Source organism: Prinia subflava, chromosome 16 (assembly GCF_021018805.1).
Source record: "Prinia subflava isolate CZ2003 ecotype Zambia chromosome 16, Cam_Psub_1.2, whole genome shotgun sequence".
NCBI lineage: Eukaryota > Metazoa > Chordata > Aves > Passeriformes > Cisticolidae > Prinia > Prinia subflava.
In genome coordinates, this window is record NC_086262.1 from 13,023,173 (window position 1) to 13,162,599 (window position 139,427).

The 139,427-nt window shown below is 47.2% G+C and overlaps 5 protein-coding genes across 10 annotated transcripts; 3 read left to right on the plus strand and 2 right to left on the minus strand.

Annotated features, from left to right (window-relative positions):
* The first annotated feature begins 4,352 nt into the window (after positions 1–4,352).
* On the plus strand, positions 4,353–49,199 carry LARP1 (La ribonucleoprotein 1, translational regulator). Of its 2 annotated transcripts, none has more exons than XM_063413692.1 (20): positions 4,353–4,810; positions 20,259–20,285; positions 32,862–32,923; positions 34,437–34,502; positions 35,220–35,391; positions 35,951–36,082; positions 36,254–36,397; positions 37,047–37,209; positions 37,451–37,595; positions 37,810–37,984; positions 38,352–38,521; positions 38,794–39,153; positions 40,284–40,407; positions 40,968–41,173; positions 41,266–41,372; positions 41,715–41,866; positions 42,112–42,256; positions 42,436–42,545; positions 43,010–43,137; positions 43,705–49,199. In XM_063413692.1, the coding sequence occupies exons 1-20, from the start codon at positions 4,468–4,470 to the stop codon at positions 43,924–43,926; spliced, it is 3,153 nt and encodes a 1,050-aa protein (XP_063269762.1). In that variant the 5' UTR covers positions 4,353–4,467; the 3' UTR covers positions 43,927–49,199. The 2 variants fall into 2 exon arrangements, with proteins under 2 accessions (XP_063269762.1, XP_063269763.1); XM_063413693.1 differs by having other exon boundaries at positions 35,223–35,391.
* Positions 49,097–65,220, minus strand: FAXDC2 (fatty acid hydroxylase domain containing 2). 4 transcript variants are annotated; one of them, XM_063413695.1, is made up of 11 exons: positions 65,035–65,220; positions 61,356–61,467; positions 58,714–58,778; positions 57,559–57,606; positions 55,092–55,183; positions 54,895–54,992; positions 54,065–54,186; positions 53,583–53,788; positions 52,592–52,697; positions 51,384–51,550; positions 49,097–50,483 (listed from the first exon to the last, which is right to left on the minus strand). In XM_063413695.1, the coding sequence occupies exons 4-11, from the start codon at positions 57,604–57,606 to the stop codon at positions 50,327–50,329; spliced, it is 996 nt and encodes a 331-aa protein (XP_063269765.1). In that variant the 5' UTR covers positions 58,714–58,778; positions 61,356–61,467; positions 65,035–65,220; the 3' UTR covers positions 49,097–50,326. The 4 variants fall into 4 exon arrangements, with proteins under 4 accessions (XP_063269765.1, XP_063269764.1, XP_063269767.1 ...); XM_063413694.1 differs by having other exon boundaries at positions 61,356–61,476; XM_063413697.1 differs by lacking the exon at positions 65,035–65,220 and adding an exon at positions 61,593–64,501.
* A 222-nt stretch (positions 65,221–65,442) lies between these two features.
* On the plus strand, positions 65,443–73,314 carry CNOT8 (CCR4-NOT transcription complex subunit 8). Its single transcript, XM_063413325.1, has 7 exons — positions 65,443–65,558; positions 66,801–67,000; positions 68,244–68,437; positions 69,855–70,016; positions 70,777–70,921; positions 71,567–71,677; positions 71,981–73,314. Exons 2-7 carry the CDS (start codon positions 66,884–66,886, stop codon positions 72,128–72,130), a joined length of 879 nt encoding a protein of 292 aa, XP_063269395.1. The 5' UTR covers positions 65,443–65,558; positions 66,801–66,883; the 3' UTR covers positions 72,131–73,314.
* A 921-nt stretch (positions 73,315–74,235) lies between these two features.
* Positions 74,236–91,669, minus strand: GEMIN5 (gem nuclear organelle associated protein 5). Of its 2 annotated transcripts, none has more exons than XM_063413324.1 (28): positions 91,485–91,669; positions 91,173–91,327; positions 90,516–90,697; positions 90,042–90,193; positions 89,699–89,827; positions 88,664–88,796; positions 88,031–88,190; positions 87,190–87,402; positions 86,426–86,511; positions 85,843–85,937; positions 85,137–85,273; positions 83,893–83,966; positions 83,374–83,555; positions 83,130–83,269; positions 82,546–82,717; positions 82,118–82,345; positions 81,508–81,621; positions 81,187–81,315; positions 80,787–80,882; positions 80,367–80,504; positions 79,873–80,020; positions 79,630–79,749; positions 78,519–78,729; positions 77,737–77,994; positions 76,945–77,107; positions 75,782–76,355; positions 75,372–75,468; positions 74,236–74,815 (listed from the first exon to the last, which is right to left on the minus strand). In XM_063413324.1, the coding sequence occupies exons 1-28, from the start codon at positions 91,651–91,653 to the stop codon at positions 74,660–74,662; spliced, it is 4,611 nt and encodes a 1,536-aa protein (XP_063269394.1). In that variant the 5' UTR covers positions 91,654–91,669; the 3' UTR covers positions 74,236–74,659. The 2 variants fall into 2 exon arrangements, with proteins under 2 accessions (XP_063269394.1, XP_063269393.1); XM_063413323.1 differs by having other exon boundaries at positions 89,699–89,830.
* Positions 91,670–91,723: 54 nt separating this feature from the next.
* On the plus strand, positions 91,724–97,696 carry MRPL22 (mitochondrial ribosomal protein L22). The gene is made up of 7 exons (XM_063413897.1): positions 91,724–91,817; positions 92,341–92,386; positions 93,666–93,807; positions 94,907–94,972; positions 95,287–95,364; positions 96,205–96,274; positions 97,403–97,696. The coding sequence occupies exons 1-7, from the start codon at positions 91,724–91,726 to the stop codon at positions 97,612–97,614; spliced, it is 708 nt and encodes a 235-aa protein (XP_063269967.1). The 3' UTR covers positions 97,615–97,696.
* The last annotated feature ends 41,731 nt before the right edge of the window (positions 97,697–139,427 follow it).

Sequence of the window (139,427 nt, forward strand, 5' to 3'; positions counted from 1 at the left end):
GCCCCAGCCCCTGGGCTGTGGAGTCCTGCTAAGTGAAAGCACTTTTTAATGGGGATGTAATGGAACTCGTTAGTGTCCGCTGTTTTATTGTGCAGGTTGAAAATTACTTATTGGTGGGAATGCGCTCACTCTTCACACTGATCCTTCATATGCTTTGCTGGAAGGGTCCAAGTGAATTCATCTCAGAGCCAGGGAGTGTCTTCCATCTCTCTGGACCACATGGCTGCAGATGGAAAAAGCCTAGGGACTGTTTGGGGGCACTCAGTGTGTTCCCCCCCCGTGCCCTGGCAGCACAAGGGGAGAAGCTGAGCTTGCTGCTCTGGCTGTGCATTGTGCTTTAGTGCATGGTTCCCCTCTCCAGAGCAGGGATGGGAGCTCTGGGGTTAAAAACATGGGGCAAGGAGAGGCTAAAATCTGAGTTAAACAAGGGGATGTTGGAGTTCTCTCTGGAAGAAACCTGCAGAAATAGGTACTTTCTTCTGGTTCTGAGCTAAAGCAGGTTGAAATGTGGGTATTTTGAGTAGTAGAATAAAAGGTTTAGGTGTTTTATTTTAGAAGTACTTGAGTCCTTTGTGATGGCCACTGTGTGCCACTAATAGGTGCCTGTTGGGGTTGGGAGGCATTTGCCATGGCAGGATCACAGGGATTTGCTGGCAGCCTGCCCTCAGCCCCACTCACCAGTGGCGCAGCAAATTGGGACTGGAATCTGGGCTTCCACTGTTTTGTGGGAAACAAACTCACCCAGACTGAAAAGATTGGGTCAGGAACCTATTCTGATGAGGAACTTTAAGGCAAGCTGAGTATTTTTCAATGGGAAACTTTCAGGTTTTCTGAAATTAAAAATTCCCATTTCAATCTCAGGGTTGTAACTGTTGGCCCAGAGTCCTGAAAATGGTTCTGCACCAGTGTACCACCCTCTTCTCAGAGCAAAGATCTTTCTCTTCCAGGAATGAGCTCTGGGTGTTCTTTGAAAAGCTTTTCCCTGTGGGCAATAGTTGGATGGTCAGGCTGCATTTTTAAGTTCATTGGGAGCAGGAATTTGACACCCCTTGGGGGCAGCTGGGTTTGCTGGAGGGCAACACTGCAGGGCTGCTGCAGGAAAGTCAGCCCAACCTTGTGTGCATTGTCCCTGACAATGTTTCTGCCTGGCAGGGTTCACAGAGCAATAACAACCACATAAATAAGTCAAAGCATATGACTCAGGATGGGAAGCTTGGACTTTCCTTGGAAAAATCCTCTTTCTCTTTTGCACAGTGTTAAAGATGCCTGAGCCTTAATATTCTGCCATCCACGTGTAAAGCTTGGGCATCTCACCAGGGAACAGCGTGACCAGCACTGGCAGCAAACAAACTGGTCTGGAGGTGCTGGGGAGAGAAAATTCCCTTGTGAAGCACATTTCAAATCTGAGCTGACTGCGAGGTCTGCACAGCCCCTGGATGCAGGGAGAGGAGGTGTGAGCAGGAGTGTGCTGCAGCTGCTGACCGGCATTCAGGACCAGAATAGAGCAAAGGTGAAACTGTAGGGAACACTTTAAACGGTGACCTCGTGGACACAGAGCTGGACCAAATTAGGCAAGTGGAACCTGAGAAAGGGGCTGAGCTACCAGCCAAACAGGATGGTGAAGTTAAGGAGCATATCAGTCACACTGGCTGCTTTGTGCTCCCCACCATGCACAGGCTTTGCTCCAGGCCACTGAACTAAAGCTGTTCCCAAAGTGAAGGCTGGGTCCCTAGGTGAGCTTGCCAGACCAGCAGAAATGAAGCTGGGGATATTCCAGCCAAGCAAGACCCAGAGATGCTCAGAGACATTAAAGCATCTTTAAACCTCCAGCCCAGCACCAAAGCAGCCGGCTGTCTGCAATAAATATGCAAGCCACGCTTCAGTCGGGGAGAAATAAATAAGCTGTTGTACACGGAGCAAGGGAGGTGGGGAGCTCCTGCCCAAATCACTGCTCAGCAGAGGAGTTTCCCTGGAGACTGCTTCCTTGGAGCCTGCGCAGGGCCAGCACAGGGCTGGGAGGCAGCACCCAGAACTGCTTGATGTGGTCTGGGCAGGCACAGGGACACATCTGGGGTGAAGGATGAGACAGGGAAGCAGGATTGGGAATGCCAGTCAGGTGCTTTTGTTGAATTTGGAGTAAGCAGAGATGGATTACTTCCAGTGAATTGTGCTGCAGAAACGTGGAGACTCCTTGGCTGCTTCTCAGCAAGCTCGTGGAGGGAGGAGCAGAATATCCAAGTGGTGTGGATGCTTGGGCACCGTGGGCACTTGGCGTGCTCTGTGGGCACACAGAGCTTGCTGGACATGGCCAGTGTGTTGACACCAGCTGCAGGTGGTGCACATCCAGCTTCCCTTCCATGAAGAATGGCAGTTTGAGAGGTGACCTGCCAAGGTCCCTAAGGCTGATGCAAGAAGCTTGCCCGGATACTTCCCTCTTTCCCCCCTGACTCGTGCATTTATTTTCTAATACTGAAAACCTGCTGGGGTTTGGCCTGGCTGGGCATCACATGAGGGTGAGACTCACCTCCTGCCTGGTAGCTCTGGAGCCAGTTTGGCTCAGGGACACCACGGGCTCGTTCCCACTCACGTGGCAGCAGAGCAGTGTCCCAAAGGGGCCGAGCTGGAACGCTGCACCCTGGCTGGGGGACAGCTGAGGGACACTGCCAGCCTGCAGGTGCCCTGGCTGCAGCTCCCCCAGCTGTGCTCCCCACGCAAGGACCTGCCCCTGGAGAGGTGTAGGTGGGAGGCTGTGCAGCTCCCAAGTCACTCTCAGGAGTGCAGGGATCCCCTGGCACACCAGGGACTGGGCACAGGGGCACAGGGTATGGCTTGGGTTACTGCAGCTTGGGTTACTCCAGCCAGGCAGCCAGGCCAGCAGACTGCTCCACTGGAGTTATATTTAAACCTCCTTTTGGAATTTTACTGGCCAAATTCTTGAATGATTTGGGATAACTGCTGGTGATCCCTGAGGCTGTGGCACAGGAGTGTACTGTCTGAGCCACGAGGTTGGGTACTAGGGCACACAGAGAGCTGAGATGGTCTCAGTGGGGCATCCCTGACAGCCTGGGACTCCCTCTATGGATCTGCTAGAGCCCTGATGCTGTTGCCCTTCCAAATGTTGTGCTGAGCTCATGTTTGTTTCTCACTTTCTTCTTTCCTTTCAACAGTGAAATCAGCTTTTCATCCTTCTCCACGCATCAGCAGCTGGCAGCTACATCTTCAGTGCCTTGTCATGCTGACGGGTCTCCTGCAGGGATTGCATAGATGTGTCCCTGGGGCTGCAGGACATGCTGGGACTCCAGATGAACCTTTCTGGGCAGAAGCAGTGGTGTGCTCGCTGTGATGAGGGAAGAGGCTGGGAGAGGCTCGCATTGAATAAAAAAGGCATCAGTAAGGGCTGCTGTGAATTAGGCAGGTTCTGCTAAATAGTATCAGCAATGCAAGTTGCCTTTTAAATGTGTATAATTCATGTGGATATACACACACAGTCTGCAGTCACTGTCTTGCTGGCTGTAAGAACTGAGGACAAATACCAGGAATATTAATGGTGGTGATGAGCAAGGGACATTCTATCAGCTAGAGATCAATTAAATATTTTAGCCTACTCAAACAAAGGTTTTGCTGGGCACAGGAGACGAGAGGTGGTCTCTCCCTCATCCATGCGTATAAATAATTAAAGGGGGGGAACCAAGAAGATGGAGCAGGGCTCTTCTCAGGGGTGTTGAGCAATAGGACACAGACAATGGCAAAAATTGATGCACAGGAAGTTCCATCTGAATATAAAGAAGAACTTCTTTACTGTGCAGTGACCCACACTGGAACAGAATAGAGAGGCTGCGGGGTGTCCCTCACTGAGATATTCAAGAACAGTCTGGATGCAATCCTGTGCCATGTGCTCTGGGACGTCCCTGTTTACACGGGAGGTGGGACCAGACTGCACAGCCCGGCCGTTTCTGTGATCCCGTGATTCCCCAGGACACGCACCGAGCCCCTTTCTGCACTTTCCAACCACGTTATCCCGTTATCCCCAGCCGTGGGTACCCGAGAACACCCCTATCCCTCGGTTCCCGGCTGATGCCGGCCGGGGAGACTCTGTCGAAGCCGGCTCGGGGACTACGGGGCTCCACCGATGCGTTCGTCCCGGAGTCCCCGCGCCGGCAGCGGCACCCCCGGCCCGAGCCGGGCCTCTCCCAGCCGTGCAGGGAGCCCGGCGTGTCGGGGAAGGGGCCGGAGCCCTTTAAACCCCCCCGGTCCGCGCCCCCCCCCAGCGCAGCCGGGCGTTGCATCAGGCCCGTGCGCGCCGCCGGCCGCCCCGCGGGGGCGCGCCCCGCGCCGCCCCTCCCCTCGCCGGCGGCGCGCACGGGCGGGCGGTGCGCGCCCCCGCGGCAGTCGCGTGGTCCCCGCGCGGCTCCATATTGCGGCGGCACCGGGGTCGGGGGGTTCCCGGCGGGGCTCGGGGGCGCGCAGATGGCGACGCAGGTGGAGGCGCTGCTGCCCGGCACGGCCCCGCTGCTGCCCGCCGAGGAGCGCGCCCTGGTGCTGAAGCCGCCGCAGGACGGCGGCCGGGAGAAGGGCGAGCCGCCCATGGGCCCCGACGGCGGGCCGGCGGCGCCGAGGCCGCCCAGCGCCAAGCAGCAGAAGGAGGAGAGCAACAACCAGGAGAAGGAGAGCCTGCTGAGAGCCGGCGGCGAGGCGGAGGACGGCGGCGAGGCGGGCGGCGCGGGGCGCCGGGAGTTCATCGAGGCCCCGCCGCCCAAGGTGAACCCCTGGACGAAGAACGCGCCGGCCGTGAACGGGCAGTCTCCTCCCGGTGGGTGCTCGGGGGGCGCCGGGAGCGGGGCGGGGGGGGCCGGGTGCGCCGCCGACCGCGCCCCGGGCGGCCGCGCCATGCGGCACACGCGGCGTGGGGCCGCGCCCGCGGCCTGCGGGGCCGCGGCGGGGCGGGGGGCGCGCCGGGAGCCGGGGGAGCGGCCGCGCCGGCCGCGGCCACGAGGCGGGGAGGGCAGCGCGGCCCGGCCATGCGGCGGCGAGCGGAGGGCGCCGGGGGCCCGGCGGCGGCGGGCGGGCCCGGCGGCGGACACGCGGCCCCCCCTCCCCTCCCGCTCCCGGCATTCCGCCGCAGCAGCGCCGGCAACGTGGTCGGTTCCCGGCGTGCGGCTCCCCCGGGAGCGCGGCCCCGCCGCCCCCGCGGGGGCCCTTCCCCGGGCCGCGGCCTGCGCTGCCCACGTGTGCGCGGCCGCGGCTCCCCCGCGCAGGCCGCGCCGCCTTTCTCTGCCGACTCATGGCGGCGGCGGGCCCGGCGCGGTCGCTGCCCGGGTCAGGGGCACGGCCCGGTACGGGGGTCCCCGGAAAGGGAAGCGGAGGGGCTGCGCTGTCCAAATCGCGCTTGTAACCCGCTGCTGGCGTCAGCAGAGGCTGAAACTGCAGAACACCCATTTCCTCGCCTGTCGGGATGGGTGTTGCGCTCCTCTCGTACCTGCTTCAAGTGAATCGGGAGTAGGAGAAAACAACAGAAGTTTTCGCCAAGCGTCTTGTTTGGGAGAGACTTAATCTTTTTCTACCTGTCTCTGTTAACTCTGAAATCACGCTGCCAGATGTGCCATCAGATTCCCAATTACCGTACGTGCCAGTGTTTTGTAAGAACTGTTTCTGCCTAGCATGATGATTCATCAGAGTTATTGATCTTTGGGAGATGGGCAGCTCTGCAATTTCCACCTAGAAAGCTGTCATCCTAATGAGAATTATAGAGGACAAGTTAATCGTGCCAGGTAGAAGTCCGTGTTTGGATTGTTTGGTGGTTTGTCATTGTAGTCATGGACATAAGCAAAGCCTAAGGAAATCCAGGACAGTGTCGCTGTCTGCATTTGCCTCGTGCGTTGTGACACAGAACTGGTCACATCGCTCCTTTGTGTGAAGGTTGCACTCTATTGTGATGCCTTCTGAGATAACGATCCCGAGAAATAAACCGAGAAATGCAAAACTGCAAGGTTGAATGTTCCCGTTTGAATCCCCTGTGTGAGAGGTGTCCAGATCCATTACCGGGCTCGTCAGTCGCAAAGGTGTGTGATTTGTCAGAGTCAGCAGCGACCAGGCAGCTGCCCAACACAAGCAGGGGGCCCTTGCAACTCCTGCCATGGTTTTTTGAGGGACAGAGTGAGAGTGTGTCATTAGCGTGTAAGGGAGTAATGCTGCAACACTCAGAATTGTCCTTGGGCCCAGCACAGTTGTCTCTGTATTCCCAAAGGTGTTCAGAAAATGGAATTTGTTAGTGGTGTGTTCTGGGACGCTTGGCAGCAGTGACTGGTTCCAGCAGTGCCCCCAGTGCTGCTGCCTGGCTCTCCTCATTGTTTCTTTTGCTGCCTGTTCATTAGCAGAAGAGAAAACGTGTAAAATAAACACGGCTGGTGAGCTCCCATGAGAGGCAGGCTGGCAGCTGACCTTGCCTGCCAGCCCTGCACCCAGGCACCTTCTTGTAGAGTTTGCAGGCTCATGTTGTATCTTAATTTCTTTGGGTGGAGGATTTGTTTTGGCAGACACTTGGCAAAAAAGATCTGGAGCGTGAATTTATGTGAGAGACTTGGCCGGTGAGGTGAATTGTCGTGTTGTAGTGACCTCCAGGAGGATCACCCAAGGAAAGGGACTCTTTTTCTTCACTTGCAGATTGAGAGCTTCTGAATTCTGGAAAGTCACTACTGGAAGTCTTTGGTTTCTCGGCAGAGCTTACAAAGCCTTTGCTCATAATCCAGCAGTGTTCCCAGTACAGTGCATGTGTGCTGGAGATACTAAATGTTCCCAGCCCTGATCTACCAGAGGTAGCAAGGAGACCAGAGAGCATGGTGAAGACAGCTCTGTAAAGATAAAGGGATCCCTCTGTGACTTGTTTTACAGGCTTTGAAAGCCCTAAATTTTTTATAATGATTATATTAATTATAGACCCGTAGAGCAGATTTAATGGACAAGACTTTCTCCTCATGTGTCCACGCATTCTGTAATGGCCTGCGTTGGAATTGGTGCTTAAAAAAGTAAAAGCATTGAGCTCAGGGAAAACAGCCACCTGCAAGATCTTGGTGAGTTTCTGCTGTCCGTGTTGGAATATGGAAAGGGAAGAGCTTAGCAACTCCACCTTCAGGTGGTCAAAACACCAGCTTGTTTTGTACTGTTTGACTCGCCACGGCTGGGCAAGTTGAGTGCCTTGAGGGACTGAAGAACGGGGTTTTTTCATGGATTAGAATTTACTTTTAGAAGCTTGTGTCTTGCCTACCTGCTGCAGGATTTTTATGCTTGAAGTTGGCAGTGAAGCCTGTAATATAATAGGATGTTCCAGCAAACACTTCTGCTCTTTCAGGAAGGAGAGCTCTTGAAGTGAAGCATCTCCTTGCTTCTTAACCTCCCAAAAGCACAACGGCTTGGCAGTAAGTGGGACAACCATTAGGTCGAGTTAGACAGCAGTGGTACTGCTGATGCTGAGAGTGGAGGCTGAGACTCATCTGGAGTGGCACACCAGAAAATTTTCACGATCTCTTGACAAGATGCACGTTTCCTTTCTATTCTTGTGTGTTTCTGTCAGGGTGCAAGGTGCAAAGAGGAGAGGGGGTCTCCTTTGAATCCTGAGATACACATGGTCCTGTCCTGTGTGACAAGACTTGTACTTGACACTGCTGACTGCTTGTGAGGGACGCTGCAGAGCTGTAATGATGCCTCGTTTTTACTCTCTAATGATCTAGTTGCAAGGTCTGTGTGACCATGCCCTCGTTATTACATGTTCTCTTCTTATCATGTAAATAAATGCAGCCAGCAGCCTGACTGACACATGATGGTAGTTTGTGTGTGTCTGCGGTAGTGAAGGAAACGTTTTCTGGCAAAACCAGCTTTGCATTACTGGCTATAAACCAAATTCAAAGTGTTCTCTCCAATTCTTCTCTAGATGGGAAGTATGGCTCTTGCAGTTGAGACAGCTTGACCTTCTGGAACATGTTGTACTCCTCCACTGTGCCCTGCACCAGGGCTGGTGCTGATGCAAGCGTTGGTGTGGACAGGTGTTAACAGCACCCCGTTTTGAAAACCTGCTGGATATATTTCAAGAAATGTTGCATCAAGGCACTTGGCACTTCTTTATTTTTAAAGTGATTTACATCTTGGAAGTAAGAACATGCAGGTTTTAATGACTGGCATTGCAACTGCTGAGCTTTGCCTGTGCTTTTAAATTCTCCCTACAAGTTTTTGTCCAGGGAAAGTGGTGTATTTCCTAGTGGAGGTGCAGAAGGTGCTTTGATTTTTTGAGCAGAGTTTCCTGCATGCTGTTTGGCAAATGTGCTGGGTGGATAAGCAGTACGTTCCAGAAGGCACACCTTAGTTACTAGCAGCAAGCACCAGGGGTGAGCTGACTATTGTTGAGAGTGTGTTGCTTTATGCTGCCTGAGCAGAGGCTGACTTGGCTACCAGTACTAAGGAGAAGGCAGGGGAAGATTCATTAGCATCTCACCCCTCGCTGACTAACTCCCCATAGGGCTTTCCTTGAAACCAGCCTCCAGTGCAGGAGATAAGATGGATGGGAAGCTTGCTTTACCATTGGCATTTCTTCGCATTCAGAGTAGGCACACACATCTGCTTGCTCAGGTAGTCGTGCACACACCTATTTCCAAAGTGTTGGGCAATTCTCACTCTGTCGTGGCATGTAATTGTGGAGCTCTTCTGGCTGTTGCAACAGAGCTGCTATCGCAGCAGCAGGCCTCCCCCCATCACCCCAGGTTTCCTCTCCAAACTACTGTTTTGTTCCAATCCCACAACTCACATTCAAGTAACTCTTCCCATCTTGTTGGGGAGGATGAGGGTAACAGGAACTTGTTGCTCCAAAAAAACGTGAGGTTTAGTGTTTTCCCTCCCCCGCATACCTTTGCCCTTCAGCTTTGTGCTGGACCTTTGCCCTGTTGTGCACTGTTTGTTTCGGGAAGAGAGGGCTCGGGAATGCGGCGCAGCTCCTGGGAGCTGACTCACTGGCCCTGGTTGCTGGGCTTCAGTGCCTGCTTCTGCTGCAACCTCCAGCTCCAGATTGCCAGGTCTGAGGCATTGCTGAAGGATTCTCTCCAACCATCTCCTTACCCTCACAACTCTTCTTTTAAACTGTGTATTGCTCATGGTGCCATGTAAGTTTCCAGTAGGGTTGCATGGGGGATCGCTGGACTGGGCAGCAGGAGGACTTCATTCAGATGTGAGGACAAATCGAGTCCAGAAAGCAGGACTGGGAATGCGGGCACTGGGGCTGCAATACTCTGCTCTCCCTTCCAAATTATGACACTGGATCTTTTTGCTGTGGTCAAACGGTGTGAAATTATCTTCAGGGCAAAGCCAGATGCAGACTTGGATAGAGTTAGGGTGCTCTTCACTTAAAACTATAATGAATTTCCAACACTATGTCTGTGGTGGGGCTTGTTTGGCAAAACAAGGATTGGGCATTTTAGTAGAAAGCTGTGCTTGCTGTTCAGACCAGGCTTAATGTTTTAACCCCTACAGTTATTACAGGTGCTCTTACTCTAGGTCCAGTTGGGTCTGGGGAGCTTTGTTCATTCCTAACCATGATACACATTTGCATTAGCGTCTTTAATATGTTACTTATCCTTTGGTCGCCTTGGCGCTGAAGCCTTTGCTGACTTCCTACCAAGGGCCTGAGTCTCCACACTGCTGGCTCTACCAAATCCCTGGCTTGCTGTTTACACGGGGAGCTTGGGGAAAGAGGTGATGCAACCTTCCCTGCTGAGCTCTTCCATGGTGATAGTGCTGTCTAGGTGGAGCTTTTTATGGCCAAGAGGTTGTCTCCTGTTGGCTAAAGCTCTGGGTGGATCTCTGGATCCACTCTGTAGTCTCTGGCATGGCCAGCTCTGCATTTGTTCCTTTTCCCTCTTGAAACTGGGCTTCTGCAGGTCCAGGTCCTTTTTAGTGAGGTTTGAATGGAGCTAGGAGACTTATCTCCTTGCGTTGAAAATTAGTGATTAATCTGAGTGTCTTGAATCAAATGATGCAACTGCATGGCTTGAGGTCAGAGGAGAGGGAAAAGAAGGGCTTCCAAAAAGTTAATGCAGTGTTGGGAGAACTTAGAGCTACTTGTATATTTAGGTAATGCTAATGGGTGGCAAACAAATGGAAACTGATTTGGCCTTGAATAAATCAATTACCAGACTACTTTGTGGGGAAAGTTTTGGGTCAGGGTCGATCTGGATTGCTTGGCAAACAGAGAAGTGGATGTGCACATAAATGTCCCACAGCTGTGGAGCAAAAACTGGCATGAGGCGTTTTGGTGGAAATAGGTTTGCTGATAGCAATTCTAATGCTGTGCAAGATAAACTTTTGTTTTTGGGAAAGGTTGTGGAAACTGTGGTCAAGTGTCAACATGTTTCTAAAGGGAGGCTCATCCTGTAATTGGAGTTTCCCAGAAGATCCTGTTAACTGAACTTTCCTCTATCAGAGCACGGGTTTGTGCTGCAGTTTGGGGGACTTCGTGGGTGGATTGCCTTTCCTGAGCAAACTGGTGTGTGATGTATTGTGGCTCTGCTGGTTTCAGTGTTGCACCAGGCTGATGGTCCTGGTTGAGCTTCTCGAGCCATCCTTAGCAAAGTCATCTGGCCCAACTTTGGTGTGACACTCGCTGTGGGTATTGCCAGGATCAAGAGCTCTTCCTGCAGCATTAAAGGTGCGTGTGCTGGGGGATGTTCTGCTGAGACATGCAAGGAGAGGCAGGGAGGGCTGGGAACTGGCTCATCTAATACCTGCTTTATCACTGAGTTACCTTCACTGTCCTTCTGGAGCAAAGCTGACTTAGGAGAAGAAGCTTCCCTTGACATTCCATGTGTTCCAGGGTTGTATGGGAACACACAGCAGGGTTCAGTGCTCTGCAGTGGTTGTGATTTTATTTTTATTTGGTGGGTTTGAGTCACCCAGTTCCTTTGTGTGGTGACAAACCTTAAGGTTTGGTGGAGTTCTCTGCTGCAGTCTGACGGTGTGTTGGAGGTGACCATGGTGGCCCTGGCTGGGTTGGGTGCTCTGTCACAACAGGCCAGGTGGAAACCTTAATTTGCTTTAGAAATGGTGAACAGGGGTGGTTGTTGGTGTGACTGAGGTCTTGATGCCACTCAGTCTCATTCTGGTGACACTCAGAGGTGACACAAATGTCCTTTGTTCTTTTGATCTAGAAAATGTTACTCTGGTTCCTCCAGAATGTGTGACACTTGCAGTGTGCTGGCGGGCACAGCCTGCCCTGACCTGTGCTCTTGGGGAAGCGCATTTGCTTCCTGCTGGACACCCCTTGAAGTGGCTGGGAACAGGTCTGCAACCTGCTGCTCCAGCAGGTGCTTCTCTCCCCTCCCAACTCGCTCCCCAAAGCAGCCCTGGCCGGTGGTGGGGCCCAGAAGAGACATCCCTGCCCCACGAGGAAGATGTTGGCGGGGAAGCATCTCTGGTGCTCCTCAGTGTCACTCGTTTCATCTCTGCCAGGCTCTGCAGAGATCCCTTGGTGATTGTGGCAGCTGAGAGACAACCAGGAGAAACGGGGGCTCGCTTGGGGCTTGTGAACCTGACGGGTCCTTGACACACGAGGCAGAGTTAAAGCACTCTGGAAAGCTGGACAGGGGCAGAAATGTGCCGTGTGTCCTTCCTGCTGGCCTGGAGGGACCGCGCGAGCCCGCGGTGGGGCTGGCGGGTGGGACACTGCTCCGCTCTCCCCGGCCCAGGTACAGGGCACAGCTCGGGGGCGGCAGGACGGGAGGCAGCGGAGCCTGTCCCGGTGCTGAGCACGTTTTTCCAGCTGAGCAGCGGCGTGTGCCGGGCTCCTGCAGAGTGACTCTGCAGTCTGCAGGGCACGGCTGCACCGGAGGGAGCCGCGGCCCGGCGCGGGGGGCTCTGGCGCTTCTCCTCTCCTGGGCGTCATTTTTGACTTCTTTGCCTCGCCTGCAGTGTGAGTGCACGGAGAGAACAGGAGGTTGGCAGGGCTGGATAAGGGGGCTTTTAAGGAGCCTGAAAAAAACTGAGAGAAGAGGTGAGTTTTCTCCTGGCTAAATATGGGAGGGGAAACAAGTATGAAATTGGAAAAGCCACAAAAATGAGGAAAGGGTAGAGTTTTGTAGGTGGGAAAGTAAGAGAAAAGTGTGTGGAGAGATTGGTGTTTTACCTGCCTGGTAACTCAGTGGATATGCTGCTAAATACTGAGCACTGTCTTTAAAGCAGATTATTTGTGATATATACTCAGCCTCCACACCAAATCACACAGCCTTTTTCATTTTGTTTTTCTTAAAGACTGTGCTTTTGGAAGCTTCTGGTCAGTGATGTAAATGAGTGATTATTTTACCAAGTCTTAGCTACCAAACTATCTGGTGTGCACATTTGCAGATGATGAAGCTAGTGACAGAATAAAATAGTGAGAACTCACAGTTAATAAGCAACACTCAAACGTTTGATAAGCCAGTGTTCACTTAAACGACAGGAAATTAATTTCTTCAGATTCTCCAAGGTCACATCTTCCTTTTTTTATTATTATATGTTGCAAAAGAAGCACTGAGTTTATTCCTGCAAGACCCTTAAGATTCTCTGCAATTTTTATGCCTTTGCTGTAACTGGAAAGGTTACTCTTCCAAGTAGTCAGAAAGTCTGTGTCAGCTCTCCTGACCTCACAGAGTGAGCCTACTGAAAATAAAGACAGCCACAATAACAAATGCTCTTGGCCTCATTCAGCACAAAAAGAGACACCTAAAGGAGTGACTGAAGCACTTTACCATAGCTGTGTTACTGCCAGGTGGACTCATGTTGGCAGGTCAGCTGCAAGGCTGTGCAAGGGGGAAAGTAGAGGGAAAAACAGAATAAAGAGTTAAGTGTAAGGAGTGACACCGGTGTGTGTGATGCTGAGAAATGATGTGTCTGTAGCAGCAGATACTGACATGTGGAGAAACACATCCTAAAAATGCGGTCGGGAGGTTTTTACTGTGACTGGAACAGAAGTGATGGGATATTTGTGTGCGAGGTTCCACCCAGCAAGACAGAAGAGCGAATCACGGAGGTGTCTCCACCATGTGCTCAGATGACAAAGCATGAGGCTCCACTGTCTGTAATCATATTGAATTTCACTTCCCAGCTCCCAGCTCAACCTTGGGAGCTCAGGGCAGTACTGACTATGATCTCGTACATCTGAGCATTCAGAAATCCTCTGCCAGTGCAGAGGGTCTTACACTGAGCTGAACAAAAAGGAGACTTTTCTTTTGGCTTTCCAATCTCAAGTGAGCTCTCCAAGCTCATTGTTGCTGGTTTTGGTGGGGGTTTTGTGTGTAGGGGGGGGTTATTTTTTTTTGTTTTGTTTTTTTAACTGTGGAATGGTGAGTGTGACATTTGCATCCTCTGCAGGGAGGAATTTGCTATAAATGAGCTGCAGTTTCAAAATTTAAAATTAAACCTGTAAAGACAGTTGTGATGATGATTTGGAGGAGACATGGCAGATTACAGTGAGATAACCCTCTTAGCTTCGATTGGAGGTGAAATCTGAGTTGATGTAATTGTCAGCAGAGAGTGGAACCAAGCAAGGATGGAGTTTGGAGGGTGATTGGAATGGCTGTGTTTGATTAAAACCAAGCAGATAGTCTGGGCCAGAGGGAGGGAACACCTCAGACTGTGAGTCTGATGATTTGTAATTCAGTTAAGAGATTTAATTATGTTGTCTCCGCTGTGCTGCCTTGTGTATCCTACAGCCCCCTGCTCGGCCCTCTGCCTGCAGCTCAGAGGTGGAGAGAGCCTTGCAATTTTCATTTTCTGGGGTTTTCATAGGGGTTTATGGCATCCTTGTCTGATGTTATGGGATTTTGCCATGATACTGGTGCATTTGAGGAGGTAGGATGAGATCCTCTTTCATGGAGACATTGCATTTCTGGTGCATTAATGGATTCTCCTTCTTAGGGAGATGGATCTGTCCTGCCTGCTGGTTGCTAAGCTGTCCTTGGGTGAGGCTTCTCTGGAGTTTGGGTCTGGCCTTGATGTGCAAGCAGAAATATGTGTTGCAGCTCTGAATTTGAAAAACACTGTCCTGTATCAGTTTCCACAGTGTGGGATCCAGCTGGCTTCCAGGCTGCACCAAAATGGCTCCTGTATTTCAACAAGAGTCTTTGAGATGTGTATTTTGCTTGATAGTGCCAGAAATGTTGGTGTCTGTTCAATATCCAGTGGCTTAAGGAGCAGTTTGGGGAGGATGGCTGTGATCATTTGGACCAGACTCACGTAGGGTTGTTGTGGAAGGCGTAAGGCCTCCAGTGGTATCACTCCAGGGTTATTGGTGATGAAAGGATGTGGGGCAGAGAGCTAGGTCACCAGCTCCTCCATGGCAAGAGTAACCAAGCACCTTTAAGTTGCCTTGGACTTTCTCTGAAGTCCCTTGTTGGGTTCATGATCAGGAATGTTGGGACTCATGCTCTGGAGCAGCAGCACTTCACTGCTTCTCCACTTTGGAGATGAGGGGAAGGGGTTAACGGGAGAGAACACCCAGTGTTTGTTCTCTCCAGTGCAAGCACTGATAAGTGGATGGGAGAAACAACAGCCTGTGACCTTCCAGTTATTCCTGGTGTGCCCATGCATTTGTGAGTGTTGGATCTGCAGGACTGTCTGTTTGGAGAGCTCTCATTCTTCTGGTCAGGTTCCCCAGAACCCCATTGGCATCTCTGGTGCTTGGAGGAGACCTGGATCCTGTTCCATGTGGATCTCTGAAAGGTGTTTTTGCTGGGCACCGTGCTGGTCCTGCTGGTGACTGTGTTCAGCTGGTGTCACAGCCCTGCTGGGTCTGCACTGCTCCCCTTTGGTCTGGAGGAGACTGAACATCAGCACCGAGGTACTCACTTAGTATGTGGTGTGGATTTAGGGGGTTATCTCAAATAACGCTCTGATTTTGGAATAGGGGATTTTTTTTCCAGGGTTGTTCCTCTTGAAGCTCTGTGATGCTGAAAGTCTTCATTACTTTTCAAGCACATGAAAATAGCAGGGGCAGCACAGCTGAACTTCACCAAACACACAGCTGTTTATACAATGAAAACCTATTTGAAGCATTTATTTCTGTGTGGTTTGTGGGAAATTGATATCAGAGCTCACACTGGCTGCAGCTCTTGAGCCAGTGTAGGTGATGGGGGTGTCTGAAAATGAACCTAACCTTTCTTCTTGACAGGGAACAGAAAACCCCTTAGCAGGTACTGGTGGTCTGGATATTCTTGCAGAAGAACTGATTTGGAATCAAATCTTCCATAGCTTTTTTTTTTTTCTCCTGCATAGGCCTTAGCTGTGTCTTGGGACCTAGCCAGCATCATGTTAGGATTGATCCATCTGTCTCATGCTTCAGCTTCTCTTTGAGGGGGTAAATATCCTATAGTAAGCTGAGAGGCATGGGAGGTGTTTGTGTGGACCTGGCAGCTGGAGAGGGCTGGGATGATGTGGGTGACTGAGAGCTGGACCCTCCCCAGTCCTGCTCAGCAGGTAACAAAGGAGGGGAACAGGAAGCAAACAAGATCTGGGGAGGGATATAATTGGCCATGCTAATCTTCAGGTTTAGGGTTTCTTGCTTTGCCACTTTTCCCTAGCAAACCTCAGCCCCCTCTTGGCTGAATATTACTTAGAAGAGGCCTGTAACTGTCTCAGGAACCTGTGCAGGCACTGCCTTGGCCTCCGAAGGGAAGCCAGGTGACAGAGATTTCAACTGAAATGGTTCGCAGGGCCAGAGAAGAGATTCAAGCAGCTCTGGTCTCTTTGCAGTACATGCTGGACTATGTAATTTGGACCTTTTCCCTGCCTGGATCGTCCCTACCGGGCAGCAGGTCAGGTTATGGGGAGAAATACCAATCGATGCTGCCGCCCCCCAGCACTTCCCTCCCCAGCCCCTCTCCTGGGCAGCCCCACAGCTCTCGAGCCCTTGTGATCGAGGCCTGCTCACGTCCCTGCTGCCGAGTCCCCATGTGACCTTGGAGAGGTCATTTTTTCGCTGACGTCCGAGTCTTTTGTCTGCAAAACGTGGAGGATGATTTGGTTACAACTTCACGGGTCAAAAGCCAGAACAAATCAGCTGGTGTCTTCCTGTGGCAGCGTGGATGAGCCCCGTGTCCCACTGGGAGCCACCGAGGAGCTGGCTGTGCTCGTACCTGTGCGTGCACAGCCCTCACCCAGCACACCGGTGTGCTGCCACCAGTCAGTGCATTTTGGTGACTGGCAGTGCCATAAAGCCCTCTGAGGTCCTTTTTCCCTGCTGGGAGAGCAGAGGGGTGATGGAGGTGGGGGCCAGCAGGGAGCTGGTTCCTGCTGGCACTGGGCCTGCGGCCGCGCGGCCCCTCGGCAGTTATGGCTGCAGGTTGCTGTAATAACGAGTCAGCGTTTCTCTTGCGTCAGGGATAATGAGCTGCTCTTCAACCGCGGGCCCTGCCATGAGGAAGCAGCATCTGTACTGGAAAAGGGGGTGCTGGAGGTCCCTTCCCAGCTGGAGCTCCTGAGCTGGGAGAAGAGAGGCTTCTTGTGTGGGTGTCTGGATTCAGTGCTGGGAGCGTGGTTGGTGTGTGTTTCCTCAGGGAGGGAGAGATGGGGGCTCATAAATGGGGTGACTTTTTTGGACCTGTCCCAGATACCTGAATAGCAGCAGTAGCCGGATAGCCCCTGGGGAGGAGAGTATGTGTGTGGATGCATCAGCTTTTCTCTTTATATGCCCCATTTTAGCATACGGTCTTCTCCTTTGTGTAAAAGTACCATCAGGCAAAAATTGAAATTGAGATCCACCCCCAGCACCACCTAAAATAAGGACAACTGCCCTCAATTTAGTTGTATCTCCTGGGCTTTGTGTGCAGCAGCTCTGGGTGTTTGTGCTCAGAGCAAGAACCCCTGTACCATCCCTCATGTGGTGGTCCTGAAAGGGATGCTGTGTGCCTGTCCCAGCATCCTGCCAGCTGCCATGCACACCTCTGACCTCCTCCTCCTCACTCCGTCCTCCACCTTGCTTTGCTAATAACAGGAAGATTCACAGAACATGTTTTTCTGTTGAGATGATGTAGGCTGTATGTATTCTGTACAGGGATGAGGAGAATGGTCAGGGTCTTGGGAAATACCTGGCTCTGCCGAGATTGATGCTGCGATGAAGATATCACTGGCTCCCGTGGTGACTACAGTCCCTTTGTTCAGACACCAGGTCTCTCTGATTTTGGGTGCATGCTGAGAAACAAAAGTGTCTACATGCAATAAGAAGAAGGAAGTGTGACACTGTAGGGTCCAAATTTCATGGGCCTGCTCATTTGCATTGTGATACTGTTGTCTCTTGCCCCTTCCCACTGTGCTGCTTGGGAGGCTGCTCTGTGGGCAGGGGCAGGACTGCCTGGGTCCCCTGTAGGAATTGCCTGCTGCTGAGCACATGGCTAAAGGGATGATGGAGAGCTGCTGTGATGCGTTGTCCTGCAGCATCTGGCCAGTGTTGGGATACCTGGCATTAGGGTGCCTTGGCAGGTAGCAGGTTTGGGAGGAATTGGTGGGGCTGGTTTGCTAGCTTCACCTTTCTGTGTTGGGACTTTGAGCAAAAAACCTGTCTCTGTGCCTCAGTCCTTTGTTGTTTGTTTGTTATTTGAGTTTTAGCCTTGGGAGAGCTTGGAAGGGAGCTGACCTGGACAGCAGCCTCAGTCCTGCAGTGTATGAGATGGGCTCCTTGGAGAGCAGCCCAGGGGTTTACCTGCTGACCACATATGTTCCTGACTGCTTCCCTACCACAGCTTTCTTGGGAAAGGAAAGCTCTGCCTGATTTAGACTTCTCTTGGGTACCTGAGGTGCTGCCCTTAATTGGCAGGCTAATTTTTAATTTAAGTCACTTGTGCTTGCAGGGGAAAAAGGTGTCCCAAAGGGTGGTTGTGCCTGCCAGTCCCTGACCAGCCTCAGATGTGTCCTCCCAGCAGCCCCGTTTTTCAAAGCAAGTCCTGCAAACTGATTGCTCTGTGCTTGTTCTCAGCTCTGGGGAAAGCTGCCTGCAAGCTCAGTGTTCTCAGTCTGCTCTGGAGAGCTTGGAGTCAAATCTGTGTAATAGTGGTGATGAGTTGGACAAGGTCAGCCTCTCCCAGACAGGTGGCTGAGCACTGGGTGCAAGTGTCTTTCCTTGACAGGAATTGCCCTGGCAAACCTCTTGAGGTGATTGTGAGCTGTATCTGCCCTTGGCAATCACGAGTGGTCCTTGCTTTCTACTGATCTCAGCCACTGAGTAGAGTCACTGCTTTTTGAGTAAATGTAGTGGCAAGGCTGCTCTAGAGTTGTGGCTGAGCTCGGGAGGAGCCAGGAGAGCCTTGCTGCACATCTGGAGCAGGACAGGGAATACAGCAGTGAGCTGAGAGGAGACCTTGAAGGAATGTGAGTTTGGAGTTGCAGTGGTGACGTATCTGATAGGTGTTGCTGAGGGGTCACCTGCAGCTACTGCCTGGTTTGGTGGCATTTGTGGTGTCTAGAGCCTGGACCTGTTGTGAATGCCTGGTTCTGCTGTGGTGTGTGTTTGATGAAGAGTTGATGGGATAGCCTAGCAGGAATGCAGAGTGGAGAGCTGCACCCCTCAGGGTACAGCAAGGGGAACATTTGCCAAAGCCTGGCTTTGCTAAATTCCTGGCTGGCACAAAGGAATTTATTTTATCAACCATTGTGGTGTTGTTATTTATTTTGGTTTTTGGTAACATCTGGTACAGCTGATCCAGACAGGTGGGATACCAATGTTACCACCTTGTTCCTTTGCAGAGAAGCCTAAGTGGGAAAAGAAATTATATCTTGTTTGAGATCTTAAGTGTGTTTCCAAACCTTAATAATTTTATGATTCTTTGGAGTACAGAGTATTTCTGCTTGCTGATGTAGAAGCCTTAACCCCTCAGTGACCATACAGAAATACAAGATGTTTAAATGCATTTGGGACATGGGCTGATAAAGGATTGCAGTAGAACATGCAGCTTGCAAAGGATCCAAACTGGTGCTTGGAGACTGTCCTGGATGTGCTGGGCTGTCCTTGATATCATGCCTTCAAATGGCCACAGACCATAACTGTGTAATAATAGAGAGTCTTGATTTAACTTCTGGGGTTTTTTGCTCCACTTGGTTCTTCCTATGTGGGATGAAAGCATCCCTGCCTCAGAATGCTTTGAACATAGTGCAAGTCAAAGGAAGATAAATAGAAGTTATTTTGGCAGAGGGGTGTTTTTGCATGAGTGGAGGCCAGAGAGCATTGCCCTGCCTGAGTGGTAGTCCTTGCTGCAACTCTTGTGACTTTCCAGCTGAATGTGTGTTTTGGGTAGCTGATAAGCAGGAGCCAGGGGCTTGCCCCTGTCCCAGGAGGACCTTGCCTTGCTGGCAGCCTTCCTTCCCCCTCCTCTTCCAGGATCCTTGAAGAAAACATAATGTATTGCTCTTTCATATCTTCTGGGGGAGCCTTTATCAACAGGGGCTTTCCACACACACTGTCCTGTGTGCTCCTTAAATGAAAAGTCTGGTCCTTCCAGCTACTGAAGTAAACATCTTCCCATACATCAGGCCCCCCAAGAGAAGGGCCTGTACCTCTAACTGGAAAGAGCCTGGGGGGCTGGGGAGGTTGAGTGATCTGTTTTGGGGTCTGAACCTCCCAGACTCTTTCCATCTGTCCTGTGCAGTGGCCTGTGCCTGCTGACAGAGACTCCTGAGCTGGAAGAGGGAAGGGGTTCTGGTGTGATGGGGGATATGCCAAAGCCCTGGGTGAACATTTGGTGATGGGTATGTGTGTGTCTGGTGTAGGTGCTGTGTTGGAGCCAGGCACAGCTGCTGATGTCCCTTGTGGCTGCAGAACCAAGGACAATCAGAAGAATGCTCACTTGGCTTTTGTCTTGGCTTCCACCTGTGCTCTGTTAGATGTTCTCTGTAGATTTCCATTGGATGTTGCTGCTCAGGAGGAGTGTGGGGTGCCACCAAGTAGCTCATTGTGTGGGTCTTTGTACATATCATCAACCTTTTTTATTGCACGCTTCTCTCTGTTAGAAGCCAATACAGAAGGTTATTTATGAGAGCAGTGCGTTCGGGTAAACACAGACACCTTCAGAATCTTTCTCAAAACAAGTGGTTGAATTGAGGTGGGTTCCAAGCTGGATTGATGTTTAACTTGAGATACTAAGAAAATACTTCCTCTGTTTAGCTAAAGCAAACAAATCAAGAGAGGAGACCTTTTAAATATGATTTGCACTCCAGCTGCAACCAATACTGACCTTTTTTTTTTTTTTTTTTTTCTTTTACAGATATATTTCCAACTGATGGCCAGTCTGGTATGTATTATATAAAAATGGAATTCTTCAAACCTCCTTCTCCCTTCCTTTTCCTTCTCTTCCTTCAGAGTCAGTGCTAACCAGACTTAGAAGACTGGTGCATGCAATATACAGTCTGGAATATACAATGAACATTAATGTAAAAAACCTAAAACCAAACCACAAACAAACCCCCCAAAAACCCCACCCAAAAACTGAAGGAAAAAAACTTCCTAAACAAACCTCTAATATATTGTCATTCCTGTATAGCAGTGACATCTTTTATGCTTTCATGTAGTGATGACTAAACAGCTGGAAGGTTCTTTCCTCCCATACATTGTAGCAGAGCAAATTTGGATGTCCGGAGTGGAAGAGTTTGGGAACTTGTAGGTCTTGGTCATCACACATAATTGAAAACACTGACATGTCAAGATGCAAATGTAACTCAGATTGTTGTTATGTTACTTGTATACAGATGGATTGTGGCTATGAACCTGAGGATATATATTTGAATTTGCAATAGTTTGGAAAGACACAGACCTCCCCTGTGGCTTGTAGTCTGTGTGTTGGTGTTGAGTATTGCTGTTAAGGACAACCAGGTGTGTGCAGCCTTGCTGGGAGAGGGAGGTTGCTCTGGAAGGAGGTTTCAAATCAGGAATGTAGTTTTCAAAAGCAGATATTGATGATTTCAATTCCTGCCTTTCCCGATTGCCAGAAGCTCTATCCAGGCTGATGTTATGGAAGTGCCAGGACTGAAGGAAAGGTTTGTGTTTTAACCAGTGATACAGAGATCAGGCAGTGAGAGCCTGTTGTTTCAGAGCTGTAGTGCCATGTGGGGATGTGCCTTAGCAAAGGCACTGGGAATGGAAATCAGTGCCTGACTTGTCCTTGTGTCACCCCAGGCATGTCCACCTCTGATGTCCATCTTTGGCTTTGCATGGGATCCCATTCCACCAGTTCGTGGATAGTGGGAGGCTAAATTGCTGTTGATGGAGGAGGCATTGGAAGTGTGGAATCAGCTCTGGTGTCTTAAAGCTGATTTCAGTAAAAATAACTCACTGGTTTAAAGGGGTGTGGTGGCACTGTAATTGAACTTGCTGAACTGAACAGAGGGATGGAAGTTGGGGATGTGTTTCCAGAGCTCTTGCCAGCTAACAGGGCCATGGTGTACAACTAGATGCACTGGATCAAGGCTTTGATTCCACATTTGTAAGTCCCTCATGATTTTCTTGCTTTCATAATGTGTAAGAGTGAAATATTAGGGCTTGGAAGAACAAAGATTTATTCCCATATGTTGAGTTTGTAGGAGGCTTTTCTCCACCTTGAAGATCTGTCTTCTTTGGGTATTGGGTTTTGTCTGCCTGTGCTGTGAACTCAGAGATGTCCTTTGCTTGGCACTACTCCATCCTCTGTTCTCCAGCTGGTTGGGGACCTTGCACAGCTGCCTCCAGGGTGGGGCATGAGTGTGTGTCTGCAGCAGATGATAGCGCTTCAGAAAGTGTTTGTTACATGTCAGCAGTGTTGCTGAAAACATTACCTATGGAGCTTGGGGCTTTCTTTACAATTCTGTGTATTTTTTAGGAGATAAAATGATAGCTGCACAGGACACTGTGCAGTCTTTCTTATACCTTTCTCCAGAAAAGCCTTCAAGCTGTTGCCATGCTTTTTCTTCCCATGCACTCAGCTTCTCTGGAAGCTGTGGTATCTCAAAACTCAGTGAGGTGTAAAGGCAGAGTGGCACTGCTGCCACCAGAGCTGTTGTGCACTCCTGAGGCTGTTTGGTTTGACTCCCTCACATCCTTTTCATTGCTGAGGTTATTGAATGAGTTAATTTACCCTGTTCACCAGAACTCCCATACATGTGTCAGGGTCTATTTTTTAAGCTTAGTCTTGTGCATTCAGGTGGGTCTGTATGGCTGGATCCCCTCTGGGTGGGAAGTCTGTTGGTTTTTTCCCAAGGAAATGGTTAGCAGAGCATTGGAAGATGCTTACTCGCAGTATCAGGGTTGGTAATTGCATAGGTGGGGTGCCTGAGCCAAAATTCAACCATTTTGTAGGCACGGTAGCTGTAGTGTGCTCCAGAGCATGTTCCTGCTTGTTAGCATACATATGCCAGCAGTGGCCTGCCCTCAGCCTGGCTCCTCAGCCTGGATCATCCCCGTGTCACGTGTGAGCGCTGTGGAGGTGGAAGCGCAGCACTGTTTGCGTCCCAGTTACCTAATAGTGTTTGCAAATAAAGCAGTTGTTGGAGAGAGGCCTCACTTTCCTTCTGTCCGGCACAGCAGTGCCTCAGTCCTCTCCTCTCCCACGTCCCACAGCCAGGGTTCAGCAGCTGTGGGGTGCTTTCCAGAAGGAGCCATTTCAAACCATGTGATCTGGAATTCAGACAGAAAGCTGAGAGACTTTAACACCCTTGAGAGATGCAGGTTTGGGCTTGGTGGACAGAGGGACACTCTCACTTCTGCTGAGGAGGACTGGGGGGGCACGTTTGCAGCTGGCTGTCTGTGGATGACTTCACTGTGAACACCAAACTCTTCTGCCAGGCAGCCAATGCTGTTCAGCTCCCAGGACATGCTCCTATGTGAAATTTGCTGCCTGCTCTGGAAGGGAATACTTTTACCACTTCAAGCAGATCTCCTGCTAGCTTAGTGTGCTGAGCCTGTGCCCTCCTGGCCTCCTACATGCTGCAGTTAGCCCTCCTCTTCTCCATGGTGGAGGATGCCAGCCTTTTTAGTCTCACCTCTCGAGGAGCTGCCTCTGGGTGGTTTAATTGCTTTTCTTTGAGCAGCTGTAACAGCCCTGTGCCCTTGTTGAATTCCAGAGACCAGAGCTGACTGCAGGGTGCAGTTGTGGATGTGCTGGTGTTCAACAGAGCAGCAAGTGATGCTGTGTCTTGGTTTCACCACTCCTGATGACTTTTTTTCATCTGCTGCACCCTGACCTGATCATTTTGTACAACTGTCAGCAGTGTCTGAGATATCTTTCTTGAGTTTATAAATGCCTCTTTGAATTAAATGCTGTGAAGTTTTCCATAAAGAGATGAGGGTGATACTACCACTACAAGGAAGTGGTTTTTAATCCTTTAGAAATAAAAGGAGGGGGAGATGGATCTTTAAATTAGGAAACTGCTATGTTGCACTCTCTTGTAATTGGGTATTCCTGACTCCTTTGGGAAGACTTAGTCTGATTAGGGTGATGTACTCCTTTATGCTCTGTATTGACATGGGAGGCAACCACCTGTAGCACTGGAATTGGCTTTATTAGAGAGATTGGTTTATGCAGCAGGGTTCATGGGATTGTGGACCCAGTAAGGAAGTTGCTATACCAGGGTTACTTAGAAAAACCTGGAGTGTCACTGCATCTCACTTAAGGTGGGGGGCATAAGTTGAGGATGGTGTATCTTCTGCTTGGAAAAGCTTGCCCTGAAATCAGCTCAGCTGAGGTGCAGTAATCCTGAAGTAGCACATAAAGAAGCCCTTCTGCTTGCTCTCAAAGATCACAGGGATATTTGAGTGCCTTGTCATGGTTTTAATGCTCTGGATTCAACAGCAGGAGGAAGCCCCCATACCTGTGCTCAGTTTAATCCAGGTGGTTATGAGACTATAAGACTTCTTCAGCACATTTATAGAGCCACCTTGCTTAGTGGGAAACTTAGGTATGACCTCCCTAAATTCCTGGGAAAGTTTGCTGCTCCTGCTCCTACCACCAAATCACTCTTCCCTTCCCTTGCACCAGGAGATGGAGCTGGATTTCTGCACGGTGCTGGATTTGTCTTCCTTGACCTCACAAGCTGAGCTGTTGCTCAGTCTCTTCTTGCTCTGTGCAGTCAGGGAGGCAGGTTTGCAGCTGTGCAGGCTGAGGGCAGGGTTAAGTGGTCACTTAGCAAGTGGCCACTGCTCAGGGGACACTGTGGCCCTGCAGGGATGCCTCTGCAAACATAGCCAGGAAGGTACAGGAATCACAGCGGGAGGAACTCGGAATGATGTTATTTGAATTATATCACAGTCCCCTTTCTGGAAACCCATTCTGTTCTTTGAGATGACAGGTTTTCCAGGGGCATATTTTGTGCAGAATTTGCACTTTTGCCTTGTACGACCCCTCTCCCCTGCACTGGCACAGTGGGAGCTGCCCAGTCTCCTCCTAGATAGTGCGAACGCTTGGAGCTGGAGGGTCTCTCTGCAGGCGCTTGGCTCTCGATGCCTGTCTCTTCGTTGTTAAATATTTACAGTGAGATGTACCAGATGCTTCCCAGGAAGGGTTTTGTCAGCTTCCAAGTCGCCAGATGCAGCTGCAGAAGAGGCTGACAGCCATTAAAGGGATCGTGTCAGCACGGCTCCGGCAGCGATGCAGTGACCTCCCCTCGCTCGTGCCGGGCCGCCGCCGGCTGCGCTGTCTCGTCGGCCGCAGCGGGATCTGGGCAGAGAGCACCCTTCTGCTGATGTCAAGAGATTGATCATGTCTGGTCCTCAGGCTTTTTGTTCTTCAGTTTTGTTGTTGCACCTTTTTCTAGGGCCGTCTCTCCACAGCAGTGGTGCCACCTTGGCTCCCACTCGGTTCTCAGCATGCTGGTGTCTGTCTTGGTCTCAGCTGCCCTGAGGAGAGAGGGGTGGCCTGATCCAGGGGGGCAAACTGCTGCCACCAGCTCTGGCATCGCCAGCCCTGGGCATGGAGAAGCCAACAGCTGGAGCATTGCTGCTGGGTCCATCTCCTGTGCTGGTCACACTGGTCAGGTTCCCAGTGTGCCTCCTGCTTTCAAGATAAGGTCCAGGACCTTGGGCTAGGCCCTGTTTGTTGCTCTTGGTGCTTATCAGCTTTTGCTGCTGACAAGGTGACCTGCTGCAGAGCACTGAGGATGGGGAGGGAGGGTCCCCCCAGCCCGGGCTGTGTGCTGGTCTGGCCCCTCCACCCGGGATAGCCTGGACGTGCACACAGGGCTTGCTCTGTGCCAGCTGTCCCTGTTTTAAATATTACAGCTCCTGCTGGATGAGGATCTTCCCGGGTGCCACGGAGGTGGGATCTTGGGAGGTGGCAGGTCTGCTCCTCCGAGGGGGGCAGGGAGGAGCAGGCTCGCTAGGTCATCGTTTTTCCAACTAAATATAGTTGCCCGTGCTTTCATAAGGTCGGGATTTTTGCATCACGTGATTGTCTTATCCCTCCCAGCCGGCAGTCAGTCAGAGTAGGGGATCGTGTGTCTGAATGGGTAATAATTAACTGTTAACTAGCTTTTCATTAGAGCCTGGCAGAACCGTGCAGCAGCAGAGGTAAACGGGAGCAGGGGAAACTGCTCCTGATCTCTCCTGGAGGGTGGACACCCCCTTTTAATTGGCAAATCAATTGTGCCCAAAGGTGAGTGGATTGGGTTGGTTTCTTTACTGTTTTATAGAGAGTTGTGAGTCTTGCCTGGTCTCTGCTCTTGCTGTCCTGTAGTTCCTGTTGATTTTAACCCTCCCTCTCCCCCACCACTGATTTTAGTTTTTAGGTCATGAACTATCAGCGAGTCTCTGATCTGGCTTGGAGGGGGTCTTACCCTCCGTCTCCTCCACGATTTGGCTCATTGCATCCCCTGGGCCCTTTCAGCCTTGCCTCGGGTGCCCTCGTGTCCCAGCTGAGGTGTCCTTGCTGTGCCTCGTGCCCCAGCAGCAGCTGGATCAGCTCGTGCCTTTTCTCAGGGTCCCAGACTGACGCGGCGTTTTCCCTGGAGTGTTTTCCCTGGAGCGCCGCCGGCTTTTCCAGCCCCTCTCCCTGAACCATTTAACCTGGAGAGTTCACAGGCGTCCTTGAAGGCTTTTCTGCCTTGCATGCCGGCAGAGGAATTGCTGGTGCCATGCCCTGCCAGCTGGAGATGTGTGCACCAGACACATTGGGTCAGGCACTGGTGTTGGAGTCGCCTCTCCTGCAGAGATGGTGGGAACCTTTTCCCTGCTCAGAGAGAACAGGGTGGCTCAGCAGCTGTGGGGGTCTGAGCCAGCCCAGCCTCCTCATTTTGACAGTTTCTCAAGTCTGGTCAGCTGGGTGACCTTGGCTGTGTCCCCTGTGTGATGCTTCTTGGTTTCTGGGAAACATTGGCTTCCCCTGGAGAGAATCCTTAGTTCATGATTCTTTTTTTTTTTTGGTAGAAAACTGGGTGGGAGGTGGTTCATGTGCCATCTCATTCGGTGTGTGCCTGGCATTTCAGGGATCGTGTGCAGGGCTGGGAGCGTGGATTGTGTGTCAGGAGTTTCCTAGAAATCCTCTTCAGGGAAGAGGTGTGCTTGAAAAGGCGGTAGAAAGATGTCACTCGCCCTTAAGAGGGAGTTCATTTGCTACCTTTAATAGTAGCTGTCTGTGCCAGGAACAATCCAGGGTGCCCTCACTGACACTGTTAATGTTAGAAATGCCTGTCGGCGTTTCCTAACGCGCTCCTCCTGGAGTGTAGCTTGGTCACAAGTTGAAGCGTTTCTGTCCTGGACTGAGAGGGTGCAGTGAAGATGTTCATGCATTTTTGGTAAACCCAGACCCTTCGTGCCCCTCATTTGCTCTGGAAATAAATGTCAGACCCTACAGATAATGCATGTGTGTAGAGCTTGTGGCAGCGTTGTGTGTTTACAGGAGCTGTTCCTCAGCTCCCTGAGGAAGGCTGTGGTCTGACTGAGCCCCTGCTCGCTGTGAGGAGCTGTGCTGTCAGCGGAGATGGGCTCTGCACATGTCTTGAGCTGCTCCTCCTGTTCCGGGGCTTTCAGGACTGTCATTAAGGGATGTGAGGGCTTGGAGAGCTGGGATTATAACTCGGATGCCCACACTTCCTGTCCTGCCTGTACCCCAGCCTCCCTCCCTGTACTTCTCAGGGCAAACTCCTGAGCTCCTGGAGCAGCCTAGGACACCCAGGTGGGAGTGTTCTCATGCTCTCTGTGGAGTTGTCAGATGCCCTTTTTGAAGTTATTTTTAGCGAGTGATCTTTGCAGCAGTTGCAGAGCTTACATTGCAGAGAGGTGTAGGCAGCTCCTTGCTTCCTTTGCTTTTACAGTGGGGCCTGTACGGTGGAGCTTCTGCTGAGGAGCTGTGGAAAATTGCTTGGAAGGCTTTGAGCCATGGTACTTGCAGCTTATCTCCTGCCCCAGCTGAGCAGGCTTCCCAGTGCTTTACCAGCCTGAATCCTGCTCAGCCATCCACCTTAAGGATCCAGGCTTCTGCTTGGTCCTGACCTTGGCCATTCTTCTGCAGTTTTTCTTGCATGTACAGGAAACTTCTGATATTGCTGAGGTGTTGCAGATATTCCCCTTACCTTTGTAAGCAAGGCCAAACGCTGCCTGTGGGGAACTGAGACCACGTGCTGCAAGCTGACTGTGGTTCTCTGCAGTCCCCAGGAGCAGGTAGGAGCCCCTGCTGTGGAGACACCAACCTGTGTGATAACATCTCATTTAAAGCTGTTGGAGAACTCCATCCAGTGCTCCCTCATTTCCCTCTCTGTGCTCTCGCATGCCTCGGGCTGCAACTGCGATTTGGTGGGAGGCAGAGCTGCAAAACATTGCAAACCTAGAGGAGGTGCAGTCTGTGGCCTGAGCCTGTCCTGAGCCTTTCTGGCTTTGTGTGCCTTATGATGCCTTCAGCAAGATGTGAGCATGCCAAGCAGTCAGTGCTATAAATCCCAGGCTTTTCCGCTCGTGTGTGGAGCTGCAGCCACAAGTGTTTCCCATTTTGGCTGAGGCTGTGCTGGGAGCTCCTGGGGAGGCCGGGCAGAGGTGGATCTGCTGATTGGTGTCTGGGTATCTGCACCTCTCTGCACACAGGGGTGCTACCAAATGGTTCCCTGGGGAGGCTGAGGTCCCCTCCCATCTGCTGGTGCTTCCCAGTCCCTTTACGGCAAGGGTGTGCTGCCCCCCATTGCAGCCTCTTGCTGATGCAGAAATGAGTGCAGCATCCACAAAAGGGGCATAAGGTATTTGCCAATGCCCCGAAGCTTCTCTGCCTATAACTTCAGGGATGGACTGAAGTTCATCCTCTTTGGGATGGACTGAAAAAGAAAAGAGCTTTGTCACTCTGCAAGAGGCAGGCTGTGGGTGGGGAGCGGGGACTGTTGGCTTGCAGGTCACATCTGATCTGCAGGGCTGGTCCTGTGAGTGTCTCTGTTGGTGAAGCTCACCAGCTGAGTGCTCTGATGGTTTGGGGAGGCTCAGACTCCAAGTCCTGCACTGAGTGCATGGACAGTGAGTATCCCGGGAGAGTCTCTGAATCCATGTCATGCCCCTGCTGCTGTGCAAATCAGGCCACCCTGGGAGAGACATTGCTTGAGGCCTGGACCAAGGACAGGGACAGGGTTGGTGCCCTGAGTTTCCCATGTTGGGAGGGTGGGGATGCACCTTTGGAGCTGTTCTCTGTTGGCTCCCTAGGTGTTTTTTTAGGCCAGGAAGAGGCCATAGTGGAGTCCTGGCTATGGCTGGTTGCCTGCTGGGTCTATCTTACGGGAATTTCTTTGTGGGTTGGTGCTGTTTCACCACATCTTTCCTGTGTGTCAGTACCCTTGGAGGGACTCTCCTGCCCTCAGGAAATTACTCTGAAGGAACTGTCTTATCTCCTGGGAAAATAGCTAATCTCACTCAGAAACATTTTTAAACATTTTTCTCAGCTCACCCTTGCCCAAGCTGTGCTTGCTCTTTCTCACTTAAAAGCCTCAATGCCAGAGCTGGTGTCCTGTTGTGTTGGTTATGACTTACAGGCTTCACACGTGCCAAGAGTGTTCTGTGGAGTGTGGGAAGGAGGGAGGATTGTTTGGAGACAGAAGAGTGAAGTGGATTCTGGTGGATCTCTGGGCACGTGGCTGTCTGTCCCACACAGCACCCTCGATCTCCTGCCAGGGCTCTGGGGAAACTGGGGTGACTGGTTTGGCTCTTGCAGCCCCATCAGGACCCACATCACAGAGCATGCGCCCCTGCCTCAGCCACTTCAGCACAAAGTCCGGGCTCTTGGCTCAGAACCACCTTGATCAGCAGTTTCTCGTAGGTGCCAGGCTGTGGAGCAGGGAGCAGGATGACTCCTTTCTGTCGACCTGGCTGCTGGGTAAGGAGAAGGGTGTTCTGTCAGGGACAGTGTGCCAGAGCTGAGGATTTTGCATTCTTCCTGAGAGCCTGGGCTGCCCTCTGAGGCTGTCCCAGCTGCTGCTGGGGTTCTGGGAGCCTTTGTCTGCATTGCACACGAGTGGTACACTTGGAGCAGGCATTACAGAATTCTTGCTGTAGGTACAGGTATTTCTCCAGTAATGCCTGGCCTCTGTCCAGCACTGCAGATTTATTCCCTCTCTTAGTTTACCTTCTCTAAAATTCTGTTATAACTTCCACTGGATGCAAGGAAAAGCAGAAAACCAGTTGCTGGGTGTTTCATTTTCTCAGATAAGGTAGTAGATAGGTCTCCTTGGCTGAGCTCAGTGGTCCTATGTCATATGTCCCTGTTGGGGTGGAGGGACATTTAGCTGTGAATCTGCTGTCGCTCTGACTGTCTGGTCCTTGTGCAAGGGCTCTTCTTCCAGATTTGAGGCCTTTGCTCACCTGGATGCCCCTGTGAGCCTTCCACCCTAGGGCTTTGTGCCCCAGCCAAGTGTGGGCTGCAGGAAAGCACCAGGTGTCTGCAGAGCCTTGCCCTTGGTGCTTGTCAGGTGCATTGGGGGGGTGAATGTCCAAAACCAGGGAGTGCTCTGGCTGTGGCACAGCCACGGGAAGGGTTTGGCTGTGCTTGGGGCTGCTGTGGCTGCTCCCACCTGTGCCCCATCCCCTTGGTTGCTAAGGAATAATCTCCTTGTGGCTGGGCAATCCCATGGCTGGGCAAATGATCAGGTTCTGGCTGCAGGCAGCAGATCAAAACTTGAGACCTGCTTTTCTGTTCTTGGCTGTGCCAGTGTCTGCTCTGTGGCCACAGGCAGAGCTGTGCTCCTTGCTTCCTGCCCACTGTCCCCGTGCCAGCCTCATGCCACTAAAGCCCTGGCTCCTGCTGCAGCTGTTTTGTCTGTCCCCTCACACAGAGAGGCCCTGTTTGCAGGAGGTGCTCAGGCACTGCTCGTGCAACTGAAGTTACTGTCTGCCACCAAACAGATGCAAAAGGAGGCTTGTGAGACGCCCGGAGGTCTGAGACATCTGTCAGCAGCTTTTAAAGGCTCGGCTGTGAACCAAGGCAGTATCCAGTGTCCCTGCTGCTTGTGCTGAGCTCGTGTGTGGGATGAGAGCACTCACTTGCTCTCCACTTCCCAGGCTGATGCAGTGAGCTTTTCCTGCAGGGGGTCTTTTCAGCTGAGGACCACAAGATGTGTTGCTGTGCCCTTGGTTGTGTTGCTGTGCGCTGGAGGGTGCCAGGCATGCATGGCTTCTGCTTGCCGTGGTCTTGGCTCAGCAGATGCTGTGTCTGGCCATGTGTCCCCCACACAGTCACACCCTCTTGGTCTCCTACTTTGGTCTCCACCATGAATTGCTGCATCTCGGCTCCATCCATGCTCCACATGCCTGCAGCCCCAGCCCGGAGCCACCTCCCTCCCTCCCTGCCGGGCTGCAGCCCTTTGCTTTGTGTTTTGTCTTGCGCAGTGCTCTGCAAATGCTAATTAGTCTTCTCAGCACCTCAGCGAGATAAGGGATCCCTGTTCATATCTTGCAGATAAGGAAAGCAGCAGAACTTGTTTCAAACAATCTCCTCCCTCCCCCGCAGAGATGATGGAGTCTGCGGCACCTGCCCCTGCAGCCTGTGCCCCTTCGTCCTCTTCCACTGCTGCTCGTGAGGCCCCTGTCTCTGACTGCTTCCCAAAAAAAAGCTCACCAGTATCTATGGCTTTGAGGGCTCCTGAGGTGAAGCAGCTGGGGGAAAAGGCTGGATTCCATTGCTGTGAGCACTGGGGCTGTGCTGCAGTGGGAGCAGGCGCCTGGGCAGGATCCTTGCAGAGAGAGAGGGAGCCCTGCTGTCCCCCAGAGCTCAGAGCCTGATCAGGCTGTGCCAGCCCTGTCAGTGCTGTTGGAGCAGACAGGGGTCCTCTGTGTCTGTGCAAAACCGGGCTGGCTGTGGGTTTGTGCTGTAGCTCCTGGTGCCTTTTGAAGCTATATTTAGTTGGTGACATCTGTGGGTGTTAAGTGGAGGATTTTGGGGGCTGTTTGGAAAGCGCTGGCTCTTCCTACACTATCTGGGAAGTTTAAAAGCCTTTTGGCAAGCTTTGTGCCATGGAGCCAAGATTCTCAATGAAGTGCACGTGGAATAAATGAGGGACACGTGGGACTGCTGCTGCTCATGAAGGGAGGCACTGCAGGTGGGTTGGGGAGGTTCTAGGGGAAAAGGGGAGGGTTCAGGGACCCAGCTGAGAGCTTGGATTCTTCTGGGGTTGAAATCCCAGTGCTGGAGCCATACAGAAAGGAATTTGGGAAGGGGAATGCACGTGGCTCTGTCCTGCCATGTCTGACTGCCTTATTGACACTTCAAAGCCTCCAGCTCTGAGCAAGGCCAGGATGAATCACTGGTTTCGATGCTCAGAAGGGACCGGTTTTGATCATCCAGGCAAAGTTGTCCAGCCTCTCGAAGGAGATCAAAGGCAGCTTTGAGCAGAGCTGAGTAGGCTACTCAGGGTGTTTCCCAGGGCATCCCCAGATAGCCTGTGCTGATCCTCCCACCCTCACCCTACCCCAGTCAGGGCTGCTTTTCTTCTAAACAAAGCCAGTGAGTCAGCAGAAATCCTCGCTGCAGGAGCCCGGCACCTGGCACGGGCAGGGCCCAGCAGGCTCTCCTCCCCCTGTGGAGCACCAGTGTCCTGGAGGAGACCTCATCCATGGTCCTTGTGGGGCTGCTTTGTGCTGGGCAGAGTTGTGCTGCTCTGTTGCTTGGACTCTGTGTGCCTTGTGTGAGCCTGGTCAGAGACCTTGCAGCCAGACCTGAGGGACAAAGCAAGTTGAATTCCTGTTTCTGTGTGTGAGCTGCAGCCAAGATGGGCCATGGTGAGGTTGACTTGACTTGCTGTGAGGTCTGTGATGGTGTGAACCCCAACAGTCTCACTCTGATGTGTTAAAACACCCCAGAGGTGCTTCAGTGCCTAAATACTTTCGGCTGTAGCAGGATTTAGGCACTTGGTGTATCTGGCTCATTCTCTGGGTACATTTCCTCTCTCGAGCTTGCTGTCCCTGCTGGGATGCCTGACTTCAAACCAGGATTCAGCAGCCACAGACTTTTGCATCCCTCTGTCAGAGCCCTGCTCTGCTCCCTGGGGATCACTGGCCTCATGGTGCTGTGATGGATCTTGGCTTCTCAAGGGTATATTTGTGGGTGCTTTACAGCATGAGCTGAGCTCCTTGCCTGCCCCCCTCCTTGTCTGGCAAGGGCGAGAGGGGAGGGCAGAGCTAAGGCAGGGAATGCCTTCCTGCAGCAGGATGGGGTTAAAAGTCCATCTCTGGGCCAACCTGGATTGGTCCGGAGTTTTCTGATCTTAAAGGGGCAGTTCTGAGACTCGAGTCAGGAGCTGGCTCTTTTTTCTGTTTACCTTTTCCTCTTAGCCCTCCTTTGCTGAAGGGGGAGCTGCTTTGCTTCCTACCCACTTCTCTCCAGAGCCAACACTCCCACCCACAGCCCTCAGCTGTGTTTTAACACTTCATTGTCCTTCTCTTGCAGAACTTACAACTCCAGCAAAAGTGGTGAGGGCTGCCAACCCAAGACAGAGGAAAGGAAGCAAGGTAAGGCTGTGCCTGCTCTCCTCTTGCTGGCCCCCAGTTTCTGGTGCAGTTGTTGGTGCTGCATGAGCCTCTCGAGGGTCTGGAGAGCAGAGTTCTCCCTTCACAGTCTTGGTTGTGGAGAGGCTGATGGGCTGGCCTTGTTCTCTATCTCCTCTTCAGCATTTTAGGGGTCTTGCATGCTGCTCTGACTGGTCCCAGCTAGGTCAGGGGAGACCTCACTTCTCACCTCCCCTGTAACAGGCAGGCACTTGGAGGAGTCCTGGCTGTGGAAAACCTCTCACCCCACTGCGAGGACACCCCAGATTCCTTGTGGGCTCAGCCCGTGCCCAGCTCTGCAGGCAGGGTGGTGACAGTGGTGTGCCTGCACCTCTGTCCTTCCCTGTGCAGTCTGTCCCTCCCTGGCACTCAGAGCCAGGGGAATTGATGTCAGACAAAGCAACTCCTCTGGAGGAACCAGGGCAATTTGTTCAGGGAATCAGTGGTGATGGAGGGACAGCTTCTTGTGGTGTTGGCTGCCAGCAGCCAGTGGAGATGTATCTGCAGCTTGATAGGACTTTCCTTCTCCATTCCATTTTGGAAAGAGGAAGGCCCTGGGGATGGAAGGTGCTCCTCTCTGTGAAACAGGCATGGCCCTGCTCTGGAATTGGTTTTCCTGGGAAACTTACCTCCTGGGCAAAGGAGCGTGGCACCTGCATGTAAAGATGTGATCTCCTGAGGGATAAAAAATTAATTTGACTCCAAATTAATTCAGAAATAACAATCCACAAGGGCAAGGAGGAGTTTCTGTGCCCAGATAAACTCAGTGCCCAGCCATGATTAATTTGGTACCTGGGCAGCTGTTTGGCTTCTTTCCTGTGTCCTGCAGGTTCTCTGAAACCTGAAAGAGATAAAAATTATTGTAGTAAGCAGGTCATTTATTCAGCAGAGAAGTAGTTGATGTTTTCACGTGTGGCCATGAGGTTACTGGAACGAGGGAGTTCCTTCACCTGCTTGAATTTTCTCACCCACTCTGAGACTCCTCCCTTGCTTTCCTGGCAGCATGTGGTGATTGTAATTGGGCACTTCACTGGGGCTGTGCCTGGCTGTGACTGCCACTAGGTGGAAGAGCTTCTTCAGTGGGATGTAGTTGCTCCAGGTATATTTAGAATCTTGTAAGCTGATTGCTTTCCCTGTCCGAGGGATGTTGTCTGTGATTGAGTGAAAAACCCTGGCCAGCTTATGCAAAATGCTGCTACTGGGGCAGAGTATTTGGTGAGAGGCTGGGAGCTTGCAGGAGTGGTGGAAGCCTGGTTATGAAGTCTGATGGAAATAAACTTGTCCGCAGATATTTGGAATTAGGTCAGGGTTCCTGCTTTGGTGGGGAGAGAGGCTGTGTATGTGCAGTGTGGGTTTCCTTCTCCAGCCTCCTGGGGACAGCTGCCTGTGGGACAGTGGTGGGTGGAAAGCATTCTTCCCTGCTGCAGGGAACACATGCAGCTTTGTGCACTAACAGCACCTTTCTCTTTGGTACAAGGTTGGTGACTTTGGTGATGCCACAAACTGGCCAACACCTGGAGAAATAGCCCACAAGAGCGTCCAGGTGAGAACACAGAACCATTGTGATGAGCAGGATAAGGCCCTTGCAGACCTCCCTATCCCTCTGGAAACACTGGCTGAGCCAGGCCATTTGGGGTGCTGAGTGTCAGTGTGGAGACAACCAGGAATAGTGTGCAGGGAATTTCCTTTTAGGGCTGCCCGTGTGGCAGACTCCCTCCCTAGTGCTATTCTGGGAACCTGGGGCCCAGTCTAAACCCTGGGCTGGCTGCAGCAGGTAGGCCAGCTCCCAGACCTGCTCTCCTCAGGGCTGCTCAGTGTGGGAAGGGACTGGGCCAAAGTCAGGAGTCCCACAGGAGGAACTGAAAACGCACGAGAAAGGTTTGATGTGCTGAAGGGGCTCGGCCCTTCCTCCCTGCTGAGGACGTGGGTGTCACTGAAACCTTTCTATTTTTGGATGCTGCTCTGTTAGCTCCTGGCTATCTGTCAGGGCAAGGTGGTCACTCACTCTTCTGCCACTGGGGCAGTCTGGTCCCTCACAGGACAGACCTGCCCATGAGCACGAGGTCTCCCTGTCCACCCATCTTGGTGTCTCAATGAGCCTTTCCCTAGCAGCAGGGCAGTTCTGGGAGGTACAGAGCAGGGATGACCCAGCCTAGGGCAAAGTCTGCCTGTTCCTGCTCCTGCTGGGACAGCTGGGGTCTGCCTCCAGCTCCTCACTCCTCTCCCATTTCACATCTTTCCTGCACTGGTGTCTCCCCAGCAGCCCCACAAAGCACCCTCCCTTCGGAAGCTGCCTGTCAAGAAAGACATGAAAGAGCAGGAAAAGGGGGATGGGAGTGATGGCAAAGAGAGCCTGAAAACCAAATCAGATGAGTCTGGGGAGGAGAAGAATGGTGATGATGACAACCAGAAGTCAGCCCAGAAGAAGAAAGGTAAGGCAGGAGCTGGTGGGGACAGTCCCACAGGCTCAGCTTTTCTCCCACTTCCCAACCCACAGGCGGGTGGAAGCATCCTCTGCCTTCCCTGGGGGCCTTGCTGCAGGACATGATCCCAGGGCAGGGACAGCTGTGGCAAAAGGTGTTTGCAGGCTTCAGGTGTCATTTTGGAGGGAGCAGGGCAGGAGCCTGCCTTCCCATGTGCTCCATGGTGGCACAGAACCACCCCTCACTGTGGGTTGTGTCAGCTGTGGTTGACACACGGGCTCAGTCTGGCCTGAGCCTGGGCAGGCAGAAACGGGCAGGCGAGGGATAAGTGCTGTGACAGTTGCCACAGGCAAGTTCTGACTCATGTCCCTCCATGGCTCAGAGTCCTGGTCAGAGCTTTTCTCCTTTCAGTGAGGCCTGGAGGGATGACAGAGGACAGGGTCTGTCCAAAAGGCCTTCCTGCTTTCTGTCCTCCATGTGTGGGAGCTTCATGGCAAGAGAGGACCGTGGGGGGTGGAAGCAGATACACTCTGAACCTGTGTCACAGCCAAACCCTGTCCTTTTGCAGGCAACAAACACAAGTGGGTCCCTCTGCAGATAGACATGAAGTCAGAGGTGCCTAGGGACAAAACGGCCTCTCGGAACAACCGGCAGAACGAGCAGCACAGGCACCCCTCCAACAACCGCAGCGAGCTCAAAGGTGGGGGCTGCGCTGGGGACGTGCTCCTGGCCTGGCCACGGGGCAGAGCAGGCCCTGGAGCTCAGGGGACAACCTCCTGCATTCACAGGGCTCTGGGTGCAGCGGGCTCGCTGCAGGGAGGTGCTGTCATGCCCTAACACCCTCCTGCCTGTCCTTCCCCCTGTGCTGCAGGCTGGCACCCCGACAACAAGCACGAGCGCAGCTGGCAGGACCACGATGAGACCTCCAGCGTGAAGAGCGAGGGAGGCGCCGTGCGAGGAACCTTCCGGGGCCGAGGCCGCGGCCGGGGCAGGGGCCGTGGCCGTGGCAGAGGAGGTGATCATGTGTGTGTGCTCCTGTGGTGACTGCAGGGAGAGTGACACAGCCTGCAGAGCTCCGTGTCTGTGTGCCTGAGAGACCTGGGGCTCTGAAGTGGGCTGGGGAGGGCAGCGCGTTCCAGGGATACAGGGAGATATTATGGCAGGTCATTCCAGCCAGTAAGTTGAGCTGCTGTTAACAAAGAAACAGTTCTTACTAGTATTTTTCTGAAAGCATATTTCTTCTTGCTACTTAGGGCCAGGCTCTTTTTCATGTTTTCTACTGCTTGCAATACCACTGTGAGCAGGAGTTGAACCATGTTGATAGTCTGTGAAGACTTTATGCCATTTGAGAGCCAAGCAGGAATTATGGCTTGGGTGAGGAAGAGCATCTGCCCTGACATTTGACTGGGCAGTGTCTGTGCTAACACTGATGCAGCTTCAGTGTAGGGCCTTTGTGTGTCAGCTGGGCTGCCCAGTTGCCCCTGGGTAAGAAGGTTCCTGGCCTCCTGTGTGGCAGAGGGCTGGAGGATGAGGGATGTGGGTGCTCCACTGCAGGCGTCCAGAGGAAGAGGGAGGTGTTTGTGCAGGAGTTCAGCCCTATCTGGCAGTGCAGCCTGTTTGGCAGATCCCAGAGGCTCTGTGCTGACCATTCTGGTGTCCCCCAGGGCACTTTGACTACCAGTACGGCTACCGGAAATTCGAGGGCTCGGACGGCTCCCGCACCCAGAAGTACGCCAGCAACATCACCTACTACTTCGACAACATCAGCAGTGCTGAGCTCTACAGCGTGGACCAGGAGCTGCTCAAGGACTACATCAAGAGGCAGATGTGAGCACCACCTCCTGTGCTTGTTGGGTGGTGGGGACTGTGCAGCCAACCCTATGGGAAGGGTCTAACCTAAAAAGGTCTCTGTCCTAAAAAGCCGAGGTGACTGCGCTTTGCTTCCAGCACCAGCCACATCTGGGCTCCCCAGGCTTGCTCCTCTCACTGTGTGGGGGGTGTATTTCCCTGGGGGTGCCCAGAGGATGGTGGTTTGGGGCTTGCTCTCACAGACACGTTGTCCATGCAGAGAATATTACTTCAGCGTGGACAATCTGGAGCGAGACTTCTTCCTGCGCCGCAAGATGGACTCGGAGGGCTTCCTGCCCATCACACTCATCGCCAGCTTCCACCGCGTGCAGGCGCTGACCACCGACATCAGCCTCATCATCAAGGTGAGGGCAAGGAAAGGTGGCCTTTCCTCTTGTTCTGCTTCTCACCACCCCTGTGTAATGCCTGCTCACTGTGGATGAGGTGCAGGTGGAGCCTTCTCTTGTCCTTGACTTGTTCCTGCCTACTCTTAGTCGCCCCAGGGAGGAATGGCTTGGGCTGACGCCCTCAGTATGCCAAAGCAAGGCCCTGAGTTAACCAAGTACTGCTTGGTTCTAGGCTCTGAAGGACAGCAAGGTGGTGGAAATCGTGGATGAGAAGATCAGGAGAAAAGAGCAGCCAGAAAAATGGGCTCTGCCTGGCCCTCCTATGGCAGACTACACACAGACAGACTTCTCACAGTTCATCAATTGCCCTGAGTTTGTGCCCCGGCAGAGCTTCCAGAAAGAGACTGGTGAGCACTGGCAGAATGTGGAGGGAGGTGTGGGATGCAGTGCTGGGACTGCAGCATGACTGAGACCCTGAGATCAGGAGTGTTCCCAGGGCAGGGCTCTGCCATTGGCTTTGTGCTTGGTGGTGGGAGCTGGTGTGGGCTCTGTCTGTGGACCCCCAGAATGCTGCTGCCTCCAGACATGGGGTAATGTGAGAGACTGAGTGTGGCTTGTCCTCTGTTAGGGCTGAAGGGATTCAGTCAGTCCTGCTGAAAGTCTGTTAGTCCTGCAGGCTGTGTCATGCTGCCAGAATGGTTGGATAATTTGTAACTACATCCGCTGGGTTCCCTCCCTCCCTCTAAAGCAGTTTGTGGCTCTTGTTGGCTCCAGAGTCCGCTCCAGGCTCCCCACGTCCTGCCAGCCCAGTCCCCACCAAAACCGAGGAGGTCAGTAACCTGAAGACAATGCCCAAGGGCCTGTCCACAAGTCTGCCAGACCTGGATTCAGAGACATGGATTGAAGTGAAGAAGAGACCCCGACCTTCCCCAGCCAGGCCCAAGGTAAGTGATGGAGGAGCTGTTGGACTGGGAGTCTCCCAGTAATTGGGGTGACTTGGATCATACATGGGCAGGCTTCAATCAAGTGAGGTTTGTTGGGAGTGATGTCCCAGTCTCCTGTTTCCATCCAAGCCCCTTTGGAGCTGCTCCTCAGTGGTGTGAATGCAGTGTTCTCCTCAGACAGGCTGGGGTTTAGAAGAAACAAGGGGCAAGAGCTGGGTCTTGTGTCCCTGTGTGCTCTTTGCCCCGTGTCACCCTTACCCCTCTACCTGCAGAAACCAGAGGAGTCAAAGACACCGCAGCAGCAGAAGCAAAAGGACCAAGATGAACCTGAGGAGCTCGACTTCCTCTTTGACGAGGAGATGGAGCAGATGGACGGCCGCAAGAACACCTTCACCGACTGGTCGGACGAGGACTCGGATTACGAGATCGACGACCGCGACGTGAACAAGATCCTCATCGTGACACAGACCCCGCCGTACCTGCGCCGGCACCCCGGCGGAGACCGCACCGGCAACCACACCTCCAGGGCCAAAATGAGCTCCGAGCTGGCCAAGGTGATCAACGACGGCCTCTACTACTACGAGCAGGACCTGTGGACAGAGCAGTTTGAGCCAGAGTATTCACAGATCAAGGTGAGAGATCCCATCCTGATCGGAGGATGGGAGGGATCCCTGCGGGCTGTGGGGAGCCTCGTGGGCAGCAGTGGCTGAAAAGGGCAGTGCAGCGGGTTAGCGCCTGCTCGTGGGGTAGAGCTAAGCTGGGATTAGTCCTCTCACAGTGTTTGGGATTCTTGGCTGCCAGCATCATGTTTGGCCATAGCAGGGATAAACACAGCGCTGTAGCCAGGAGTGAGGCTACAGCCAGGTAAACAAAGTGCCAGTAGTGAGGTGACCTGGAACGTGGAGCCCATTGTTCTGCTGTCTGCCAGGATCTCGGCTGGCAGTGCCAGATCTGTGAGGGGAACTGGGCATCTCTGCACTGCCCTTAGTGCCCTGTGCTTTGTGGCACAGTCTGTTGGTGACTGCATGTGTTGGGGATGGATTCATTGGTGGCTGGGCTGCACTTGGCCTGTGCTCTTCTCGTTTTGGTGTCAGTTTGCACAGACGTGGGCTTTTTATAGAAAGCCCATCTGCTGTTTTGAAACATTTGGGTCCCAACTTGGTGACTCTGACTTCTGGGGATTTGCCTAGACTCATTCAGTGACAGAAATTATGGCTTTGAGGTGGGATGACTTATTCGAGCTCCCAGCTGGGCTCAGTGTTTCCAAGTTTGATACCTGGCCCATTGCTGAACCAGTGCTGCTCTCTGGGTGACAGGGACAGTGTGTGTTGGGGTGTGGGTCCTTCAGGCCCATGTGAGCATTGTGCCCTGCTGCCAGCATGGCTGTGAGGATGTGGGGAGGGGGGCTCTAGGGACACAAGAGGGGTCCTGGCCAAGAATGGGTCACTGAGCTCATCTTGAGCTTTACTGCACTAGCTCTGACCTGGCTCGTAAAAGCCTGAAAGCAGCAGGTGCTGGTTAGTGAAGCTGCCATGTGGGATGCCTGAAAAATTGGCAGCATCAGTGGCTCAGACATGGCCTGTGTAGTGCCCAGTGTTCTTTCTGCTGCATCTCCCCTTCCTGCCTCTGTGCAGCAGGTGCCCTCTGGGCACCCAGGCCCTGCAACTGCCCTCGGGGCCCAGTGTTTTGTGGCTGTTGCTCAGGCAGAGCTGTGATTATGCTGGGTGAGTGGTTTCTTCACCATCTTCTTCCTCCAATGCAGCAAGAGGTGGAGAACTTCAAGAAAGTGAATATGATCAGCAGGGAGCAGTTTGACACCCTGACCCCAGAGCCCCCCGTGGATCCAAACCAGGAAGTCCCTCCTGGTCCCCCCAGATTCCAGCAAGGTAAGAGATGGGGCATGAATGGATGGGACCAAATTTGTCCAGGCTCCTCATGCTGAGAGGTTTTTGGAGGCTAGAGTCACGGGGATGGTGGATTATCTAGTTCACAGAATATTCTGAGTTGCGTCTTTCCCAGATTAATAATGCTCTCCTGGCTGAATGCTGTGGGGCTCTAGAAGAGGAGTCCAAAACCAGGAGTGTCCCAGTGGAGTGGGGAAACCGTGGCAGACTCAGATGTAGTTCCTGGGATTTGTCTTTCCTCTTGGACTCTATCTGAGTACTTGGAAGGCAGCTGCCTGCTGGACCTTGTTTGCCCGTGTGACACCAGGGCTGTGTCCTTGGGGACAGGGATTTGTTGCTGCTGTTAGCCACTAGGAAGCAGAAACCTTGTGGGGAGCTCTTTGTATCTGCTGCTAGCATTTGGGCTTTCTGGCCAAACTGGATTTCAGGCTGCTTGTGTGGGAGAGCTGGGATGTGTCCCTGTCCCTGCTGCTTCCCATCTGCCGGGTGGCAGTGACACTCCAGAGCCCAGGCTGACCCAGGGCGGGGGTTTCTCCCTGCAGTACCCACAGACGCTTTGGCCAACAAGCTCTTTGGAGTCCCTGAGCCTTCCACCATCGCCCGCTCTCTGCCCACGACTGTCCCGGAATCACCCAACTACCGCAACGCCAGGACCCCCCGCACCCCGCGCACGCCGCAGCTCAAGGACCCCACGCAGACGCCCCGCTTCTACCCCGTGGTGAAAGAGGGCAGGACGATAGATGCCAAGGTGGGACAGGCTGGGCTGGGGGACAGGAGCTGGGGCTCCCAGCTGGGGCCTGAGGAGGAGGGGACACATCCGTGATGCACCGTGTCTTGCAGACTCCACGGAAGAGGAAGACGAGGCACAGTTCGAACCCTCCGATGGAGTGCCACGTGGGCTGGGTGATGGACTCCAGGGAGCACAGGCCCCGGACTGCCTCCATCAGGTACCAGAGACAGGCGTGGAGACAGGCACAGGTGGGAAGGGGAGGGAGTGCGGGAAGGAAGGGGAAAGGCAGCCTCAGGTCTTGTCGGGGAGTTCTGTTAAGGTGACTGCAGGGAAGGACAGGGATCAAACCTGCCCTTCCTGGAAAGGCTTGGGGAAAATCTGTAGCCTTGGAGAGTAGCAAGACTTGAATAGAAACATTGGTTCCCTTCCTAGTACACTGCTCCATGGCTCATGTCCCAAACCCAGGATAGCGACAGGGTGTGGGTGGGACAGACAGACAGGTGGGGTGTCGTGTCACCCCCTCCCGTGGGTGGTGCTGACAGGAGTCTCTCATGCTCAGCTCCAGCCCCTCGGAGGGGACCCCGGCCGTCGGGAGCTACGGCTGCACCCCGCAGTCCCTGCCCAAGTTCCAGCATCCCTCGCACGAGCTGCTCAAGGAGAACGGCTTCACACAACACGTCTACCACAAGTACCGGCGGCGCTGCCTTAACGGTACGGACCCTGCACAGAGAGGGTGTCTGTGCTCTGCGTGCTGGGGACAGGAAATGTGGCAGGGAAGGACACAGGCAGAGTCCTACAGGACAGCCCTGCTTGTCCCCACGGTTTGTGGGGAGCATGGGCTGTGCTCACAGTGTCCAGTGCTGGGGCTGGGTGTCATCACAGGGCCCTCCTGCACATGAGCCCCTGGCTCCCTGGGAGAGGATTGGCTCTGTAATCATCCCCTCTTCCCCAAACAGAGCGAAAACGACTGGGCATTGGTCAGTCCCAGGAGATGAACACGCTTTTCCGGTTCTGGTCCTTCTTCCTCCGAGATCACTTCAACAAGAAAATGTATGAGGAGTTCAAGCAACTGGCTGTGGAGGATGGGAAGGAGGGGTACAGGTAAGAGAGGAGTGACAGAGTGGCCTTTTCTAAGGGTTTGGCCTTTTACAGGGCTCACAGCAAATTAAGCAGTGCCTCTGCCTTGCTTGAGGGTGGGTCTGGGGTTATTCTCAGTCTCCTGCTGCTGCCCTGTGTTGTGTGCACCAGTGTCTGAGCTGCACGTGCTGCTCCCTCCCCAGGTACGGTCTGGAGTGCCTTTTCAGATACTACAGCTACGGGCTGGAGAAGAAATTCCGGCCAGACATATTTAAGGACTTCCAAGAAGAGACCATCAAGGATTATGAAGCTGGTAGGTGCCTCCTTTGGCCTCCCTGGGATTGGCAGTGATGTAGCTCAGATGCATGGTGCTCCTAAGGCTCTTCTCATCATGCTGGGGAAGCCATGTAGTGCTGTAGGTTGAGCACTGGGATGTCGTGTTGCTCATCTCATTTCACAGGAGAGGGTTGAGTGTCACCATCCTGAAGATTGCTGGGGGTTGCAGGAGGGCAGTGGGAGGCTGCAGCTCTCCCAAAGCATTTCCTGTGGGATTTCTCAAGGCACAGTGGCTGAACCTTGTCACCACCAAGTCAGCTAAGCCTGGGGGATATCCCAAGTCAAGGACTGATGTAGGCTGCTTCCCCTCCAGGTTTTCCATCTTGCCTAGGCTCTGCCCACCAGCACGACAGTAGAGTTTGTAGGGAAGTCTGGAGGAAAGGTGTCTCGTTTGGTTTTTGTCCCGATAACATCTGGATTGTTTGGGGTTTTTTCTTCCAGGGCAGCTCTATGGGCTGGAAAAATTCTGGGCCTTCTTAAAATATTCCAAAGCCAAAAATCTGGACATTAACAGCAAACTGCAAGAATACCTCAGCAAGTTCAAGCGCCTCGAGGACTTCCGAGTAGATGTGAGTAGACACAATTCCTGCACCACCCTGATGCAAACAGCCCTCAGAGGATGGAGGGTTTGGGGGGGTCCCCGGGTGGTGGCAGGAGGGGGGCAGTGACACCTACTGTCACTTCCAGTCATTGCAGCCAGGCCAGGAACAAACTGCAGGATTGGAATATGGCAAAGCCACTCAGTGTGGGATAAGGGAGCTGGGTGAGCCTGTCCTCCCCAGTGGGGAAGGGGAGCATTGATGGTTTGAATGGAGCCAGTATTGCTTTGGCTCCTAAACTTCTAGACTGTTCCTCTGTGGGGGAAGCAGATGACTGTGAGCAAGTTGTCACCATTGTGGTCAGTTTGGAAGTCAGTCAGTTTTTCAAACTGACAGAAATTTGACAGTTTATCAAATCTGGCAGCAGGAAATTTGGACAGGGAAGCTGAGTGCTTGGGGTTGAATGTGTGTGTTCCTTGTGGGCCAGGGAGAGAAGTTACAATTGGAGGCTTGCAGGAGGGCTGTTTCCTGTTTACTCAGGGGAGGGCAACTACATTTGGAGGAGGCTGTGCTCATACTGGTGTGCTTCTCTTCCAGCCACCCATGGGGGAGGAAGGTGGACACAAGAGATACCCCACGACATCAGGGGGAGACGGCAGGAAGCGCTACCCATCCCAGTCTTCCAGCAAAACGGTCAGCCAGTGCCCACCCAGCCAAGCCCACGCCTCACCCAGCCAGCCTGCACAAGAGGATGCCAAAAACCTGAGCCAGCAATCCCCTGCCCCATCAGCTGCAGAGTCGCAGACAGTGGGGAAGTAGAGAGGCTGCAGCGTCCGCTTCCTGCCGGGGTTGGGGTGGGTGGTGGGGAATGGCTGGAGAAGGGCAGACGTGAGGGGGTGGGACAGGAAGGGAGCTGGAAGGTGGGTTCCCAGGAATAGGCTGCTTGGGAGAAACTTCAACGCACATGATTTTCTTCTCTTGTGGCTGGAAAGCAAAGACGATCTGCATCCAAAACACCATTTTGCTATTACTACCCTGACCAGAGCCAGACCCGCTCCCAACAGACCCACCTTTTCCCTTCCCTATCCTCCTGTGCACACACTCATGTCTTAGTGTCTCTTCCGAAAAATGTGTTCTGGCTGGGTTGGAAAGGGGAGATTTTTTTATTATTATATATATATATCAAGTTTTAAATTATTGTTAGAAGTTCGTCTGGATTTGCCAAAACAAGTCTGCTCTGTGTGGCCCCAACGAGTCCCCTGTGTGTCCCTCCCCTCGGCCGGCGAGGCAGCCGCTCAGGAAGCTCGGAGGAGCGAGGTTCCCCGGTGGGGACCGAAGCCACAGCGTGTGCCGATGCTGCGGAGCCTCTGATCTCCATGACCTGGCTGGCATCTCCCATTCCAGGGGCGCCAACACCGCCCTGCGCCGCGGCAGCGCCGCCCTCTTCGTTCCCCTGCTCCCTTCTCCCCGACGTCTTCGCCTTCCCGAGGGTCTGGCTCTCCCTCTGCCCACCTCTCCCTTCCGTCACGGACAATTTGGAAGTCAACCAAAGGACCTTTTGCCAAGGATAGGCTTGTTGTGACTCCTTCCTGCGAGGACGGCTGCTTGGGAGGCTGGCAGGCACCCGGACTCCAGCCTGCGTGGATGGTGCACCCGCTGCCCCAGGAATGCCCATCACTTGCAAAGACAAGACTTTGCTGAAGGAGCTTTTCTCTTCCTTTTCCCTCAGAAAAACAGACACAACGGAAAATGCCCCACAAACCCCTCTAAAACAACAGAAAAACTCTTTAAAAAAAAAAAAAAAAGACACATCTCCCTTTGCTTTCTTCCTTGGAAATATTGAAGAAAAAAAGAAAAAAAAACCAACAAAAAAACCCCAAAAACACATGAAAAAAAAAAGTTGCCTTATGGTGGAGCTGGACCGGGGAGGCTTGTTGGCTTCCTGCACCCTGGGGTGCACTGGGCTCTTGGCTGCCCCCAGGCCCAGAGACTCCTCACGGCATTGCTGCCGAGCTGATCTTCCCTGCGGCCTTTCCTCCAACCCCGCAGCTCGCTCGGATGCCTCCCCCATCCCGGAGCCTCCCTGCCAGGCCTCAGTCTCCTGGGAAGGTGCCGAGGGCAGGCACGTCCCACACCTGTGCTCACGCAGCAGTCGCAGCCTGCGTTGGTACCGTGGCAGCCTTGTCCCCACCACTGCGCCTGTTCCTGTCATGGCCTTGCTCAAACCCCCGGCCCACCCTGGCAGGAGGTGGCTCTGCTCCTGTCTGTGCTTCCAGCGTGGCTGGGGAGTGAGCAGGGACATGGTCACAGCAGCTGGGGGGACTGGGCCTGCCTGTGAGCAAGGGCTGCTTCTGCTGTAGCCTGGCAGGCAGCGAGGCAGCCCTGGGAAAGCTGTCCCACAGCAGGCACTGGCTCGGGGCTGCTGGTGGGATTTGTGCCTGGCACAGGAGAGCTATCGCCTGGGTTTCCTTGTTAGTTGTGTTGTGGCAGGCAGCTGCATGGAGTCTCCCACTCAGGGCACAGTCCCTGTGCATTTCCAAGGGCTGAGATGACACCGTGAGCTCCTTATTTGGCTGAGGCAGGGGCTGACTGCAGAGCTACCATGGCATTTACTTGACTGATGCTGACACCCAGCACTAGGTGGACTTTGGCAGGCAAACCCTCCCCAGGCTGTGAGCTGGATCCTTTGTGAGGGGTGTGTGTCAGGTGTGAGATCTCTGAGATGTCCAGTGCTACCTCTGGAGCATCTCCAGAGGTAGCACTGGCAAGCTGTGTTCCTTTCCATCCAGACCTGCTTGCCTTGCTGCCACTGTGCTCCTTCTGCTGGGTCCCTGGGATCCCAGGCTTGGCTGTGGCTCTGGGGCTTCATCCCTGTGAGCTCCAGAGCTGTGCTCCTGTGTGCAGTGTGGAGTGGGCACATGATGCACCACTCCAAAGGTGCAGCTCGTTGTGTTGCCCTCTCTGCAAAGTCACAAGCTGGTACTGAGCAGTGTTTTCCCAAGGGATCCAGTTGATCCAGAGCTGTGTCTCATAGCTGGGAGGAGTCATCATCTCTCCAGGGCTGTCCATGTGTGGCTGCAGGGTGGGTGAGTGAGAGCAGCCAGGAGCTGAGAGCAGGAGCAAGAGGGAAAGCATGGCCAGGCTGTCCATCAGCAGTGGCTGTGGGTGCCTGTGGGGCCCTGGCTGAGGCCATCGCTCCCCACACTGGCACAGCCTCAGGATGCTGCCTTGGTGGGGGCAGGTGGGCTGCTCCAAGTGCAGTGGCTTCATGAACTGCTGCTAGAATGAAAAGCACAGCTGGGTTTGAGAGGCTGGGGAGCTGCTGCTTGGCAGTTTCCTGGTGCTGTGATCCTGCCCTGGTTTGTCCACCCCTGCCATGTCACCCTGCAGCTGGCACCGCTCACAGGCCCGATTGCAGGAGGAGAGCCCATCCAAGGCTGTGGATCTCCGTTCTGGCAGCAGTGCTCTGGGGTTGTGGGGTGGGAACTGGGCAAGATGGGCAAAAGTAACACTTGTACAGTGCTGTGGCCGTGACTGTTATCTCTGGATTTCCCCTCTAGCGAGCTGGAGTCAGATCTCTGAGGTTTCATATATAGGTGGGTTTGTCCCTGATTTGGGAAGGAGGAGGCTGGAGAGCCGATCAAGGTCATTGTAGATGTGTTGCTGGTTGTTGGCAAGTGGAGGCAGGTCTGGATGTGCCACAGGTGATCCCTGCTGTTGTGTCTGTGCTTTTGTTGCCGTGTGTCCTCTCTTGAAGCCAATTGTCTGCGTTTCAGCAACAAATTAATAGGAAATGGGGAGGGATGAGCTGCTGCTACGGATTTGTTGCTTGTAGAGCAGACTGTGGAATTGCTTGGGTTGTAGAAGAGGTAGGACATTTCCCAGAGAATTTCCCAAAGTACTGATTTTAAATGATTTTTAATTTCTGATCATGAGGCTGTAGTCTTGGCGTGGACGTGTTTTCCCCATCTGCCAGGTCAGTGGTCTGTCCCATTAGTGTGTGCACCCAGGGGAAGGTGGGTCACAAGAGCAATCCCAGCGGTCCCAGTGCCCTCCAGGTGTGTGCCTTGTTTTGCTGTCCGTGGGATGGCAGTGGGCAGGACAGAGCAGAGATGGACGTGACAGCCTGAGGCAGCTGCTGCTCGCTCACACCTTCTCCAGGGAAGGGAACACAGAACTGTTCCCTCCTGCTGCGGGTGCTGGCAGAGGGCAGGGAGCTCCCCGGGTGTGGTCACAAGTGGCCACAGCAAGGCTCATGTCCCCACTGGATAAAGGGACAGCTGTCCAGGGAGGGTTTGGATTTGAGGAAGCTCTTCTCCTTCTGCAGAGGAGGGAGTTAGATCTTGCTTTTAGTTTGGGTGCTGCACCTCTAGCACGTGTTGTGCTTTTTATGGATTTTAGAGGTCTGAGTGGTTGCACACTGCTCCTGTGAGCGCTGATGGTCCCACAGCCTGTGAGGGCTGTGTGGTGCTGGTGTCCAGCCTCTGGCAGAGCCTGGGGGGAGCCCCAGTTGGAAAGGCTGAGGGAGGCTGAGTCAGGGGAACATTCCTCATCCAGCCCCTCTTCTCAGGAGGTCCCCCAGGCTGCTGGAGCTTAGGGCTCCTTGCTGAGGTTAACTTGGCTTTAGAATGCAGGTGGCTCAACAGGTACAGAGCTGTGGTGTGGGGTCAAGAGTGGAGGTGGAAGATGTTTTTGAGGAGGCTTTGTTGCTTTGCCATGCTCATTTGGAAAAAAACCCTAAAAAAGTAACGATGCTGCTGCTCTGATTTTGCCTGTCCATCTCTTCTGCTGCCCTGATGGCACCTTCTCACTGTAGCCCTTGGGTCCCTCGAGTTTCGGCACCTGGTCCTTGTACTGTAACAAACTGATGTGTGTAACCTCAGTGTCCTGCCATGCTCCACATGGCAGTGCAGAGGGGGCCTTCTAGCTGTTAATGCCTTTCCAGTTACTTTATCAAAAGGAAAAAAAAAAAAAGGAAACTGTAAATGTAGCAAGCTGTGTTTGCAATGCTTATTGTCTCCTGTCTCCTCTGAGGCTGGTTTTGTCACTTGTCACTGTTTGAAATGGATGCTGGGCTCTTCTTCAGAGGGTTGCTACACTTGATGTTAAATGCCTCACTGACTTTTTTTAAAGTTTCCAATACAGGTAACGGATAAAATAATTTCTTTCATTTTTTTGTTCTAAGCAAATGTTCATCTCGGTGGTGTGAGTGGGTAGCTGGAGGGCAGCATTTCCAGGAGTAGTTTACAGTTTCACTTTCTGCAGACACTTGAACATAGGACCGATGTATCTGTGACAAGCACATCCCCTTGGTGGGAAGCTCTAGAGGAGCAGGGAGTGCCCTGGGTGCCAGCTGGCCCCTGTGGAACGTGCTGGGGTCCCTCCAGCTCCCCACACTGTCCTGCTCTCTCCCCAGACGTCAGCCCTGCACCGGGGTGGCTTCTGCCAGTGGTGCCCCTCGTGGGAGGGAGTGCTTGGCACCACTTGGTCCCTCAAGCCTCCCTGGTGCAGCCCTGCTCCCCATCTTCCCCCCCAGCCTGTCGTGGTCCCACTGGGGTTGGAAACCTTTGGATCTGTGGCTCAGAGACACCCACTGAGCTGCATCCCAGCGAGTGAAGCCTTCTGCTTGCTCGCCTGGAGCTAAAGGGGTGATGGTTCGATGTGCTGGCCCTTCTCAAACCCTGTATGTCCAACCTCAGCCTTCTGTTTCCCAAAACTAGAGAGTGTGTGCAACCTTCTTCAGCTGCATTTATAGTAGAGACAAACTTAAAATGACTCATCACAGACCATCTATCACTTGGGAGGAAAATCTTGTTAATACGGCCCGCTGTACATGATCCATCTCTGTCGATAGTACATAATCTTTGACCCATGTGCTAGGATCATCATCACGTATAAAAGGAAAAGAGAAAAATGTAAAATACTTGAATGAGAGCTTGTATTATAACATTAATATTATTCAGAGTATCTGCTTTCTAGGCTGATGTGATTCATTATTCTAGTAATGCTTTAGTCCTTTGTAATTTGTGGTAATTATGCTTTTTCCTTTTTAATACAAAAAAAATGTATAAAAATAAAAAGTTCAAAAGACAGTGGTGCCTGGGTTTTCTGTTCTGCTGACTTGTCCTCCCCAGGGAGCTGCAGGTGGGTGACTGGGCTGGGTTCATCCTGCTGCAGTTGTGGGGACTGGAGAGCAGCAGGGGAAGTGGTCAGTGCAGCACAGCTCAGCCCTGTGCACCTGCTCCTCAAGGGGCTGCTCTAGCACTGGGGAGGAATGAGATGTTTTTGTTCCAGGCTCCCAGGCAGGATTGAGACTTAGGAAGATCCTTGAGAGAATTCACAGTATGTCTTGGATGGTCTGTGGGTTTTTGGGAATGTGCATATTGTTCTGGGGGCTGCTTGTTTGGGTCCTTTCTTAGAGGGGTTCCTTAATCTCCACGCAGCTCAGGACAGCAGGGACTCTGCTTTCCTTGGAAAATCTGTAATTTTATCAGAATTTTGGTTGTGTCTCTGAGCGAGGGGAGGCTCAGCAGGAGGAGGTGATGCCATGAAGCACATCAGCTCCCAGCTCTGCTGCCATGTCCCACGAGGGGAAAGTCCCTTTGCAGCTGTGTGAGGAGCAGTGATGAGGCTGTGGCAGCCCCAGTTCAGCCCTGTACTCACCTCCCATGTGTAACAACCGCTCACAGGAAGTCAGGCCCTGGTTGCATGTGCAGGGGAGTGTTTCTAAAGCTGGGGCCCCAGTGATTTTCCAAGGGGTTGCATCCTGTGTCCCAGGTGCTCTGAGTCACAAAAACTGGTTTTAATTGTATCACACGTAGCTGGAGTGACTTTGATGTTAATAGAGTGCCGACAAGAGAGGCCAAGTCATCACCTGTGGAGTCTGGTGCTAAAACCTTAATAATGAGAACCCTGAGCCCCTGGCCCAGAACACACCTGGCTCATACACAGGCAGCTGGAACCAAGGGACAGTAGAAGCAGCAGAGAAACAAACCATTAAATTTTAAAAATGGATTTCAAGAGCAGGTTTTTTTCTGAGTGTCTTAGATAGAAAACAATGGCATCAAAAGTGCAGTCGTTTCAAGCAGCATATTTAAGTTCAGCTTCACGTTTTGTTATGTGTGGACAAGAACTTGTTTCCTGATTAAAATACTATTTGGCATAAATCACTGTCTCTCACTCTGCTCATCACCAGGCTGGGCAAGAGCTGCTGGGTGCTTCACTCTTCTTTCTTGGGTGGCTCAGGAATGCTTTCAGAGAGCGGCGTGAGGCTGAGCAGGACCTTGTGTCTCTCAAAGGCTTTGGTCTGTCTGAACATTCTGTCCGTGCCATGCAGGTAATCCAGCACTCCCAGCACTCCATAGCACTGGTTGAACCTGAGAACCAGAGATAAACATCACTGGAAGTTAGTGAGGTTACTGTGCCCTTCCTCCTTCCATTCTTTCTGAGCCCTGATAGTCTGTCCATGGGATTTCTGCCCCTGCACCAGTCTCCCTGGTGCTCTGTCCAAGCCTGGGGGAACCTTGTGCAGCTTTTCTGGCACTATCACTGCCCAGAAACGGTGGCACTGAGCAGCAGCTGTCTCTCCTGGGCAGCTCAGAGCCGTGGAGCATTGGACACCCATGTTACCATGCCCTGTGTGCTCTCAAGACCTGGCTGTCCTGGAGCAGATGTGCTTCCAGCTGTTCCACTCAGAGTGTGGTGGCTCTGCAGTGTGCCCTGGCATGTGGTGACTGAACTGTCCCCTGGGCTGGTTCTGCAGCTGGGGCAGACATTTCTGGGGAGTATGTCTGAGTGTAGTGCCCATTGGGAGATGGCAATGTTTCTCCACTGCTCGGGTATGTATCCTTGAATAGTCTGCTGCAACTGCTCTCTCTCCAGCACGGGAGGCTGTGAATCTCTGTCAGGAAGGGTTAATGGTGATTGTCTGGGTAAAGTGTAATCTGATCAGAGTCACTAATCCCAGTGTATGGGAGAGGGACAGACAGGCAGGCTGTTTGTTTCACCTGTGTGACTTGTCCTTGCTCTGTCTTTAGGTCACAAGAAGTGTATTCTGAACTGTCCTTAACTGGGCTGGAATCCTTTGAAATCCCTGTTTAACTGCTCTAAGAACTGGCAGCACTCAGCCTGCTCTCAGGTGAACTGGAGAGTGCTCTGCTGGTGCAGGAGTGAGGCAAACCCACTGGACCCTCAGAAAGGAGCTTTTCCTGGCAGTGGTGCCAGGGCACAGGCAGGAGAGGCAGGAGAATGGGAAGCTGAGCAGTGCCCACACTTACTTGAGGTGGTGGAAGTCGTGGAACTCTGGAGATGGCAGGAGGGGCAGGTGGTAGCCACAGTGAGAAATGCTTGTTGTTACAAGAGCAATGGAGAACCATGCTGAGATTGAAACAATATGAGAGCCCAAGATCATCGGGCCAGTCATGACAGGCAGAGTGTTGGAGACCTGGAAATGAGAAGAAACTGCCTCATTAATGGGTCCACAACCAGCAGACTCTCCTCTAGGAGGTGAATTGTCACCTGGTGCTCCATCACACTGGTTTGTTTTGTCCAAACAGGGTAAAGGTAAGAGCCCTCTGCAAACATCTTGCTGAAGTTACATAATCATCCAAAAAGTAATAATAGAGATAAGAGAGTTCTACTACTGCAAACCACTGTGATAGCCCAAGCTCCCTCAGCCTGCAGTTGGACATGACACCAAACCCTGGGTGAGGACAGAATGATTCCAGTAAATCACCCTGGAGTCCGACGTGAATTTCAGCTGCACCTTGGAATAATGCTGAAGCTGCTCTTGGGAAACCTCACTGTGAAAGGGCACGGCCTGCTGACACACACAGCAATGTGACAAACCCTGCATCACTTCTCTGTGTCCTGCCCATGGCACAAATGGCTCTGGGTGCCCAGACCCAGCTGTGTGCACCAGCACAGCTCTGCTGGGCTCCTCAATCATTGTGCTGTGCAAAGACTCAGCTGGGGAGACCCTCAGAGCTGGTGCTGCAGCCCAGGACTATTGGTAACAGCAGATAGAATTTTTAAGTGGAATCTGTTGAAGGTGGGATGTGTTTTCTTGAGAAGTCTCAGCTGGAGGAGTGTTGGAATACACTCCTTGCAAACACTGATCCCAGCAACCACCACAAAAATCCTGACAGATTTCCAAGTCCACACAATCATTCAGGCTGTGTCCTATCTCTTGCTGAAAGCACTGTCTGTGCTCCCAGTCCTCTTGGGGCTCATGGGGCGCCCTGTCCAGTCAGTTCCTTATCTATTGGAGGCCCTTGGAGCTGTTCTCTGAAAGCTGCTGGAGTCCAGTATAAACAATTTTTGCAATCCTCCTAGAGCCAAGCTTCTTGGCACTGCAGCTCAGCTTCCCCTTGCTAAGGAAGAAGCCTCCAAGGGCATATTTGCTTGTGTTAACCATTCCACCTCATCCCATGGAAATCACACTCCACACAGCAACTGGAGGCTGACCAGGGGAAAATCCACTTACTATGTGCTCTATTGGGTGAGCATAAATGGAGACCACACCGATGGGGGCTGTCCACTCGTGGTGCTTCTTGTGAATGTGCTTATACAGCACTGGGTGGTGACCAAGCCTAGGCAAACAGAGAAAAACAGGTTTTGAGCTCTGCAAAAAAGGAGGAACACAACATAGAATTTCTACAGGGGACTTGCTTGTGTCTCCTCTAACATAAAGGTTTCAGAGCTGCTGGCAATAAGAGTGTAGGACTCCTTGCTTCCTTTGCTTTGTATTGAGCCTTTATTCAATTAATGTGTCTGCTGGCTGATGTTAAAATCAGTCCAGATAAATCCCATAAATCAAAGTCCCTGAATTGCTTATTTACTCAAATCTGGGAGTACTACTTAGGGGAAGACTCACTTTATGTTTTCACTGTTTTGACTTTTTCTAGTGGCAACTGTCAAAGAATCAGAATTTTCAGTTCTATGGATCCTTCATAAAAAATGGCATTACAATTTTGGGGTGCATTTGTCCTAAAGGGAAACCTACAGATTTCTGAGAGTACTGTGCTTGCTTCTGCTTCTTTTGTCTTCCTTGCTTTAGTTCTCTCTTCTAATGTTGGTGTCAGTGCTTGGAAACTCTGCAGTGTTGGGAGTCAGGCCCTGATTTGTAGGTGCTGTACAAGGGAACAGAGATCAGCTGCTGACCCCTGAGATTTTTGCCTTTCAGGATACTCAGTCTTGTTCTTTTCAAAGAATGCTGCGTTACAGCTTCTGTGCAAAATGGCCTATTTTGTCTTCCTTGGCTTTTAAGCTGTTCCACCTTTAAAATTCTATCCATTTTTTATTACTACAGTTACTGGCAGTGCCGAGGCCTCATGTTGTGAGAGTGGATTTCAGGACCTGTAAGATTTCCCATATAAACACAAGACTGGTGGAACAGAGGGATGAGGATTATTGCTGATGTAGAATATAAGCTTAAAGGAGGAAAATCAAGACTCCTGTTCCTGCGCTCAGCTCACCTGTGTGTATAATAGAAGAGAATTTCCTCTATCACAGTAAAAATGCTTAGCTCCACAAGGAACCACTGGAAGGTTGGTAATTCCTTGCTGAAGGTGTTGTCCCACCATTGCATGATGTAGAACATGGTCACAAGCATGGGAAAGGAGACAAAGAACTGATTACCCAGCACTGTGTAGATGGCTTTCCACAGTTTCTTTTTGTCCACCTGCAAAAGAGAAGTCAGGACTTGAGGCTAAGAAAGAAACAATGCAGTTTTAAGATTTGTGGGCAGTTAGTTTTGGGGTAAGTCAATGCAGATCTGATCAGTATGTAACAGGATCTGCCTTCCTCCCTACAGTGGGTATACAAGACTTGGTTTGATCCTCCTGGAATCCTACCTGGTTGCAAAAGAAAAGCATAACAGGTTCTTCTCCCCGTTCCTGGCCTAAGAGACTGCAGGAAGTGTTTAGCCAGCAGGAAAGGCAGAGTGAGAAGTACTTACAGGATCATTCTTGCCCAGCTGAATGCGATAGCGAGTAATGAAAGTTGGCTTTCCTGTTATATCAGCCACCAGAAGGATTCCATTGAAGCCCCAGAAAGCAAGTGCAGGCACCAATGCAGCCCCTGTGGCATGAGGAAAGGGCAGAGATGTGTGAATGAATTGGGAACTATGGCTAAATCAGAAACAAAATACACTGGCAGAGTATACAAGGCCAGAGGACTTGCTGGGACCCAGATGTGCCAAGTGTCTGTCCCTGCCCCAAGATGCTTTAAAATGGAAAATGGGTAAGTTCTGACATCCAGGTAAGATTAAAGAATGGGAAGGAGGTTAGAGCAGAAAAATGCCTCAGAGGTTGAAACTTGACATAACTGAAGCTAAGAAAAGGCTTTTCTAGGTGGCTGGGAGGTCTCTGTTGCTTTTAAATCCAAGTAGGATAAGGTTGAGTTATGTCTAGAACCTTGCAAGGTCCCTTCCAGTTCTGTTCACCAGCTGCTAATCACAGAAAAGAGTTTTGTAAGTACTACAGAAAGAGTAGAATTCACTAGTTTTACTTACATTTTTAGTAAATAGTTCTACTCAGTCATTCAGTTCTCACAGGAGCAAAGTGCCTCCACAGGGAAGCCACTTCAGTAGCAGCTAAAAGATCAGATTTTTGATCTGCACAGGGTTCTGATGGTGACCCCATCCAAAAGCAGAACAGCTGCACCACATCAGCTCCCAAGCCAGTGCTTCTCAGTGGGAGGATTAGTGAGTTTGGGAAACTTGTCCATGTCTCCCTTTTATATGTAATACACAGATGGTTTCTCCTGAGAAGCATTGTTAAAACTCACCAATGAGGAAGATTGTCCACTCATCTCCCTCCATATAGTCGTAGAACTCCAACCATGCTGTTTGCCAGAAATTGCCTAAAGTTATGTTCTGCATAAACCTGTGGAAATAACAGTGCTTGGTTGCCCATCCATTCATCCACTTTTCCCCCTTTCCACGAAAAGTTTCTCCTCAAGCTGCTTTGTTTGAACATTCTTACCAAGAAGCAGAGTTCACTAAGGCAGTGAACATGAGCAGGCCTGTGCTGAAGACGTAGGCACTGATCCTCAAGGCATCCGAGAGCTTCTTCCCCTGCAAGAAGCAACAAGAGTAAGCACGTGCTGCTGTGTCCTGCCCTGGCATTTTTGGTATTTGAAATGATGAAGGCAGTCCTGTGATGGCCTGTTTTGCTTCACACATACTCTGAAGAACACAATAACAAAGCTGTTCCTGGGATATTGTGTGTAATCACCCATCTGTCATGCTTACAGAGACCTGGTGCATGACTGATGTGGAATTTCTCTGGAATAACCAAAGCGAGAGAAAAGGCCACTGATTTTTTCCCTCTTTGTTTTTATTTGGCATGCTGCTCAGTACCTGGAGGACTGTAACTCCAGGGGCTTCTGGATAACTCAGAGCAGTGGGAAAGGAACACTGAGCAATAAGGAATGGTGCTCCATCTCAGCACCTTTCTCCCTCCCTCAGTATTTTCTCCCTCCCTCAGTATTTTCTCCCTCCCTCAGTATTTTCTCTCTCCCTCAGTATTTTCTCCCTCCCTCAGTATTTTCTCCCTCCCAGGATGCAGTGTTTTCTCCCCACAGCAGTCAAGAGCTGCTGTGCTCAGATGACCTGGTTAACAGGAAAAAGTATATTCAAAAAGCAGTATTCAATATATTTGAATATTTAAATATTCAAAACAAAGTTGTTTAACAAATATACAACAAAGTTATAATTAGTGATCTTTTAGAGTAGTCCCAAGTTGGAATTGGTTCTGGAGTACAATTAATTTGGTTTTCGTGAATGAATATGAATTATATCTATCTGCAGTGTAAATGTTTTTTAAAAAATCAATCCAATAGTATAATAACCAGCTATTGTCTTCTTCATTCCTCTGTCCTTCCTGTTTTTTAACCATGGTGTTGTGCTGTACAAACAGACTGGAGTGAAAACAGTGTGATTCATAGCTGCTGTCCTGCTCACCTCCTGTCAGAGAGGACAAACAAGAGAGGCAGCTCTGAGAAATGCCAAATGCAAGAGGTTTAGGGTAATGCAATATAAAGGAATCCTCTTTACATGGCTTTTAGATTCTGTAACAGTTACAGAACATTAAATGTGGCCCAGGACTTACAAAAAATATTTATTTGTCCCAGGACAGAACTTTGCTCATTAGCACTGAAACATTCACTATTAAAACAAACAACCATTTCCTCCTATCACCTCCTTATTTTTTTTTTTAATCCAAAAAGCACATAAGGAGAGAAAAACTGGCAGGACTCTTGCCCTGCAGTTTGATATTTGTGAACTCTGTGGGTTTATATGAGAGCAGTGCAATCAGCTGCCACTGTTATCACTGGGGGTACTGAAGTGCAAATGCCAGGCTGGCAAAAGCCTCTCCTCCAGCATCAGAGAGTGCCTGCTGGATCCTGGAGCACAGATCTGCTCTCTTAGCAGTTTCTTACTTCCAGCTGCATCCATGTTATGCCCCATGCATGCTGATGTAAGACTTTCTTAATCTTTAGACCCTGGACTATCATTTACATATTCTTTAGGAAAAAAAAGTTACAAAAGTTATAGAAAGCTTTGAGCTTTTTAACACTTGTATCCTATAAATCCTTTTTCTCCTGGGATGAAGAGCATACCAAACACAAATTCTGTCTTACAAGTGTCAGAATTTCCAGGTAGTCCAAATAAGGTTTCAGTTGCTTTAACATCCTCCAGCTCAAGAGTTTCAAGCCTTAGTAACTCCTAATAGTCACAGACACTGCATGTCCTGCTTTGAGGCAGGACAGAGAGGAGCTGAAGTTCAGCACTTCAGCTATTTTAACAGCCCTTTGGCTAGAAACTGTCTTGTTTTGAGGCTGTGTTTTTATTGCATGTGATGAAATGATTACATGAATTCCACACAATATAATTACATGAGATGTAGAAGTAGAGAAGTTTACATAGAAGAAAAAAAACTTGTTCATCAAGTCCAAGCGCTTAATACCCTGTTTCTCCTCATGCCAACAGCTACAGCACAGTAGTTTCCAAACTAATTCATGGATTGCTTGAATTCTTGCTCTTAAAGTGCTTGTAGAAGTTGGCAAATTCCTTAAGTGCAGAACAGGGTTGCTGCTGGCAAGGTAAAGAGACTGGGGCACATCAGCTGGCAATAAGAGTTTAGCAGGACCACTCTGAGGAGCAGGCCCAGTGAGGTGGTTCTGGTTCTGATTCTGGGGGACTGTGGTGGGTTCTTGCCACGAAAGCAAAGATAACAGGTCCTCCCCTAGTTGCTGTTGCAGCTGCAGTCCACTGGAAGGGAAAATGCTGGGGAAGTGTTGCTTTACTGATAAGAGATGAGCTCCTAATTATGCTAAAATGTTCGGAATGAGGATGTGTCTGTCACTTCTCTTAGAAGGTGATTCAACACATTCAGCTTCCAAAGCACCTGCATGAGCTTCCTTTAAACGATGACCTTGAGCCTTTACCTGCTCCTGCAGCTCAGCAGTGGAGGGAGATCCAGAGTCTGTTTCCATCTGAAATAAAAGGTGATCTAAGTAAGTGAACCTTGTCCAGCTAGAGAGTGGCAGAATATGATGCTGACAACTGCAAATCCCCTCCACTTGCAGTTCAGTGATGGAAGTGTAAAATATTTACACTCTGTGCTGTCCTGTCCTGCTCCATCCTTCATGTGTTAGCCATCGAGGAAAGCTGAGTTCTTGAGAAGAGAAATGCCCTTATTTCCTGAGGAGTTATAGTGTCCCAGAAGATTAACAGGGATGCAAGGATAACAAGGAAATATGGGAAAAGAGCCAAAACCAAAGCTTTTGATTGTGTCACTGGTGTGTTGAGGTAAGACTTCCTCCCTTGATCTGGCCCAGGAATACACTGCAGCACCCAGTAGCTACTCCAGCCCTTCCCAGGCTGTAAGTAAATGATAATGTGGGACATTATGTTCTTCCATAATGACAACATGCAATTAAACAGACATGAAAACAAAGTGAATTTGTGCCACAGAGAATTAGCACAATAGAGCCCCACAGCCTTCACTCAAACTCTGACAGCTTAAGAACACAGTAAGTAAGAAAATCATCTTTGCTTCAAATCCTGCTATGGTCATTAGAGAGTTAAAGTCCTAAATAGGCACGTGGCCATCTCAATAAATCTCCCTATGTTTAGCTCTGGCTTGACCATTTATTGATAGTTTTGTTAAAATAAATTAAAAAATAAATCAAACCCAAGGTCTGAGTAGCTGCTGGGGCTTCACTGCTGGCCATGGCTATGAAGGGTTCTGTATTTCAGGCCACATTCTGGCTGTCCTGGGATTGCTGCATAGCTGTTTTTATATTTCTGCAGTCTTATGATCAAATATAATTAGCAAAAGTTAACAAAACATTCCTTAATATCTTCTTGGTTTCACATGGTCCTTAAGAACAAACACACAACTTCTAATAATATGACATACAGAGATTACTGAGGATTGCAGAATTTAATCCATTTTGCCTTTCCTACTCAGCAGAATATTCAAGCACAGGCAAACTGTTATCTAAAGTACAAAGGCAAGCACAGAGAAGGTTCAAAGGTCCCTGTCTAGGGTACAAACAGTTGGAAAATTACTCATTAGGAAGATGATATTCTATTACCTTGATGATAGAGGGAAGCCTCTTGGGAGTACTGTTCTGGCAGCGTTTCAAAAAGGAGGAATAAACTGTCAAAAAGAAATCCTGTATTAGTCAGGAGGTTTAGATTTGAAATTATAGCCTTCTGGGTATGTTCTTACAAATACAACTCTGTTTATTTACAGGTGTTCCCAGCTGTGTTACATTACATATTAGTATGCAGGGCAAAGGGCATGAGCCAGAAAAATTAGACACCACCTTCCTGCTTACTCACAGACACAAAAGAGCAAGGCCAGCCCACCACACCACACATTTCAGTGGAAGAAACTGATGTCAGACACTTCTGAGAAGGAAAGAAGAAAAATAGGGCAAAGAGGGATTTGAAACTTGAAACCCTGAGGCCAACACCCAACTCTGCATTTCAACACTAAGGTTGGATGCACTCCTATGGGAAATGCTAAGTTTTGGTAGCAGTCTTATAAAAGAAACCAAATCCAAGCTCATTTTGTCTTCCTTGGCCAAAAAAGGTAACGGTGAGTGGTGCCCTAAGGTACTGTTGCTTAAAATGAGAATGTGTTGGGGAACCTCCAGTGTCCCAGGGCTTCCTGTCCTTCCCCAGACTCAGAGCTCCTCACTCCTGCACTTTGTGAGCTACCACAGCCAGTCTGTGGGATTTCCTTTTCCTCTCATATATTGTTTGCCAGCCACATCTTTACTGATAAAATACAGTTGAACTCTAATATATCTGATGAAGAATGCCCATAAGAAACAACCAAAAATAACCTGCTAGCCTGAAGAGAACAGCATAAATAACATGCCACAGGCCAAATTTAAATGGATCTTATCTTAATTTTTAAAAGACCTTTTAATTATGTCTGTTATGTAACATCCACTACGTGCCCATCTTGTCACACAGGTCCTCTCAGGGCAGGTGTGCCCACTGCCCCCAAGAAAACACTACTAAAGCTTGAAATATGTCAGGCTTGAATAATCCATTCCTTTGAGGCTTTGCTCCATTCCAGCTTTCTTAACAGGTTGTTCAGAGCCTTGAACAGTTGAGTGTCTGCACAGAGGGAGATTTCACAGCTTCTCTGGGAAATCAGTCCACTACTTGACAACCTTCACTGTAATTTTTTTGCCATTTGGGATTTTTTTTTGTTATAACTCCTATTATGTGTTCTTAGGCTGTGCACATCCCTGTCATTACAACCACCCAGTAGGGAGCTGAAAAGAGCAATATCCAATTATTCTGCTGGGACGGTAAATAGTGCTGGCCATAGTTTTCTATGGTTGAGGAGATTATTCTGCTCTGATGACTTTGCAGCAGACAACATTAGATTAGGAGAGGCAGATGTGAAAGGGGAACCTCACTGAGTTGGAAAGCTGATGCTCCAGAGGTTCCTCCATCCAGCAGTGCTGACTCAAACCTGCTGAACCTTGGCATGTGAAGAGCTCCAGAGCAGAGCACCATAGAAAATGTGACTCTGCTTTGAGTTTTTAGAAGCAGAAGGAGCTATTACTTGATTGAGTTACATATTCTGTGCAATAAGGAAAGACTTAAAATTACAATCACATTTCTAGTACTCTTTTAAAATAATCAATTTATGACAGAAGGCTGGCTTGGGCAAAGATTTCCAGTTCAAAGCAGAGCTGCCACGTCTGCTCACCCTCTGTTTCAGAACACTGCCTTCATTATGCCACTTTTCAGGATAAAATTTTATATTATTTACATTAAACACAGAAAAATTTGGATAGAGTAGGTTTTCCCCAACATCTCATTACCTACTCTTTTTTTTCTTGTGTAATGTCTCTCCTGATTCAGAATACACCAAATACATTAAAAAACCATTCATGTAACCATGGCTGTTTCAGCAAACAAAAAAGCCATTCAGCTGCTTGGCACTGCTCTCATGTTGGCTTATTTTACAGCCCCAAATCAACCACTGAAGCTCTCAGCTGTCTGCAGCTATTTCCAAATATCAGCTCGAACTAGTACTGCTTTAAAAAAAAAGTTCCTTTCCAGTTATTTCAAATTAGTTAACACAAAATTTGATCCAAAGCAAATTCTCAGCCCTAGAGTAATTGTTTTTCCAATCAGTCTCTTGACATTAAAGGGGAAACATACACTCATCAAACAATAATTCTAATGCATTTTTTGTAGTATTATTTCCATGTATAACTTCATTTGCCCAACAATTGTTCATTAAATCACACATCTTGTTTTCACTGAATTTTCCACTTCTGGTACCAAAAAAAGCTAGTTTGTCTAAGTCATGTTTTAAAATGCTCAACATAATCTGAGTATAATCTGAAAAAACCCCTGCTGTATTTTTTACATTTTTTTTAACATGTGAATTATTATTTAAGCCCTATGCCTGCTGTTCTTTTATATTTCTGGTGCCCTGACAGCTCCAAGCTGAGGCAGCACAGGTGCCCTTTCCTTTCCTGTACTGCAGCACAGAAGAAGGCAGAAGTATGCACTGCATCCTTCATCTGCTGTGATGGACTGGCTGCCCACCCCAGCTCCCTGGGACTCCTCTGCAGCTTCTGGCGTGGATCTTCACTGAAATCAACCTTTACACAGCACAGACAGTGGAAAATCGCTCCTGGGAGAACAAAGGCTGAAAATACAGAACATACAGAATAAAAAACACAGGACCACTTACCTGGTCACCTGAACAGTTGCATATCAGCCACTCTGTGAGGACAGACACAGGAGCAGACGTGGTGTTTGATGTCCTACCAAGCACTGCACGGTTTTAGGGGAAAGCCCAGTTCCTAGAAAAGCTGACAATGGACTTCACACAGACTCGACATTGCCTTTTAATGACTTCCTCAAAGTCTCTATCATATCTTTTCAAGCTACTACACCCTTGAACTCTGGCTGCCCGTTCTTTGCTCACCTCCTGCTGATGGTAGCCTAGAAGAGGTCCTTTGTGCCTATTCAGAGCCCAGAGTTCAACTCCTCACTTTTCACTACTGCTGCTGAAACTTTATGAGGGTTTAGGCAAGGGCAACGGGGGGGTGTTTCCAAGCAGGAGCTGCCTGTCCCCTCCCAGACAAGTCATGTGAAGCCAGTGCCATGTCACTGTTAGTGCTGGCAGTGTTCCCCGTGTGTATGTGCATGCTGTTACTCAGTTAACCACGTGGAATACATCTCTGCAGGTGAGTTTTTCATCGTTGTACCTGAGAATAAAAAAGCCACCAACGCCCTAAAGGTAAGTAGTTTTTATAATTCACTACCTCATGGTTGGAGCTACTACTCCAACTAGTTGGAGTACTACAGAGTAGCTATTGCCAGTGCAACTGAATGGATCAAAGGTGTATTTGTTAAAAGCAATAAGGGTTACTGTGGAATATGGCAAAAAACCAGCAGTCCCGTTTTCATGCTGTTTTACTAAGTCTAAAAATTACTCCAACTCTGTTGCCTCACAGTGCCCTCAACCAGTTAAAGGCTTTCCTTCCAAAGGTAAGGTGAAGATACACAAAGGTTAGCATGTGCTTGGGCTCAGCTTTAAATATGTTTACAGACCATAAAGTGTATAATTATGGTATTGCAGAGAGTAAGATGCAATTTACAGCAGCATTGATCTTTCTTATGCAAATGTGGCCCCAATCTGTTACTTAGCCAATAAATAGTGCCCTATTACAAACTAAGCTCTGAGAACTGAGGGTGTTACTATCATAACTTTCCAGATTTATTTTTCCACAGGAGGAGAAACAGGGAATATCACCTCTGCCTCACAATTAGCCTTGTTTGCCCTTCACAGGTGAAGCAACACATGCTCTTTTTCAGAAACACCTCATGCCAGCAGAGCTGAACTGCAGAGAGCTCTGCACGAGTGAACAGCATTTAACACTCTGTTATTGTTTCCATAGTCACTTTCTCTTGCCTAATTCCAACTATTCCCTGGTAGGGACAGAAGTCGTAATTCTTAGCTGTTGCTACTAATTAGTATTTATCACAGAGAGTAGACTCAACAGAGAGGAATGTGATTCCTTCAAACTATTTACTCACGTGCAGAGGAGGAAGGGGAAATGAGCATCTCAAGAGAGAGGTGCCATAAGGATAATGTCCTCAGCTGATCTTTGGATTTGAGCTTGCAAGGGGAGGGCTGTTCATCCAACAGCCAATTGCAGGTGATAAGAGTGAATTTCAGACCTCAGTGTTCCTTTTGAACCACTGCTCAATTCCAACATGGTCATCTCTGAAATATTCATACCCATAGGGACAGCTCAGCATATTAGTCATAGGGCTGTAAATGCCATTTACATTCTGCTGCAATTTTGTGTCTAGCACAGGTTGTCACTAATCAAGCACGGCTGCTTCTGCCTGCTGGCTGCCCTGTGCCCTGTGCTGATGTCTCCACCAATGCTGCTGCAATCTTTGCTGAGCCATACAAGAAATCTCATTTCTTCTCAGCAAAAAAGCTTTTTGATCAGACACTTCATAAAACAACTTTGTTCACTCCCCCAGTTTTTGTAATAGTCACTGGTTAGTTCACTGTTTGAAAGGAACATGAGGGGAAAATCTATGAAGAACCTTTAAGGGGACTGTACAAGCTCATTCTGATAGTTCCTCTAAGGCTGAGGAGGAATCTGGACTTGGCACACATCACCCTGCCTCATTCCCTGCATTCTGAATCAGATTTCTCACCCTCTGCCAGGGCACGTGTGCCACCACCCAGCACTGCAGTGGCTGCTTTGGGAGCACTTGTGGAACAACAGATGGGTGACGAAAACATAAATTCACCTTTCAGGATTCCCACAAGTAAGTTTTCTTGGGGTGCTGTGACTAAGCTCTAAAGAAAAGGCACAACAGAACATGCAGCTCAAGCTGCCCAGGGTGAAAATGTTGAGCTGAAGACCTTTATTCCACCTTATAATGCAGCTCTACATTCATGTGTTGATGTGAGGACTCTTCAAGACCTGCTCTGGAGTGCTGGAGCTGGAGGCAACCTTGGTAATCTCCAAATACAGAAATGATGGGACTTTTTAAAGAGCAGGGTGTCTTTTCTAGCTATTCTGAATCTTTATTAACCATGCCACGTTTGAAAAAAATTCTGATCTCAGCAAGCAAAACGTGTCTCCAGCTCTTCTCACCAGTGCTTGCAAACATCCTTGAACAGCTTTTTTTTTTACACATAAATTTTTACACACTACAAATGTAATTTATCACAGGTGATTATTGCCTGCAACACATTTTTATTACAGTACCAAGGCACAGATATTTACAGTGGCCTGAGGAGATGCATCCTCCCTTTTCCTCTGGATTCAACATCCCTTCAAGCGCTGGGTTTATGACCAAGAAAAATTGCTTTGAACTCTTCTGGGAAATAAAAATTTAACCTTATATTTACAGTGTGCTGTAATCCAGCCTGCTGAATTTACCTGCCAACAACAGAGATTTCCTCGTACAAAACCCCAGACTCAATTGACTGCAGGAAGAAGGGTGATTACTTTCTGGCAGTGTAGCATATTGTATGTTGCATAAATTACACAATGGCAGAGACTGCAGAGCTAAGGTAAAACAGTAACTCTCTATCACCCCTGAAGATAAACTCTGAATCAAAATAACGCTCAATAAAGGGAATGTAATAAGATGCTGACAGCAGCAAGTCACTCGACACAGCAGCACCTGAAAAACCCTCTTCTTTTCTAAAGGTAACGTTTCTGCTGAGGCATGAACATTAAACCTGAGACACTGAATGCTGTCTGACATGTGAAGGATACCAATATCTGCTTTTCCAGATACTTTGATCAAAATGCTGGGCAAGTAGCTGAGATTCAGAGAGACTCCCATATGGTGGGCAGATAATCCAGCACCAGAACATATATATATGTATAAAAGCACATATGTACTTTACAACAGATGCAACCCTGTCCAGAAGCAAGGCAGTCTAAAAGAAAGGAAATACTATCTAAGCTTAATTAGTGGACGAGCTGCCAAATGAACTGCCTATGCGCCATCAGCATCAGCCAGCAAAGCAAGTGCTGGCAGCCGTGTTACACAAGCAGTAGCTGCTTTACCAGCTACAACCTTCTGTTGCTAACGTAATTTAAATTCCATTCCTGGAACAGAAGCCAGACTAAAAGTCTGCAGGTGTAGTAGGAACTTAAATGACTTCCTAAGCCCCTGCAGGAAGAAGCAGAGCTTGCTCAATTAAGGAGCTTGATACGCACTACACCGTAGGAGCAACGCGTGGCAGGACAGCAGTGGTTTGCTCTCTGGGCCTTAGGAAATCTCCCTTGGAAAACAAACCCTCATCCCACTCCCACCCTGCGCGCCCGTGGCCTGGGAGCCCGGGGGGCTCGGGCCTAACCCCGACCCGGGGACCCCCTCACCTCCCCTTGGTGAGGGAGGGGCGGCCGCTGCTTCTTTCGGGGACGCTCAGCCAGGGCCCGGCGCAGCCCGTGTCCCAAGGGATCGGGGTGCTGGGGGCTCCCCATGCTGGGAGCTCACCCCAGCCCCGGTGGGCGTTATGACGCCTCTTCCCTCAAGCAGCGGAGGCACGCAACTCCCTCATCCCTCTCCCCTCCCCGCGGAGTTTGGACTCGCCCGCGGGTTGCAGCGCGGGGGAGCCCGGGCGAGCCCATCAGCTGCACTGCGGGGGGGAAGGAGGAGGAGAAACGCGAGCCGGCCAGGGCTGCGCGCATGCGCACTGCGGGCACAGCGGCCGCGCGCAGGAACGTACCCGCCCCCTCTCCCTCCCCGTCGCGCGCGCCGCCGGCTCCGCCGTCTCTCTGTCTCTCGCGAGAGCCAAAGCGGCGCGAGAGCCGGAAGCGCCGCCCCTCGCGGCGGGGGGGACTCGGAGCCATCGCGGTTGCGCGGGGCGAGAGCGGCGCGTCCCGGCTGCGGCTGCCGGGAGGTACCGGGGAGCGGGACGGGCGGGCAGGCAGCGGGACACGCACCGGGACACGCACTGGGGCCGGAGGCCGGGGCTGGGGTTGAAGGGGCGGTGGCGCGGACGGCGGCCCTCCTGCTTCCTGGGCGCGATGAGCCGCGTCCGGCCGCCCCCAGGCTGTGAGGGGGGCCCTGAGGTGACCCCGGGCCCGGCCGGGCTGTGGCGGTGCGCTCGGTCCCTCCGGGAACCGTGGGCTGAGCCGGAGCCCCCTTGCAGACGCCTGGGGGCGGTTCGCCGGTGTTGTTGTGGGAAAGGGACACCAGCCGGTGGCTCACGCCAGCTGACACTGGCGGTGGTTCCAGCTGAAACACCTCGCTGCAGTGTGCCCCGAGTTACCTCAGAGAAGGACAGAATGGGTCAGGTTAGAAGGAACCACAGTGCGTCACCTGGTCCAACCTGCCTGTTCAAGCAGGGTCATCCCAGAGCATATGGCACAGGATTGTGTCCAGACAGTTCTGGATATCTCAATTGAGGCAGACTCCAAAACCTCTCAGGGAAACCCGTTCCCGGTCCCTGCAGAGTTTTTGCTCAAGTTCTTCGTCATATTCAGGGGAAACTTCTGTGCATCACTTTCTGCCCATTGTCTCTTGTCCTCGCTTGGCATCACCAAGATGAGCCTGGCTCCATCTTCTTGGCACCCCCTTTAGATATTAATGCCCATTGAAAGCCATACCAGTGAGTGTTCTCTCTGATGCATTCTCTCATTGCATTTAAACAATTGTCTTCATCATAGAATCACAGAGGGGTTTGGATTGGAAAGGACCTTCAAGATCATCTCATTCCACCCCTCTGCTGTGGGCAGGGACACCTTCCACTAGAGAGGCTGCTCAGAGCTCCATCCAACCTGGCCCTGAACCCTTCCAGGGATGGGGAAACAGCCGAGGATTACAGATGAGGATTCATTGCCTGTGCATCTTTTGCCCAAAGTGTCAAAACTTTTGCCAGGAAAAGGAAGATGGGGATAATGATTCTTTATGTAAATAACTGGACTGTTGATTGTGCATCTGCTCTTATATTGTGAACAGATGCTCTAGGTTTCAGTCAGCATGGTTACAGAAAGTAATAAAGCAAGAAAGAACTTGGTGTAAAGTCTAAATGGGTTATTTTTTAGGTGAAAATAGAAGTGAGACTGAGTCCTACAGAGCATTTATTCACATGTCACTCTTCCTTCACTTAAAGCATTATTTATTTATCTCTCTAATGCAGCACACTGATACGATTGCACAGCTTGTGACCCTACACTGTCATTGGAGTTCAGCATCAGCTGCGTTTTTTCTGGCCCCTGCAAGATGCCAGCAGCCCTTGCAGAGAACAGCCAGGTTATCTGTGAAGTATGGGCCAACAACCTGGAGGAAGAGATGAGGAAAATTCGGGAGATTGTTCTGAGTTACAGCTACATTGCCATGGTAAATGTTTTATACTTGACCTAATTTCTGTAGTCAAAGGATTTTTTTGGGTTGTGGACTAAATTGATTCTTGAGTGAGAAATGATTTCTTCCTACCCCCAGTCAAATTAAACTAGAAGAGGTGAAAAAATAAAAAGCTGTTCCAGAATTTAATACAAGGAATGCTGAGTATGGTTTGATTGAAAGAAGGGGAAGAGGGAGACCAACTTAAAAACATGAATTTATTTAATACTTAGGTAGTAATAGTGTATTCGTTTCTGCAACAGGAAGATGAAACAAGTCACAGTTATTTTTCCACCAGTGTTTTTGTCCTTTGAATTGTTTTTCTCCATTTGATTATAGAAGGTGCCATAGGACTGGAGGTCAAAAGGCCTGCAAGTGACTGCTAGCCAGCTGGGCTGCCTCCTTTCTAATGAGGGCAGATGTTGATTCTTAGGGAAGGAAAATATTCTGGCTGTAGATAAGACAATATGTTCAGGAAGCTTTGTTTGAGAAGAGCCAGGTGGGAGGATTCCTCCCAGGTGGGAGGAATTTCCTCCTGCTCTTACAAGTCTGTATCTACTTGGCAGCACCCCAGTGTTAGATCAAGAACTGGTTTTAGCTTTGATGCTCTGAGTTCTGCCAGCTCTGCTTGGGAGCACTGAACCTCAGGATATGAAAGGTCCTCATTAAAAGTGTGGCTAAAGACAGGTGTCTCTGCAGAGTCTGTGGGATTTCAGTGTCAAATTCAGCTGTGGAAGTGATGTGATTTTTTTGTTAACATTTTTCTGTGGGAAATAAACTTTTTGCTTCATTTTAGTCTCACTGAGTGATTTCTTAGGGTCTGTTTTAGTGACTGTGCTGTATGAGCAGACAGATAAACCTCTTGGGCAAGGGAGAGATTGTGTCAGGTGCTCAGCACTGGGTTTGTTGTGAAAGATTTTGTGTATGGTCAGGAGAAGCTCAGTGACCCAACCTGAGGGTAACAGCAGTGGCAGTTTGGTGTTCAGCAAAGACAGCACACAGTCACTGGCAAAGTGAGAGGCTTTTCATCTAATAGATGCTTTTTCATCTAACAGAGGGCTGCTGTGGTTGAGGTGTGTCTTGAGTGACAGTAATTTTTGTTAATGTAGGTATTGACTGTTCCTCAGAAGCAGTGGGGGTTTTCACTGTCTGGACTGTCCTTTTAACAGTAATAAGTAGAATAATAACAGAGTAATAAGTAGTAGGATCCGTGGTGAAGCTCAGTTTCCCTTCTCTCCAGGACACGGAGTTCCCCGGCGTCGTTGTCCGGCCGATCGGTGAATTCCGCAGCTCCATAGATTACCAGTACCAGCTCCTTCGCTGTAACGTCGACCTGCTCAAAATCATCCAGCTGGGCCTGACTTTCACAAATGAGAAGGGGGAATATCCTTCTGGCATCAACACCTGGCAGTTCAACTTCAAATTCAACCTTACGTGAGTCCTTGGGCTTGGCAGTAATTTCCTGTTCCCTCCTGCTGGAGTGATGCTTTCCTTTGGCAAGCATCGGTGTCCACGTGTTCATCATTGCTGGCTGGTTCTGAGCAACAAGGATTCAGATTCTAGTACAGACTGGGGGAACCTATTTTGGAGTGCCAGGAGTTAGCAGTGTGTCTAGAAGTCAAGGCCATGCTAAAATTCTATCCTTATTACCCTTTCTCTTGATAAATTTGTGTGCCTTTTTTAAATGGAACAGCGTTTGAAACTTCATATATATACATATATATATATATGTAAAACTCCATCTCTTCCTGCTAAAAATAAATGGATGTGCTAGTCTCATCAAAAAGAAAAAGACCTCTTTACAGATCCATGCTTAAGTGTGAGCTGGGATCTAAAAACATGTTGGTGTAATCACCACATCTGTTCAGGAGAATGAATCTTGTTAAATGGAGTGTGGCAGTTTTTGTCTCCTCCATACTGTAATATCCTGGGCTGCAGCTGAAACAAGTTTCATTATCTCTTCCCCTGTAATTATAAAGATAAACTCAGCATAATTACCACCACTAGAGCTGTCTGGAAATAAAGAAAGGGTTTATCTGGCAAAACCACATATGTAGAGAAAATCAGTCTATTTTTATGAAACTGTCATTGGAAAGCATTACAAAAATTTGTAGCCTACTGTGTGCAGATCATCGAGTTCCTGACACCAAAGTTGCACTATTTACTCCACAATTTTTCAGCCTCTTGCAAGTATTGAAATCAGAGTGAAGTGCTTTTTGCTGTGTGATCATTTAAATGAGTTATCATATTGTAGAATTTGTTTCTATGTGTTTCTTCCCTCTCAAAAGACACAAACCAGTAAAGAAGTCAGGCTCCTGCTCAGCTCTCCACCAAGCACATCATTCTTTTCCTCCTTTCTGAGTTAAGGATGATGCAATTCTGTTAACTCCCAGAGATGGAAGTGGAGGTGCTGATAAGGTGGTACATGCCTTGGAGTGAAAAGGAAAAATGTAGACAGGAATGATGGTCAGTGCTTTAGAGTTGCACATCCTCCTGTTTGGGAGAACTCCCCTTTCCTCTGGGCCCTCATCCTTGGTGCTTCCCTTCACCTTGTGCAAGGGACACTGTTCAAAACTGTCAGCTTCAGTCCCATGGAGGTGGAGTCTTTGCAATTTGCACTAGCAATGGAAGTGTTAACTAGTTATGATCACAGAACAGCTTGTGACAGATGTAGGAGGCTGCAGTAGTTATACTGAAACTAAGTCAATTTGAATTTTCTAGAGAAACAAATTGGAACCCAGAAGTATCCTACTGGTTAGTCCAGTTCTTGACATAGTGTGGGGAGAATTTTTCTAAAATGAGCTTGTCTTGGCAGCACCCTGAGTGCAAACCTGCTTTTTTTTTCCTTCAGGGAAGACATGTACTCTCAGGATTCCATAGACCTCCTTGCCAGCTCTGGGCTGCAGTTCCAGAAGCATGAAGAAGAAGGGATCGATACTCTGCATTTTGCAGAGTTGCTGATGACATCTGGGGTCGTCCTCAGTGACAGTGTGAAGTGGCTGTCCTTCCACAGGTGGGTCCAGGGTGCTCACTGACCCTGTTAAATCTCTTCTTAGTTCTCTGCATTTTCGATGGAGATTGACAGATTTTAAAGAGGAAAATTAGCAGTCTTGCAGTTCTTTAAATAAGCTTCAAGATACGAAGGCCAAATTTAAGAAGTAAGGCCACTTCATGGTGTGACTTTCTGACTGCTTGTGAATCCTTTTGCTGTTATAGTCTCCTTCTCTTGAAGAAGCTACTAACAAGTTGAAATGTGATTTCTACACTTAGTAAATGCATTTTAAAGTAAGGATTTTGTTTCTTCTTCCTGACAATGTTGGTGGTGCTCTGAACTTCCACCTGTGTGGTTAAGACATCTTTCATGTAGCATTTCAACCAACTTGATTAGGGTGCCTTTGGTCCAACATGGTATCACAAATAAAAGGACTTGCCACCACTTCCTTCTCCCTCAACAAATACTTGCAGGGTTTCTTGCTTTTCTGCATTGCCCTTAGCTACAGAAACAGAATTGTACAGAGTTGGGAAGGAATGTATATTCTTCCCAATGGCTTAGGTGTTCCACAAAAGGCCAGTGAAGGCACTTGGGGAGCATCCCAAAGCCCTGCATTGACACAGAAAATCAGGATGAGTTCTGGCTGTGATCTAGAGTTTTATGAATGTCAGAAAATGTTAAGGCTTGAAAGGCACAGCAAGTAAAATTCTGTTGGAAAAGGAGGTACCTTAGGTTATAGGTACTGCCTGCTTACCTGGTTTCTCTGTGGTTTTGTTTTCAGTGGGTATGACTTTGGCTACATGGTGAAGTTGTTGACGGATTCCAGGTTACCAGAAGAGGAACATGAATTCTTCCATATCTTAAACCTTTTCTTCCCATCTATCTATGATGTGAAGTACTTAATGAAGAGCTGCAAAAACCTCAAGGTACTTTTATCTCCCAGCAAGCAGTGATGGGCATCAACACTGTAGTTGTAGAGGAATACAAGTGGCAGAACTGCTGCATTTGTTGTCTTAAAAGGGGAATGTGTATGAAAGTCAGCAGTGACACAGAAGCACCTGAGACACAGTTTGTGTCTAATGGATACTGCCCTCCCCAGTTTCAGACTTAGCAATGTGTTTATTATGAAGGGGACATTGCCACAGCCTTCTGGTTTGTTTCAGAGGCTAATTATAATTCAGCATATTTATGTTTCCAATGCAAGGGTATTTCTTTTACATGAAATACTCCATGACTTGATTAACTGGTAAGAGGCTTGAAAGTAATTTATCTGCTGAATCACAGCCTTGAGTAAAGGGAGGGAAAGGCCCAGCATGTGTAACCTATGAATGTACCCACAGTTATCTCAAGTATCTGCAACAGGAAAAGAAGGCACCTAAAATTGAGACGAGATATTTATGCACTCTTCAATACCATTTCCAACTGTGTTTCACTCACAGCTGGTGTGTGTGTACTGCTGGGATCTGCACTGGTTCATCACACCCTGTTTGCCCTCATGTTTTGGAGAAATGTGGCAATTTTGGCAAGAGATGGATCTTCCAAAAATAAAATCTCTTCTGTTCTCTTTGCAGGGTGGCCTTCAGGAAGTGGCAGATCAGCTGGATTTGCAGCGAATTGGACGACAACACCAGGCAGGATCAGACTCTCTTCTCACAGGAATGGCATTTTTCAGAATGAAAGAGGTACTGCAGTGTTCTTCCTTCTCCACTTCCTCTCCATCAGTGTCAACATGTACAACGTGTTGATTGTCTTTGTTTGGGATTATTGAGCCTTGTGGCCATTACACTTGAAACTGTCAGGAGTAGGAATTGCTGATATTGGCACAGACTCGTTCTATTTACTTGCCTTTCATGTGCTTATTTTAATTTGTACACTCCATCTTGGAGGTGGCTGATTTCAAATGAGCTGTTAATTAACATAGGATGTTTTCTGATTTAGGGGCACAATTAAACAGTATCTGTTTCTCTTTTTTTTTTTATCTGCAGTTATTTTTTGAGGATACAATTGATGATGCAAAGTATTGCGGACGACTGTATGGCCTTGGCACAGGAGTGGCTCAGAAACAGAATGAAGATGTGGACTCAGCCCAAGAGAAAATGAGCATTTTGGCCATTATCAACAACATGCAGCCGTGATGAGCGGCGCCCCTCAGCAGAACATGTTTACCATATTGGCAGCTGCTGTCCTCAACCATTTTCCCTAAACATTGTCTCAGACAAAAAGCATCTCCAGTACACAGGCTGCACTAAGCCTTGCAGTTTTGCTGAAGAGCTGCATTTTCCTTTGAAACCCAGAAGAGTTGACTGAATTCCTAATGCCAGCATTTGTGGTTTGCCATATTTTTAATACCAAGGGCAAAGGACAGAATCTACTGTGTATACCTCTGTTTTTTTCCTCTTTATACTGTACAGAATCTGCAAGGAAGATTTACCAGTAGAATATTGGGTAGAGCTAAGGGTTGGGAAATGCAGTGAAAACGGATGCAGACACGCACGCAAATTTGCAATTTGTGTTTTATAAAGCTTATTTTAAAACTTCTGCCTGTTGTGAGGGTGACAGCTTCACCTCATGTGTGTTGCTTATTTTATCTCTGGCTGTGGAAATTGCTCCCTTTGATCACTGCAGAGGTGTGGGAATGGATGACATTAAAAATGATCCTTGCAGCTAAAAATACTCAGTTGCTTTAACAACAGAGGGAACGGAGATTAATGGAGCTGATTTGATCAGCACTCCTTAGTTTCTAATTCTCTTTGTTACTGCTCTGACCTATACTGAGTCTCAGCTTTGTTCTTACGGGTATTAAGGAACTGTTCTGGAAATTCAGAGGCCCAAAAGTTCACCTTTGACAGGGGATTGGACCAATACTCTTGACTTCAGTTTTCATCTTAAACCTACAATTTTTATTCTTCGCCTGCAACACAACTAGGTCAGCATGAACAAAGATGTGTTCCTCTTCTCCCCCCTGCTTCTCCAGCCCCTTATTTTACAATATGCTTAAGAGGGAAAACAGTTTCTGATTTTTTTCCTGAGCTTCTGGCTTTTTTCATTTTAAACACCTGAGAAGTAGTTAAGAGGATGAAGAACTTGGGATTCTGACTTTGAAACATTCTATAGTATTTTTTTTCAACAGCTCTGTAATGACATTTCTTAAAAAAACAAACCCTTTTGGACATGTCAAACTTAAAAATTTTTAAGACTTGGTCTGACATTTTGAACAAGCTTAATCCAATATTAAAGAGTTGAGGTTTAGATCTGATATTTGAAATGTTTGTAAAGACTAGTTTTTATTTTTTGTAAAATAAAATTTTTTTAAACCAGGTTTTGTTTTGGATTTTCCATCAAGCACCAGAATTTTCACAGGTGAGGCTTTGGAATCTGAATTTGAGAGATACATGCCTGAAGATCCTCAAGTTTGTTTCCTTTACCATTTATGATGTGCTCCTGGGGTAGCTCTTAGTAAATGTCTTTTGAGCTTATTGCACAGTAGCTGAGGAAAGCTGAGCTGTAGAGCTCTGGCACAGTTGGTTTCTCTCCCTGCTGCTCTCTCAGCACAGCTCAGTCTGGTGCAGCATTCCTGCACTGCACAGTGGCCACTTAACAGGACAGTCTTGCCTATGAAGTTTTCTGCTCCAGCTAAACTCCAGTGGTTGCAGTTCTAAGTGCAGGGAGGCAGTTTGGTTAAGCACTGGCTCCCCCACCTGGTTTTTGGGCGCTTTGTACAGAATTTAGCAAATTCAAACTGCTGGCAGCACTTCACTGATTAAATGCATCTCCAGCAGGATCTTGTTCCAGTCTAACCCCTGGCTTTCACCTGCTGCTCTTGAAGTTGTTCTGAGGCTTTACTCAGCTTCAAGCAGGAAATCTGTCAGGATAAGTTTGCATTTTTCCTGGAAGGATCTGGAACAGTTTTTGATCTAAAAAACTCATTACTCCTCTTCTTAATTCTTAAACAATCATCTTTGCTGTACTTCAGACTTTCTAAATTCATGATGCACATTTTCCCCATCAACTCTTTATGCTGCATTTAAAACCTTGCTTCTGAAAATGACTAAGACAGATGCTGTGTTCTCTAAGGCTTTGGCACCCTTGTGCTTTTCAGAGAAGTTACTTTTTCTAACAAAACAGACAAAGCCTTTAAGCTGTAAGACTGGTCAAAATGCTGCATGTTCAACACTGCAAAATCCAGGACTGGTTTTGGCACTTTCTACAGAACTTACTTCTACATCAAATTAAATACCAATTCATGGTGGTAGAAGACTTTATTTAAAGGAGAGAAAATAAAATTCACAATGCTTGTAAGAACAATACTGGCCTAAAGGGTCAGTTTGCTTACAGAAACCATTGATTTTCTGAGGGCAGCTGCTCTTCCTCCTCTGCTGAAAGACTACACAGCTGCTCAAAACTTTCTCTTGCATGTAAACAGCAAGAGCTTTCATTAGCATAGTGTCCAACAAATAAAAAACTATACAAAAATCCATCATAACAGTTCAAGCCCACACTCTACTGCTTTTCAGTTTTCTAACAGTCTCCTTAAATAATCAGTGGATGAGCACAAGTGGATGTGTACGAACCTGACATTCTGTATCAGCAACAGCCACAGCCATGGAAAGCCTTCACTTGAAGAAAGAGCAGCCTTAGTGTAAAGCAGCTGGAGGCAGCTCCTGTCATGTCAAGAAGCTCCTGGCAGCCCTTTTGTAAACAGCAGCACTGCCGTGTTTGCTCAGGAGAGCCAGAGCCCCTTCCTGCAGCTCAGGAGGACACTGGGGTCCAAGGTGAAGGAGCACGAGGCAGCACTCCAGCACGTCAGGGAATGGGAAGACCTGCAAAAAAAGGAACACGAGGTGATGTCCACAGTTTATGTTACAGTTATTCAACAGAATCAGGCAGCTCTCTAAAGACACTGCTTTGTAGCATTCTCAGAGGAGTCAGATGCATTTTCTTTTCACATTTATCCAGGTTTGCCCCCTCTTGCCCAATCACCATGGTTACATGTTTTCAAATGTGTGATTTGTACTTTCTACAGTTCCTAAACTATAAAGGCCATTTTATAGCTTAAATTTTTGATTTTATGGTTTATAATTTTTTTTCATACATAAGTAGCAAGGGATTACTCTTAAACTGCATGGGATGATCCATACAGAATACCTCTTTGAGTTCTCCCCCACAGGAGCTTTAGCTATGCTTTCCAACTGCACGGGGAAAATTATACTTGAAAGAAAAATGCCACCCTGAAGCCACGTGTCACTGCTCTCTCAAAACTGCCACAGGATCACAGGGAACATCACTGCTCCTTTCTGTAGGAAAGGGATTCTGTGATGAGGCTGCCCTTACAGAATGACTTTTTTCAGAACCGCAATGGCTCTTCTGGAAACTTACCTTCAAATTGTCTGGGAATTCAGCTAATTTCTGCTTTGCTTTCAGAAGCTGCTTTGTGAGCTCAGGGAGTGTAACTGGTTGCTTTGCTTCATCTTTGCTGTCAAGAGAAGAGCAGGTGTCATGAGTAACTCCTAGATCACGCTTAGCCTTTTCATTATCCTCTCTTTTTCAAGCTGCCCTGTTTATTCACTGTAACAACACCTCATGCATCACAAAACTATTCAGCTGCACTGAGTTTATGCACGTGGTGGTTCAGCCCAGGGGAAATGGAAGATTTCTGAGCTGTATATTCAAGTGTTTCTGGGTGATGAGCTGGAGATTAGAGGCAGTCTAGGCAAAACAAGAAATTTACTGCACAAACACACAAAATAGCAACACTTCAACCTCCTCATTCCTGTGCTGAGTCTTACCAATTCATCTGGTTGCTGTCCAAGTATGGTTTGTCTGATTCAGTCTCTGAATTCTGTTCCAGGTTGCTTCCCTGGGTGTTCCCATTTGTGTTTTCCTGGAGATTGTTCCTCTGCTGCTGATGCTGGCGGATCATTTCTGCTAAAGTCTCCTGGACCTCAGCTATGTCTCTCTGGGTGTTCTGCAAGGCAGCCATCTCTTCTGAAAGGAGCACTTGGCAACCCTTCAGTTTTGACTGTCTGTCATCCAAATCAACTGAATCAGTTCTGGAGTCATTCTGTGTCTCACACTGAGGAACTTCAGTTGTACTGCAGAGGCTTTCACCCATCCCAGCTGCAGTTTGAACTGTTTCCTCAGGGGATAGGTCACCTGAAATACAGCTCTTCTCAGGAGCTGCCTGCTCACTGGGACACGGCACAGGACCCGACACAGCCTCCTGCAGGCCAAGGGAGTCTTTGGGGGGGTTCCACCACAGGTCATAGAGCAGCCTGTAAGCCACAAAGCCCTCCAGACTCCTGCAGGCATCCATGCTCTCAGAGTTTGTGCTGTCCAGTTTGTCCCTCAGGTCATCACAGCCTAATAATGAGAAAAGGATTACAAATAGTTCATACAACTTTCCAAAGACAATGAGCAGATCTGGTACATGAGCCAGGAAATCCTGGAAACCCAAATCAGGGATTTACTCAGATGCTGGCAGAGCAGTACACAAACTATGAAAGCAAAAACATCTTCTAGCTAAAATGTCCTCATCAGCTACAGAGAATTTCTTTGGTCCCAAGCTTCAAAACACAAGAGTCACGTAATCAAGAGCCACAAACTAAATGCACTGCATACTCTTAAAGAGAATGGAGGCCAAGTTGGAGTATGTGTTGCTATGAAATGAACACAGCATTCTAATGTCCCCCCTCTCCCTCACAGAAGAGAATTCACTCAGTTTCCTGAGGACACTCAGTTTCACACCAGGTGACACAGCAGAGCTTCTTCCAGAGTCAGGAATTTTCACTGTCCAGTGGCCTTTGCACTAGCCAAATTCCACGAGTTTCCACAGATATGGCCATGTCTTGCTGTTTCCAAACATTATTTAGCCTAGGAACATTGATGGACACAGCTGTTCTGGCAGGAAAGAGCCCTGTCAGGGTCAGAATAGACCAAAGGAGAGACTTACCCTCAGGAAGGATGATACTGCAGATCCCCTGCATCAGAGTGAAATTCCCAGCATCAAAACTGCGGGTCACAGCCCCAAGAATACTTTTCACTGCCTCATCCCACACACCCAAGTGACAGCTCAGGGCTGCAAGGGCCAGGTCATGGGAGATATGGAAAAGCACCTACAGGAAGCACCAGAGAGCACAGTTAATAGTTTTATTGCAAAGCATGAGCTTATGACAACTGTGGAAGAGCCCAGAAGCACGTGACTTGACCAAAAGCAGTTTTAGTGACAATGCAATTTACACAGCCTCCTTCATGCAGGAGACAGAGCATTTCTACATCACTGGTAGCTGTTAAATCAGCCACTGTGCTTGCCTGTGTCTTACTAAACAGAGGAGAAGGGGCAGCAGTGACTGACTGTGGTCACAGAGAAGAGCTGCAGGAGCACCAGTGCATGGACAGACCTTGCAAACTGTTTTGACAACAAGCAGCTCTGCCTCCCCTAACAGTCCAATACAAACCCTTGAATCACTGCTGAGACCACTCAGCTCTGTCAATCACTCCCAGCCAGGGACCTCAGTGCTGACCCCCAACACCCTGTGTCAGTTCTTACCGTGCACAGAAACAAACTGGTGGCTACACAAAGCTGTCCCAGCTGCTGATCCTCTCCCCCAGACTAAAACCCCATCCTGCAGCAGGGTGCAGACATCAGTTCCCTGGGAATGGCTGCTGAACACCTCAGACTGGCTGCGTTCACTGCCTATAGCCAAGTAAGGATTTGTGCCTGCACAGACCAAAATCCACTCACCTGCTTTGGGGGTGTGTTGCTGGTTGAAGGAGGATGCTCAATCCTGCGAAGCTGCTCCTGTGCACACGTGGCCTGTTCAGTGGTGTCCATGCCCAGCACATTCTGCCACACTTCTGTCACCATGCCAAAAAAGGAGGCCTCTCTGTTCAGCTCCCAGCTGTGGTAACAGGGGGGCACGGGGCTCTTTCGCTCACAGGGGTTCCTTTCACTGAGGCACCTGCAGAGCACTTCATTCAGGCAGAAAACAAGTCTCTGTCCCTATAACAAGGAGGGAAAAATAAAAAGCACTGAGCTGTTGCAACAAGAAAAACAATCCCTTGTTGACCACAGCAGTAGAGTGATTTAAGAACATCATGCCTGGTAGCAGCTTCTTGGTGACAGAGCCTAGGAGAATTCAAAAGGAAACCTCTGAGTGAGGCAAGGTAGCCATGTGATTCTCAGTTCACAAAAAGCCATTTCAAATTTAATCCTCCAGTTGGCTCATTTGTTCCTTAAATGTAATCAGAAAATACTTCTTTCTTCTCATGATCAGACTTACACACTTAAAAGAAGAATCCCACTTTTCTCTACAACCTCTCATATAATAAGCACAGAGTCTACATTCCTCCCCACCATGACCATTCCATAGGGACATCCCAAAATACTCCTAGAAAAATATTTTGAGGCCAAACCAGCCCAAAGGACTACTTGTGGACTATTAACATATGGCAAGTGGTGCCAAGTTATGTCAACCTGGAGAGGCACAACACTGAAGAAGGTGCAAAGGAAAGGACCAGACTCACAAATAAGGTTTTATGCTGCTGAAGGACTTCCTGAGCTCCCACCCAGTTCCTGGACAGCAGCAGGTCTTGGGCACATCTCAAAGACAAAGTTGCTGACAACTCCTCCTCCCCAGATATCAGAGCAAGCTCAGCAGCAGTTTTAAGAGATGTCACATCCCCCTTTTTTGACAACACTTTAACTGCATCATAGGGAGAGGAAGCTCCCAAATAACTGAAAAAGATAAAAGCAACACAAGTTGATTGGTACTCAAAGAGTTTTTAAATTGTATTGCAACACAGTAGTACAAATACACAAATGAAGATGACCCTGGATTTTCCACAGGTTCTCAGAGCTCTCCTAATTTTTTCTTATCTCAGTTTACTACAGACATATGGTGGACAATCTGATGCAAAGCCACAAAGGGAAAGTTACACAGCCTTAAAGTCAGCACTGAAATCTCTGGTGGTCTGCATACCACACATGGCTTGCATGAGCAATAAAACTAAACAGATTCAGGAGACAAAGGTTATCTGCAGCTGTTTGTCCCTACTGCATTTCTCTGGGTTTCCTGCCTTTCACAAGTGTGATACCCACAAAAACCCCAGAACTGAAATCAGCATCAAGCACAGGACACTACTCCAGGCAAAATATTTCAAGGGGTATTAGTAATTTTGGTAGTGACACAGTTAAAACACTCCAGTTGGAGCAGGATAACCCAATGACCACGGTATTAGCTAAAGGCTTCAAGAAACTCAAGATGAACTGCTGCACTGCATGTTTCCAGGGGAAAGGTTGGAAATCTCACATAGTTTTTTTGGACACAACCTAATCTGAGTAATCCCTTGCTAGGCTAGTTTTCAGAAACTTCCAGTAATGAAAGTTACTACTGACTAGTATTCAGAAACTTTCCATCTCTGTGGAAAGAGATGGCTCTACTGCAATATGGCATTTGGGCTTTCTGCTCTCTGGAGCTTCTCACCTACCTTAGGGGAAATTTAGTGAGATCAGGCTCAGAAAGCAGCTTAGAAAACCGATGACCAGACCAGTTAACAGATTGCAACTGACACCAAACCAAGAACCTTCTTTGTTTTAGGCATGGAACCAATTCTGTCTTCTCCCAGTAACACTCACCATTTGGCAGCCATGGAATAATGACCATCCTTCTCTAGCAGAGCTGCCCAGCTGGTGTAGAGGTCCTTCAGAATTGGATCTTCTGGACGCAGCCTGGCCTTGGCCATTACAATTGCTTCCCTAATGCACATAAAGGAAACCAGAGAGAAAAATTAATCTGTGTGCAAAGAATGAACCAAAATGTTCAATCTACCCCACAAAAAACAACCCAAGATGAAGTGCTAAACATAAATATACAGCAACCTGTAAAAATTGTTCACTTTCAAGAGGTCGATAGCCTCATAGACTTTATGGATGGACAGGAGATGGGAGGCAGCCTTCACGTATTGCTCCTGAAAACACAGCTGCTTGGCAAAGGCTTCCACTGTCCAAACCCAGGCCTGGTATCCAACTGCAAAAGAGAAGGCAATACCATTGGAAGCAGTTTTATAACTGAAAGAATTCCTGTGCCATACTAGCACTGGTTTCCTCAATATGTACCTCTTCTCTGCCCCAGGTTCATTTCTATTTCTTAACCATTCTAACACAAGTCAATGAAGCAGGGCAAAACTAGGACTTGAACATGACTGCAGGACTTCACTGCCAGTAAAATAACTTCAAAGCATATTTAAAGCAGCAGCAAGCTGTAAGGACTGCTAATATCACAAAGAACTAATCCCTGAGTTTCTATCCAGTGCCACCAGAACGAGGGGACCCAGCCAATTCCAGCAGTTTCTGTGGTGCTAGAGCAAACATACCCATGGGTGACATGGCCACGAGCTGGTCTGTCAGCTCTCCCCTCTCTGCAGCTGCCTGCAGGACACCCTTCATGTCTCCTTTCCACAGCATGAGCTGCTGGAAGAGCTCTGCGTGCCCGTTCTCCAAGTGGTGCTTTCCTGTTGGAAGCAAACACACTTCCATCAGCACGAGTGCAACAGCAGCATTTGTCACAGAAAATAGCTTGGCAAAAGGGAAATCATTCAAGCTTAAGATAAGGCAGGTTTGCATCTGAAAGATGTAAAAACTATGTGGGAAAAAAGTTGTATATTCTTCTCACACAGAGCTGCATTCTTAATCCTAGACTGAAATCCACAGTAAAGAAAAGTCAAGCACTTTTCCTGATTTGTTTTCTACTTGAATATAACAGTTACAGAGGACATATTCTTTATGCCACTTACCTTCCATATCAATCATCTTGTGCAGAGAATCCCTGTCTGTGAACAGCCCCAAGTGGATGCAATCCTTGAGGTCAGGGGACACATCTTCATTATTATCTAAACCAGATAAGAGGAATGAATATTTAGGATTTAACCCAAAACTGGGAACTAGAATGTGCCAAGTCACTGTACCACTGAAATGTTGGCAAATACTTGTCTTTTACTTTCTTTCCTGTACAGTAGATTTAATAATTTGCTCCTCAACACTCAGATCTAAGTTTGTTACCACACCAAGTAGCAGCCTATAACGGTGAGGATTTAAAAAAATAATGTCCTGTTGCTGAAGTCAAGTCTCTGAACACTTGATTTTGAGTATTTGAGAGCACCTACCCTCTAAGTATTTTAAATTTTATACTGATACCTTTATTTTTCAGACATGCAGCCAGCCTCAAGCAGTCCTGATGCAATTCTTCTTTTGATCTGTGATCCATTATTGTGCTGAAGGGCAGAATAGAACGAGGCTTCCTCTTCTTCAGAGAGGCATCAGGAGCTGAAAAATCAGACACATTTTAGTCATTGCTGCTGCAGTTACAGCAGAACTCCTCAATTTATTTCAAAAGCACTCTTTTCTTTCTCTGGCACTTATTTGGTGTTAGGAAGGGAATCTGTAGCCAAACAGATTCCTAGTATGAGGAACTCTGCCTTGATACAAGACTGTGACAAATCCTTGAAAAATACTAACTTGGTTTCTCTTTAGGTGGATCCTTTTTCACAGGAGCAGCTTTCTGGGTCACAAAAGGCTTTGGCAAGCTGAATGAAGAATAATCACATGCAGATGAAGATGTATCCCTGGACACTGTGGAGTCAAGTGATTTAAAAAAAAGGAAAAGCAGTGAATGGAAATGCACAAAGAATAATTCACATATTCACATTCCTTTACATTAATTTTAAAATAGACAGAAACTAAGCTTTGCTTTGCCATAGAACCTCACAGCTTTTAGGGAAAGGAAATATCAAGAAAACAGAGAACTGTCAGAAGGCTAAATGAGATGTCAAGAGACACAAATGAAGATCCACCAGTATTATGAGACTCATCAATGCTGATCAAAAAGGACATTGTTTCATGCCAAACACAGTAACTCAGCTCATGAGGCCAGAATCTTGTTATATAAAGACAACTAGTCCCAAACTAGTTTAAAAAATTATAAAAGACATTCCAGAGTCTTTTTCCTTCAAGTGGACAATTTCAATAAAACCATACAATGAGAAAATCTGCATGAAAATTATACTTGGTGATGCTCTGAGGGCTGAACAGTCTGGGAAACATTGAACTAAGATGATTTGATGATTACCAGTCACAGAGACTTTATCAGCCAGCTCTGCCTCTTGAGCTTCTTTTTCTCCTTCATGGTCTGACACTCCATTTTCCTCCAGCAGCATTTCCTTCATGCTGTCATCTCCATTCATGGCATCACTTGCATCCTGCTTGCCTGGACTCTTGCCTACAGGCTTTTTCTTCTTCTTGGCTTTGACTTTTGGCTGTATACTTCTTTTCTTCTCTAATTCTATACTCTTTTTGCCTGTAAAAGGTGCAAATTTTAGTGTATTAACTGCCCATGTCTCAGGACCAACATTCAGTTTCCAAATAAGGACACTCAATTTAAACCTAGACACAGTTTATTCCTCAAGAGGAAGAGACAGATTTGGAATTCAGCATGGCAACTCTCCATTTCTCAGCTCCAACATCACCTTCAGGAAAGATCTGTTTGAGAACACTCACCCTGAGGAGGCCGTGTGTGTTCCTGCTTGGAGATGTGCCATTTGTGAACAGAAAAATCATCTGCTCCTGTATAAACACAATCTGAATCCACTGGTGACCACTGCACACTCAGCAGGCGGCCCTGGTGCCCTCGGTAGTTGCAGAGTGGCTCTTCCTTCATCACATCCCACACCTTGGCAACAAGAAAGAAATCCAGTTACTCATTTCTTCACTTAATACTCTGCATTTTCTCATGATTTGCACAGGTAGGAACTTCTCTTTTGGCATTTTGCAGGGGTATTTCTAACACCAAATGAGAATGGAGAAAATGCAGGGCTTCCTTTGTTTGCACTGATACAGCTGCACAACATCTTTCTTTGCTAAGGATCCAAAAATGCTAATATGAAAACCTTAATGACTGGACTCACAAATCAATTCACAAATCACAACATAAGCTGCATATAAGGTATCCAGAACCAGCAGATGGTTACCAAAGGTAAACTTGCAGTACTTCAACAGTTTATCTCACAAAAACAAGATTTGCTCTTTGATCAGGTGTGCAATGGATGATTTGAAATACAATTCTGAGGTGCTTTGGACAATACCTGTGCAGTGCCATCATAGCAAGCAGACACCAATCTGCCCTCGTGGTGAGGGCTCCAGGAAAGACTTGTGATTTTAGCTGTGTGCCCAGCCAGAGTTCGAAAAGGCTCTGTTATAGTCAAAGGATTTTCTGAAGAGTTCTCTGACAGAAAAAAGAAAAATTATTAAGTATGGCCAGAAAGACAAAACAGAAATAAGCCAAAAAAAAAGATGCCAAGATTTGGAATATAATCTGCAAACTGTTACCTACAACGCTCTTCAGATTATGCACATAAATGGTGGCATTGATGGAGCCTGAAGCTATCAGGTAACTCAGCTCTGGCTGGGTGCCGTGCTCGTGGTGCCAGCGAATGGCATTGATCAGTTTGTGATGCTGCTGGATAGTGCAGAGCAGCTTCAAGTTTGGTGCCTGAAATATTTCAATGGAGCTGAAATGGAAGAACAACAGTGTAAGAATTTCAGTAGTTGGTGGAAATGGGAATTTTTCTGTTAATCTTGCAGGAGCAGAATTGGAGCAGCTGAGTTTGTGCTTTCTGGATTCAACTCGAGCCCTGGTTTCACTGATCAGCAAAAGTGCATTTCAACCATGAGTGGATCCTTGAAATAGAATTGAATGCTATAAATGAGGATCCTCCATGCCAAGAGCAGCTACAACAAGTAACAGCAGGGAATGTTGTATTATCATGATTAAAATACATCAGGAGACAAACCAGGGCTACAAAATGTACTTTTGCTTCAGCACCTTAACCCACAAGTGGGACATACCCATCCTCATTGCCAAGAGCCAGGAGTTTGCCATCTGGTTTCCAGCTGATCTCTGTACGTGCAGGCAGCTTGTGCTGCAAAAGAAGACACAATTATTGCCAAAAACTCTTCAATCTCTCTCACATGCATTCAGCAGAGCAAGGCTGCCAACTGGACAGAGCTGCAATTAGTCTGCAAAATGAGAAGTCATGGAAGTGCCCATTGCTTTTGTAGTAGTGACATAAACCTGAGCAATTAAGAATGAAATAACTGATGCAAGAACCAATGATTTTTATTGTTGTTTAGTTCTGAGAAATAATCTGAAGTTTTGTCAGGATTCCAGCAGGACCATGATATTTCATAACCTTACACTACTTGGAAAGCACCAGACATTGCAACCAAATCTCTTCACACTTCAAGAGAAACCAAAGTTTACTTATAATTAGCCCTATTCACTTGAATTCAGACAAAAGCTATTTACAATTTACAACTTAGATGCCTAAATATGATCATTTCAATGCCTCTGACATTAGTCTCTTAACCCCCCTGAGAATCTTAACTCGAGGAAGAAGCCAAAACCCAGCTGATACAAATCAATACCCTTGGACTGATTCCAGCTGATTTAAAAGAACTGCAGACCCAACACACTTCACTTATTTTATAATTTTAACTAAGAAATGACTGATGACACTTGAGAAGATACTCAAGTGATCATCAACCACTCTACACTGGCTGCAGCATAAATGGAAACAGCCTCCTGCAAAATCATGATTGTTTTTAATAAAAAATTTGTTTTAAAAAGTTCACGGTTGAAGCAAGGGAACGAAAGGAATTGAGGGAAATAACCCATGCATGCCATCATGTGGTCTAAGCCAGGATATGATTTAGGATATCACTCCAAGTGCTTTGAAACTGGAAATCTCCTATTATTTTAAACAGCCACACACACTTTAAACCCAAACTCTATCCCCCATTTACCTTTCCCAAGTAAATCATAGTGTAGAAAATTAAGCAACTGATGCCAGAAAAACATGTGCCATATTGACACCAGGAGAAAAAAATACCAACCACCCTCTTCAGACACAAATATATAAACTCTTTAAATAGTTTGAGTCCATTAGTGTCACTCAAGTTCATCTGTGGAGCCTCAAGTTTTTTGTTACAGATACATCAAAAAGGCAAAATCAGAAACTTACAACTAAAGGCCATGGAAACTCTGGTGTGGTTACAATGAATCCATAAAACCCCCTCAAATTCATACTCACTTTGATTGAATTGGTGTCTCTGATGACTTTGTTGATGTCATTTGCTTCTCCATTAAGCTTCCGGGGATTGTGTTGAAAAACAATTCCTTCTCCAGCACAACTATATAAAGTTACAGAGGGCTGTTCACTTTCTTCTCCTATCCAACAGAGAAAAAGGAGCTAATTACATTCTGCTCTTCAGTTTTCACAGAACTAATCTCTCCCACTATAAATCAAAGCATTATTTCAAAAAGCAATATACATCCTTCAATGCCTGTGGTCCAGCAGCAGGAAATTCTCACAGTACAACCCCCCAAAGAGAGCTCTCATTTCTACAACAGATCCCTCATAGCACAACCACTGCAAACAGTAAAATCCCATTTAAATTTTGGTCCTTAAGAGAAAAATATCAAAGTTGTGTAAGAAGGGCTGAAGTTCAAATGGCAAAACTCTGGAACCTGTATTTGATTTGATGCCTTTGCTGCAGGAAGCCTGTGAAGTTCCTGGTCTGTAACACCCTGAAGCAAGCCCAGAGGTACCAGAAGCGTTTGTACCCTTGCAAATTTGTTAACAGTTCCTCAAGCAGAACACATTCCCAGCTGCTCCAAAGGATTGTCACCAAGCAAATGGGGCTCCTTCTCCCAAGAAGGGAGGGAGGAGCAGCTTCATGGCATCTGTGTGCTCTGCATGGACATTCTACTTTGTCACAAAGTGTTGGAAGACTCACCAGAAATGAGAGGAGGAGTTGGAGGACCCCAGGCTAAGGTGTACACTGTCTTCTTGTGGTAAGTGCTGGAGATCTGAGGTGGCTTATTCTTAGCACTGGGCAGGAAGATAAGGGGCAGCCAGATTTCAGCAAATGGAAATTAAAAGGAGATAAAATCAAAGCAATATACTTAAGACATCAGCTGCTCTAACATTCTAAAGCCATGGTTCAATCAAGCTTTCTTTAACATCTGCTGTAAGACATTACTAAAATTGTGACATAACTGTCCTGGTGACCTTCCTCTCCTTCCCTGAAAATGTCTTTGTGGGTAAAGTTTCCCTGAACTGATGTCCTCCCACAGGTGATCTCTGGTCATTCACATTCTCTGGTCAATTCTAAGTTTACCTTAAAGCAAGTTCACCTTAGAAGCTCATAGACATAATGCAAATGAAAACATGCCCTGAAAATCCAACTGTTTGACTAATTTTAACTTAATCTCACTCATCTAACAGCAGAAGTATCCCTAAGGAAAGACCACACGACCCCTGAGTGGTAACACACCAGCAGGATCTGGCACTAAGGAATTTAAAAGCCACATTTTTACCTGCTGGACAAGGTGTCAAATATGCCAACTTTTCCATCATCTGTTCCAAAAGCCAAGGAGCCTTCCTTAGTTGGATGCCATGATAACTGCAAGAAAAATATAAAGAGACACAAAACGACCTAAGTTACAAATACTTTATTGCTAAATAATAAACAAAAGGAAAATGCTGAAACTGATGAGCAAGGACCCTTCCAACCACAACCACTTGATTCCATCACTCTGCTCTGAGTATCAAAGGCTTTCCCCCCTTTCAGATATGATGGGATAAGATGCAAGGGACTAAAATCATTAAAATGCTTTGGTAGCTACATTACAAAACAGAAATAGCTGCCAACTATTTTACTAGGCAGTAGCTTCTGACCAACCTGTGTTTAAACACCAGCTGAAGAGACCTGTGCTGGTTGTATTGTGGTTTTGTCTCTGTCAAACCTCCTAGCAGAGCAAGGGAAACCATGGATGAAGCAAGAATCAGAGAAGATAAAAGTGAAAAAGTAACGTAACAGCCAGCTGGACTTCAGCTTATTTCCACTAGGTGTAAATGCAACCTTCTAGGATTGTAAATGGGTCTAAAAACTTGTTGCTAGATTCTAAAATGTATTGTATACAGAAAGAATCGAGTAAAAAATGAACAACTTGGCTTTATCTCATTTCAGTTGGGACAAACCTTCAGAGTGCAAGAAAAACATACCTGAAAAAAAAATGGAGTGAAAAGAAGAGATAAAGGGGGGGGAGGGAGGGAAAAAAGGAATCCAAAGCACACTTACTGCTGTAACCTTGGACTTGATGCTTTGCCAGAAGGTTTTAACATCATAATTGTTGTTCATGGACAGAGTATTCCACACTCGGATCATGCTGTCCCCAACCCCGATGGCGAGGCAGCCTGTGTCCACGGGGGAGAAGGCAAGGCTGTAGACAAACCCTCCCAGGGAGGGCATGGTCCAGCTGCACTCCAGAGTTGACAGATCCCAGCATTTCACCTGAAGAATATTTCAGGAACAAGGAATGGTTAAATACAGAGTGACTGACAGGACAAGGAAAAAAACAAAGCAGAAGTGAAATAAAGAATCAAAGGGTCAAATTCAGGGCTTGACAGGATGTGATGTGCACCCAGAGGATTCCACGTCACAGACAGGGCTGAAGTAGCTGCAAGACTGGAATGGACATAATGAATATATTTCAGTAAGTTTCTCTTCCAATTTCCAAACGGGAAACACTCTGCTGCCTGTAAAAGGCCAAGGATTGAAAAGAAAACCTGGTTAAAAAATAGAAGCATTAGTTTGTAGAATTAAATGATTTTAAGAAGGAAAACCAGGCCTCTTAGAAGTGAAACAGAGAGGAAAAGAAGTGGAAAACACGTTTCATTAAATGCTTACTATTCAAGCTTGGAATGTTATAAGCATTCCCTCCACCATGGTAAGAGGTTGAGCTTATAAATTAGCAGAAACATACTCAACCTGTACTCAGAACAAATGTTAGGAAGTGATGTTTTAACATGCTAAAATAAACCCACTTCAAGAGAAAAACCATGGCCCTAAAAGAGTTAGTCTCACTCACTCAAACTGCACCGTAGAGACATTCCTATGGTAATTTTTAAATGGTTCTTACATCTCTGTCCATTGAAATGGAAAAGAGGAGCTCTCTGTCTTGGTGCTTCACAGAGCTGAGATTGAACACAATTCGGGAGTGGTTTTGTCCTTCTGAAGATCCCAGAAGAGTCCACTTGCGTTTGCCAGGCTGGGACAAATTCCAAAGGAGCAGCTCTCCTCTGCAAAATTGAAATTTATTTAAATTTCTCACTTCTGTGAGAACAGAGGTTCGATACAGACTGCATCACAAATATTCTGCAAGTCAGGAGTAACAGAGTTCTGCAGACATCCAATGCCTGTACAAAGCTACACACACAAACACCACCTGGAAAGTGACTTTTTTTCCCAGTAGATGGGCAAAACTACAGTTAGTGCTATTAGCAGTCAACACCCAGTTAGATCATGGGGCAAATTATGGGACAAATAGTAATTTTCTCAATGCCTGAACTCAGTGATGGGACAAACAATTTTCTCAATGCCTGAACTCAATGATGGGGCAAATAATAATTCTCTCAATGCCTGAACTCTACCTCTTGGCCTGTTTTTCTCCTGTTACACTGGAGAGGAAGGAAGAAGGGGGTGTCTTTTCTACTCAGCACCCCCTTCAGGAGGGACAAATGAGTCTGCAGCTGCTGCTGAGTGTCCCACTCACCCAAAGCCACTGGACAGCAGCTCTGTGGGCCGGCCAGCAGGCCAGTGCACCGTGAGCCACAGGCGCTCCTTCACCGCCGGGTCCACGGCTCCTCCTCTCCTTTTGGTGGGGGGCACCTTCAGAGTCATCACACCTGCATGTGAAATATAAAGTTGTGTTTGGTGTCAGGGGAATAAAAAGAATCTGTGTAATTGTAATTGTAGAACACGGCTGTGGGACAGTTATAAAGATGAGTTATAATAAACAACCAAGGAAAGCATGGAAGAAGGTTTTTGAACAAACTTTGCTTGTAATTACCTATTACAAATCTCAAGCTATCCTGTAATAAGTGTCTTTGAATTATAACTTTAGAAGCTTGTTTTGTATTAGTTTTACAATGTAAAAAGGCTTTCTCACAGACTGGTAAAAAACCATCCTGGATACAGGAGAAATATTTCAGCTCACTGATTTATGGTTCCTGAAAAAGGGAAACTGAACATCTCTATCAAAGACTGACAGACCTGGAAAATAGAAGCTGGACCCCCCCACCTGGGATACATATCCTGGATGTACATCCTGGAATATTGAAATTTAGAACAGACCACAATAGAATACAGAAACTAAATAGGAACCAAACACCACCGTCATAGATTTACTATTGTTAGGTATTGAATAATGACGTTAAATAATGAAATAGAAACTGCTGAGAAAAGCTTATGAATATGTATGAATATAGCCAATAAAATACCAGCAAGTCCAGCAATCGGGGTGCAGTCGGAAGGGAAAATCTTTCCACTGTACCCAGCACTGCCTTTGCTCACACTTTACCATGCTAATTAATCAATTATTAAATTGAATTGCTGCTTGATATATTGGCCATGTCAAGCATCTCATTTCTAACATGCAGAACCAGGAGGACGTCACACAGGGAAATTCTCAACCAGGCAGAGGAGCCCTGTGAATCTGCAGCTTTAACTACATTCCCCATGCTTTCAGCACTCAAAGGCTGCAGTTCAAGAGCTTTCCACAGCTTGTTCCTCTTTATCTCTTACTTACTCCTGCCTCTGGTACAGCTCCATATCCGCAGGGTTTGATCCTTGCTTCCAGAGGCCAGGTAACAACCTTTCTTCGTGGCCGTGTCCTGTGTCAGCTCCCCATTTGGAACCTTGCCTTCCTCTGAAGGAGCTGCTGAATACCATTGAAGTCACGTTATTATGCTTTAAAATACCAAAGCTTCAATAAAAATGAGCTGAAAATTACATTGATTTGTATCAGAACGTATTTTATTGAGCTTATCAGTTGCTTAGCCAGTTACGAACCTGTAAAAAATTCAGTCCCCTAGAAGGACATTTACATGAGCTAAAAATGACTCCACAAATTGTTAATCATGTCTACTTACCCTGGAGCTCATCCTGCCAAGCAGGTAACCTTTCTTCCCCAGGCACGGGGCACCAGGCCAGACAATGGATTTCATCCTCATGGCCTCTCAGCCTGTGCACAACTTCCCTCTTCCTGCTGATATCAATTATCACCACCATGCCATCCTTGTAGCTGAAAGCAGAGATTTAAATTAATGAGGAGATTCTTGGATGCTTGTGGAATAATATCCGAGGTGATTTACAGGCTCTTTCCAGGGTCACTATCACCCTGTTACAGAGGTGATAGTGACAATTACACGGACCATTTCACTTCTACAGACTTCTTTGCCTTTGCAGCTTTACCAATTATTTCTAATTTGTTTTACTCCAAAACTAAAAGAACCACGATCTCTTAAAATTTAACTTTCAACCATGTAGCAAAACCTCACATTTAAATTCTTACAGGAGAAGAGCAGAAAACAAAAGATAAGGAATATTAACTAATGAGCAGTTACCCAATGGCCACCAGGTTTTCATGATGAGGAGAACAGGTGAGGCAGAAAACTGTCCGGGGCTCTGGGAAGAACTGCTGGCTGTCACTCCTGTTGTGCCAGTAGCAGACAATGACACCTTTCTCATCACCAGACACAATCAGATCTTTCACAAGGGGTGACCAGTGCAGCGCTGAGATGGGGTTCTGAAGAGAGAGAAAGCGTTCTGAAGAGAGAGAAACGCTTAAAGCTCTTTTACTGCCATCTAACCCAGAAAAACAGGCGGGGAATCATCTGTGAGCACTGCCCAGCATCAGTTTGGCTTGCCCTTGTGTGTGTCAGTGCTTTCAGGCTTTAGAGAACAGATGTAGTTGCTGATGGGGACTCTTAACCCGCAGTAACTCTCAAATACACATTTAGTCCGTCCTGTGGGCCAGAGCGACTCGCTGGGATCATTTTAGGCGAGTTGGGCTGAGCGGCAGTGAGCCCAAACCACGGGCAACCAGCTGATGGCAACCAGCGCCCAATGCCAGCGCTGCAGGCTATGAACAAAGAGCCGGCCGGGAGCGCCCAGCGGGCTCATTCCAGCAGGTTTAATTTAAGGGTTTCCCATTCCCTTTGGGGCACGGCAGCCCTGCCGTGCTCTGTGTGCCAGCCCCGCAGCCATGCCGGGGTCCTCACCTGGTGCACGCTGTACTCCAGCAGCGCCGACAGCGAGCCGCTGTCCCACACCCTGACGCTGCCGTCGTCCGAGCTGCTGGCGCAGAGCCCGCCCTGCCCGGGGCAGTGGCAGAAGGCGAACGCGGAGATCCTGTCCGAGTGCCCGATGAGCTCCCCTGCGGGACAGCGGGAAACCATCGCCCACGGGCCTCCCCACAGCCCCGCATCCCCACACCCCCGCCTCCCGCCAGCCCTCCCTGCGCTCCCGGCGGCGGGCAGGCCCCGCAGCCGCCCCCGCACAGCGCGGGGCACCGGGGAAGGTTGTGACGGTACCGTAAAAGGCGGGCGCGGCGCCGGCGACATCCAGCAGGCAGATGCGGTGCCTCGCCGCGAAGCCGAAGAGGCGGCCGTCGCTGCTGGCGTCGCTGCAGCGGCTGCTGTACCAGTTGGGGGAGGCGGGCAGCGCCCGCACCCCCAGCCCCGGCCCCGGCCCCGCCGCCATCGCTTGCTCCCCCCGAACCGCCCCACGTGCCCCGGGCGCTGCCGCCCAGCGCCGCGCACGCCGCCGCAAAATGTCGCAAACCGCGTCCGCGCCCGTGCGCCCGCCCCGGGCGCTGCCGCAAAGCGGGGCTGGGAAGATGGCGGCGCGCTGGGCGCTGGGCGCGGGTGAGGCTGAGGGGACGCGGCGCTGGTTTGGGAGGGTCGGCTTGGGAGGAGGCCCGCGGGTTGAGCGGAGGGGTGGAGCAGCTCTCCTATGAGGACAGGCCGGGAGAATTGGGATTGTTCAGCCTGGAGAAGAGAGGATTCGAGGTGACCAAGTTGCAGCCTTCCAGTGTCTGAAGGGAGCGCCCAGGAGTGATGGAGTGAGAACATTTACAAGCGCCTGGAGCGACAGGATAAGGGGGATGGCTTCAAACTGGCAGCGAGTAGGTTCAGATTAGATATTATCAAAAAATCCTTCCCTGTCAGGGTGTTGAGGCCCTGGCACAGGGTGCCCAGAGCAGCTGTGGCTGCCCCGTCCCTGGCAGCGTTCAGTGCCAGGCTGGATGCGGCTCCGAGCAGCCTGGGATAGTGAAAGGTGTCCCGGCCTGTGGCGAGGGGTGGGACTGGACGGGCTTCAAGGTCCCTTCCAACCATTCTGTGATTTTGTGGCTCTGTTCAGGCCTCGCTCACTTTCCCTTCCCCTCAGGTGCTGCCTGTGCGCGGGGTCTCCTCAGCTGGGCACGGCCAGAGAGGTGAGTGTGGCTCTGTCACCCGTGCCCTGCCGCCCTGGGCCGTGGGCAGGCATTGCCCTGCTTGGGTCCCTGGGGCTGGGGTGGCCTGGCTGGGCCATCTCACCCAGCCCTGGAGCTGTGGGGAACACAGCTCTGTGCTCAGAGCTGAGACACAGACACGGCTCCGTGCTCAGAGCTGAGACACAGACACAGCTCTGTGTCACTCTCTGCCCCTGTGATGTCTCTCTGTGCATTCAGAGCTTGTGCCATGATGGAGGTGTCTCCTCCTCACTTCTCTCTGTTGGACACCCATATTTTCTCTCCTTTGTAGTTCAGGTCACAGTAATGGGGTGTCTGTGCTGTCTCTGCTTTCCTTGGTGCTGAAGTTTCCCCTCATGCTGGGGGAATCCCGTAGTTGTGCTGCAGGAGCACTGCTACTGCCACCTGCATCCCTGCAAATACCTGAAGAAATATTCCATGGCATGGGAATCCCTGTATTATGCTGATCTCTGCTTGCAGGATGTGAGCAGAGGTGTCCACTGCCCTTTTGAAGCTGAGCACCATTCTCTGTTTGCCTGGCCTTTTTAAGGGGCTTTGCACGGGTTGGCCACACACACAAACACCTTCAAGGCTCAGTAAAACTCACAGTATTTGGTCTTGGACTCATCTGTTTCTTGTAGTCAACGAGTGGCTCCCACTGCTGCTTTATCCAGGCAGCAGGGGGCAAAATGGAGCTGGGTTTTTCAGAATCTGAGGCGAGCAAACTGCCTGGAAACTAATTTTATTGCTTCAGCTGTCTGGGTTTTGTGTTGACTGGATTGTGTCTTGAATGTAGTTTAAAACACTTCTCTTTTCAAATTTCACAATGTTTATAAAGCTCTGATGCTCTGAGATACCCAGTCCCTTGATAAAACAGAAATTTTCACTGCTAAATATGTTGGTAAAAGATAATTAAGTATGGAAAGTACCTTGGGAAAGGTGCAAATGGTTTGTGTGAGTCCTGAACCCCACGAGAGCATCAGGACAGAGGTGACTATGACTTTGTGTGACAATCTGAGGACAATTAATGTGAAATCTCATTCCAATATTCATGGTTTGCTTTAAGATGCTTGAGTCTTCTTGCTGAATTAAAAAGCCCTTTCAGCATAAACTGTGAAGGACTTTAAAAGTTTGGAGGTTTGAGTACACAAATGTGCTTGTTCTCATTTTCAAGCCAGCAAGTTCACAATTTTCCAGATAAACTGGGCAGGGAGACAGAACTCTTGTGTTCAGCAGCTGAGGCTGTGGTCTTGTCTTGCAGGTGGCTGGCATCTGGAAGCCTTTTTTCTCTGTCATGCATCCACACAAGCACAAGCACGTGTCTGCAGAAAATTGGGAAGTGGGAGAAGAAAAACAGGATTGTTTACCCTCCCCAGCTGCCTGGAGAGCCCCGCAGACCAGCTGTAAGGATGCACCTGAGAATGTTTAGGAAATTCTGAACAGATTGTCACTGTCTGCACAAGGCACTAGTCTGAAAGGCTATTCACTCATTATTTAGGATTTTATTCAGTTTGGCTGTACTGTAGAAGTTAATATCACTTGGAATTCTTTTCATCTCTAAATTATATTTGAGTTACTTGGAGCTGATCACATACTCAGTGTGTGGTTCCAGCTGTAAGGGGCCCAGCCTCTGTTTGTAGAAGTTTCTGAGCTACAAGGTGGTAGAAATTGTACTGCCCAAAACTGATATTCTGGAATTCCACTGTTACCACATTTCCTCATTAGGAATTGGTGTGTTGTGGCTTCTGTTAGACACACTGCTCAGCAAAGTAAAAGTATTTCCATCTCAAAAGAAATGGGTTTTTTAGGTGTGTACTGTGTGGGCCATGAGCATTTATTGATTGCTCCTGTGAACACTGAGGCCTAGGACACAGAAATCCCTGCTGTGGACTGTGCTGACTGATGCAGTGTGTGTGAAAATGCAGCTGTTGTCAGCCTCATTTATTAAATCAGTGTTTTACCTGTTTATCAAGAGTGCCATCTCTTTCAAATTCCTGTTGGTGTTAGATTCTACCAGCTGTGCTGGTCCCTGTTAGTAATAATGTTAAATGGGTCTGTGGAGCAGCTCTTTGTGCCAATCAAACTTGAAACCTTCTTCATTTCTGAAGGGCTAATTAAGTTAATTCTGGTAATATTGTGTACTTGCTCTCCCAGTAAGTTAATTTGTCAGCAGGATAATATTTTTAAGGCTGAATGAGTGTGTCAATCTTTGCTTCTCAAGTGAGGAGAAAGAAAGAAAGGAAAAGAGGTGATAAACCTTCTGATTATCATTTTCAGGGACTTCTGCTTATAAACTGTCATAAACTTTTCTATGTGCCAGCAACTTTTTCTGGTGCTTTCAGTTTCAAATATCAAAGCTATGCCTGATGTGCTGTTCTCACAGTAGGCAGAGCCATTCTTATTTTATTCCTAGTAAGAACATGGATTGTGGAGCAGACATAGATGCTCTATTCCTGTTTTCACAGCAAAATTACTCATCCTTTAACTTTCTTTTACCCCTAGGAAATATATCACTGTCGGAGGGAAATTAAATACAGCAAAGATAAGATGTGGTATCTGGCAAAATTGGTAAGCAAAGAGTATTTTGTACTGTGCCTGAGAGAATGCAAAATTTAATTGCTGTTTTTGTCTTAACAGCCTCGTTTAATCACAGTTTAATCAGCATTTTTATAGCAGAGTTCTGGGGATGAGCATGGATCTGGCCAGGGAATGGCTGTTTGTAGTTTGGCCTAGCTGTAAGGTATTACACTGAAGAAATGGTAATTAAGGAAGCAACAGTATTTTTATTTTTATATTAGCAGTATAATTTAAGTAATGTCTTCTGAATAAGAGAAAGGAAATACTAGTAAATGCAGAAGTTAATTTTAACACTTTGATTGCAGATAAAAGGAATGTCCATTGATCAGGCTCTCGCTCAGTTGGAATTCAGTGACAAAAAGGGAGCAAAGGTGATCAAAGAGGTAAATAGCAGTATTCTTTAACACTCCTGGTTTCCAGAAAACTGTAAAATCAATACCTGTCACCAGAAGTTTGGAGGTGTTCCTACTTCTGTGGGGTTTTGTGTTTCAAGTAGGCCTGTTGGGAGCACATTCTAACAACTTATTTTTGTTGCTGTCATATAATGTTGTGATTAATGAATATGGTGGGGCACTTGTGCTGGCTGTTGTGATTTGTCATGGTGATAAATTCCATGTGGGTGTCCTCTCTAGCAGTGCTTGGTGGTCAGTTCATGGTAAAAGGTGCAGATCCTGGTCACTGATGGCTGCCACATCTGTGTGCTTTGGTTCTTAACTGTGAGAGATGAGGGATATTATTAAGGAGAGGACTGAGGTCTGTGAAGGCACAAAAGCTTTGAATACATTGTAGTAGTTTGGATTCTCAAATGACTCATTGTTTTGGCTGAGTGTTGGTTTCTGGTATGATTATGGAAATAATGTCCTGTATTAGCTGAAAATATTGAATGGATCAAGTTCATTTTGCCCACCTTGGAATTTATTTCTAGTCAGATGTTTAATTATACAAAGGTCCGTGGATGGGAGGCTGACAAATGCTGATGGAAACTATCTTTTCCACTCCCTTTCCTCCCCAAAAATGTAATAAAAGGATCCTGAGGCTTTTTCATTCTATGCAAGGAACATCCTTATGTAAAAGATGCTTGTCTTTTAACAGTTTTTATCTCTATAAAATTTTTTTTCTATAACTGACTTAAACTTGCAATTTCTTTCATGTTATCTAGAGATAAGAAATAGCATTGCTTAAATTCCTCCTCAATATTTCCATTTCTTTTCCTTTTGTTACAGGTTCTGTTGGAAGCACAGGAAATGGCTGTAAGAAATCACAATGTGGAATTCAAATCAAATTTACACATAGGTACATTTTTTTAAATTTAGTGCATTAGAAAAATGTCATCCTACTCTATCCTAGCCTATGAAAATGCATTATATTTAATGAGATTTTGATGTTTGAAATCACCAGAAGTGAATAGAGGAGAGTTTCTGCTAAACTTAACTTCACCAAAACATGAAAGGCACATGTTTGCAGCATTTTTAAGATGGATATATCAACCTGAGAGTGGAATTTCTCCTCCCTATTGAACAGGAGGTCCTGAAAAGGAAGGTGCTTGACACAAATATGAAAGATTGGACAACAAGAAGCAAATGGTATCTAGTTTTTAATGTTGCCAGTCAGAGATGCTGGAAGTTTTGTCTGTGACTGGTACAACTTGATTTGCAGGATCAAAGTTAAACTTCCATCAGACACAGTATAAAAGTAAATGGGTAATGACAGTAAACTTCTTAATAAAAGGACTTATCTGTGGAAGATTTGCAGGATAGGCTTGTAATAACTGAAGTGCTTTTTAACCTAGAAAAATGTTAAATGTTTACTCTTAGGTGTTTTGAGGCCCAAAGAAAAAAAATCCCATTTTGTCTAATAGTGGATAAATTTTACTAAACTGACCTCATAAGCTTAAAGTCACCTGGACTGTAGAGAGATTTGATTAGAATTCTTTGGAGCCTTCCAGGCCTCTGCCACAAGAAGGCTCAGCTGTAGTGCAGGACTGGATGTGCAGATAATGAAAATTCCTGTGATGAATGCAATAGAGGGAGAAAGGAGGGAAAATGAAGTCTGTGAGACTTCACAGGAATTCATGAGACAAACTACTGAAAGGCAGCGAAACGAATACCCCCTTCAGAAGAGCTGTATAATCTAGTAAGTGCTCAGGGTGATTTGTCCTTCACCACATATTTATCTTGGTGTGCCTGCTTTCTAAATTCACCTTTTTGGTGCTCCTGAAGGGCGTTAATGCAGCTCACGGGCTCCTCCGTGGCAGTGATCTGCTAAATGTAACAGAAGAAAGATGGAGGGGAGAACCCCGAGTAGAATTAACTTTCCAGAAACAGCCATGAAAAACACCCTGGCAGTACAGGTGTTTTATTGCAGCTGCAGCAGTTTGTTCTTGACTGAATAATCCTCTCTCCCCTCTCCTCTTTCCTTCAGCCGAGTCGCAGACGGGCAGGGGCCGCTACGTGAAGCGCATGCGGTACCACGGCAAGGGTATGTTTGGCATGATGAAAATCAGCAGGTGCCACTACTTTGTGAAGCTGGTGGAAGGTCCTCCTCCTCCTCCAGAGCCCCCAAGGACTGGCTTTGACCAAGCAAAGGAGTACGTGCAGCAGCTGAGGAACAGAACCCTTGTTCACACACTGTGACACGCTTTGGTGGCTGTACGGACATCTCGTGCTGGGCAATGTAATTATATAAAGGAATCATTAAAGTCGTGGTTTAGTTTTATCTTTGGTGCTGCTGGAGCTGGATGATGTGGGAAAAATCATGGGGTTTTTTCTTATTTGTCAAGTGACAGGTGTGGAAAAATCTTGGAGCTGCAGATGTTACTTTTTCTGAGTTACTTGGAGCACAGCATTCAAGCTCATCCCTGGACTGTCAAACCTAAAACATATGATGCTGTTATAAAGCTTGGTGTCTGTTATGTACAGTGGGCCTTTTATTGTAAAACTGTGCTTGACAGTTATGTTGCAAGATCAAACCTCAAATTAAAATTTCACATTTTAAAGTAGTTACAACACTGGGAAAAAAACACAAGTAACAGCGGACAAAACCAAGTAACAACAATATTTCAGAATATCAGACATCAATTTTTGGTTTATCTGGGCTGTAACAGCCTTCATTGTGTGTCTTGGGCATTGTGTCTGGAAGTGGGAAATAAAAAAAATCCTTGTAAGTTCAGGCTTTGGCGGTCAGTAGGTGGCAATATTTAGTTTGTCAGAGAGGAAGTGCCAGTGAAAACTTCCAGAGTGGTCAAACTGTTTTGGATTTTGCCCATGGCATTAATAATCTGATACAGGCATGGAGTTCAGGCTGTTCTCTCTGGAAATTCATTGTGGGTAACAGGCAAAATATGGAGGAAAGCTCTTTTTTTGGTGAAGACTGAACTAATTCTGCATTGTCTGGAAACAAATTGCTTTTTTAACATTGAGGAAAGTGAAACACTCCATGGATTTAATATGGAGTGGCTTGTTGCACGTACAAATCAGGCTTTCAGTTCTCTGAAAACAATCCCATTTTTATCATTACTTCCTTGAAGAGAAAAAGACTGAGATTGATCTGGGGAATCTCATTTCACTCAGTCAGATTTTCAAATCAAGATGGCCAGAGCTGATGAACATCAGCATAAAAACAGAATGAGCAGCTGCTTGTACATGCAAATGTCTGATATTTGGACCTTTCTTTTCCATTCTGGGAACATTAGAGTGGGAGATAAATTGCTTACCTCATTTGGGTCTTTTTACTCATGGTAGCTTTTCTTACATCTGTTTGCTTTGATCAGTACTTGGATGATGGCAAAGGGACAATTCCTGTAAGGAAACTAATTATTGTCTTAACAAAGGGTGGTACAGAGTGATTTTTTTGGCTGCCAAAGAAAGGGTCCCATGATGTTAAAGAGTATTAGGGGATGGTGAAGTTACACAGGAGGCACACAGAGATCAGTACCATTAATGGGGCCTTATTTGCAGTCTGGTTTTCTGCAGTGCACTTTCAAACACGTTTCTTGCTGTAAAGCCACGATTTAGTAACTTGCCTGAAAGGTGTGTTCTGATAAAACTCTCTATCTCTGCAGTCCCTGATGTGTGTTTGAAGAACTGTTCCTGTTGTACTGTGATAAACAGCTGTGCTGGGCTCTGCCAGCTGCCCTTAAACTCCTCTGTCAGAGTGAATCTCTTACAAGTTGTAGCAAACTTGAATTGTTTATCATCTTTTCAGGGATCACTGCTCTGGAAGAAGACTAAAGAATTGCAAAATAATCCCAAGTTTAATAAGCACTCACATGTATTACGCTTAGACACATCTAAATATCTAAAACCTTGCTTCTAGGAATTTTATTCCAGTGCCTGTTTCTCCTGCATGCTGTAGATTTTGCTTCAGATCCTTTCTGGGCCTCCAGAGAAGGCTGTATCCTTAGAGATATCATTACTCTGGTTATGAATCCACAGACAGAGGGAGAATATATCTGATGTGTTTTCCAGCTTCTTTATGATTTTCAGGTGGCCCTGACAGTCCTTTAAACGAACAGACCTGGACTTTAAAATTTTTTTCAGTTAAAAAGCAAGGTTGTTGCTTGTTCTCGTTTTCTTCCTCAAGACAGTAAGTGGAAAAACTAATTTTTGGCATGTTTTTAGTATTCTTCTATTCCTTGGTAGCATTTTCTGCTCTCTTAAATGCACAACCCAGAGCTGATCTTTGTGGTGCTGGCTAAGGAAGCTCCACAGGAGTCTGTGACAGGAGTGATGGGAGATGGAGTGAGGTGAGGAACTGGCTTGGTCCTGCCTTTCCCTGATAGGAAAAGTGAAATTTCCAATTCAGTAAGATCTAGTGACACAGTTTTATACTGGCAAGTTCTATATGTAATTGTATATTTATAAATTTTAGGGGTTTGATTCTACTGTGCTTTCATGGTAAGTAGCACATCTAAACCTCAGTTAGGTGTTTGCTACAGACACAAAATTCCGTGTTAACTGCAATGAGCCTTTAGCAGATCATTTATTATAAAAGAATGTTTTAAAAGGAAGTGTCACCAGAAGTGAGGCCTTTATTTGGTGCTGATTTCATGAGTAACATCTGGGGGCACTGTAAACTCACCACTGGTCTGTGTTTGTGCTGGTGGCACAGAAACAGGAGAAGGAGCAAGTGCATGTGAAAGTGTAGTGAGGCTTCAGGGATATCTGAAGAGACAGAACTGTGAGCTCTGCTCAGCAATGTGAGATTTAACTGAGGAGAAACTTGTAAACTTGCTGTTGGGCTTTTTCATAAACATTTTGAAGTATCCAGTGAGAAAGCAGAAGCACTTTACTCAGACAGCCTGATCTCTTTATGGATGAGTGTGGTTGGTTGTTTGTTTCCTTTTTAAGACTTCTGGGCAGTTATTAATGAGGTGGTTCATCAAAGGTAGAGTAAGAATGGCTCATGATTGTAGTTATATAATGATGATCATCCTTTTTTAAACGTGGGGGATAAATGAGAATGTGGGAGTCGGTGACTGCACAGTTGGGTCCCGCTCCTCTGGCCGGGTCTGTACTGGGGGCTGCTTGGTGAGGTGGGTTGCATTAGGGCTCAGCTGTACCTGGGCACTGACAGGTGTGTTCTGCCCAGTGCTTCAGCTCTGGTGCTGTACCTGGTGTGAGCTTGGCTCGACCAAGGCCGTGCAGTGCAGATCCTGTGATTCCCTGTTAGCCCAAACGGGAGCTGTGTGACAGCCCTGTCTCCTCTGCACTGCACTCTCACTTGGGAAATCCTTCAGTCCCTGGAGTGAAGGAGCAATAAGAATCACTGCTTTCTGCCAGTCCCTGTGAAAATCCACTGCTGGCATGCTGGAAAGTAATTTGCAAACACAATTCTGCTTTGAATAGAAATAAGGTTACTCCTAATGTCCTCAGTGAACCACAGAAAACAGAGTGTGACATTCCCCAGCATATGAGCTCCAGCCCTGCTGAAAATGCCCCTAGTTCAGGCTCTTCAAAGAACAAGCCTTTGTTGCTGAAGGACATCTATCCAGCAGCACTTCAGCCATGTAATTTAAAATAATTAAAAGCTGAACAGAGTAAGAGACTGTAATGGCAGAAATAATCACACGAGTTGCTGTTTGCTGGAGCCTTACATGGCGAAAATAACTTGAGGAGAAAGTTTCAGGGACTGACTTTTAAGTACTTAGACTGAGGTAAGGAGCAAGATATCTCCTGGGAGCAGTGAATGCAGAGCTCATTTTGTATTTACTCTGTAACATCAACACACTCTGCTTGTTCCAAGGAAGTTGTACATTAGTACGGAGGGCAGGGAACGAGCCAAGGAGAGCCTAACTCCACCTTGGGCAAATTAGACATTCACCTCAAGAGTATTGGCTGAGCAAATTAATCTAAAAGTCTGTGTAATACACTTGAAAATAATGACAAAATGTGGGGCAGGGCATCTGAATAACTGCTGCATCTGTGGCTGGTGCTTGTGTGTATCGCACAGCAGTGCAGACATCAAGCTTTGGGTGGTAAAGGACCTGTGGCACCCATGTTCCAGATCTCAGTGCTTTTCTGTTTACACTTTTGAGGACTCCTTTACTGCTAGGAATTTATCTGCTATGTGGGTGACGATTTTCTGTCCTAATACAGAAGTTGCAAACCAGTTTTCTGTCTTCTGTTATTAATCAAACTCTGATGCTGGCTAAGAGTGAAGTAAAGGCATTTGTACATGTTGTTGTGGGAAGCTCCATCCATGTGTGCAGCTAATAAGGTGGGAAATGTGTCTACAACTCTCCTATTGATTATCACCTTCAGAGCAAGACAAACATGGGTCCTTACTGTATGCTGCCTGTGTAAATTAGAACTTTATTTAAATGAAAGCAGAGTGAGATGCACCGCACTGGGCCAGTACAGGATTGCTGTTCAAAACCAGCTCCTCTAGATGCCCCATTCCTTACCTTCCTTTTTCCCCACTTAAGATTCCCAACAGAGCATTAAGATGAACTCAGTAGTAAGTAAATTTTCCCCTGTGTAGTTTACAAGCTCAAGGTTATGGGCTAGAACAAGTAGTGTCATGCCATAAATCAGGTGCAATGGAACAGCTTGGGAGAGTGCACAGAAGTCCTTCCCCTCACACTCTGTTTGTCCAAGAACTCTGAAGGTAGAGCTGGCATGAGCCCAGAAACCCCCACAAATGGCTGATTAAATAATTAATAATAAGCCTCGTGCTACTACCCTCTCTCTTGCCAGGTGAATGAGGCAAGACAATTTTCATCTTCTAGGACAAGGTGTATCTAGAGAAATTTGAGTGTGACACGACCAGAACTGAGGTGCCCTTAGGAGGGGAAGGTGGATTCCAAAGTCAGCAAAGGGAAGGGGCAAAATTATTTGAAACTTGGATTCACTTTGGGCTGACTGGAGTCAAGAGCAAGAATCAGAAGTCTGGTGCAGTTACACCTCTCTTATCTCCAAAAGTCAATGAAAATTTCTGGGATCAAGGCAATACTAACTATTGGCTGAGTAGCCAGCAGTGTCTGCATTTGTCTCAAGTATGTCACACTTCAAACAGAAATTCCCAGCTGTTCTCATCAAGTCCAAGGTGTTTAAGAGAGACTCTTCATTTTTCTTTTGCTCTTATTATCTGTCTCTTTAGGGGGCCTGTACTCACTGCTTTTGTGGGGATGGATGCTTGGAAAACAATTATTGTTCATCTTCTCCATCTGTTGTGATGCTGGATATGCCTGTCTTTTTGAAGGCTTTCAGAATCTGTGCTAGGAATGCATTTCTCTTCCTAGTGTTGAGAGATTTGTATTTTTAATGGGTATTTGTTTTATCTATCACATGCTAGATTTATTCACTCGATAATCTCTCAGCAACACGGGCAATCTTCTCATGTCCTGATCTAGTATGCAGGGATTGTATTCATTTAACAGTTTGGCTTTGGGCTGAGATAGCCATGAGAGGTAAATCCCACCATGTGCTGAGTGTGCTCACCACCCCCAGAGCAGCAGGGACTTGCAGGGAGCTGCAGCTGCTCTCAGGATTGTGCTCTTAGAAGCTTTCTTTACTCATGTAATATATGAATAAGTTACTGTGTGGTGCATGTCTTTCCTTCCCAGACCATGCCCTTCTTTAATATGATTTCTTGCTGATAAGTGAGGTTTCTTGATGGAATTTTTGCAATGACTGCCTGTGCTCAGTTAACCACTTTGGGATATCTTAGGAGTTCTTTTTTACATCTGTCTGCTTTGATACAAAACAAAGGCATCCTTCCTTCTTCGAGTTTTATTTTGTTATAAAATATATAAAGTTAGTTGTATAAAGTTAGTTGGAAAATGAGGTGGAAAAGCAAACAAAACTGTTTTAATAAAGTGACATTTCTGGCCCACTGCAGCACAGTCCTGGAATAAACTCAGTATCATTTTGCCTCAGTGTAAGATATTAACATTTCTTTCTATCTACAGCAGGGAAAAACAACAGGTCTTTTGTTCTCTGACACAGAATCTTCCAACTTATTACTCACTTAAAAAAAACCCTCCACAAACTTAATTCACATCCTTTATCACATAGCATCCTATCTTTATTTTTCAGAGATACTTTGAGATGTTGTGTTTGTTCCTGATAGTAATCATGGGGGGCAAAATCCTAGGTTTCAGAAAGAGGCTGATAATAAATCTTTCTGATATGGTTCCTGGGAAAGCAGAGCAATGGGGGTGATGACCCAGGGGTGCTTCCTGTGCCCACAAGGTGAAAAACAACAGCAGCCCCTGTGGTTGACAGTTCCTTGGCACAACTGTGACTTTGGCAGGTCAACACCCTCATGGCACTGACAGCATAAACATTTTGTGGCAACTGTGCAAAGCAGGCAGCCAATTCTTTCACTAATGATTTCTTCTCACTCCTCTCCTCCTCCTCCATCTGCCCTAGAGAGGAAAACTTTCTCCCCTGTACTTTGCCCTCATGGATAATGGCAATAATATTTTCTTTCTGTAAAAATGTGATGCTAACAGTGCAGTAGCCTGTGCTGTGTAGGACTTGGCTGTGTGATTGCAGCCCTCCTCTAAGTTCCCCCCATTTTCCAGACATTTCTAGATCCTGTCTGTGGCTGTGGCAGCTGTGGCAGGGATGATCTGAGTCTGCATCCCCAGTGACTCCTCTCTGAGCTCCCTCCTGCAGGTACCAGATTTCTGCCACCTCTGAGCTACCTGGGGTAAAGCACTCAGCAGTGAAAAGGTAACTTCAGATGCTCCTCCTCCATCAATTTTGAAAGGAGAGGGCTCCAGCTTCCCAATTGAAGGCTGTCCTCTGCCTCACCACTCCTGTCAGCCATGGAATCCAGTACAGCACTTTTGTCTAGAGACAGTGATGAAGTGGTTATTAAATGCAATAGAAATCATTCAGGCCCCCTTTGATTAAAAGTTTCACTCTTATCTCTCTGGCTTTCCATGTTTTTTGAAAAGAGCTCAGCAGAGACACAGAGCCAGGGAGGGAAACACTTCACTCCTTTGTTGCTTTGAGAGGATGGGGCTTTCAAGCACACAAAGGTAGTGTTTGCCTCTAAAACAAATGTTTGATATATTAAAACACAAATCTTAACCTTGAGAGACGGGACCCTTTCCTACCGAGCCTGGGCATTTGAGCAGTGATCCAAGTGCATTAAACTGTGTGGAAATGTCATCTTCTGGGTACTCATCATGGAATAAAGCACCAAACATTTAAGAAATAACCATTACTTTGCATATAACATATGCCAGAGAAAGACTGTGAAAAAAATGTCATCACCCTTCTATCAGCCAGCTCTTTTGAATAAAAACATAAATTATTAATTTAAATCAACTGAAAGGCATTAAGAACTTGATGTTCTCCTTGCCCCAGAAGTACTCTACTGATAAGAAACAAATTAAAAATGCAGAGTTTTCAAATAGCAAAAATGCTGCATATTTTAAATGAAGTTGGTCTTTTTATGTATAGCATTTTGGACTAAAAAAATAATATTAAATGCACATAAAAATGATTACTGTAAATGGTGAAGACATCAAAGTTTGGCATCAAAGTTAAATGAAAGCGCTTGGAAGTCTGTTTGTTTGATCTGTACATAAATAAGCTTTAAAAGAAGCCAGGGTGCTCTTACACAGCTGGAACTGGGTAGCCAGTTCAACTTCCTCTGCATCCCAGAGATTCCCAAAGTAGGTTAGATCCAAACATGGTCAGTATTTCTGTTGGGATTTTTGTGTTTGCCCAGCATGCTGCTCTGCCAGTGCACCAGGGAAAATGAGTTGGCAGAAAACACAAAGTTATAGGCTCTTATAAAACACAGAGTGAATGAACTCCAGGACAATGAAATAAATGCCTCTTTCCTCTACTGATTTTGGCATGGGGGTTGTCAAAATGGAGGTGAAAGATGAGTCCTTGACATTGTTGGAGCCAAGGCTCTCACTGTTAAATATTCCTCCTGGTTGTGTTTCACTGCCCATTCCTGGGCTGGCAAGAAGTGTGAATTAGGAATATGGGTCAGAGCTCTGTTAATTTATATCAGCTAAAGGTCTGCCACACAACTAAGCCACACTAATGTTCAGTTCATTATAGTTTGCTTTTAGAAAAACAAACAAACAAACAAACAAAACCAACAAACTTGAGATGTGGGATCTGCAGGAAAACGTGGGACTCCGTGCCTTTCACCAGAAGACCCCACTGTGCTTTACAGTGATGAACTCCTGCAGGAACCTGCATGGTGCAGAGCAATGACAGCTCTGGGAGCTCTCTGGGTGCAGTGCAAATGGGAGACCTTTATCTACAGACAGCCAAACTGCAGCTCATTTCATTTGAGAACTGCAAATTGTAAGCAACTAGAAGCAAAACTTCAAAGAAAACCTCCTTGGCTCCTGTGACTTTTGTTTAGCAGCTCAGACCTTTGGGATCAGCAGACTTTCAGCACTTAAGGGTGCGTGGCAGTCAGTAAAATTTGTTCTTAAAACCTCTACAAATTTACCCTATTTCATTTGGCTTCTAATCAGGGCCCCTCTATCACAAACCCTTCCCCAGAACCCTGAGCTGGAGCTGCCTGTGGCTCCGTGGTCCAGAGGAGGATGTTCTGCTTTGAAGAGCAGCTTGAAAGGCCGTGTGTTCCCTGACACAGGAGAACATGCTGCTCCTTCACCTGGCCTGTGTTTGTAGCCCTGGAGTTAAATGTGCCTCCTCCTCAGGAGGAGATGGTGACTTCAAGGCTCCTACAGGGGCTCCTGCAGGAGGTCACTGCAGGGCAGCCAGGGAGGGAAGTCTTAGTAGAGGACTTGCCCTTCAAAAATCCAGCAACAGCCTCAGGGTGTGTGTGCCTCTGATTTACAAAGGTATTTCTTTTTTCCCTGTTGAGAAAATCAAAATTTTCCTACCCCCATATTCTCTTCCATTCAAGAGTTCCTCATCACATCCCCCAAAACAATGAATTATCTTGTTAAAGCAGTGTTTCTTTTTCTTCCTGAAAGTTTCCCCTATCAAGAGCAGGAAGGAGAAACCCAAAGTCTCTGGATCACTTTCCATTTCCTTGCTGTGAGTGGGAGTGCAGAAAAGATGCTTTTAATGAAAATAGCTATTTTTTTAAGTGAGAGAAATAAAAAACCTCCTCTGGAATGAAAACACAGCCTGCATCCTCCCAGAGGGGTGGCAGCTGAGGTGGAGGGCTGCAGTTTGGCACTGTGATCTGCTCTTAGGGCAGTGCTGCTTTTTATTTGGTGAGCCCAAATTTCACTGGAGCCCCGTGAGAGGGTGGCTGGGTCAAGGGTGGGTGGTCAGGATGTGCTCACCCCCTGTTGCAGCACGATGCTGAGGCTGCTGGGCTTACCTGCTCTCAGGGTGTCAGTCACTTTTCAGCCTGCTTTCCTGGCTCTTGCAGGTGTTTTTGTTGTAGTTGCCACTTAGCAGCACCTGGTTTATTTTAGTTTTGTCCAGTATTCTCCATTGCTTCCATTTAGTGCCAGGCTGAATTTCACAGGGACCTGCACGGCATCCCGAGGGAGGGCTGAAGGAAGGAGGCTACAGCAAGGGGCAGTGTTGATAACAGGCTCTCAGTGAATGGCAGCCTGGTTTTCAGGGATGAAATCAGCTCAGAAATCCTCATGGTTTTGCTTTGTGGACAAGAGGAAAAACCAGGAGGACTCAGTGTTATCACCTGCATCTCCCTTGCCTGGGAGAGCTTCTCTCCAAGTGCAGTAAATCTGTTTTCCTGTGAATGCAAGAGAGCTCTTGAAATAATCTCATTCCAATCCCTCCTGTTATTTTTAATGGATTCCAGGATGAGCTGGTTTCTATGTGTAGCTTTTTTACACATAAATTTGGGGTTGAACCCAGCTGAATATTCAGTCCAATTAAAAGCAGTCTTTGCTAAAACAGAGGCAAGGGGAACAGTGTGGAAGTCTTTCATGCAAATGAATGAAACAATGAAAACAGGAGGACTGAATGTTTGTTATTCATACATATTCTTACAGGTAATTATTGTGATTTCATTGCTAAAAGCTGCCCACTTTAAGAAGAAGTGATTGTATTCTAATAAGGACTTGTTTATTAAACTTCCAGTGACTGAAGTTGAATATGAATTATTAAAATGTCTGTGAGGTGCAGGGTTGTTTTTCCTTTGCCAGGTGTCTGTGAAAAATAAAAACAACAGGAAAACATGCAGCAGGAGAGGCAAAATGTAAGGCAAGAACTGGCCCTGGATCAGTGGTCCCAGTCCTGCTGGCCATGAGACAGGATCCCCAAAATCTGCCAGCAAAGCCAGAGCTCTGTCACCTGAGGGTGGGGAAGGGTCTGCACTGCCCAAGGAAGCCAGCTGAGAGTTTCCTGCTCTCATAGTATTCTGTAAGGCTGAGGCATATATTTCTCTTTAAAAATGAGAGGAAATTTGGGCAGGAATGAGAGCACCAGGAGTGCAAAGGCAAGGGCAGGTGTGTTGCAGCACACAACAAAGAAAGAGGGAGAAGAGAATGCTCTGTGAGGACAGGTGGCATCTGCCTGTAAAAGGCACTGTGTACCCCTCCATTTCCAACTACCAAAAGGATTTAGACTTGGAAGTAATAACAAAGCAAGGGAAGCCTGGAGAACTTGATAGATTTATTCTTGTAAGAGGTTAATGGCTTAGCCCTTAAAATGTACCAGAAAATGCAAGGAGGTTTATGTGATGACTGACGTATTCTGGCAATAAATGCAATGTGAAGATGTTCCCTCCATTTGCCTTAAGCTTTTGACTTTACTCTGCCACTGTAAGAAACTCACTGTACATAAGAAAATGGAGCAGATGTGAATTTGTTGCAAAATAATTGTGTTTTTCTTCAGCACAGTTTACTCCAGGAAGGAAGTTCTTGCCTTTGTACTCAGCATCTCCCAGGCTTCCCAGCAGTGTCAGGAGCTGTTGACCAGGTTTGAGGACAAGTGTGGAAGAGATGAAAGTTTATAGAAAAGCAGTGACAGGAAGAGGGGAGATCATGGAAGTACCTGAAAAAGAAAAGCTGTGATGCCTTCCAGAAAAGAGACCTTACCCTGGCCCTACTCCAGGAAAACTCTCACCTTGAGTTCCCACCTTCCTAAAGCATGAAGTTCATCAGTCACGTGGCACAAGCCAGTAGAAAATCAATCTAAATTTTCCCGTGTTTTTTTTTTTTTTTTTTTTTTTTTTTTTTTTTTTTTTTTTTTTTTTTTTTTTTTTTGCTAATATGGGTGAATTCTGGAGAACTATGGAACCAAAATATCCTGAACAGGTGATCCTCCTGATCTTGACCAGCACCTGTGCAATTGCAGGCTTTAATTTCCCCCAATTCCAGGGAGTTTACTGTGTGGCTATACAGTTTTGTCTGAGAGAAATTCAAGTCCAAAGATTCTTCTTTAAGCCCAACAACCTGCTGGGTGACAGAACACAGGTACAGTCATATCCCTGTCTTTGATTGCTGGTTATTCATGAGGTGCTGCAGGCATCTGTGCCTTTTCAGCTGAGTTCCCTGCTGGGTAGTCCTGCTTCTGTCAGTCTCCCAGTGGAAAAACACGCTTTGGCCCAGTGATGTCTGCACTGCTGTTTTCTTTACGGTGCTCATATTCTGAACATTTGTAATTCAAAGGTCTTCAGAAAGAAGTGACAGTTTCTCTTCTACAAAATAAAGAGCATAATGACTTGTGTTAATTATTCCTCCTCACTCACTTACCAGGTCGTATATTACTCCAAGGCTTTTAGTGCCTTGGGCCAAAAAGGATCATTACAACTCACAGCCTAATGACCTGACTAAAAAAATACAAGTGAGGGAGAACACGTCCTGAGTCCTCCACTGACCTCTCTGGAGTCATTTATGGATGCCTTGGGAATTCTACAAAGGAACAGCTTTGAAAACAAACAGAATTGTTCAGTGTTGAGCATTGCTCTCGTGACATCTCTGCTATTACAAAGATTTACAGCTGGAATAATTCGATCTGGGTTTTTCTCTTCCCCCCATTGACTCACATTTTGGAAAGCAGTCAGGCCCTGAGAGCTGGGTTTTGCATAATTGAAGCACCAGAACATATTAAGTGGAACAACTAATGGGGACGAATTTTTTTTCCTTTCCTTCCAGACTGGGTTATCAATTATGAATTAGTGGCAATCTGAGATCAAAGGGGTTCCATTTTTGCAGCTGAAGTTGAGGATTTTGGAACTGAAGAGATGAAATGCAGCTAATGACTCATTTCAGGAAGGCTGAGACAGGAGATAACTGATGGGTGGAGTTAAGTGTTTGCTTTAATGTGTTTCTGACCGTGGACATACATTCTCAAATGTAAAACTGGACACTGAGATCAAATTAATCATATAAAATGATGCTGTGAGTTTCTCTTGTGGGGCATGGCACACAGCAATCTGATCTGCAGCATTTTCCCTTAATGCTGAACACAACCTAGTTATTGAGACATATAGGAACATGATAAGGTTACCACATATTTGTTACACAGAAGGCTGCTTTGCATCAATACAACTTCCATCACTGCTGAGAAAACACATCTCTCCAGAAAGAACAGTTCAACACATGCTTAAAACAAAACAAAAAAATTATGAGGGTTTTAAATTCAAAGTGGCTACAACCCAATGGAGGGACATTGAGAAGAGCAGCCCAAGGCAGGGCTCAGGTATTTGCTGCTCCCTGAAGTGGCAAACTATAAAGCAATTTATGATTCAAGATAGTAGATTGTGAGACAAAGATCTGGGAGCCTTAGGGGACAGACAATGATCTGCTGTGCTTTCTGCAAGGACAGTGCAGGAACACTGGACAAAGCAGGTGTGAGCAGCAGCTGCCTTGGCTTTAGAGGTGTTTCTCCTTGAAATACTCTGCACCTGAGTGAGTGACCCAGGTCAGAGCAGGCGAAAGGGTTCAGTGCTCAGAGCTGTTCTCCAGAGCTCCTGGTGGGGCCTTGGGGGTGTGGAGCTGCCCAGGTGAGGCTGTGTTACCTGCCCAGGTGAGGCTGTGTTACCTGCCCAGGTGAGGCTGTGTTACCTGCCCAGGTGAGGCTGTGGTTATTTGCCCAGGTGATGCTGTGGTTACCTGCCCAGGTGAGGCTGTGTTACCTGCCCAGGTGATGCTGTGGTTATTTGCCCAGGTGAGGCTGTGGTTATGTGCCCAGGTGAGGCTGTGGTTATGTGCCCAGGTGAGGCTGTGGTTATTTGCCCAGGTGAGGCTGTGTTACCTGTCCAGGTGAGGCTGTGGTTATTTGCCCAGGTGAGGCTGTGGTTATTTGCCCAGGTGAGGCTGTGTTACCTGCCCAGGTGAGGCTGTGTTACCTGCCCAGGTGAGGCTGTGGTTATTTGCCCAGGTGAGGCTGTGTTACCTGCCCAGGTGAGGCTGTGGTTATTTGCCCAGGTGAGGCTGTGTTACCTGCCCAGGTGAGGCTGTGTTACCTGCCCAGGTGAGGCTGTGTTACCTGCTGGGGCTGGCAGGAGGAAACTCCACCCACGGAGCTCAAGAGGAGGAATTCCTTAACCTGGAGACTTGAAGGCAGCAGGAAGAGACTTCCCAAGGAGTCCTGGCAAAAGTGAGTTTCTTACTGGTGTAATCAATCTCTGAACTCCTAAAGGAAATTACTGGGGAGGGTGAGACAGCCTGGGTGAGAGGAGGGGTCTTGGGTGGGCTGCTGGGGTCAGCCCTGGGGCTGTGGAGCCTTTTAGCACTAGTACAGCCATCAGCTCTTGCTTCAAGAGAACAGCAGAAAAAGTCAATTATCTTCTGTGCTTTTATGTAAAATATTTTCTTTGGCCTCAAAGTTATCATTTTTAATAGGCTGTTAGATAAATTTCATGCTAGGTATTTCTTATTTTGTTTGGATAATGCCTTCTAAATAGGATTTTAGATAAATATAATTTTAATTGTTTCTTATTTTGTTTGGATAATGCCTCGTAGTAGGACTTTCAAAATTAATGTGAATCTATTACTAAATTATAATGGAGCAATTATGAAAATAATGAATTTATGATCACAACTGCTGTTGGAATAAAAGGGAAGGAGATTCTAATGATCTGACTCACCTTTGCTGATGTATCAGAGGGAAAATGAGGCTGTTATTAATGTTATATTCAAACTGTTTAATGTTTAGAGAGAAACTTTCAGAACTTCACATTTACACGAAATGGGAAATGAATATTTTGGAATAAAAAAACACTTCAAGTGCAGAGGCCAAATGGACAAAACCTGCTCCAACTTTCATTAAGAAATTGGCTCATGATTTTTTCCTTTTATTTTGAGGATTTAAAACACCTTTTGGGGGGGATCTCTAGGAAAAGTGCTTTTCCCTCCGTAAATGTTGATTTTTGTTAGAATTCTGATGTGGAGAAAGTACGTTCTGATGCTCTGAGTTGCAGAAAACTTTATTGTTGTCTGGCTGTAACAGTGAGCACCTGGGGATGAGAATATCTCCCTCTACAAATCAGTAAAGAATCTGTTCAAATCAGTGGCTTAAAATTTCATTTTTCTTTCTCTGGATCAGTATCTGTATTTTTTCACCTCATTCATGTTTCTCCAAGTGCTTCTCTACTTCCTGATATTGGTTTTATTCAGGTATCTGCTAATTATAAATCTTTGTCAGAGACAATAGAAGGTATGACCTGGGCAAGGTTTTTTAGTAAATAAACCTAAGCCAGTTTCTATAAGGAAAATACCCAGCTCTTGATTAAAACTCTGAGATAGATTTGGTGATGATTCTCTTTTCAGACCACAGTGTAAAGCTTTTTTATTTTTATTTTTTCCCCTCAAAAGGATCTTGTGGCTGCAGAGCTATTTCTTAAGAAGTTGCTGCTCTGTCCTCTGCTGTGGTTTTTGGGCTTTGATGCTCGATGCAGGCTCCCTGCACAGAGGGAGCCCTGCCAGCCTCTGTGCTGCTGTGTTTGCCCAGCCTGGGCTCATTATGGATCCTGATCCGGGGGCTTCCCGAGGTGAAAACCTGTCAGAGCAAAGCTGCTGTGCTCGGTGGGCTACTGGGCTGGGGTATTAAACCACATTCCTTATCTCTGCATGGCTCTGCATCCTCTGGCCTCTCCCCTGGTGCTGCCAGAACATCCAGCAATTTCATTCTCTGGACTGAGCTGGTGATGGGGTTGAGAATCTCCTACCCCCTCTGTTTGCTGTTTGTTTTATTTGAGGTGTTGTTAACCTTTACTCGGTGCATTTATTTACTTCAGGTTTTAATAGTGTGATAAGGTCACTACAAATTTAGTGGGAGGCGTTTTAAGCACTCGCAGCCATAAATCACAGTGTACATCACCCTTGTACAGTTTATCCAGAACCACAGAAATCCATTTTGGTCCATAATATGAAGGCCAAATAAAGCCAGGTATCATGGTGAGAAAGCTTTGACGTATGGCTCTGAAAGGACCTGCACACTTCTCCTCTATAAATTAACAGCTATTTTGCAGAGCTGACAAGTAGCTGATATTCTTGGAACTGATCCTATTTGTGGCTTTTTCCCCCTCCCCTCTTCCATTCTGGTCTCTTGATCTTTCCCTTTAGAAAATCTAAGGAGTAGAAAAAGCCGTCTGTTCTCTAAAGTAGGTTTTAAAACACTGCTGGTATGGACCCCTGTCACAAGTCTGGTGAACTTGCTAGCAGTGCACGAAACCCTAAAATCTCAGGAACTCGTCTCTGCAGGGATATGTTCTTATCTATTCCTTTATACATTGGATATTTTTTTTTCTTCTTAGACAAGACAGCCCTTGCAGGTAGGATCAAACCAGACTGCAGGTCATCCTAAGAGCTGCAAATCCAAGTGAGCAGAAAGGGAGAGCAGCAAGCTCTGTTCAAGAGCTGTAGATAAAGCACAAGGGAATGTGTTGTGGGCCACTGAACTGCACTGGCCAGGAAATGGGCTCCAGAACCTGGCATGTGTATCCTGCTTTAATTCCTGTTGGTTTATGGCCCCTGCAGTACCCCAGGAGCCCAGCCAGTCGTCTGACCTTACCCTGCAAAAGTCCAGCAAAACCCAAAGGGTGTTTGAGAGAGGAAGGAGGAAGGGATTAGTTGCCAGCAGTGGTGTTGGACTCCTGAACTCTTTAAATGACCCAAGAGGAGATTGATTTCGCCTGTAAAGCCCAGCAACCTCCTCGGTTTTAAGAAGCATTAAAAATTAAGTGCCAGTTTCTGTGTTATTAAAGGTAGAACAAAATTGCTGCCTCTTACCACGTTCAGAGCAAGGAAAAGATGGAGACTTTGTAGAGCTCAGCAACGCCGCTACTGTGAAGTGCAAAAGCGGTGTGAGGAGGAAGGATGACTGTCTCCTCGAGTTTCTCCTTCATCTGTGGAGTGAGAGAAGAAAAAAACACTCTCTCTGAGTGAGAGACAGTGCTGTGATGTCTGCCAAACTTGCCAGAGAGCAGAGTGTGGCTGGGCTGTGTGCACAGCACACCTGATGGATGCTCAGACACAGCCTCCGTGCAAACAGGCAGGGCAGGCTCTGCCAGGCACTGCTGCCTCTCACTCAGTGTCAAATGCTCCCTGCAAGAGCTGCTCCCTGAGTGATAGATTAAAAAGCAGCAAGAGCCCATCAAACTCTGGATACATCTCTTTTAGGTAAATAAAACCTTGTCACTTTGGAAAACTGCAGGGACTGGATGAATTTTTCCAAGGCCTGAGGGGGAGGCAGTTTTCCCCTCACCATTATGGATGTGTTTTGGGTACACAACCATTGCTGGTTCTGCCATTTTAATTTTTAGTCCTTGCCTGATGTTTTTCTGAAGAACTGCAGCTCCTAGAAATGTCTGATTTGCTTGTTTTCAAAGGTACAAAACTCTTACCATCATCTGCATAGGTGTGTCGTGAATCTCTGACCTGTCTGCATCAGGCTGGGTGAAAAGCCAAACCTTCTTTGTCATCAAACCCTACTGAAGTACACATAATTTTGGAGCAATGGGGCTGAGAATAGGTGATGCACAGGACTTATGTAACCTGATGGAGGTCTCTGTGACAGGACATGAAAACAATTGGTCTGTGTCACGAAATTCAGGGAGCAGGAGCCAGAGGTTGGAATAAACTGGATGTGCCCTTGCTGCAACCTACCAACCAACCTAGAGTTGCAAACCACAGCTGTCAGTGGCAAAGAGCAGACTGGAGCCAGAGTCACTGGGAAAAGGGACACTCACCTTTGAGCAGGGTCTGTGCCTTTGTCCAAGGCACCAAAAGCTGCAGCCCCACAGCATTTTCCATGCCTGGCAGTCTCTCTCAAGGTCTTTAATGCCCAACTATTCTGATAATCATATTTTAATTTTTTTTTTTCCTAACTACGTCCATAACTTCTTTTCTTCAGTAAAAGCCTGCTGAATGCACAGCCATGTTGTAAAGTCAAGCTGCACTTTCAACATGCCCAAACCTAAAAGAAATATTTGTTCAAAACAGATCCATTTCTCAGGGAAATTTGATTTGCAAAACAGAAAATGTGTTCATTTAACTGCACCCTTTGACAGGTCACTATATCACCCTTTTTGTGCAGCAAAGGTTTATTTTTAATAGGCTTGTTGCTTTTTGGTCATTTGTTTCCAAAGGCCTCGCTTCAGCGCTACAGCTCTGATCTGGAGTACAGAAAAATTAATTCTTTTTACAGTAGTCTATTCCTTTCACAAGTCCTCATTTTAAGTGTAGCTCAACTGTATTACAAATAGAAGTATGTGGTCCTAGAGGGACTACCAAGCTTCTAATTTAATATTGTACTGGAGGCCGTGTAACGTCAGCGCTGCCGGATCGAGGTTTTCTCTCTCGAGCCCTCCTCTGTCCCAAGGGGAGTCACGAGGTTCCAGGCTGGCTGCTGTGTGTGGATGCTGCTGGGGGTGTGTGCTCACTCTTCTGCCTTTGGGTTTTTCAGGCTCTGAGCCTCGTTAATAGAAATGAATGTCCAGAGTGAAAGCTTGTCTCAAGAATCTGAGGGTGGGGAGGGGTTGAACTGGAGGCCTTTTAAAGGTCCCTTCCCACCCCAACCATTCTGTGACTCTGTAATAAATAGGAAAGAACTGGGTGTAAAAAGAATCTCTCACTGCCAGGGTTTCATGGTGGGAGCCTCTGCTGTGAAGGCAGCAAGCCTCGTGGAGATCTCCTCAACTCCCTGTGCTGATGTGTGTGCAGCCCTTGGCAGATCACAGAGCCTCAGGAGAGGACACCTGAGTTTCCAAGGCATGAGCATGGCTTTGTGTGCCATTTGCTTTCTGCCTACTCCTTCCTTCAGTGCTTGCAGAGAGTTGAGGGATAAAACCTTAAGAATTATGATATGGCCCCTGCAGAATAGATATTTAAATGGAAATAATAGTTTTGTAAGTTATGATAGAAAATGATCCACATTTAGGAGTGATGTTAAGACCACTCAGCATCTCACAGAACCACTAAAATCCACCATTTTCTTCATCTGTAGGATGATTTAGAGCTCTGGAGATCTTTTCCTTACCTCCTCATTTTTTGCAAAACTATTCTACCTTCACTTCCCAACTTCCTCCTCCTCCTCCTCTGGCTAATTTTCTCTGGGGAAGTTTCCTCCTCACTGCTGACAGACGATGACCTAGATCTTGTGCATCTTTTCTGGAGAAGGCAGCTGAGCTGATGCTCCTTATTCTCCGTGCTGTTTAAAGCTGGGCATGGTTCAGCAGAACTCAAACACTTTACCCTTGAGAGTAAATCTCAAATTCCAAGATGCATCTTTACCCTGTATTTCACGCTCTGCAGACTGAGGTGCCTGTCAGGATTTCCTGGGTGCTGTGGGGATGAGCTGATACTCTCCACCACTCTTCTGCCTGCTGACAGGACACTCACCATGAAATGCTGACTGGCTCAATGTCATTTTGCTTGTGTCATGTGGGCATCTCAATCCCTGTGAAATCAGAGCCCCTGTTCCTTTTGCAGGACTGGATTCTGTGTGTGCTTACAGTGAGCAGTGGTTGGACCCGTAGGAAGAAGTGGTCTGGCAGCCAAGATGGAGGGAAAGAAACAAAAATATTTCCCCTTTTCGGTGGGGAATTCAAGACAGAGAGTGGAGAGAAGCAGCCTTCCCTGGGAAGCTTGCTAGAAGCCCTAGCAATGACTTTGAGGCTGCTCTGGATGTTGGTGGCAGCAAAAGAAGCACATGTGCTACTCTTGGGTGGAGGTCTGTGACTTTTCCCTTGCTTGGGGATGAGTGGAAAATGGGATTTAATTGAACAGCACAGGTTACTTTGGAAACAGCTGTTTATTGTCATTTACTCTGGTGCTATTTCTGCATTGTCAGCACTCAAGTCCCCAAATTTTTGACATGGGATGAGAACCCTTGTGTGGGGCTGGGGAGGTCCAGTGGGAGCAGATGGAACTGGAGGTGAAGGAGGGAAAGGGCACAGAGGCAGGATGTCATTTATAAATATGCTTCTAATTGTTACCTTGCTTTGAAAGACTTTGTGAAAGGGTGGACATATGGACTCCCTTAGCACTCAGTTGTTTTCAAGAGACATATTGTGAGTGGGTGAGTGTTTGATAGGATGGAAATAAGGAAACCAGAATTTTCCCAAATGGTGAATCACTTCTGGTTCTCCCATTAGCAGAAGGTCTCCTTCTCAAGGTGACTTTATTAACTGGGCCCTTTATCATCTCTTGCATCACAGAGGAAAGTGAAAAGATATCAGCAACTGTGTGTGGCCCTGCAGACAGCTACCGTCTGCAAAATCATGCACTTTCCATCAAAAAGTAATTAAATTAGCCCAGATTCCATAAGTAATGCAACTGGATCTCCCAGGCACCTCCTAAGGGAAACATGCTCCAAGTCAAACGCACTCAGAGACTGTATTTGTAAATGAAACAATTATTAGGTTAATTCAGTCATCAAATTAATTTTCCAGAAGCAGGAAATGCCAATCACCAGAGGAGGTGGCAGCAGAGTGTGGCTCCCACCTGCTCAGGCTCCAGCAGGACTGAGGGATGCAGTGGGAGGATGGACAGACTGACCATGCTTTCTGACCACTGGTGGTGTCCAGACCACCCTGAGCCAGGAGCAGCCCATTCATCTCTTCTCTCCTTGCTTTTCTAGATGGAATTTTTATTTTATGCGATGGCACTGAAGATACATGGCCAAAGGGCAGCTGCCTTGGCTGTCACAGCTGCTGTATCCCATGAGCTGCAGGGAGCACAGAGAGGTTAAACCAGGAGCAAGCCAGGGCTCCTCTTTGTGCATCAGGCACTGAAGAGAAGTAGTCGTGACACCTAAATTAGAGCCTGGTAGGACTGTAGTCAAACTCCATCCTGAGCATTGCCACGAAGTGCAGTAAGTGGCCTGTCACATGCAGTTTGCTGGTTTGCTCATCCCCTGCCCTGGAGACGACTGTGTGCACAAGGAGTTATTTGCAGCAGCAGGAATTTTCCCAATAACCATACACTTTCCTGCCTGCTGGAGAAAGCAAGCTGAGATGTGGGGATAGTCACAGCAGAGGGTGTAGTGAAGGTCCCTTAATCAGTTCTAAATGGAAACTCTTTGATAGGGACAGAAAAACACAGATGCAAAACCTTTTCCTTATATTTCTTTTTCCTGGCTTGTTGTGCATCAGTCTTTTCTAGGAGTCAGGGCTGGGTTTAAGGATCTCCATTTCAGTGCCCATATCAACTGCACTGCTTTCCTGAGAGGGAGCCTTTTTTAGGCTCTTTGGGAGTGCTCATTTTCCCTTGCACCAGTGAAAGTGCTTGTTCCATCCATACTCAGCTTGTCCTAAACTTGATTGATCTCTGGAGTTCCTTTACCTGCTGATGGGCTGTCTCTATTTGGTGCCTCAATTTTTCACAGTTGCTTTCCTAAAGGTATTCTGTTTACTGCTCAGCATGTTTCAGAATTTGGATTAGATAAAAGTACTGGTTATATTCTATTTTGATCTATCCAGTGTTAAGGGTTTTTTTGCCACACAAAATTATTACCTTGCCTGATCTTCACTCTCCTTGTATTTATGCTTCTATGCAAGTTTCTCTGTAGGGTTTGGTGGGTTAACCATGTGGCATTAGACAATTGAGGGGTTTCTTTTTGCTGGTACACATGGATGCTTCAGGCAAAGTGACTTGGGATCTTGGACTGACAGATGAAAATAAACTTCTTATTGTGAATTTTTAAAATTGGTTTATGAAACCCAGCACTATATTATTTCCTTCACAGTTTCATGCGGTAAAGAATAGTTAGACCCAGGCATGTAGTCAGAGTAGTGATATCTTAGTGTGTTTGAAACTTTGCATTGGGTAACATTTGTGGTCCAGCTTTGATCCCGACTTGGAGTGAAATAAGGCAGGAGGGAGCCCTTGGAGGTAAATACTCTGTGTGGGGAGTTTAGCCATCCACATGGTTGCTATTAATTGTAATGATGGCTGTGAATTTGCACTCTCATGGATCAGGTTGCACAATCACCCCTTTGGTGCCATTAGAGCATCTCTTGAGGTTCCCTCTTCACTTTCTGCCATCAGCCAGAGCACCTGCCTCCCCTCCAGAACCCCCCTTGGGATCCACTTCACCATTCTCCTCCAACAGTTCTCATTACCTGGGGTAGTTCATCAGGGTTTACCTCAAGGAGAAGATCTAAATAATCCTGCCAAGGCACAGTAACAAAACCTGGAAGGGACAGAGAGCAGTGCCCTGCCAAGATCCCTCTCACCCTTCCCACGGGTCACAGTCAGGTGTCCTGTTCCAGAGGGATGTGCTGAACCCAGAGCTTGCACCACAAACACCAATCCATTTTAGCACTGGAGTTTCTGTGCTGTTGCAGGAGTGTCCTTCAGTTTGGCTCCAGGTGTGATGAGAGAGAGATCTACAGGAAACTGGCTGTGGGAAGGGGCTTTGGCCTGGAGATCCCCAAATCTTCCTGGTGGCCACGCTCTGCTTCACAGCACTGGGGCTGAACCATCCTTGGTGCAATCTGAAAATCCTGCTGGTGGCACTCCACAGAGGGATCTGACCCCAGCTGCATTTTCCTTGCCCACTTAAGTGTGTTTATTTAGCTTTGCCAAAAAGGTGGTGTGTGAAAATTGCTTTTATTGCCAGAAAAAGAAGTTTGCAATAAAACCTGTCTCCTTGGGTACACTAATTCTATTTTACAAAGAAAGAACATATTGTTTTAATTAATCATATGAAAGCAAAATTAGCATGATTATGTGAAAGGTGCTGTAAATCATTCTGATCCACATCATTGAACAAAGAGCACTTAGTTATTCCAGAGTTGTTAAAGATTTTATCTACCCAAGTGAAAATTCAATTAGCACAAACCAGTCTCATATAAAACTAAGGATTCTGACTGCAGGAAAAACTTCGTGTGTGAGTAGTACCTTGTGCCAGTTTGATAGATTACTGTAATTAACTGTATCCCACGCAAGCTAAACAAAATTTACAGAAATGTTGTTGTACAAAAGGAATATCTTCTCTCTCGTTCTTGGCTAGAAATTGGAATAATCTCCATAATACTGTTCTCATGATCCTAATCCATGTCCAATTAAAAAAAAGTGCTGCCAACAAATGCAGAGGGCTCTGACACTCACTGTGTGGGGTTTTTCCCCCTTCCTGCTGCATCAGAAACAGGCACTGCACTTAACATGTCTCAACTTGAATTCAATTAGTTAACCCAGGATGTTTTAATTAAGCAACTTGAATTCAATTAGTTAACCCAAGACATTAGTAGAGAAAGACAAACCAAGAAAGAAATAAGATTGCTTAGAAAAAGAACCATACTCCTGTTCCAGGCCTTCCTGGGAGACTGACACAGTGCTAGAGGGGCAGAACTGGAGGTCATGGCAAGTTATGCCAGAATGCATCACCCTAGAGTAAAAATAACTGTACAAATAAACATGTTTGCTCTTGGATGTGTCTTTCCTCACCTGTTAATTTTATTTGTCAGGCTCTGGCTGAATTCTCCTCCTGCAAGGAGGAACTAAACCGGTGTGTGCAGGGTCAGGCTCTTTGCTGGTCCGTGTGTGCAGTGACATATTGACACAGCTCTTGGGCTGAGGGTGGGTTTTGTGTCACTGTCACCCTGTGATGCTCTTGGTTTGTCTTGCAAAACACTTTATTAAGCAAATAATAGTGGCCTGTTCTAGTGAGAGTGGTCAGCTAGAGAGGAACTGGTATTTCTGTTTTAGTATTCCAGGTTAAGCAGGATGTGCCCTGTCTCTTGCCCAGGCATAATTAGGGAAGATTTGGGGAAGATTATCATTATTATCCTCAAAGATTTGTACAATACTCTCCTGTGACTGGACCATGAGCACTGAGGAAGGCAAACCTTTAGGGTCTTGAATGTAACTACCACATGCTCTTGTTGAAAATATGATGGTTAAAGATACGACCTGGTAATGTCTGGTATCTGTCCTTTGTCTCATCTTGGGCTATTTTTCCTGTGGAGAAGTAGGAAAAACCGTGATAAAATTGTTCAATCTGAAGGAAGAAAGGGAGATTGAAAATCCACTTCTCTTTGGATGCTTGGGTGTAAAGTGTGACCAGTCTCTTGTGTCAGTTGTTTGCTTTGATTGGATTTTTTTTGTATGGTTTGAAGTTCCTTTCAAATTTAACTCAATTTTCCCAATTTGGATGTGAAGATGGCTCTGCTTGCCAGAAGTGGCACATACTGAGCACACCAGACTATCTGACTTAGGGGGTCTCTCTTGCTTTTTGTACTGGAAACAAAACAAAACAAAACAAACCAGGAATATAAGTAAGCCTTGAATTATAAAATGGGCTGGTGCATCTCCCTGGACTCCTCACCCTGCAACTAAACCTTGTGGCAGATCTGGGCATGTTTGATAATCAAAAGAGTGCCTGGATGAGATCTCTGTGTGCCCTACCCATTGCAATGATCATCCCTGTTTGATTCAGATGGCGGAAAAAAATCCTTACCAATTGCAGAATTGTTTGGCACTGCTTTCTGCAGCACCTGAAAGTGTCTTGGACTTCTCCCAAACATGTAATGGCCCGGTCTGATTCTGCTTCTATTACAGCTCAAGCACTGGAAGTCCTGGGGTCAGATCCTCAGCTGGAATAAATGAGGATTGCTCTGATTGCAGTCAAAGATCTCTGCCAGGAGGCATCAGTGGAGGGGCTGCCTTCTTTTTTTGTTTTATTTAGGGGAGAAGTGGGCAAATAGAACTGGTAGCAAAGAGGGTACAAATGTCTGTAGATATAGGGAAAGTAAGTAAGAGTGTGGCAGGGGGAGTGAGGGGGGAAGATGGGAGCAAACACTTGAAGCAGCTGTCATAGAATCATAAAATCCTTTAGGCTGGAAAAGACCTTTAAGATCATCGAGTCCAACCTTGCTGTCACTGCAGTTTAGATTACTTAAGTGAAAACATTTACCTGCAGCACAAGTGAAAGGTCTGTCTGTGTGGCTAAAGTTATGTTTGAGCTTGTTGCCTCGGAGGTGAACAGGCAGGGAATTCCTTTTTGTACTTGAAAAAAACCAAGTATAACCCCCCAGAAATGAACATCCCCCCATGCTAGTGAGGGCATCAGTGGGGTGAGACAGCTACACCCTCTGTACCACCCCCATCCCACAGCAGCTCTGTATCTCTCTCCAGAGCAAATCCCTCTTTCTCAGCAGTTCACCTTCCCTGCCAGTTTAATTTCAATACAGTTGGATTTCAGGCTTCCTCCTCTTAATCCCCACTTATTTCTTTAAACAGAAATGGTCAACCATTTTGGGGCAAGGTGGATTAGTGGAAGCATTGGCAGAGAGCAATCTTTGTGTGGGAAAACCCTCAGCGTGTTTCCTCCAGTGCCAGATTAGCTGTGCTGGCCCCTGCTGAGTGAGGAAATGGGTCATTGCTAATGTTTAATTTTGCTTTTCTGCAATGGGCTGTGGCTGCCTCAGCTCTGCATAGCTCGGCTCTGTTTGGTTTGTCACTCATAAGCCTCTGTGCCTTTCAATAGCAGGATGGTGACACTTTTACAGAGCTAAAGTGGGTCAGTTGTGGGGGTTTTTTGCCCTCCTCAAATTTTGCACTGGTTTAAAGTCAATCATTCATTGGGTCATTTCTTCATCCTTTTCTCTCTGGCCCCCTCATGCTCTCTTGGTCTGTTTGCTGACTGACCAGTCACTCATAATACTGCAGCTGTCACATTGTGGAGTTTATTTGCCTAGTCACTTTTTGTTTTGCAAAATTAATTGGATAAGGATAGATTTAAGTGACTGTGGAAGTCGGTGATGAAACATCCCGTTCTCATTAGCTGGAATAATTCAGTTGTTCTGCTGTAATCTGCAGAATCTGCACAGAGTCAACAAGATGGATGTGAGTGAGAAGGGGAAGTTTTGCAGTGACCTCTTGCCAGGGGGTGGGATGGCTCCTTGCAATCAATATCCCTCCTTTGGAAAGGGCATCCTCCCTGCTCCCAGCCACGGAGTGTGACCAGGAGGCTGCTCCTGTTCCTCAGGAGCAGAGTCAGCACTTCTGCTGCATCTCCAGGGCTCTTGGCTGTCCTCCCCTTCCCACTGCTGGAGGGTCCCCTCCCCACCCTGTCACTGTAGATCTCCCTCTTGGAAAGGCAGAAAATATTTCTTCTTTTACAAACTGGGAGGAAAGGAAAAAGCAAACCAAATCAGACAGAAGTCTGTGTAGCAAATGGGAGAGAGTTTTGCTTTGGGTTCATATGTCCAAGCATGTGTGATTTGAGCACTTTGAGTTGCTTTTTGTCACCTCAAATGCTACCATGATATAGGTAGTAAAAAAATAAGAGGGTTTTCTATTGGGATGAATAAAGAACCAAATTTTATATCAGAGTAAAATAAGATTTCAATGTTGTCCTATATTTGATAGCCTGAAAAAGATTTCTGGGGCCCCTGTTTTAGAATCCATCCTTCCATGTGCAAATGGCTGTCATGGAGGGTAAATGGAAATCCTCCATGCCTCCATGTGGGAGGATGGAGCTCTGCTCCCTCTGCAGAGGGGATGAGGTGTCAGTAATGCTGAGCTGCAGCCTGCCAGCAGAAAGGTGATCGAATTCCCGGGAGACAAACAGCTGGAGCTGCACTGACACAAGGCTGGGGGCACAGATCTGGGGCTGCATGAGTCCCTTCTATAAATAATTGCTGAGGAATACAGCACTCGGGATGCTGAGGACAGAAAACAATGCCAGGGACAAAAATGCACAGCTAGGGAATACTCTGAGAGACTGGAATGAATCATAGAGTGAAAAACAAACCAGACCAGGGGAAGGTTCTGGGGTTACAGCAAATAATGATGCACCTCTGCTGTAAAGGGCCTTGAATGAAAGGCACTTGGTGAAAGTGCTTTATAAGCTGCACACTGGACTGAATTCCCACTGAGGCCAATGGAATTGCTCCCATTTATTTTTTTTAATGAGCTGATTTGGGCCTCGATGGCCATGTTTTGATCCCCTGTGCTTTGTGGATGTCTTCTTACTCCAGTGGACAAATATATCAGTTGGTTTCAGCTGGGCTGTTCGAGCACCAAGATTGTTAATTGTGAGTTAGATTGTTCCTGTTATCCTTTAGGATCATGAGCTGTCATGGGATCAAGAATCTCTTTGCCTACCTGATCTTTAAAAAACATTTCTGCTCCAGACACAGGTAATGTTCTGGTGCTGGCAGCGCTGTAGTACTTTAAGGAAGGATAGAGAGCTTGAAAATAAAACTTATTTGCAATTGTGGGGAGAACTTGGCAGATTCTTTTAGATGAGAAATCAAAACTGGTGGTGGGAGCTTGTCAAATCAAGGCTCCCTAACCACTTCCTTCAAACCAGCATAAGAAATTCACCTGGATTAGATGCATGACCTAAGAAAAATTAATTCTTTAATCTCCTAATGATTCCAAGCAATTAGCTTGTCAGATATTTGTAGCCGACTCAAAAATATTTATATTTTTTAGACTTGAAATGGAAACAATGATTTTGCCCTAATGTCTTTAAAACTGCCAGACATTCAGCTGACAGCAGCAGGAGTCTGAGGAGCAGAATGCCCTCAGTGGAGGCCACACAGAGGTCAGGTTCAGCTCTCCCATCTCTGCTGGATCTTTAACTCTTGCAGTATTCCCTCCCAGACCTTCTGGTTAGGTCGGTGTCAGGACACTGAGACCTCCTTGCTTTTTCCTTCTTTCCCTCTAAATTACTAATTGCAGCTATCTCTGTTTATTTTAAAGTTTGCTATGACCACCTGCCACATAATTGCAGATCTGAATGTAAATCGGGAAGGGCACCTGGGGCTTGAGTTTTATTGTCAATAAATCATCAGGACAATCTGGGACCTGCAGCAGAGTGAGGTGTACCTGTGGGCCAAAAGTGTAGGACACTGTAAGTGCAGTGAAGCAGGAGAGTGGAGAAAAAACCCCAACTAATTAATGCTTATTGAATAAAACTATTCTGCTCTTTATCTGTGGGAATTAGATTTAGAAAGAATTAGATTTAGAAGAGGCTGGAGCAAGCTGATTCAGTGACATGGATTTTGGTGTAGCACTGAGGCCAGCGTTGTTTGCAGAAGCAGACAACAAGGTCGTGTCTTTGAACTACACATGTTTTTGATGGGAATAAAAATGAAAGACATTTGTGGTGTCTTTGAACTGGTATCAAAAACAAGAACTGGAGGTCACAAAGTGACAGTGAAGGAAAGGATGCACCCGAAATATTCGTGACAAAAATTTCTTCATCTGGGTAGAGGCTGGTACTGCACAAGAGCTCTGCTGTGTAAAAATTTGGAATACTACTGCCCTTTCCTGCTGCCTCCTCACCTTTCCCTGAGATGCCTTCCTCCTGTCTGTGCCTGTGTCAGCCTAATCCATCCATCGAGGAGGAGTCCTTAGGAAGGGCTGTCACTCCTGATGATTGACAAAAGGAAGGGCATTTGTCCTTTTGTCTATCAGTGTGATAAGCAAATCCAGCGCCAGTCATTTGCATGCAGGGAGGACGGTTTCATTAAGAATTTCATTAAGATGGTAATGTTTAATGTTTCCTGGAAAAAATGAGTTTTTAGGTTGTTCAATTATATAATTAAAGTCAGAGAATTAGGGAAGATTGCAAGCTGCTTGCATAATGTGGGCAAGTTTAATGGTAAAACTTGTAAATAAGTTCAAAGGAAATGAGCTTTCTTTATGTTACTTGGCTTGAATGGAGTTTGTCTCCTGCAAGGATGAGGGATAAAAGAAGGGCAGAGGGGCACTTAACAGGCTCTGAGAGAGGAATGTATTTACAGACAGGTGACAGTTTTCTCTGAGTTAGAGCAACAGGAGATGGGTGAGCTGGTAAAATGCAGAAAATGCTGCCAGGCTGGACCAGGATGCTCCATGTGCCAAGGCTGGGGTTTCAGAGCCCTTCTTCCCCTTTCTTTAGCACAGCTCTGTGTTCCAGGGGCTTTGGCTTGGTGTTTTGCAAGGTGATTTTTTCTCCCCTGTTGCTGTGTGTCTGTCCCCACATGGGTAGGATTGAGATGCTCCATGCAGGCTGTGCTAGAACTGGCTGCCTGCTCCTTGTGTGGTTTCCCAGAGCACAAGGGGGTCTGAATCTGGAGTTTATTCGAGTTCCAGTGGCTCCTGAGGCTCCCTGACTCCTGTCCTGCACCAAACCCACTGATCTGTGAGTGGGGATCTCCCAGGGAGCTGCTGTGCCCCTGCCTGCTGGGGGTTGTCAGCTCCACGTAGCCATTCCAGAAGATTTCCAAATCTTTTCATAGCATCCCTCAGATGTCAGTCCTGAAAAGTGACACATAAAGGAAATTTATTAGGGAGAATTCCCAGCAGAAGCTCAAGTAGTATAACACCTTAAAAAGAAAATGGTGACCTGACAGAGCTGCAACGGTGCCATGTATTATGTGCCTCTCCTTCAGTACTTTATATGGGTTATTTTAAGGAAATGACTGTTTTGGATGCACCATTATTCTTTATAAAGAAGATCTATATTTGAGTGATTTGAGAATGACAGCTGTTTCCTCCTTGCTTATTTTTCCTGTTTTTCACAGTGTTTCTGTTCATTTCATTGCAGGCTTTTATTTTGTTTAATTTGTGACTTTTGATTGCTGTCCAACATATTAATATTTAATATGGAAAATAATTTATATTAATTAATTTATCCAGTACTCTTTTACTCATTCAGCTTGTGAAATGTTCACAAAAATATCCCTTAATTTATTAAATCCCATCATTTTCCCCCAACTCAATATATATTTTATAACCATTCCTTGGGTTGTGAGATGGTTTAGAGCATTTCTTTTGGAGCACATGGTGATGTTGCATTTTTGGACACAAGATCAGGCTGTGTATTTTCCAGTGCTAATAGTCTGGTCTTGGTGGAAGAGTCCCTTTAGCCCCTTTTGCCTCAACATCTCTTCTCCCAGATGAACACCTCTGATTTATTTTTTTTTCTTCCCCCCAGCCTCTGTGCATTCAGCAAATCTTCTCAACACATTGACAAGAATGATGCATAGGTCTTTCATTATTATTTATCTGCAATGTTTTATGCATCAATGAATCCCATATTTGCCTTTTGCCTGATAAATACCTGGCTGCAGGGAGAAATGTACCCACCAGGTCATTAGCAGTCAAAGAATGGTGCGTCCTAAGAGAATACTGCTGGGTCAATAAAATTGTGTCTAGGCATTATGCTGGACAAAAGGGGATTACTGGGGTATTGAATGGGAGGTGAGTGATTATTGATTGAAGTATTTGTGTTTTGAAATAGCTCTGAATAAAAACATACCTCGTTTGTTGTCACTTGCCAAACTTCTGGTTTTTCTCCGTGCTAATGGCAAGAGTCCTTTTGTGCTGCTCATTAACAGTGGTGCTATTCACCTGCTCAGTGGTGGAGCCTGCCCTGTACAGCATTTCAAACTTGATTTGTGGTTCTGAGTTGTTGCCAGTGAAACTGTGAATATTGGGATTGACAAGGTCCAAAATGCACCGTGTGGATTTGGCCCTGACCTGTGGGTCCCAGCCCTTGCCCCATGGCTCAGTCTAGCAACAACAAAATTGTCTGGAGCAACTCCCTGCTTTAGCACTCTCCATTTAACATTTCCATATTTCTGTCATCAGAGCACTGAGAAGATTGGGAATGTATTTTGCTTCCCAAATTCCCCAGAGGGATCGGATTTCTTTCTGCAAAGTAGTTAAGAATGCTGCATAGATGGGGAAGATTGATGAGCGGTAAGTAAAATATTTAAAGACGTGTGTAAGACAAGCTTTGCATGGTATCCATTTATCATCTTGAGCAGATTTCATCTCCAAGCTGAGTTCAGACTTTTAAAGGAGAAAACCAGAGCCTCTGCTCTTGGAACTGCAGCTTCAGAGAACTTCAAGGAGCAGCAGCCCCTGCAGAACGAGTCTATCTGTGGATCTTTATTGAACTGTTACTTGCTCCACATTTATTGCTGCAAAGGCTTGGTTGCTGCTGATGGCAAGAGGGACACAATCAGACTTTTCAACAGGGTAATTACTCTGGTGTGGAGGCAACAAAGTTGTTCCAAGGTCGTGTTGTCACATCAGAGCAGGCTGTTTCCTGCATCTCATTTTAATGCCCACACACAAAGAGACACTTTTCTGGCTGATATTTATAGAGAAGTCCTACAGTCATTTTAATTATGCACAACATACTGATGCCTGCTTCACTGATCATAATTGCAGCTCTGACCTGTTTTATTTTGTGATTTAGATGCTTTCTCTTAAGCATTGCTGTGGGCTATGATTTACAGCAGCAGGTACTGGAAGTGAGGAGACAGCCATTGATAACACAGCTTTGGCTGGTGGAGGCTGTCACTGAAGGGCTCCTGCATGTTTTGAGCAGCCTTGCCATGTCCCAAACCCCTGGGTTTGAAACACCTCAAGTGTTTGAAACATGGCCTGTCCCATTCTGCTCCCATGGCCTGTCTTGTCCCCCCCCTTCTAACTTTGTTTCCCCTCCTAGCACCTTCCATTGTGAAAAGTTCACAGCCAAACCCTTCACACTCTGTCTATTCCTTCTGAAAGGGATTTTATTTCTGATCTGAATGACTGGTCAAGCAAAGGCAAGTCCAGGAGCAAAGTGAATGCCCCACCACAGGCAGCCTTGTGCATGGTGGTGTCCAAAAAAAGCATCTCATTACTACTGCAGTGCCCCTTCCTTTTGTCACATTAAAGTTTCACTAAGAGAAGACATCTATTTCTTGTAAAACAAGGAAATGCAGGAACGTAGCATCTCACGAGCAGCAGTGCTGCCAGTCTGCATGTTGTAGCAAAAGCACCCCCAGGGAGTGTCTGGGGAGAGTTAATTTTTAAATCCCTTGTCATGTTGTTGTGCCACTTGCTGGTTTACCAGCAGAGGTGTCAGAAGACAAGTTCCATGGGGCCTCTGCAGCGCTTGGCAACAAAACATTTGTCACCTAATGCTTTTAAATGGTTCCCCAGGGCAGGAAAGGTGTGAGTGTTTGGGAGAGAAGATGGCCCATTTCCATCTTTGGGAAGTCTTCCTCAGAGGGAGGCTTTGCTAGGAGGGATTTCTGCTGATGGAGAAAACACAGGATGCACCAAGCCCTTGGAGAGCTGTCTTTCCATGCAGTCTGGGCTGCAGAGCCCTGTTTTGATCACTTTAGCCCCATCAATAGGTGAGGGCTTGCATCTGTCCTATCTCATTCAAATCCACTCTAACCAGCACATCGTGATCCTTCTGCACACAGACCTTGTGGTGGATCTCCTGAGCTGAGTCTGGAATCATGAACCCTAAAACTGAGTAATTCCATGTCCTGGGGCTCCATATAAGACCATTTTGGCTGCAGCAAAGGCTTAGGGTATTCCACAGGGTGAAAGGATCCTGCTTGCTGAGTTAATGAAGTCACCAGGCCCCTGGGAGGTAAGGGCTGGTCCCTGTGTCTGCTGAGGGAACTGGGAGCAGTTCAGCTCTTGCTATGCATTTCTCTTTTAAAAACAAATTTAATATTTCCCTTGAATTCTTCACAGAAAGAAAAACAGCTGGTGGTGGTGGTTTGATGGACTGGATAGAGAGCCACATCCACAAATGACAGAAGTTTAATCAAGAATTAGTGATCAGGAAGGTGGCTTGTTGCTTGCTCTGCTTTTTCCCTGGAGTCATTCTGACTGTATTCCCCTCCAAGGATGTAGTCTGCCTTTTTTTTTTTTAATTTTTTTGGTGTGTCCTTCTGTGGTATTTTAAAGAAACGTGACATGACATAGCTCTTGTAGGGGAATTTTGTGTGTTCCATAACACAACACTTTAATGGCTGTGGCACTGCTCAGCACAGGGCACCCAACAGCCCACTGGAATGGACTGTGGCTTTTCTCACCTCCAGGGCAGTGGCTTACAGTGCAGTTATGTGCTCTGGAAGGGCTTAATGCCACTTGCTGAATCTAGCTTGGAGAAGCCTTAGTAAGAGAGGAAATGTTAAAGTGTATTTCAGTTGGGTTGTTATTTTGTTTGCTTTTTGTATTTTTATTTTTTCTGAGGGTAAAATAAATGCAGGAAGTGTTGGCCTTATTCTGTAGCATTCACAGGCTATTTCTGCTAATTTTTTTAGCAGAAGCTGCAACAAAAATTCTCCTTGTCTTAGTGTATCTCAGCAATGCCTCTTCATCCCAGGTCCATTGCACTGGTGTGAGAGGTGAGAGACCTGGGAGCAGCCCCTCACTCCATGCTGATCTGAGGTGTGAAATTCATTTTATCTAAGCTGCTGAGTTGCTGTGATTGTTCCTTATTGTGTGAGAGTAAACAGTACGGGAATTCTCTGTGTTCCCTCACCTTCTCTAGTTGCATCACATCATCTGCTCTACAAAGCTTGGCAGAAGCTGTTAACTTGTACAGGGACTTCAGAGTGGTGTAAGGTTTTTTGGGTTTGTTTTTTTGTTTGTTTATTTGTTTTCATTAAGGGGGGGAACAAAAAGCAGCTCACTGACATACTGAATATTGACAATTTAAGTTATAACGGGGTAATTTTAAGCATGATGCTGCTCTTCAAGTAAGACCAAGTGTTCTCAGTAAGAGTAAAAACATCTGGAGTACAAAGCAAATAAGTAGCGGATTTGTGCTGGTGTTTCCTCTGCCTGTCTCAGAGCTGCATCCTCAGCACAGAGCTCATGGTTTCATCCAGAGAGGTTTGCAGACCCTTCTGCTCCACCTGGCTCCTACTGAGATGGTTGGTCAGTCTTTGTGGTGCCTGGACCTGTTCTCAGTAGGTGAGGGTGTGAAATAAAACCAACCTCCACTGCCCCAGCTGCTTATCTCCTTCTCCTTGTGCTCTTTCCCCCACTGAGGTACAAAGTTCTGCAATTTGCAGCAGCAAATGGCTCGGTCTGTCTCAGACCAGGCTCCAAGTGGCAGGTCCTGGAAGCAGATGTGACAGCTGCAATCGGGTTTGTCACCCAGCTGGTGCCATCACAGCCAGTGACAGCCACAGCAGGGGCCCTGCCAGAGGCAGAGGAGCCCCTCAGAACTCCTCATCTCATGGATGATTGACCATCAGTGCATGGGCACTGCACAACCCACTGGGCCAAATTCAGGATTTGCTGCTCCCCTGACCAATGCTGCAGGGAAATGGGAGCTGGGAGAAGGGAGATGCCTTCCCACCTGAAAGGGGCTGTGCTGGCTGCCTTCACCAAGAGGGGTGGCAGGATCCTGTCTGTGTCAGAGCTCAGAGCTGCCCCTTGGAGCGTGGTGTGGCTGCATTGCTCCTGGGTGCATCTCTGGATCGTGCAAAGCAGGCTCAGGCTCTGCCCGTCTGTCCTTGCAGGGAGCTCATTTCAGATGGTTTCTCTGTTGGGTGCTCGTGCCACCTCTGGAGCACAGCTGGTGAAAATAAACTAGATGAGATGGATTATGTAGGTACTGAGTGATGATCTATCTTGATGAGATAAAGCCTGAATTTTTTTTTTGTTTGTTTTTGTATTCAATATGTCCCTGCTTCATTGCTCAAGTCAAGTGGAAGTTGTTTGGAAGTTATGAGTTAAATGGATTTAGGTACTTGGCTCATTCAGTGCTAAACCCTTTGATGTCTCTTTGCTTTCTGTCCTTACAATCTCAAGGTGTCAGTGAGTGATTTCTTCTGTCCTTCTGCATGATGGAAAGAAATCTGACAGTGTGGATAGATGTCACTTGTTATCAGGTGCAGATATGAAATGGCCGAGAAAAGCATAATGAAATCTTAAGTAATTTCATTTGCTGTCTTCTGAAGCTGGGAGGATGTTTTATTTTGATGTGTGGTTCCTTCTTTTACCAAAAAAGCATTTCTCCTTCATTCTTAACCATTGGTATTAGCAGGTCCAATGAGGCTGGCAGGGCACAAGCAGAAAGCAACCTCTGAACCCTGCAGCATGAGCACCACAGACCTGTGCTGGGGGAAGCAGTGCTCTCCTGCCACAGGCTCCAGCTCATTCCTGACTCAAATTCATGTGGACACTGGGTTTTGCAAGCATAAAGCTTTCTGGGATCTGCCTCCCTCACTTAGGAGCTGCAGCTTTTATGCTGGCACGTAGTTATTGGAAATCACCGAGATTTGCCCGTTTGCATGTCATTAAAACCATCACTGTCAGCCTTCTGATTCCAGAACACAGCAACACGCTGACAGCAGAGGCTGAGGACAGTGGTAATGACATCAGCAGGACAAGCAAAGGGGCTGTGAGGGGTTGTGTTTGCCCCGAGAGAGCCTTCCCCAGCGGGCAGCAATCGCGTGGCTCACCTTCCCGCTCCGACCTGGCAGTAATGCACCATCAGCTGAAAGCCAGGAGCTGTTTATTGATTATTACACACCGTCATTAACCTGCACATGCTGAACACAGGCACTGAAGTAGAGAGGGAAAATCTGGCTTTCCACTCCTGGGACTGATTTTCCAGGGAGGTGAAAGCAAACCTGTGACAGTCAACAAATTGGGAAATTCCTGATGTGTCACACATCACTGCCAGCCTGTGGAGCAGCTCAGGAGGATCTGATGCAGAAATATGAGCCATTAACAGAGCTCATATGTTGTCCATATCCTTGTGGATGGGCCAGGATATAAAATTAGCCAGGCAGTACAACAGACTGCAAGCCTGGCATTTCAGGAAAGTTCACCTTCCAGAGGTGCCCAGGATGGGGTGATGCTGCTTTGAATGTGCTGCCTTTCTGTTTCAGAAACAAATGGCCCAAAACAGCTGGGGCAGGGCCAATGTGGCACTGCCAGCTCGAAAGGGGGAGATGAGCTTGTAGGCAGGCAGAGGAACAGGACTGGTTTTTTTCTCTTTTGTTTGTGGAAATGTGAGTTGCACACTAAATATTGAATCCTTTGGTAGCAGTGCCAGGGTTTGTGGCTTTGCCCTCTTGTTCTTCAAGCCAGGTCCTTGGGTGTTGGAACTGTGCTGCTGAGGCTGTCACCAGTCTTTCTCTGCTCCTCACTCTAAGCTACCTTGTGCTGTAATCGGTGAGAAAAACGTGCCAGAACAGGCATGTGTAAGATCAGCTTACTAATTTTTATCAGACAATAAATATTTCCATTCATTCTCTGCTGCAGAAGAGGCCTTGGTTACTCTTTGGGAAAATTGAACAGAGATAATAGGTTTCTGCTAATGCTGCTCTTCTATCTTGCTTACTCAGAGCTGACCCTGTCTCTGTGGTGGGGGACCAGCCTGTCCACTGAACATGTCACTGCCAAAGCAAGCCGTGTAAATCTAATGATATTACACGCTGCTCTCAAAGATGGAGAAAACATTTGTAATACTCTGGCTTATCACTGAGCTGCCCAGTCATGAAAGAAGCAGAAAGCTGGTGCATTCAAATAATACTATAAAAAAAATAACAGAGGAAGAGAAAAATGTTTTAAGAAATCCCACTGTGGTGGTAGCTTTTCCTGTCAAAAAGACCAATGTTTTGGCTGGGTCAGCATGACTGTAACAGCATCTCTGAGATGTGGTTTGATGCAATATTTGTGAAGGTATTGTTTGCTAAATTTATTTTAGTTTTCCCTACCGATCTTATTCTCCATTCCATGGTTACACTGAAAAAATAGGCATTATACACAGTCTAAATTATTAAGTTTTTCTTTATGGCAACTACCCACTGGTGAGCTTTAGTAACAATTATCTTCCTCCCAAAGTACAGGTCTGCACAGCAGGAGATTAGATTAGTTTTGTGACTTTGCAACCAACTTTCTTTCTAACCTTGGGTGAACCTTTTGATCACAATTATGCCTCAGCGCACCATTGTTATTAAACCTAATGATACTTAAACATAGAATTTAAAACAAATGTTGTGATATTAATGGGTACTCTGACATAAGCCTGCCTCTTTTTTTTCTGAAGATCTCAACTCAGGGCTCACACTGAGCTTGGGGACAGCTGACCTTTTGTATGGGCAAGGGCTGCAGGTCATGTGCAATTTGTGGGCTCAGGGAACCCGAGGCAGTGCCCCTGCTTGGAGGGGACCCCACAGCTCCTGCAGCATGGGTGCAGTTGGGATGTGCAGGGTATCTGGGGGGTCCAGGAGCACCCTGTTGTGGGCTGCTTTGCTTCACATCCATCTGGGGCTGTGGCCATGGCCTGGGATCTGCTCCCAGTCAGGCCAGGAGTGCAGTGGTGGTGCCCAGGGCTGGGCAGTGGGTGTGGGAGAATCCAGAGCCTCACGCTGAGCATGGCTCTCAGCCATTTGGCAATGACTGAGTTACCCCTGTTGATGGTTTTGGTGCCTTTAGCCTCATTGAATCGGTGTCTTCTGCCAGCAGAAAAAGTGAAAAGACCTCTAGTGTGCCCGGTGTGTTTGATGTGAAATTCCCAAAGAATGGAAATCATCACTGCATCCCTGATCTGTCGCTGTAGGACACGAACAAAACACGAAAGACTCTAAATATTTCAGAAGGCAAAAGGCATAAAAACCCTTTAATTGTCTAATTTTATAAGGTGTTCCGATACAGATTAACAGGATTGGTGAACAGGTCTGACACCTCCCCAGTGCCATTGGTCAAACTAGAGAAACGGCCAAAATGTTTTCCTCTGAGAACCAGAAAGATTGTTTTGGGAAGGGATTGTTGTTTTGCCAAGATTGTTTTGGGAAGAAGCTTTCCTAAGAAACTTTTCCCTTGGGAAAGGAGTTAGCAGCTACCAGCAGGCTAAAATCTCTAAGGCCCAAAAATATCAGACCCACACTGATCTCTCTTACCTCTGGGCATTTCTGCCTCTTTAGTAGAGCGATATCCAGATAAACCTGTCTAATTGCTTGGGAAGTCTCCTTTCCAGGCTCTCCCTGAGTGAGCCAACCCACTTCCCTGGATGTGCAGGTGATGATGAGTGCAAGGTGCAGCCCCAGGAGCATCCTCCTGCTCCACCTGCCTGTTTTGCTCAGTTTCCCTTTCAGGAGAGGACCGAAGGTCATGAGGGGGCTTCCCAGAACTGATCCATCAGCACAGCAAATCCTGTCACTTCCTCCCCATCACTCACTGGAAGGGGACACTGCATTCTAGATATTGGACTTAATTGCCTTCTGAATGACAACACATTAGGTTTAATTACCCATAAAATTGAAGCACGGAGACTTTGGGTCCAAAATAATTTTCCAGCTCAGTAATCTATATGTGCCCAACCCCTCGGCGTGGTGTCCTGTATTTCCAAAGGCATTTCAGGGTGCAGTGGTTACACGTTTGCTCAGCAAAACACTTCTACCTGGAAAGACTCCTTTGGCACCAGGCATTTTTGTGATTGCAACCAAAAAGCAAGAGTTTAGCTGAAGTCTGCAACTGAAATAACCTCTAGGACTGCTAAGTAAATGTGAAATTCTCCCAAGTTAGAAGTGTAGTGTTGCCTTTTATCTTTGAGCTGATTGCTCTTGCAAAAAGTTGCACTGGGAAAAACTAAACCAAATAAAATAGATGACATGCATCCTCTTTTAACTCCATTGATATTAAAAGAAATAAGCCAGATCAAATGCAGAGGAAATAAGTACAGAGAAACTTTAATCTGCCTATGCAGTCTTGTAAAATTAAAAGAGAAAGTTGTTCTTGCTCCTATATTGAAGTCAATAGAAACAAGATTAAAAGAGACATCCTTAAAAATTCTATTTCTTTCTCTTTCTGTTTGTTTCCCCCTCCCTGAATCCAGCCATTGGGTTCTCCTGACCTGGGTCTGTTTGCACAGTGCTTGGGCACTTTCAGCTGCAGGTGGTGTCTCAGATTTTCATGTTGTCATCTGCTGGGGCTGCAGCAACCCTTAAATTGCTGAATGAAAACAGGGCCATTCTGCCGTTGCTTTTGGTGGGGTATTTTGTGGGGTTTTTTTTTCCCCCTTTGTTTTTTCCCTTTTCTGCACACAGCTCTCATGTATTTGTAGGAACCCTTTCCTAGAACACCCTTTACACACCACAGAGATTTCAGGAAGGGAATCTTGTTCTTTTTGTGAATAAGAATACCTGGAATGCAATAACCAGCATTAGAAGCATTGAATCTTTTGAAGAGATTGGGAGATGACTCCCTCACACATTGGGATTTTCTTTTCAGGCAGAAAAATTGTTAAATAGTGAGAGTTCTGTGCCAGTGTCCATGCACAGGCCACAGCACTGGGAGCCTTAGCACTGAATCTTGCACCTTCAGCTACACCCTGTGGAATAATTCCTCCTTCCTCTGGAGGGAAAATAGCAGACTCCAGTTTTATCCTGTGTAGCTGTGGCTCTGTTCCCATTTCTTCCCAGTCTGTGGGAAGAAGACACAGCAGAGTCTGATATTCATGATGGCCCCGAGTTTAAGGAATTAAATAAGAAGGGTACAAGTTAGGTGAGCTCAAGCACAAGCAATATTAATTACCTCTATTTCCATGGTGGCTGGCTGGGATTCTGCTTGCATTGAGTCACAGCTTTTCTTATGCCTGCTCTGTATCTCAAAACCATCATGAGGTTTCCTGTTGCTTTCCCTATAAATCATTCTTTGTCGAACAAGCTGCATACCTCACTGAGCAAAAGCTGAACATTCCCTCCTTTATCTGGAGTATATATTATTCTGCTAATGCTCATATGGCTACTTTTTATTTTTTTCAAGGTCATTAGTCACTTGCCACGATGGTAAAAATGTGATGAACAGCCCCATGAAAAGTTCAATGAAATGAATAACTAGCTTTAAACTATTTTATTAAAAAAAAAAAAAAGGCAGCAGTAAACCAGGCAGTGTGTTTCATGTAGATGAGTTTTCTATGATTTACCTTGCAAGGCTGAAATTCAGCCTTGTGCTTTGATTTTTGGATACCCTCATGAAATTACTCTAATGATCAAGAATTTCCTTTATTATTTCCTATATTCTTTATCTTCTCAGGTAAGACATGTGGTAACAGGAATAATGCTATTCCTTGTGTGTATTTATTTTTAGTAATTCCAGAGCTCTCCCCCATAAGCCACAGAGTAGATGACTAATGAACTGGTTTCACTTGGAGCTGTTCTACTCAATACAGAACATGATGTGACAAAGTAATAAATTCACCACAAAGAGGGTTTATCATAGTTGTGGGTATCCTGACATAATGAGAACCTGGTTCTTCAGGGGGAAGGATGCTATAAAGATATCAACCCTGGTGTTTGTATTTACTTCTGCAGGTGAATGAATAAATAAATCAATCAGATGCAACTAGTGTGAGAAAAGAAATAAATTATAGTGGCCTTGAGGCTGAGCTAGGAGAATGACCTGTGCCATGGTCCAGGCAAATGATCCAACACCTTGCTGTGAGCACATCAATCTTCTCCTGTGGTGACACAAAGGATTAAAGACTCATCAGTGGTGTTGTCTAATTTAGAGGTGTCCAGTGAGACCTCAGGAGGGTTAGCAAGTTGCTTTGAGCTTTTGTTTGGAGGTTGTTTTATTTCTGGGTAAAACACTGAGCTTATGTACAGAAATGGAAGTGAGCATGACATTTTTTTCCCTGTTGCATTTGACGGTTTTCAGTGTTTTCATTTCTGGAAAATCTTTGTTTCTTTAATGGCTGCAATGCACACAAAGGTGAGATTTGTCCTTCTGGGGAGCTCAGCATAAGTACATTAATCAATTTGAATCCCAAGGGCTTGCTGAGAGAAGCCTTGTATGGATCTTGATTCACATTTGAATAGGAGTGAATTTTTGTTACAACCATAAATGAATAGCAATTTCAGTGTTGCCTTTTTATTCTTTTCCCCCCATTTTTTTTCTTATATTATATTCTAAATCTTATCTTATTTCACTTCATAAATAAAGCTCTTCAAAAGGGTCTTTAAAAACAGCAGACTTTTGCATTGAAAAATTTTGTTTCTGCCCTTCAGTCAAAGAGTCTCCCATATAAGTGAAAGCCCAGGGAACAAGCAGAACTAAGTTTTTTCTTGTCGTGTCTTCCACTGTAATTTTTGGAACACGGCAGATTCAGGTTTTTTGACAGCTAATTGGTGGCAACTGCTGTAACATTTTGCATTCCTTCCACTTAGTGCCCTGTGCCAAGGTAAAAAGGCATCTAAGGAACTTGAGATATTTTGGTGGACCATTAGCTGCCAGCAGAGCTGGGGACACCTTTTGTCCCCTGTGTCCTGGTCCCTGGGGTGACAATGCAGCTTCAGAGGTGACTTGCCCAGAGCAGGGCTGGGGATGCTCAAAGCCATCACTCTGAGCCAGGCACCATCTCCTTTGAGTCCTGCTACTCTCAAAACTTAATGCTCACAAGAGTAGCCTCACAAGTAAATGAAGGATAGACCCCTCATCCCATGGAGTTGATGTGCTAAACCAGCAATATTTGGGACATGTCTGCTCCCAGTTTTGGAGTGCTTGATGCTGGCCAGGGCCAAAACAAGCTGCTCTGTGGGCAGGCCTGGTGAAGAAATACCTCTCCTTGTTTCTCCTGGGGCTATAAGTGGCTTGAGCTTCCTGAGGATGGCTTCTTGTTGTCAAATTATCAGTTATTATAGTGTTGTTGAAATGCTAGACTGAATATCTCAAGTGCCACTTGAGTTGTAGCAGCAGATTTGTTGGCGAGCGGTGGAGACAGCGAGAGAACACAATGCTCGCCCAGGGAGAGGTTGAAGCTGTCACTTCCCTCTTTAATGGAGACAGGAAAGGTAATTAACAGCCAGTGTTGTGTACAGATTCCTATTTCATGGGGAAGATGACTCATTTTGGCTCTGAGCAAGCATGAGAATGAAATTAAACCAACGCCTGGTGCCATGCCAGTGACTTTGGCATTTTAAAAATATCTCCCCTCTGTGTCCCAACACAAGCTCACTATATTTTCAAAATCAGTATGTGCTTTGTGGGAACAGGGGTTTCCAGGCTCTCTCTGCAGGTGAAATACAGCTTTTATTTTCCTACTTGCATCCAAATTCATTCATTTAGTAACCTCACTGTGCATTAGCTGTGTGTTTTTATGTGCATCAACCTGTTTCCATAGAGTATTTAAAGTCTACTACCTCAAGGTTAGATTTATTGGGGCAGTCAAGGAGTTTGTAGAAGGGTGTGTTGGGCAGGAGACATGGAACAGGATGTTGGGAAAGGCTGCAGTTGTTCCCTCTGCTAAGATTGTTCTTCCTACAGTTTTCTCCTGCATCCCTGATGGTCAGCATAGATGAACCATGCTCTGTCTGGAGCTTCTCTCCATCTCCAAAAGGCTGTAGTTGTTTTTTGTGTGATGGGAATGGGAAACTCCAAAGAGAGCTGTAATTTATGCATTAAAGTTTGGGCAGAACTGCTGCAAATGAAGTGCAAGACACACTGTAATAATTAGAGCAATGTATTCTTTGTTCAGTGATGTGAGTTTACTCTGTTGTCCTCTTTGGGAAGTGACTGGTGACCAGTTAGCCCTGCCTTGTCCTTCTTGTGCTCCTCTGTCTCTCCATGCTGTAAGTCTTTGGTTTTTTTGTCCTCTGAACAATCTGTTTCCATATTTGTGCCTGTCAGTGGGTGGCTGGGTATCACCAGCAGTCCTGGAGAGACTCTGAAGGCAGCACTCAGGTCTGTGCAAGGCTGGCTGAGGAGCCCTCGTGGTGGGTGGGATGAAAGGGGACAGGGCATTCCTAAATGCCACATCCTGACATGGGGAATGCTGCTGGATGTGCCTCCTGCACTGACAGGGAGCTGGGGTGAGGGCAGGACTCTCCTCCCTGCATGGAGGGAAGAGAGTCCACACTC

Excerpts from the sequence above, each read along its gene's own strand:
- LARP1 (XM_063413692.1), top strand. The coding sequence starts at position 4,468 with ATGGCGACGCAGGTGGAGGCGCTGCTGCCCGGCACGGCCCCGCTGCTG. Across the intron at positions 34,503-35,219 it reads TAGCCCACAAGAGCGTCCAG|CAGCCCCACAAAGCACCCTC; the intron begins GTGAGAACACAG and ends GTGTCTCCCCAG. Across the intron at positions 37,596-37,809 it reads ACATCAGCCTCATCATCAAG|GCTCTGAAGGACAGCAAGGT; the intron begins GTGAGGGCAAGG and ends GCTTGGTTCTAG.
- FAXDC2 (XM_063413695.1), bottom strand. The coding sequence starts at position 57,606 with ATGGAAACAGACTCTGGATCTCCCTCCACTGCTGAGCTGCAGGAGCAG. Across the intron at positions 55,184-57,558 it reads CTGCTGAGCTGCAGGAGCAG|GGGAAGAAGCTCTCGGATGC; the intron begins GTAAAGGCTCAA and ends TGCTTCTTGCAG. Across the intron at positions 51,551-52,591 it reads CTCACCCAATAGAGCACATA|GTCTCCAACACTCTGCCTGT; the intron begins GTAAGTGGATTT and ends TCTCATTTCCAG.
- CNOT8 (XM_063413325.1), top strand. The coding sequence starts at position 66,884 with ATGCCAGCAGCCCTTGCAGAGAACAGCCAGGTTATCTGTGAAGTATGG. Across the intron at positions 68,438-69,854 it reads AACTTCAAATTCAACCTTAC|GGAAGACATGTACTCTCAGG; the intron begins GTGAGTCCTTGG and ends TTTTTCCTTCAG. Across the intron at positions 71,678-71,980 it reads CATTTTTCAGAATGAAAGAG|TTATTTTTTGAGGATACAAT; the intron begins GTACTGCAGTGT and ends TTTTATCTGCAG.
- GEMIN5 (XM_063413323.1), bottom strand. The coding sequence starts at position 91,653 with ATGGCGGCGGGGCCGGGGCCGGGGCTGGGGGTGCGGGCGCTGCCCGCC. Across the intron at positions 80,505-80,786 it reads CAAGATGATTGATATGGAAG|GAAAGCACCACTTGGAGAAC; the intron begins GTAAGTGGCATA and ends TGCTTCCAACAG. Across the intron at positions 78,730-79,629 it reads TATTCCATGGCTGCCAAATG|TTATTTGGGAGCTTCCTCTC; the intron begins GTGAGTGTTACT and ends TATCTTTTTCAG.
- MRPL22 (XM_063413897.1), top strand. The coding sequence starts at position 91,724 with ATGTCGCAAACCGCGTCCGCGCCCGTGCGCCCGCCCCGGGCGCTGCCG. Across the intron at positions 94,973-95,286 it reads TGTGGTATCTGGCAAAATTG|ATAAAAGGAATGTCCATTGA; the intron begins GTAAGCAAAGAG and ends CTTTGATTGCAG. Across the intron at positions 95,365-96,204 it reads GAGCAAAGGTGATCAAAGAG|GTTCTGTTGGAAGCACAGGA; the intron begins GTAAATAGCAGT and ends CTTTTGTTACAG.